The sequence below is a fragment of the Ischnura elegans genome, chromosome X (genome assembly GCF_921293095.1).
Source record: "Ischnura elegans chromosome X, ioIscEleg1.1, whole genome shotgun sequence".
Taxonomy (NCBI): Eukaryota; Metazoa; Arthropoda; class Insecta; order Odonata; family Coenagrionidae; genus Ischnura; species Ischnura elegans.
This window is the reverse complement of record NC_060259.1, coordinates 112,176,212-112,320,390: the sequence shown is the minus strand read 5'-3', so window position 1 is coordinate 112,320,390 and position 144,179 is coordinate 112,176,212. Positions and strand designations below refer to the sequence as shown.

The 144,179-nt window shown below is 39.6% G+C and overlaps 1 protein-coding gene and 1 long non-coding RNA gene across 11 annotated transcripts; both read left to right on the top strand.

The window, feature by feature from the left end:
• Nucleotides 1-47,607: 47,607 nt before the first annotated feature.
• Nucleotides 47,608-51,361, top strand: LOC124171464. 10 transcript variants are annotated; one of them, XR_006867733.1, is made up of 7 exons: nt 47,616-47,768; nt 48,074-48,132; nt 48,232-48,340; nt 48,579-48,796; nt 49,066-49,266; nt 49,353-50,233; nt 50,373-51,361. It is a non-coding gene; the product is annotated as an uncharacterized LOC124171464 (long non-coding RNA). The 10 variants fall into 10 exon arrangements; XR_006867735.1 differs by having other exon boundaries at nt 48,213-48,340; XR_006867731.1 differs by having other exon boundaries at nt 48,069-48,132.
• A 3,787-nt stretch (nt 51,362-55,148) lies between these two features.
• On the top strand, nt 55,149-136,249 carry LOC124170678 (erlin-1-like). Its single transcript, XM_046549574.1, has 7 exons — nt 55,149-55,454; nt 57,294-57,374; nt 57,554-57,662; nt 68,458-68,564; nt 69,448-69,599; nt 89,323-89,504; nt 134,974-136,249. Exons 1-7 carry the CDS (start codon nt 55,347-55,349, stop codon nt 135,252-135,254), a joined length of 1,020 nt encoding a protein of 339 aa, XP_046405530.1. The 5' UTR covers nt 55,149-55,346; the 3' UTR covers nt 135,255-136,249.
• The last annotated feature ends 7,930 nt before the right edge of the window (nt 136,250-144,179 follow it).

The window sequence follows — 144,179 nt, the reverse complement described above, 5'->3', positions numbered from 1 at the left end:
TCCAAAGTCATTAAATCAGGCGCAGGGGTTTGAAATTCCATGTGTAAAATTAATTCTGAGTGTTGCTTATTATTTTCAGTTACATTTGGAGCAAATATTTTTTAGAACCTTTCATTATTTTTTTCTAATGTGAAGTCATTACAAAATTGAAGTCTCAATCAAGATTCCACAAAAAAATATTTCCAAAGCATAAGTTGTGTTGTCTCTGGCTGGACCAAAGACGGCGCCATCATATCTGAGAAGCTTGGCTGATGTATGAGAATCTCGTAGATTCTAAAGGTTGAAACTCAGAAATATTTTAGGTTATGGATTGCAATGCCTTCGCAAAGGAAAAAATGTTGCATTCTGTTACGCCAGGATCTTTGAGATGTTCACGCTTTATGCTGGAAAGATGCATGGCTTAATGCTGGAAACAGTTTTCTTGTAGAGTTCAACATTAATGAAATAAATTTTCTTCTTTTCAGTTAATTTTCAATATCTTTTGGCTTTTCCTGAAGAAATAATTATTACTTCTACTATAATTTCATTATAAAATTAACGGCTAATTTACCCTGAATATCCTTCTACTTCTATTTATACGCGATAATTAGCCTGGACGGTTCTTAATCTTATCAAACGAACAATACTGTACTTCCGATAATATAAGTATATGCTATTGCGGTTGCATCGGAACAAGGCCATGATCTTTCAGTTCTTGCTTTCCAATTTCTGAGGGTTTTTATGATGTTAAATTCAGACTAAAAAAGCCTTCAATCAATGATAATCTACATGCAAGAGATACAAAAATGATAATCCCGAGTGAGGAATATTATTTCATTATATGCTATAAATAATTATATAATGCAAAAATATTAAGGAAAGACATTTGGTGTCTTGGGTTGGTAATATATTCATTGATTGGCGAATTTTAACTGTGCCGTCGGCTTTTGAAAGCTGTTTGGTTTCGGCAGAAGGGGGAAAAACGGTAAGACAGCCCCTGCCCCAACCCTGAGCGGCAGCTCCACCGGTAATTCCCAGATACCAAGTTTCGCTAGGAATTCCGAGATATCTCCAATCAGTGGGTCGAAAATACAGGTGAGTGGTAAGCTAAAATGTGTAGGTCGTCTACTTCAGAGCAATGGCAGTGCAAATATTAGACAGCATTCCAAATTAAACTTCACTTGCAAAGAATAATGAATTCATTGCACCATTAAAACTTGCCTTTAACGCACGTTCAAATATTCAATAATGAAATTCTTTCGATATTTTTCTAACTGGGAAAGTAAAATATTTCCATTTAAGAGATGTTTTTATATGCATGCCTCGATTTTTTTTCAGGGAACGCTTCCTTGATTGAATTGTCTCCGAAATCTCTACACAAGAAGGTGATATGTGAGAATCATTTTGAAAAGGACGATATATATCCGAGTGGTCGACTGAGGAAGGGGGCGTTACCGTATCGTCATCAATCAACCAAGGAGGATCAAAGTACGGAGGACGCCGGCAGCCGCTTGCAATTGATTTCACCTCAAAAGAATGTTCGTCAGTATACGAGACAACCACCCAAAAAATCACCAGCAACTACATTTCCTAGTCCCAGCGTTGCCCATCCTGGAGCTGCCGAAGTGTCGTTTTTAACGCCACCTACTGGTCGACATGCCTCTCCCACAACAACTAGGTCAACTCCCATTCGTAATGCTCGCAAGGCGTTATGGACTGTTGAAGCAATTCCCTCTTCTCCTCTCAAACCAAATGCATTTCCCATTCGTCAAATTGCAGCGAAAATTACAGCCGTTGAGACTCCTAAAAAGAAAAAGCTGAAAGCTCGCATAGAAAATTATAAAAAAGTTATTGCCAAACTACGCTCATCTATTTCGCGGTTAAGGAGAGCCAACAGGGCTATGAAAACGTTGAAGTGTATAAACCTAGAGTTAATGGGGAATACATTCAAATCTAGGGAATCTTTCATCCTCACACAAATGCAATTGAGCCACAAGAAGTTCACTCCATGGAGTAAGGAGGAGCAGGATTTTGCGATATCTTATATTTCAAATCCCCTACTGCATATAGATTCCTATTAGAAAAGCTCACGCTTCCAGCTGTTTCAACTCTGAGGAAATGGGTATCTAGCTCATCCAAATGTATGACCGGGTTTAATGAGTTATTCTTCCAAAAACTAGCGCTCAAAGTGTCCGTGATGTCTCAAAAATGCAAAGATTGTGTCATTTTATTTGATGAGATGTCCCTCATGGCAAATTTTGATTATTCAAACTCGATGGACATAATCGAGGGATTTGAAGATCTGGGACATCTTGGCAGGACGAAAAATGTTGGGAAATATGCATCAGTTTTTCTTGTAAGGGGCATGCAGCAGAACTGGAAAATACCTGTTGCATATTTCATATCGGAAAAAGGACTAAGAGGCACCCCATTAAAAATAATATTGTATGATTTAATTGATAAGGTTTTGGACGTTGGATTAAGTCCACTAAGTTTTATTTGCGATCAGGGAAGCTCAAACAGAAAGGCACTAAAAGACATGGGCGTCTCATTAGACAAACCTTATTTCGAGGTAAAAAATAGAAAAATTCATTGTATATTTGATGTGCCTCATCTTGTCAAATCTTTAAGAAATAACTTACTTACTAGTGACTTTGTAGCGGATGGAAAAATAATTTCATTCGAAAATATTCGCAGTGTCTATAGGAGCGACACTTCTAGCTCAACCACAAGAGCGATGTGGAAATTAACGCCGGCTCATTTGTGGCCAAATGCATTTCAGAAGATGTCAGTGAAGCTGACTACTCAAATATTCAGTTTGTCCGTCGCCGCCGCAATCCGTGCGAGTTGCTCCACAGGAGAGCTGACACTATCATCAGCTACCTCTACTGCGGACTTCATTGAGATGATAAACAACGTTTTTGATTTGCTCAACTGTAAAGTAAATGTCCGCCTTAGTGATACCAATATTAAAACCAAGGAGCTGCTGCATGAAGGGTATCAGATAATGAGTGGGATAACGAAAGTAGACGGAAGTCGACCGTGTTTCGACGGCTTTCTTTTATCGATTAAGTCAATTATGGCACTTTTAGAATTTAGAGAAGAGGGAGTTGCGACAGCAAAACTGAACCAAGACGCCCTGGAAAACTTTTTCTCTGTGATGAGGCAGAAGGGGGGCTTTAATCGCAATCCCACAGTAAAGGGATTCAGAGCGAGCTTCAGGCAAGTTTCAGTGCTAAGTTTGTTGAAACCTCCTAAATCTTCAGGCTACGACGTCGATGATAGCTACATGCTGGACATAAAAAATGAGGAATGGATTAGATCCATGGAGCCATGCTCTTCAACTTTGCCTACGGATATGGAAGAAGGTGAAGAAGACACTTCAACAAACTCCTCCGAGGAGCATGTTGACGTAAGCTCTGACATCGGAACGGATGTGGTCACCCTCCAGGATTGCTCCGACGCATACTTCGCAGGGTACTTGGTAAGAAGACTGATTGAAAGATTTTCCTGTCCCAAGTGCGAGGAAATATTTGTGGACAAGGAGGACATGAGCGATAAGTCTCAACTCCTAATTTTATATAAGACCTTTCCTGGCCTGAAGAATACATCTTCCGGTCTTCATTACCCATCCAGTGACTTTTTTGTTTTAATTAAAGCTGCCTTGAAAGTTTTCAAAACAATTTTCAAAAAAATTTCACATAAGCAAAATGTAAGGAAAACTTTAATTTCTAAGTTGCAAAGAAATCTAAAAGAGAAAGTAGAGGGCCACACCGACGCAGGCATTACACATGAATGCAAATTGCATCTATTATATGAATATGATCTGCTTTTTACGTGCCTAATTAAGAAAAATTGTAAATGGATGTCAGCTGGCAAACGCAATAGCAGAGATAAGATAAGAATTTTGTCTCATAAATAAAAAAGTGATAAATATGTGTTTGTAGTAAAAAACTGAAGTTAGTAAACTCTACACTAATCACGCTCTTTTATTCTCTCCATCAAAAAACTCATTTTTTATAAAATTACCCATTACTAAAACTATTCTCTGAAAATCTCTTGAACGATTATAAAAACGATATCGGAGGTCATCGGATTTATTTATACCAAAATGAAAGTAATTTTCAATGATTCCAAGCTTGACCGTTTTGAGATAAGTTAGAAGACAAATGACCGTAACATGGCAATTTATTACGTTAAAAAAATACTTTATTAATTTCTTCAATAGTAAATCATGGTTCCAAAATACTTAGAATCATTCATAAGCTGAAACAGTTAAGTTAACGGTTTGCTTTCTTGGATATTTGTCTTCTAATGTGGTACAAATTCTTTGGCGCAGAAAAAATTCAATAAGTATGAATTGAGTTCGACTTATTACGTGATAGACGGATAGATTCAGGGTGTGAATTGATGTAGCTGTATTGTAAAACGCAAAAAAACTGCAGTGGCAGAGAAAAAGCTTCAAATGGTAACTCAGATGAATAGTGGCAACAGCCCTCTGAAACATACACTGTCAAAATATGTATGGACAGCCTTGAAATTTAATCTTTATCTTTATTCATCCACGGCGAGGATTGGCCCTCAATGCCCACATTGCACGAAGGAATTCTATAAAAATGTTTTAAACGACCCACGTACAACTGACAAAATTCAATGCGGTCAAGTAATTTTAATGTTGTTTTGAAAAAATGCAGAAACTAATCGAAAATGACGCGAATTATACGTGAGCGTGTATATGGAGTTTCTATCGGTGAAAATAGAAACTTAGTCGCAAAAATGGTTTCCTCATCTATGAACTATTAATTTTCGGATTTTTGTCGAAGTGAAAGTCAGGAAAATTTATAAAGCATCCCACACTGGTGCTATTAAAAAATCAATAGGATTTAATTACCGCAGTATGGATACCAGAAGATCTTCTCCGTACAAAGTTTTAGTAATCATCATCAAAGGCATCATGTATTTAGCCAGCCAGATTCTGGGCAGCCAACCACAAGGGAGCATGAATTGGGACATCCTTACGCAGGTTCTGCCATCTACTGGGCACTAGGCCAATGCAAAACAAGAGATATTCGGAATGATTTGAACAAATGATGAACAAAACCCACCCCAAATTGTTAAAATGTGATATGACAAGTGATTTTGAATATTAGATGTCGGAGAAGAGTATTTTATCATAATTTTAGTATCTTAGACAACCTTTTTGTAATAGTAAAGTAGGGGTATACTTTCAAATTCGTATTTTTTGTTCCGTATGGTTTTGTTAAAGAGGTTTTAGCTAGGTTTGTAGCGAAATGTTAGCGTGTATTCCTTTTATTTGGTTTGTAATATTTCAATCGTCTATCAACCAAGTACTTTTTCGAATTCCTTATATTTTAGCAATTTAATTTCTAGTTTTGTATTATATGGAACAGGTCTATTTTGTCAATTCAAACGGTTACCGTCTGACTTGGGAATTATTTTCAAAATTTATTCTAAGCATGGTTTACGTACATAAATCAGGTTTCGGTATCATTGTATAATCACTATAGATTTTAATTTTTGTTACTTATTCCGATTCCAATTTCGGGACTTTGTCCAATAACATACCCAGACGGCACAGGAAGTTTTCGTACCTAAATACGAGGGTGGCCCACACAGCACATCGTTGCCAGAGGACGTCCGCTGCGCGTCCGTCGCGTCCTCTCAGTGTCCGCGGATTTTCAGGACAGCCAGAGGACATCCGCCGGCTGTCCTGGCCATCCGTCCGCACACTGTCCTATCTTGGATGTCCAGCGGACGTCTAGCTAGTGTCCCATTATGCAGGGTTTCGGAGTTTTGGTTTCCTCTTAAAACACTCACCTCCTCAAGGAGGAACTCCGAGAGAAAGTCTCGAGATCCTCCTCCGAGTAGGGAGTATAGGAGAAGGGAGAAAGAAAAAAAAACTCTCTCTCGTTTCTGAATTCAGAATACTTCCTCCCGATCGAGGAAGAGGAAATTTTTCGTGGAGGAGGAGATATTTTGAGGATTATTTTAGGTAACCAAATGTAATCCTCTTGTTGGAGTGTGGACTCTGGGAGGAAATTATAAACTATTTAACGAAAAAAAAAATTTGACATTTTTACCGCTTCTATAGTTTAAGAACAACAAATGTACGCTATTTTTAAGTTTTACATTGTTTATAACAATTAATTAAGTTTAAACAAAGTTAGCAACAATTTAAGTAACATTTACGAGCGTTAAAAATTTCTACATGCCTTACGGGTTAAACAACAACAATTGAACGAACTTATGACTCTCTACATTATTTATAACAATTTTTAAAGTTTAAACAAATTTAGCAACAATTTTAGCAACTTTCAAAAAATTAAAAATTTCCGCATGTTGTACGGTTGAGAAGCGTTGGATGAACAATAAACCCGTACTCTTTCATGATTATAAAAATTACTTAAATTTAAACAAATTTAGCAACTTTTACAAAAATTAACAACAGGAATAATGGAATTTATCGATTTTTACTGAAATTTTATATTTTGTACCAATGTCCTGCGGACGTCGCGTAGCCGTCTCGGGGACATTCCATTCCTACAGGTTAAATGAACTCTTTCAACTTATTGATTAATTAATATTTACTCCCTAGGGATTAAAAAATCTCAGAGGCGATTGATTGGGAAGTATTTTAATGAAACATAACGCTTTAAATTCATTTTAATTTTTAATGGTAAGAATTCTCCTAAAATTATCACGGCATCGATGGCCTCATTCCCAGATTAGACATTGTAATTTTCCAAATGTACTGCCGTACCTTTACTTTATATTGAAATTCTAGATTTTTTGGTGGCGAACGAATTTTGAATCTACCGCTACTCCGCGATACAGATTCTCCCATGGTTCTCCACATTCCTCCGTTCCTCCTTTCCAACAGAGGAACCGGAATGGAACACCGGAGACAGCATGGTGGTTTGGCGGTTACAAAGATGCAGCTGTATTCCAAGTAAGTTTGATGTGACATCTATATAATTTTTTCTAGGCGTTCACTGGCGGCAGTATAGTGTTTCCGCATGCTCCTTATATTTCTTATAACTCAGCCTGTAATATCTCGAGGAAAAATATGGCTCTGCTTGGAACAACATGACCGTCTTGGTAAAACCGTTACTTGGCAACTAAAGGTAGCGTCTTTTTTCCGTTGTTCATGGTGAAATTTTCGCTTTTGTTCCTTGTTTACATGATATAATTTAGAGTGGAAGTTCTTGTACTATAGTCTCTGTACGCGAGAACGTATAGGAAATAATGTAAGTGCTAGCGTATAAAATAGAACCTGTTGTTTTTATAACGTAGGCTACGGCTGAATTTGTTGAAAGTCCTAACGGTCCATTTGGTTCCGTTCCTAAATCAAATCAAGTAGGGTTCTTGGCAATAAATATAACTAAGAATTGTACTTACGTGTAACCGGGGGATTTTGCAACACGCATGTATGGTTAATAGGTTTCACATAAATTATTAATTCTTTGAAATCGGACTACACCGTGTGATTTCTTTCGATATGTATATTCACGCACGCATCGAAAAAGAACATTAATGTTATGATAGGATAACCACCAATGTTTAGCCTTTTTACAAAAAGTTTTTATACTCTTTATCTGTTTGATGGAACTAGGTTAATAATTAAAAATTTTAGGTCCTAAATAAATAAATGATCTATTATGTCAGTAAAGATAAGGCTTAGGGATTAAAAAATTACAATGCCGACGTAACTTTTATAGCGTTTAATATATTTTTTCTGCCCAACTTTACTAACCTACTAAACTATAAACTAATTTAACTACAAACTAAGTAACTGTGCTATTAGTCATCCATGCATTTAATTTAGTGGAAACTATAGGACGACTGTAAGAAACTTGGGATGAATCTAAACAAGGTCTAATTATAAGTGATATATTGTGTAAACAAACCTTACGGCTATGTTACATGGTTCATTTATTTGCTCAAACTGCTGCATGAAATCTTATACCCAGAAAATGGAACTTGTGCATCTTTTCGTACAGCCATCGGTACACATTTTGGTGTAGAGTATCGTGAACCTGATATATTTACCTGGAGGCATTTACTGAAGTACTATAGCTTTCATGTAGTGGAGTTGAATAAAAATAGCTTATCTGTATTTTTATTTAGTTCCTATCTCTATTTATAAGTTTGTATGTCTCTTTTCTTATAATTGTCTGTATACTTATTTGTCTTCATTCTTTACAGATGTTGCACTGAACCAGGACGATACAGCCACCAATTCTAGTGTGGAAGTTACAGTGAAGAGTTGGCTGGAACATGCTAAAGCAAGGCATGAGAGAGAGGTGTAAGTATTCGTTTGATTATTATATAGGTTTGGGCAAGGAGGAATAATTTTGGTCTGGATACTTTTTTCGCAAGTTGCTCCTGTTAAGGGAGCTCATATAAAGTAAATTTAAATAATTATTAAACATCTTGTAATACAAGGTTCACCCTTCCATGCTAAAGCTAGAGAAAATAGTATTGTTATGTATTATTTTCAGATGCAGATTCCACTACCAAGTAATTCAAACATTTGAAAACAATTTCTTTTCTGCATATGGGAGGTATAATTACCAAAAACATGGTTGAAAAGGATCTCATGCTCTATAAAAGTTCGATGTATAACACCTGTAGAACTTAAGAATGGGATAACTTATTCAACAGGGATGGTCGTTGCACAGTACTACAGAAGCTACTATTTTCTAGTAGCTCTAGCTAACTAAGATGTTTTGAAGTAGGTGTTGTTGTAGGAGCTATAGAAATTTCAGTAGCTCACAGCAGGCTTTAGCTGCTATTCACCTGTTATGTCTCTGTCGAAATGTGAATATTGCCAGTGAGCTAGGTTTTCACTTTTGCCTCGATACCAGACTACATTAGAAGATCTATTTTAATTATTAAGATTGGAAGAATTCGGAGATCTAAATCATGGAATGGCCTTAACTACAGCAAGTTTTTGCTAGTTTTTCAAAGTTTCTATTTTTTTAAGTTGCATCTCGGCCAATGCAGCTAAGTGGTTTGTGTGCCAAATCAGTGTGGCTGTTTTCACACTAATCCCAAGAGATCTAGTCCACTGAAAACTTCCTCCTTTAAATTTTCTAGTTTCCTTTACTCCTATATCATATTCAGCTCGTCTGCATTAGTCTTCCTTAGCTCCAGCTTATGTAACACTTTTCTTTACCTCCACTATTCACTCTAGTGTAGTCATAATCTTCAAGCAGAGACCAATTGTTCAGAAATATTATCCTCCATTTGAATGCTTTTTCCAATATCTTTTTCGAGACCTCTACTTAGCTGTCTGGCAAGGATGGATCAAAGAATTTTTTTCTAGATGGTGCACCAGGGTCTAACAGGCAAACAGTCTTCTCATATTTGGGATTAAAATCTAGTTCAACAATTGTTCTATGAAAAATTTTTCTTAATCATAATATAAACATTACTAACATATTAATATTTTTACTCAAAATCTTTTCTTATTTAAGAACAAGAAAAAGTCAAAGAAAAGTTTGTAAAATGTATTCAGCCTCTAATGGACAGGTTTCCTAATTTTGAAACCTTAAGAATGTTAAACATGTGACTAATAAGACTGTAGCGTCCTGTCTTATGTAATCTGCTTGTTACATACAAGATACAATTTCTTGCTACAATGAAATGTTTATATACTTCATTATTACAGGAGCGGTGCAGGAGAGCATGATCGCTGAAAAAGATGTGGAGGTTGCCATCCAAAACTGGCTAAGGCACGCCAAGGAGCGGTTGCAGGGGAAGAAGAAAATTTAATAATATGTATGTAGTTTCTTGCATTGTATTATTTTAAGAAGCCAAATAAATATTGTGCATGGAATTGATGCCTTATTTATTTAAATTCTTGTTGTCTGGACCTATTATTTATTTGTATCGAACAAAATGCAATCCTAACCTAAACGTGTCCTCAAGGTGTCCGGAGCGGACACTTTCAGGACGTCCGTAGGCCACCTTTTTTTACTGACATGCGGACTTGCAGCGGACATCCTTTGGCATGAATTCGCACGTCCGTAGGACGTCCATAGGCCACTTGGCGGACAATCACCGGATGTCCGAAAGGTGTCCGTGTGCTGTGTGGGGGACAATCAAGATACAAAAATCGCGCTTAGGAAGTTACTTAGAAGGTTTTGTTTCTTTATTTCCTTTAATGACGAAAAAAAATGCAAGAGGACTGGCAAATTCATATGCATCGATAAAATTGTATCTCATCGATAAAACTGTATTCAGTCTGGGACTATTTTCTGCCGCGGGTGGTGCCATCTGGTGCCATCGTGCCATATCCTCCTTGAAAGATCACATGTCTTCACAAGCCGTTGGAGATGGCATGGTTTACGTCACGTCTCACCACATTTCAGGGATTTTTGTGGTTAAGTTTGTGAAAAATAGAGTGTCTGGTAATGGTGAAGTTTCCCTTATTCTTTAATTTCATTCTCTGGGCTTCAGAAACGTGTTTGTGAGATATTTTTGTTAAAAATGCCTTCCGTGTGTGTAATGTCGGGATGTAATGGAAACTCCGGGACATGGTTCAAGATTTTAGCTTTCCAAAAGATCCTGAGTTGAAGAAGAAGTGCATTTGGGCGATAAGAAGAAAACATTTCACCCCTACGAAAAACTGTGAGGTATGTACTCTTTCTCGCTGTAATTATATGGATGTAATTTTAAGTTAGAAGTGGCTTCGGGATGTTGATGCATCAACATCCCGGACTATTCAGTACTGAAGTACTATAGTACTATTCAGTACTAAAAATGGTGATTCAAAATATTGTAGCAGCAATTCTTTTGAAAATTCTTGCATTTTAGTTGTCTTTTTTGTATTAATTCATTCGGTAAATGTGTGGTTAAAGGAGAAACTAGGAATAAGCTGCCAAGTTTATAGGATCGAATATTGCTTCTTAGCTTGCCCTATGGTGTATTACACGTCGGCTTTCATCATTTCAAATTATCTTATGCTATAGTTTAAAACAATAAAAATATCAGGCATAAAAATATTTACTATATTTACGAACCTAGTAATTTGATTTCTCATGCAGAAATACCAAAAATTGGAAATGATTTGACCTAATAAGTTACATGGTATTTTATTATTTATTAATTTTAGGTGTGTGAGCTTCACATCGCACCTTGTGATATCAGAAAATAATCTGTGGCCTTGGACGAGAAGACGAGGAGAAAATTCTTGCTGAATTGAAGGTGCCCAGATTGGAGGAAGGTACCATTGCTTCACTGTTACCTGTCGCCAAGAAGACAGACATTGTGGCAGAAGTGACATATTTGTGGATGTGGATTTGATTTGTGCAAGTTGGTGCAGTGATAGTGGACGTTCATCGGAGAAAGTATTCACGATAGTTTGTATGTATCGACCAGTCCTCTTTTAAATAATTTTCTATTCGAAAGAGAATAAGAGTAATTGTTTCGCTAAATTAGATGTGGGATAGAAGAGAAAATTGGAAATATTATTGTGGTTGACAATAGAAAATACATAATTTATGTATTGTATTTCTGTGGGTTTTTTCTTTCCTGCCTCTTTAAAATTTCTTGCGGTGGTGACTTCATGCAAAGTAAGTATAGAATCGGAGGTGTGATCTAAGAGATAACATGTTTTATTTTACAAGTGTTTATGCTGGTGATTTGGCAGGACTTTCATATTTTTAATAGGTTGATACATTTACTGCAGTGACCTAGGGATTTTTACTCATCCCAAATAATTTTTCAAATACTTTAGCGCCTGATATGGGTAAGTTTTAGTAGCTGAGACTGAACTATACGTTAATTTTTGCTTGCATTTTGATGAATTCGATCATACTAATAGCAGATGTGTCAGCAATCCTGTTTTATCGGCAATTTTTATTTAAAAATTTTATTTCGTCAGGCTTTAGGGTAAGCTTTTTAATGCTCGTGGGCTATGTGATGTCTTATTTAGTGTCAAAATTAATAAGAATTTACTCTCATTAACATCTCAAGGTTTCCAAGTAAGTACGAGCCACTTAACAATGCTGGATGCTGGGGGTGCGTGAATTAGCCATGAGAATCTCATTTTTCGCAGAGTTATTTAAGTGGCCGAGTAAGTTTTGTAAGTTCTCAATGGGTAAATAATACTATATCATGAATTCTAATTACCATGAAAAACTCACAACCGACAAAAACTTTGTCGGTCGTGAGTCTTTCATGGTAATTAGAATTCATGATTTGGTGTTATTTACCTATTGAGAACTTACATTTCATAATGATTCGTATCAAGGTTCTCGCTACGGTCGGTAGCTATCGATTGTGTTGCGTTCGATACATTTTTCGATCGTGCGAGTTACGATATATCTAATTTCGACCTAATCGATTGAGATTAGCCTGAGTGCCGTGTTCCTGCGCGCTTCGTATCCAATCGTACGTGCTTAGTAGCGGACATTCACATGCTGCGTACGCGCTTCGTCGACAGGCCGCGAACGGAAAATATCCATTGACGAAAAGCGACGGAGCGGCATAGTATCCCCTTAGTCTATGGGTACTATGTACATACGAATTAGATACGGAGGGTTCTGTGCCGTCTGGGATATAATAATAATTGTTTATTCTTACGGGTGTTAACCTAATGTACAAAAAAATGTTACATAAATAAGAATTTAGACATAGTGTTACATAATTAAGTATATTTTAGAAGCATATAAACATCGATAAGCATTATTTAACACGTTACAATAGTAAACGGTAGCAAAATACAACATGTGATCGGTATAAAAAGTTATAAAATAACATATACATACCTACATAAGAAGCATATAAACATTAATTAGCAATAAAATTAACGCCGCCTTCTCTTTAATAATTTCTCCGTAATTCTTACACTTCCATTAACGCAATTTCATTATTATAAACAAAATAAAAATTAATAATTATTCGAACAAGTCTCAAAATATCAACACTACTTGCAAACAAGTACTATCCCTTGTTGACAGCCATGATGCCCTTTCTCTTTGCTTTGCACGCTTTGAATCATGGGAAAAGTGGGGCGAAGGATGCACTCCTCGATGCCTAAATCTGGCGGCCGCGTTAGCTGCCTAAATTCCCTCCCTTATGCTGGCTAACGAGTTGGGACATCCTTCCAAGATGGCGTCATGGCTAAATCCTGGAATTGGCATAGCCAAATGGCCAATTGGGACACGGCTTAAAGTGACGAAGGGTCTACAGCGGTTAGGGGATGATGGGTAACCTGACCAGCGTTCCAACTGCCGGGTCTACACTAGTAACTTAAGTGACTACTTAAGTTGGCTCTGTATTTAAGTTGGTAGTGTAGGTGTCACCAGCTTCATTTAAGTACACCTCCACTTAAGTCATCTTAGAACCCAACTTAAATTGCGTAGGCAACTGTTTCCGCACGGTTGAAGCTCTTCATGTGTTGTAAATGGCACATAAATACCCATCTCACATCATCCCGTTGATTATGTTCTAAGTAGTGCTGTATTGTATGATGTGGTTATTGAGCGTTCTATTTCGTTAGTTAATGTCTAGTGTTGGGGATATTAATTCGACGAATTTATTTTGTAGTGTTTCTCATCTTATTGTTGGTTTTATTTCCGTGAAAACTAATTGCTATGCCTGTTGCTCACAGTGAAACTCGATTTATAAAACTTAGAAACGTTTTAAGGAATTTTAAGACTGACAATGAGACGACGGCAGAGGATCCGGTAAGACAGATTATTTTCCATGGTGTCATAATCGAAAATAATGTAAACGAATGCACTCAGTAACTTCCCACACACTGTTATTGAAACTATTGCATAGGGCTTTAATTTTAGTCCTAGGCATGCCGAGGGAGATAAGATGTGGCGATTTCATTGAACGTGGGAGGAATTAATGGTTGAAATTTAACATCAATGGTTTTAATAAAGCAGTGGAATTTGACTAGCAATAAGTTTTTTGTTTACGTTATGAATATGTCATTCCACGAAGTCACGCTTAGTAATTCTAAATTCCTCTGGCTCCATCACCTCTCGCCATATAGCGTTCCCTCAGGAACTGAAATCGGTCTTTCCTTTTAACCTTCTGAATCCAAAATGGTTAATTCACGGAGTTTGGAAGTTTATTACAAATAACAGTCGCTTTGGATCAAAGAATCACTAATTGCTCTCCTAGACCTTCATCTGTCAACATAACTGTTTCCCGATATAGACAATCACGGTGCTGAAGTCGACTTAAAGCTCAAGTGTAGCTACCGCACCACATTTAAGATTATATTTAAGTGAAGTCACTTAAGTTAAGTGTGTAGTGTAGACAAGGCAAACGGGAAGTTTGTCCGAATACCCTGCCGGGAACAGAAGTTTGGGGGAGGTAAATAGTTGAGTAACGAAATAGCGTGTGATGAAAATGTAGGTTCAAGTAGCTAGATTGTTGCATTTGATCAACATTTATTTAATGCTGTGGCGAAATTGGATCCGCCTCCGGAACAAATGGAAGAAGAAATGCGACGGAGGAGGAACCTGAGGGCCTATATTATAAATAGGTTACGAAGAAAACCCCGGCATTACATTAGAAGAAGTTGACGGTTTGTTAGCAGTCAGGGGTTTTGGGATGGAGATGTTCCCAAATGACCCGATGCTTTTCAAAAAACATATCGTATTCAGCGGGATACATTTCAAATGCTGTGCAATAGAATAAGGACTAGCATCGTTAAAATAAGTACGCGCACGCGAGAAGCTATTCTCGTCCCTAAAGGATAGCAATTGCACTATACTACCTCAAGTTTGGGTCAGATCTTGCAGTGGTGGAGGTATTCTGCGATGTCAACATAGGCCGCTTTTATACCCGAGCAGCTAAGTCTGCCCACACCTGTTTGTGGCCTTTAAATGTACCCCGAAACCTCCGTTGGATATTTTCCTCTTCATAAATCGAGAGCAAGATCTCCGTCTCGTCGTCTAAAAAATTCTTTATCTCAGGATTGGCCATCCCCGCTCTTATTTAAAAAAATTTGTACTCGCAACGTTTTTCCTGCCTTCAATAATTGCCTGATCTCGTGGTTGTTAGACGAAATACGTTCGTCAATTGCTCACTAGATCAGGAAACTAGCGTTCCCACTACGATTTCTAACCCGCGTTACCTGCTAACCCGCGTCAGCCAACCCGGGTTACAATTCTGACCGGGGTTGGCGCTAACTGCCGTTTCCACAACGATATGTAACCCGGGTCAGCGCTAACCCGCGTAAGAAGGGCGTAGTGGAAACAAGGCATTACGGGGCTTCCGGGTATCTTGCACTCTCACGCCATCTGAGAGAAGTATTGAAGTTGTAGGGGAGGTGACAGGGGGAGGGGGAAGTAGGGGAGGGTTTTCGTGGAGCTCAATGCCCCGTTTACACCCCGTGGTCCTACCAGTCCTACCTGCCCTGTGCCCACGCCGGTTGAACGACGATTTGACTTTGTGTTATTAGCAAGGCCGACGCTGTTTAAATCCGTGAGATTTGCAAAGTGATTATGAAATACTATTGTTGAGTTTCGGGGTGTGTTACCCATATTTCGCATGGGAAGTTGTTTCCCTTTCCGAAAGCTGTGGAAAGGTAAGGAAAATGCATGGTTTCATGTGAATTTGTACGCAATTTTCATGGGCGGTTTTGCAAACGATATCCTCGCATGAACTTAGCGTTTCTTTCTGCTTCCTCAAGTGTTTATTTTATTATTGGTATTTTATTCTATCGTTCGTTCGTGGCGTTGTTATGAATCATTTAACTTCCTTAACGTGTTCAATATCTACCCAGACGGCACAGAACCCTCCGTATCTAATTCGTATGTACATAGTACCCATTGACTACGGGGATACTATGCCGCTTCGTCGCTTTTCGTCAATGGATACTTTCCATTCGCGGCCTGTCGACGAAGCGCGTACGCAGCATGTGAATGTCCGCTACTAAGCACGTACGATAGGATACAAAGCGCGGAGGAACACAGCACTCAGGCTAATCTCAATCGATGAGAATGTTATGAATCATTATGAATTGTAAGTTCTCAATAGGTAAATAATACTATATCATGAATTCCATTACCATGATACAGTACCATTTACCTATTGAGAACTTACAAAACTTACTCGGCCACTTAAATAACTGCGAGAAATGAGATTCTCAAGGCTAATTCACGCATCCCCAGCATTCTTAAGTGGCTCGTACTTACATGGAAACCTTGAGATGTTAATAAGAGTAAATTCTTATTAATTTTGACACTAAATAAGACATCACATAGCCCACGAGCATTAAAAAGCTTACCCTAAAGCCTGACGAAATAAAATTTTTAAATAAAAATTGCCAATGAAACAGGATTGCTGACACATCTGCTATTAGTACCATAGGCGGATCCAGGGGGGGGGCACGGGGGCACGTGCCCCCCCCCCCAGACCCTCAAAAATATGCAAGATTTTTAATAAGGTCCCATTATGATTGCGTTCGTTTTGTATTACGAGGTATCGTTGTGCCCCACCCAGAACAAAATCCTGGATACGGCCTTGCTTGTGCCCCTCCCAGAAAAAAATCCTGGATCCGCCCCTGATTAGTACTATCGAATTCATCAAAATGCAAGCAAAAATTAACGTATCGTTCAGTCTCAGCTACTAAAACTTACCCATATCAGGCGCTTAAGTATTTGAAAAATTATTTGGGATGAGTAATTATTTGGGCATTAAGTCTCAGGTCACTGCAGTAAATGTATCAACCTATTAAAAATATGAAAGTCCTGCAAAATCACCAGCATAAACACTTATAAAATAAAACATGGTATCTCTTAGATCACACCTCCGATTTTTTACTTACTTTGCATGAAGTCACCACCACAAGAAATTTTAACGAGGCAGGAAAGAAAAAAACCCACAGAAATACAATACATATGTTATGTATTTTCTATTGTCCACAACAATAATATTTCCAATTTCTTCTTCTATTCCACATCTAATTTAGCGAAACAATTACTCTTATTCTCTTTCGAATAGAAAATTATTTAAAAGAGGACAGGTCGATACATAAAAACTATTTTCAATACTTTCTCCGATGAACGTCCACTATCACAGCATCAACTTGCACAAATCAAATCCACATCCACAAATATGTCACTTCTGCCACTATGTCTGTCTTCTTGGCGACAGGTAACAGTGAAGCAATGGTACCTTCCTCCAATCTGGGCACCTTCAATTCAGCAAGAATTTTCTCCTCGTCTTCTCGTCCAAGGCCACAGATTATTTTCTGATATCACAAGGTGCGATGTGTAGCTCACACACCTAAAATTAATAAATAATAAAATACCATGTAACTTATTAGGTCAAATCATTTCCAATTTTTGGTATTTCTGCATGAGAAATCAAATGACTAGGCTCGTAAATACAGTAAATATTTGTATGCCTGATATTTTTATTGTTATAAACTATAGCATAAGATAATTTGAAATGATGAAAGCCGACGTGTAATACACCATAGGGCAAGCTAAGAAGCAATATTCGATCCTATAAACTTGGCAGCTTATTCCTAGTTTCTCCTTTAACCACACGTTTACCGAATGAATTATTACAAAAAAGACAACTAAAATGCAAGAATTTTCAAAAGAATTGCAGCTACAATATTTTGAATCACCATTTTTAGTACTGAATAGTACTTCAGTACTGAATAGTTCGGGATGTTGATGCGGATGTTGATGCATCAACATCCCGAAGCCACTTCTGACTTAAAATTACGTCCAAATAATTACAACGAGAAAGAGAGTACATACCTCACAGTTTTTCGTAGGGGTGAAATGTTTTCTTCTTATCGCCCAAATGCACTTCTTCTTCAACTCAGGATCTTTTGGAAAGCTAAAATCTTGAACCATGTCCCGGAGTTTCCATTACATCCCGACAATACACACACGAAAGGCATTTTTAACAAAAATATCTCACAAACACGTTTCTGAAGCCCAGTGAATGAAATTAAAGAATAAGGGAAACTTCACCATTACCAGACACTCTATTTTTCACAAACTTAACCACAAAAATCCCTGAAATGTGGTAAGACGTTACGTGAACGACGCGATCTCCAACGGCTTGTGAAGACATGTGATCTTTCAAGGAGGATATGGCACGATGGCACCAGATGGCACCACCCGCGAAAGAAAATAGTCCCAGACCGAATACAGTTTTATCGATGAGATACAATTTTATCGATGCATATGAATTTGCCAGTCCTCTTGCATCTTTTTTCGTCATTAAAGGAAATAAAGAAACAAAACCTTTTTAGTAACTTCCCTAGCGCGATTTTTGTATCTTGATGGTCCACCCTCGTATTCAGGTACGAAAACTTCCTGTGCCGTCTGGGTATGTTAATTGGCTCACTACCTCTGGCTTATATTTCGCCCTTATGTCCCTTTCGTATAACCACTTTGCATTTTCCTACTTAAATCCAGTGATTAGGGAGTTTAGGTGTCTATAACTTAATTTATTCCGTCCTCATTAAAAAATGTGGTTATATATAAAGAAGCAACCATTGATGAACGCCAATGTAATAAAGTCGTAGCAGCATGTGATATTTTCCGAATGTTTACCTTGCTGAAATGCTGCGTATTTTCCGCGTCGCATGTCCCCCTGTGAATACATATTGCTGTTAGTTTCATTTTCCAATCGGTTCAAATTTCATTGAAGTGCACCCAAATTTTGATGCTCTGTCATTAAATTGTGAATTTTTGAATATTTTGTTTTAACAATAAAACTTATCGGCTTGCGTTCATTCAAAGGATAGTGATCGTAGCTGCTCATAATGAGTGTATGTTTTATAACTAACTTACTTTCCTTATTGAAAAGGTTTTATCAGAAACTTAGAGTGAATATCTAGCATGTGATTTTGAAACTAGGGGAATACGTAGGTCATCTCTCCTAAAAATGAGGTTAAATATAAAGAAGCAACCATTGATGAACGCGAATGTAATACAGTCAGGGGCGGATCCAGGATTTTGTTCTGGGTGGGGCACAACGATACCTCGTAATACAAAACGACCGCAATCATAATGGGACCGTATTAAAAATCTTGCATATTTTTGGGGGTCTGGGGGGGGCACGTGCCCCCGTGCCCCCCCCCCCCTGGATCCGCCTATGAATACAGTCGAAGCAACATGTGATATTTTCCGAATGTTTAACTTGCTGAAATGCTGCGTATTGTCCGCGTCGCTTGCCCCCCTGTGAATACTTATTGCTGTTAGTTTCATTCTTCAATCGGTTCAAATTCCATTGAAGTGCACATAAATTTTGATGCTCTGTCTTTAAATTGTGAATATTTTGTGATAGCAATCAAAGTTATCAGCTTGTGTTCAATTAAAGGATAGTGCTGGTAGCTGCTCATAATGAGTATAATTCGTGCGTAGGTTTCCGCGGCGTTGTTCACGATGACTGCTAATTTCCGGGTTCTTCAGCCGCGTCTGTCGTTTTTGGCTGACAACAGTTTCGGAAGCCATCCTGCTTCCGTCTTCAGGTCGAAGGTGAGAAGTTTTCATTTTTTGCCGTCTTATATAGCACTGGCCGATCTCCTCCTGTGCGCTGATTGGTCAGAACCAGGCTTTGCGAACTGCCATGTTAAGAGGAGGTACCTTGCCTCCCCTACCCACACCCCGCTTTTTCCTTACTCGACGTAGTACAGTGATTTTTATAGATGGCAGCCCGAAAAAAGTGTACGTGACTGCCGATAGATGGCAGCACTGACAATTAGTGGCAAAACTGGGTATTCAAATATGTCATCCAGTATATACAGTAATATTAATACTCGCATTTCCTGAAAAACAAAACTTTTTGTTTCTTTTAAATAAAAAAACAATGGTAATTAAACATTAAGTCATTTTTATTATATAAAAAACAGTAATACATTTATAAAACAAGGCAACATTAACATTTGAAAAAGATCACTGAAAAACAATAGATCACCACTTCAATGCCTTACGTTCGAAACAATTTTATAAAGCACGAAAAAATACTAAGGCATTTAAATAACCTCACATTCAGGGATAAGGAAAGAAATATTGCTAACTAGAACACATTGAGCAAAAGACAGTTGTGAATGCAATGCATTAATAGGTGCATGAGCAATGAATAGCAATGTGACAACTTGCTTATCAAATGCATATAAAGCCAATGGCAGTACAACCCAGCATAACCAAGCAAGACAATTAAACCAACACGCAGTTAGAGGCAATCAACACAATCAGCAAAGGACAGTTGTGAACGCAATGCATTAATAGGAACGTGAGCACTGAATAGTTATCAGATAACTAGCCACAACACTTGCATATGAAGCAAAAGACAGTACACCACAGCATAACCATGCAAGACAATTAAACCAACAGGCAGTCAGAGGCACTTAAACACAATCAGCAAAGGACAGTTGTGAACGCAATGTATTAATAGGAACGTGAGCACCGAATAGCAATCAGACAACTTGCTTATCACATGCATATGAAGCAAATGGCAGCACACCCCAGCATAACCATACAAGAAAATTAAACCAACTGACAGTCAGGGGCACTTCAGCACAATCAGCAAAGGACAGTTGTGAACGCAATGCATTAATAGGAACGTGAGCACTGAATACTTATCAGATAACTCGCCGCAACACTTGCATATGAAGCAAAAGGCAGTACACCCCGCCATAACCATACAAGAAAATTAAACCAACTGACAGTCAGGGGCACTTCAGCACAATCAGAAAAGGACAGTGGTGAACGCTATGCATTAATAGGAACGTGAGCACTGAATACTTATCAGATAACTCGCCGCAACACTTGCATATGAAGCCAATGGCAGTACAACCCAGCATAACCAAGCAAGACAATTAAACCAAACCGCAGTTAGAGGCAATCAACACTATCAGCAAAGGACAGTTGTGAATGTGATGCATTAATATAGGAACATGAGCACTGAATAGCAATCAGATAACTACCTTTAACACTAACATACGAAGCAAAAGGCAGTACACCACAGCATAACCATGCAAGACAATTAAACCAACAGTCGGAGGCACTTCAACACAACACAAACACTTCAGCAAAGGACAGTTGTGAATCCAATGCATTAACAGGCGCGTGAGCACTGAATATAAATCAGAGAACTGGCTATAACACTGACATACGAAGCAGAAGGCAGTACACCACCTCCCATCCGAAATATGGGCACCACACTCCAAAACACTACGGTAGTGCTTCATTTTCACTTTATAAAAATAAAGACTTATCACACGGATCACGAGAGCTCCTAACTTGCCAAGAGAACAGATTCAAAACGTGGTCACGTGGTTATAACGGCGCTGGGACCACGTGAGTTCCACGAAAACCCTCCCCTACTTCCCCCTCCCTCTCTCACCTCCCCTACAACTTCACTACTTCTCTCAGATGGCGTGAGAGTGCAAGTTACCCGGAAGCCCCGTAAGAGATCGCACTGGTTGGTCAGAACTCTCTTCCAAACGTTGCTGATTGGGTAGCCGTTGTCCCTGTTAATATTTTGTCTTTTGTAAATTTCAATTGCTTCCCTGATTTGCCTTGGGTGAAATTTTGATGAAATGAAATTTGGATGAAATTTGGATTGAAATTTACAAAAGACCAAATATTAACAGGGACAACGGCTACCCAATCAGCAACGTTTGGAAGAGAGTTCTGACCAATCAGCGCACAGGAGGAGATCGGCCAGTGCTATATAAGACGGCAAAAAATGAAAACTTCTCACCTTCGACCTGAAGACGGAAGCAGGATGGCTTCCGAAACTGTTGTCAACCAAAAACGACCGACGCGGCTGAAGAACCCGGAAATTAGCAGTCATCGTGAACAACGCCGCGGAAACCTACGCACGAATTTCACTATCCTCTACGGGGAGGAGATTCTCAGGAAGTCCAAGAGATTTGAGAAGTTAAGGAAGAAGAAGGGGAAGTTACTCTCCTCTCTTGCCTTCCTCCTACGCTGCCGTGACACCAACACATTACCATCATGTGTGGAAGTAAAACACCATCTAAACACCTACGCAGCCAAGAAAATACTTCGCCGCACTAGCGAAGCACTCTTGAGGGAACGAATTCACCAAAAGAGGCTGGACCTTCACCGATTATCCGAGGAACTCTACAGGATTCACTTGGAACTTGCAGCTACTCTTACTGCCAGTGATTGGGAGACAATTGAAAAGCTATCATACGAGTCATCACGTGCCTTGGAAACGGCTCACAGAGACATGCAGATTAAGAAGTACGAGAAATTTCACGCTCGTCAGCACCCAATTTTCGACAAAGGCCCTGAAAAGGACTGTTGCATCGTCAACCTAGCCAACATCACACTCGACGACGCCACTACTGCAGTGCTAGCCAAAGGACTAATCTTTGCCATAACGCCACGAGACATACCAAGGGAAAGATTCATCACCGAAGTGGAGTCTGGTATCCGGAAACTACCAAAACCTGTGGCCGACGAAATCAGGGAGGACGTAGCGCGAGTTTTGCGCAGAGCTAAACCACCGAAGCCGAATATTACGTTGAAAGAAAGGGCCGCTCTCAATGCCCTTCGTGAAAACAAAATTATCGTGATCCTGCCTGCGGACAAAGGAAATGCCACCGTTCTCTTGGAGAAGGAGAAATACAACTCAAAGGTAGAAGAACTTCTGTCCGACACCATTTACAACAAACTGCAAAAGAACCCCATGGCCAAAGCAGAGCGGGAGACAAGAGCCATGATCAAGAGGTCCTCTATTCCGACTGAAGAACAGAGATGGCTAATTACGTCCGCACCCAAACCACCGAGGCTATACGGCTTACCGAAGTTACACAAGGAGGGCGTACCACTGAGGCCCATTGTGAGCCAAATTGACGCTCCAACCTATCGACTCGCCAAATACCTAGCCCAAACTCTACAGGATTGCGTGGGAAACACCTCTTCATATGTGAAGAACTCAGCCCATTTCGTGAATATGATAAAAGGCATTACCATCGAGAGAGAAGACATCTTGGTGAGCTTCGACGTAGTGTCGCTGTTTACGAACGTGCCCATTGAAGAATCAGTGGAAATTGTAAAAAAGCTGACAAGCTCAGGAATTCCCAAGGACTTCCCCAAGCTTGTGGAGCACTGCCTGAGGAACAACTTCTTCCTGTGGAATGACAACTATTATGAACAATCAGACGGAGCAGCACTGGGTTCGCCCCTTTCCCCTGTGTTGGCCAACCTCTTTATGGAAAAGTTTGAGGAGGAGGCCGTGAATACCTACCACAAGCAACCAAAGCTTTGTCTTCGGTATGTTGATGACACGTTCATCATATGGCCACACGGTGCAGAGGAATTGGACAAATTTTTAATACATCTCAACAACCAACACCGAAGGATCCGCTTCACAATGGAAAAGGAATGCGAAGGCCAGTTGCCCTTCTTGGACGTGATGATTAAGAGGAAAGACGATGGCAGTCTTGGACATGCGGTGTATAGAAAGGAAACGCACACGGACCGATACCTGAACGCAGAATCACACCACCATCCCGCCCAGAAGGCCTCGGTGGGAACATCTCTACTCCACCGAGCCTTCACCATTTCCGACGCCGAATCATTAGATTCAGAGAAGAAGCACCTGACCAAAGCACTAATCAGGAATGGCTACGACCGGAAAATGGTCCTCAAAAGGGCCGCTAAGGTCAAAAAGATGCACTCACGACCATCTGAAGAACGCCAGGCCACAGAGGAGGAGGAATTGACCAAACCTACGGCACGGCTTACAATTCCATTCATAGCAGGAGTGTCAAAATGCATTGCTAGGATACTAAGGAAGCATGACGTGGTCACAAGGTTCAATTGCGTGACCAAGATTCAAAACATTGTACCTGGACCAAAAGATCGTATCCCGCAGGCACTATGCGAAGGCGTGTACACAGTGCCATGCTCCTGCGGAAAGTCATATGTTGGCGAAACATGCCGAGGAATGGCGACAAGGATGAAGGAGCATGTGACAGCTACCAATAAAAAACAACTGCACTTGTCAGCCATTGCAGAGCATGTTTGGAGTGAGGCCGGCCATAACATTGAATTCGAAAAAGCGAAGATAGTGGCAAAAGAGAGTCGCTACTACCCAAGGCAAATCAGGGAAGCAATTGAAATTTACAAAAGACAAAATATTAACAGGGACAACGGCTACCCAATCAGCAACGTTTGGAAGAGAGTTCTGACCAATCAGCGCACAGGAGGAGATCGGCCAGTGCTATATAAGACGGCAAAAAATGAAAACTTCTCACCTTCGACCTGAAGACGGAAGCAGGATGGCTTCCGAAACTGTTGTCAACCAAAAACGACAGACGCGGCTGAAGAACCCGGAAATTAGCAGTCATAATGAGTATGTTATATAAATAACTGTTACATTCCTTATTGAAAAGGTTTTATCATAAATTTCAGAAAGCATATCTAGCTTGTGATTTTGAAACTAGCGAAATACGTAGGTCATCTCTCCTAAAAATGTTCTCAAAAAACTCATTCCCTAAAGCTTCCATTTACCCAATCATGCATGCCATTACATCTTTAAGATTTGTTTTAATGTAAATACCTTGATAATAAATGAATTTCTTGCACTTTAATTGACTACTATGTATCCTATCTACCATTTTCAGAGCAATGATGTGGAAGGCATTTTGTGCCAATGAAGAGTTGGAAGGGGTATGTGGAAACCAGCTCTTCTATAAAGCGGCCATTTGCTGGAAGCATTTCCGGGTGGGAGATTTCCAAACTCCTGAGTGCAAAAAGCTCAACAGGAATGCGGTACCTGTCCTGCTTCCTCCCTTCTCTTGCACTGTTTCTGTATCATCATCTGAATCATCTTCTTCTATCCCCATAATTGCTTCCTCTTCATCTACTACCCTCCTTATTTCATCTTCTCTCTCATGCTATCAACCTTCACCATTTCATCCCTCACCTTCTCTCCTTGAAAGATCATCATCTGCCATGGTTGTTTCGTCAACACCTGGCTCCTCACCTCCCCAGCTATTACCTACGAATTTAACCCCTGTATCTGCCTCTCCTAGTACCTTTGGTGATGAAGCCAGAGGCAATGCCTTTGGTTCCCACTGCCAAAATCCTGTACTAGAAGAGGAAAGGCCTTCCCTTGCAACATCTTCCATGGTCATCACATCATCTCTATCTGCAGACATATCTGGTTCTAGTGATTCATGCTCTGGGACTATGAAATGCTCTTCAGTTAGGAGAGATGCTCGGCGCTCCATTCTTCATGATATTGGCATGAAAAAAGTTTCTGACTTGACTCCAAGGAAGAAACTCATGTATAGTAGAATGAAGAATCTGCGTAGACGATTGAAGAAGTTGACTAAAGTTACTGATGGCAGTACATCAGCTTGCAATTCAAATCACCTCCTCCAGGACAGCAGATTTTTGAATGGCCTAGATCACAATTTTCCCCCATCTGTTGTCACATTAGTAAAAATGCTACTGAGGGAAGGGAATAGTAAACCCAAAGGTAGACGATGGTCCCATGAGGAGAAAGTTCTTGCTCTCTCTATTTTTAAGAAAAGCCCAAAATGCTACTCTCTACTTCAGGCATTAATTCCTCTTCCTTGTCACAAGACTCTGTCTAATCATCTTTCCACATTTACTTTTCTTCCTGGTATTAATCCAGAAATTTTCAAATTTCTTTCTTCTGTTGTTGGGGGAATGGAGGAGAGGGACAGGTACTGCTGCGTCTTGTTTGACGAAGTGGCAATAAGGCCTAGGTTGCAATATGACAGCCTAAGAGACCAGATTATAGGCTTTGCAGACCATGGCACCATGGGTACTTCCAATGCTTTGGCAAAGGTAGCCTTGGTGTTCATGGCTCGAGGCCTATTCTCTGCCTGGAAGCAGCCACTGGCCTATTATTTTAGTGCCTCAGCCACTTCATCAGAGGCATTGAGGGAGATGCTGGGGGAGGTGCTTCGAAACTTGAAGGTGATTGGGTTGAATGTGGTTGCCACTGTATGTGATATGGGCACAAACAATGTCCGAGCCCTTCGACTCATGAGAGCATCGTTCGTAGATCCTTCATTTGAGTTTGAAGGAGAGACAGTGGTTACCATATTTGATCCCCCTCATTTGTTGAAATGCTTTCGGAGCCTTTTCATGCAGCATGATGTCTCGGTTCCGGTGGTATTGGCTGGAAACGAAGTGCGTCTTTTGGCTTCGTGGCACCATCTCCAGCAACTCTACGAGGAAGATGGCAGGAATCCCTTTGGGCGGTGAGTGGGTTGAAACACTGATGTAATTATTCAATGTCATTATAGATAATATACCTCTTAAGGTCATCATTACTATTATTGGTTTTTGATTCACTCTTTTAGATTGTTTCCTCTGACCGAGAAGCACATGCACCCGAGGGGATTCCTGAAGATGAGGGTCTTTTTGGCAGCCCAAGTGTTTAGTCTCCGTGTTGGCCGAGGTATTGGCGCATTGGTGGCAAGAGGTTCGTGCCATTCCTTATGCAAATAATATGCTGATTTGCCCTTGAGATGGTAAATTATATTTAATTGCTTTTTCAGGAGCTCTTGGAAATGGTGGGTTAGCCACTGCCGAGTTCGTGATTGCCATCAATGACCTCTTCGATGCACTGAATGGTGACACGGAGGCTAAACGGAGAGAGAGAAAGCGGGGACCGATCACCCAAAGTAGTGGGCACGTAGCATTTCTTCAGAAGATGGAGCTTTTTTTGAGGAAAATTAGATTCCTGGGAGGAAGGGGGCCACGATTTCCTCCATCTCATAAGGGGTGGCTGGCTACCATTAGGGGTGTGTGTAGGTTATGGGAACGCTTTCAGGGTAGGTTTCCCCACTTAAGCACCAGGAACCTGAACCAGGATCCTATAGAAAATTTGTTTGGAGTAGTGAGGCAAAATTGTGGCAGTAACCACCACCCGGATGCTGCACATTTTGTCTCAGCTTTGAAGACTGCAATCATCAATGGAATGGTTGCCACGAGATCTCGTGGAAACTGTGAAGTTGATGATTGCAATATTCTAAGCAACTTAAATAAATTTTTGAACCGTGATCCTGGTTTGGGATGTGAGCCTCTCCAGCCGGACACTGTGGAGGTTGGTGCTTCAGTGAGGAAACCTATTTCAGTGAAGGGGCACAGGCTCTCGTATAAGAACATGGGCTCAGCAGCATTCCCGGCAGGTTATGTTGCTGCGGGTGTTCTTCAGGGAAATACGTGTTCTATCTGCCAGGATAGTCTTATCACTGTTGACCCTTCTTCCTCGGACTTGTTTTATGCCATTGATGGGAATGATGGAGAAGGGACCCCTACAGAAGGTTTGATTATGCTGGTGGATAGTGCAATACGTTCTCTGCTACAGAAACTGCAAAATGATGGTCACTGCAGGCTGGTATCTTTTGAACTCAGGAAAGAGCTGTCCTGCTGTGACCTTGATGAGACCTTCATACGATGTCAGAGCCATAGGATGGAGCTGGCATCAAAGATGTATTCGTACATTATCCAGTTAGCTTTGGAAATGTACTGTCGGGAGAGAAATAGAAGCCTCACCATCTTACCTTCTGAAGGTCAGGAGCCAGTTACCTAATTTAGTCAATTGACTGTGAAGTGACTTGGTGGAATGTGGATATATTCATGGTGAAGCGAAAAACCGATTACTGTTCCACAAACTGTTATTTGCTGTCTACTTGTTTCAACGGCTCTAGCGCCATTCTCAAGACAAACTGTTCATCTTGAGAATGACGCTATAGCTGTTGAAACTAGTCGACAGCAAATAACAGTTGTGGAACAGTAATCGGTTTTTTGCTTCACCATGAGTACGTAATTCAGGTTTTTTGGCTGTCAAGGTTAATGTTACATACTTTAGGTATTCAAACCTGCTAGTAACAATAATTACCTATGTTTAGGTATAGGTACTGAAGGTCTCATCATCCCTTGTGTTGGTTTATGTCAGCAGATGCAAAACTTCCCCAATCATATTATAGGCAATCTTATTAATATATGTGTAATATCCCCTATGAAAAAATTGTATAAAACCGTATAAAATTTCTATACAGTTTATACAGGTTGTATACAATTTGTATACATTGTATACAAATTGTATAAACTGTATTAATTCACATGCTGTATACAGCATATACAATTTGTATACAATGTATACAATTTGTATACAATGTATACAATTTGTACACAATGTATACAATTTGTACACAATGTATACAATTTGTATAACAGTAATTCAAAGTAGGCCTCAAAAACTGAAGTCCAAAAATCAACTTAATAGGGGACCAAAATAATGTTCCACATTCGAGAGTTGAATTGCTTCTAAAGATCATGAATCGCGTTTTAAACAAGATTCTCGGTGGTGCATCAACGCTAGGCATTCAATGCCACTTGGAAAATTTTCAACCGAGGCGTCAAAAATTTAAGTCCAAAAATGAACTTAGTAGGGGACCAAAATAATGTTCCACATTCGAGAGTTCAATTGCTTCTAAAGATCATGAATCGCGTTTTAAACAAGATTCTCGGTGGTGCATCAACGCTAGGCATTCAATGCCACTTGGAAAATCTTCAACCGAGGCGTCAAAAATTTAAGTCCAAAAATGAACTTAGTAGGGGACCAAAATAATGTTCCACATTCGAGAGTTCAATTGCTTCTAAAGATCATGAATCGCGTTTTAAACAAGATTCTCGGTGGTGCATCAACGCTAGGCATTCAATGCCACTTGGAAAATTTTCAACCGAGGCGTCAAAAATTTAAGTCCAAATATGAACTTAGTAGGGGACCAAAATAATGTTCCACATTCAAGAGTTCAATTGCTTCTAAAGATCATGAATCGCGTTTTAAACAAGATTCTTGGAGATCCATCAATGTTAGCCATTCAATGCCACTTGGAAAATTTTCAACCGAGGCGTCCAAAATTTAAGTCCAAAAATGAACTTAGTAGGGGACCAAAATAATGTTCCACATTCGAGAGTTCAATTGCTTCTAAAGATCATGAATCGCGTTTTAAACAAGATTCTTGGAGATGCATTAACACTAGTCATTCAATGCCACTTGGAAGATTCAATGTCACCAGCGGGCGTCCATATCTCCATAGTGTCCCCGTGTCCCGTTTGTACGAAGCGGTACGAAGGTTTTAAACAGTACACTGACAAATTCATATGCAGCGATAAAATTGTATCACATACGCCCAAATTTCCTAAAAACTCGTGATTTAATATATGACACAGTAGTCATTTCGTTTCTGGATATTCTGGATAAAAAAATTCATATCCGGTGTGGGACTTTTTTCTTTTGCGGATGGGGCCATAGCCACCGAGAAAGAGAGCCCGCGGAGGGATCGCCCAGGATCGCCGTTAGAGATTACGTGGTTTATGTTATGTTTCACCATATTCCTTGGATTTGTGGTTAAGTTGGTGAAAATTAGAGTTTATGTGAATAGTGAAGTTTCCGTTATTCTTTAATTTCATTCGGTGGGCTTCAGAAACTTGTTTGTGAGGCATTTTTGTTAAATATGCCTTTCTCGTGTGTGGTGCCGGTATGCGAAGGAAACTCCTGCAGGACTAGACCCAAAGTTCAAGTTTTTTCCTTTCCTATAGATCTTCATGGATTGAAGAAGAGGTGTATTTTGGCGATAAGAAGAGACAATTTCACCCCTACGGAAAACATTAAGGTATGTACCCTTTCTCCCTGAAATTCTTTGGACGTAATTTCTAGTTAAAAGTGGCTTCATGATGTTGATGTACAGGACTGAAAGTGGTGATTTAAAATATTGTAGCAGCAATTCATTTGGAAATTCTTGCATTTTAGTTGTGTTCGTTGTATTCTGTCGTTCGGATCTGTCGTGCAACAATTGCTCTATGAAAAATGTTCTTAATTATAATATATGTATTACTAGTATATTTTATAACTTTCATTTATAAATATGTAATATATTAATATTTTTACTTAAAATCTTTTCTTTTTTAAGAAGAAGAAAAATCCAAAGAAAAGTTTCTAAAATGTTTACGGCCTAAAATGGACAGGTTTCCTAATTTTGAAACCTTAAGAATGTTAAACTCGAGACAAATAAGACTAGTTTCCTGTCTTATGTAATCTGCTTGTTACCTACAAGAGACAATTTCTTGCTACAATGAAATTTTTATATACTTCATTACTACAGTAGCAGTGCAGGAGAGCATGTCAGTCCCTGAAAAAGATGTGGAGGTGGCTATCAGAAACTCACTAAGGCACGCCAAGTGACAGCAACAACACGGTTGCAGGGGGAGAAGAAAATTAAGTACATAATACTTATGTAGTTTCTTTTGTTGTATTATTTCACCAAAGAAGCCCAATAAATATTGTGTATGGAATTGAAGCCTAATTTATTTAAATTCTTGTCTGGACCTATTATTTAGATACTAGTATCGAACGAAATTCAGTCCTAACCTAAACGTGTCTTAAAGGTGTCCGTGTGCTGTGTGGGAAGTACCTTGTAGACGTTTAATTTTTTATGAGTAAGTGATGTTTTACTTTGAATTAATTATACATGCTATTCTTAATTTCCACTGTTTAACTTAAGAATACCCTATTTATCATTTAAAAATCTGGTATTGAATGGTTGGTTAGTTTTCAGTTTAACAATGTTTAAAGGATTATAATGTTATATTTTGGACAGCATTCACTCCATTTTTATTTATGCCTTTCTATTCATGTGCGTTCCTAGAGGAAGTGTGGTAAGGGAAATGGTCTGTTGGAATAATTTTTACGAGTGTTTCTTTATGACCTGAGATGAAATGAGGAAGAAAATGGGTAGTATTACTCCACCTATTTTGGATGAGGTATTCCTAGGTCTTCTTTCATACAGTTTGTATACAATTCTTATTCAGCCCGTATACAGCCCATGTACAATTCTAATACAGCGTGTATGTAATTTGTGTAAAAATGCATATTTTTATACAAATTGTATATGTACACTCATTTTTGTATATAACTTCCCAGCCAGCACAGAACAGGACGTTGCCCCGTAAATTACGGCAACTTTCTATCAACGATAAAGAAACGGCCGAATACGTTGCTATAAACATGACGGCAACGAGCCAGCAACGAAGGGGCAAAAACACCGTTAAATGTCGCCAACGATAAGGCAACAGTTTCTTTTCGGTGACGTCACAGACGCAAGGGACACCTACCGGCACTATCGAGAACTAACTGAGCAACATCGCGACAGTGGCGCCATCTATCGGGATTTTGTGATATCACGTTGATACTGCTACCATGGCGGGGTATTCCATTAAATTCAAATAATAATTTCTAGGTCTGGGTTTAATAGAGAAATCAACCATTGACAGAATTTTGAAAATAAACTTTTATTTTCGCTGCAAACATTAAAATCCATTAGATATTCAAGCAAACGGTATTAAGAGGTCACAACAGCAATGATATCAAAAGCACCTAACACACCACAGAGCAACTGATTTTGTAATCAGAGCAGCCCCACCTGGGGAAATGACAGTTGGAAAAAACAATGAGCTACAGGGTAGTTCATAACCGAAAATGGAAAGAAATAGGTCTCCATCAATACAAAACAAAATATAATGCTAACCAAAAGATAGCATGATCATTTTCAAGTGGAAATTATAGAATTACAGCAATATTTATGTTAAAGCCTCAAGCACAATGGATCCCCCACGAGGAACAGTACGAAAAATATTAGTCTCACACATGACTCCAATATCAAAATAGGAGAATTAACAAATTATAGTTTTACATCATTAATTATAGTTAGGGTTGAGGTCTTAACATAAACTTGCATTCAATTTTTTGGAGTCTAGATTGAATTCATTTTCAAATTTTCTGTTGCAGCAGATCCTAACAGGCAGGGGAATATTTAAAAAAAGTTATATTTGACATAATATATTGAAGCCTAATTCCGAACACGGAGGCATGAAATGCAATAGCAACACTAGTGTACACTATTTAATGTGGCCTCTCCTTTAGTGGTCAACTCCTTAATCGCCAAGGAACCCAGCCATTTCATACGAGGACATATGCATTCAAGCTTGTGGTGACAGGGAACATCAGCATATGGTAATTAGGAAATGTTATTTTTAAAGAAGTTTTCTTCATACAATTTACACATTCAGTTATTCCCCTAGTAGAAAAAATTGTGTTCTTTTGGTGTTCTTTTTATGTTCATTCAGTGTTCAAGTGTTCTTTTGATGTTCTTTTGGTGTTCTTTTATGTTCACCAATTTCTTGGTGTGTTCTTTTGATGTTCAATTTATGTTCTTTTTATGTTCATCTCAGTGAACACAAAATGAACATTTTTCTTTATGTTCATTTTGTGTTCCCTTTGAGTTCATTTTATGTTCACCATGGTGAACACAATATGAACATTTTTTATGCGTTCATTTTATGTTCACTTTGTGTTCATTTTATGTTCACCATGGTGAACACAAATTGAACATTTTTTTATATGTTCATTTTATGTTCACTATGTTGAACACAAAATGAACATTTTTCTTTGTTGTTCTTTAAAATAAACCAGTATAAAAATTCTCATTCCTTGGAGGTGATTGTGGATAACTGCAGTTCATATGTGTCATGACAAGTAGCTTTACATAAAACAAGTAATACAGATGATTTTGGAGACTTTGTCTACCAAAAATGAGTTTGAATTTCGCCATCTTGAAATCCACAAAACTGTATTTTTTAGCAGTTTTCCATAATATTTCTAGAAATTTAAAATAATGGATTTCCGGGAAAATTATCCCAAAATGAAGGCATATCATCAAAAAATGGACATTGAACGATCCAAGAATGCAATCAAGGAACACCTGAAAACACTCTCAATATGTACTTTATTGCATACTAAACAGGGATAAGGCTTGAGCATTTGGCTGCTACAAATAAGATCGTTTCTAATAAAAGAAGCTGGAAATAAAGTGATTTGAAACTAATCCAATCACTGACATCTAATTCACAAAGATTTGAAAGTGTTTATGGTAATGTTGGAACTTCCCTGAAAGCTTTTTCTTTGTTGTTCAACAAAATGTTCTTTTTATGTTCATTTTGTGTTCTTTTGATGTTCAAAAAAGTGTTCATTTTGTGTTCAAATTATGTTCTTTTTATGTTCACCTAGGATTGTTGACCAGTGATGATGATGAGACGAGTGTTCATTTTGTGTTCTTTTTATGTTCTTTCTGTCACAAAACACATAAAAAGAACATAAAGTGAACATTCAGTGATCATAGAAGGAACACAATTTGAACATTAAATGAACATAAAAAGAACACTGAATGAACACACTTTTTTCTACTAGGGTCACTGCCATAGCAAGGACAATTATGAATGCCCTATTATGAAATTGCTGTGTTCTATGATGATAAGGAAGCTGATCACCACAAGCAAACACACCCTAGCGTTCCTGCAGCATTCTATGTCTCCATATATGGAATAAGCCGTAATCTTCACCACTTCACCAATGGAGCTGTTTAATGGTAGGGCATTCTATAGCATTTGAGTTAGGTTCATAGGAAAGAAATGAACTAAAATTAATTTATTTCAGCTATACGAAAGGCTATTCAACCAAACTTGGACCTATTCCTAGCAGCATTTGGCATTCTGAAAATCATAAAAAATAGGGCATTCAAGAAGGCAAAGAATCATTCCTACTCCCTTGTGAGACAAAAATCTAGCAGCATTAATGACATTTCTAGCTGTGTCTGTCGTTACAGTGATCAGTCGCTGACCTCACCTTATCCAACAATCATGTTATGAGACTACAAGCAAAACTGCCCTTCCACACTAGCAGTTTCTGAGATAGGCAAATTGGAAGAATCATGTTTCTTCGAGACCCCCTTTGAATTGCCTTTCAGAACACTTTCTCGTTTCTTATTCCCTTTCTCTGCTCTGTATTTCAAGGCCTGGAATCATTCCCTGATGCTTCTTTTCATACTGATAGTATCAAATCAGGCTTATTTTGGCTTTTACACTGCCTGCAAAGTATTCATAATTGGATTAGATATTATGCTGAAAATGAAATATGCACATATGCTGAAAAGCTCTATTCATTCAACTGTATTCCAAGATGAGGGAATAAGATAAGGGAGTAAATCGAAAGCACCAATGATTACAAAGTACTTACCAAATGTGACATTTATAATGGAGCTAAAATGCACTTCTAAGGCTATCTTGTTTTCTGAGTGGCCCTTCAAACAGAAAGACACAGCTAACTCATTCTGTATTAGGACAGAACACTTGTTGTTGACTTTTGTTAAGCCCAGTCCTCATTTGATAATTCTGACTGCTCTTAAACATGATGTTCGAAGATCTTTCCTTCATGAAATAAAATCTGAAAAATGAGATAACCAGATAATTAATTATCTATGGTAATTGCTGAGTACCATTGAACATAGTGGCACAGCATTTTTAATTTCTAAGTATATCCCAGAGTTATCATAAAATTAAATATCAACAAGGAGGTAATGATGGTATCATAACTTAAGTTTAAGACTCAAAGTGATAATCTATGGCTGCTATTATGGATAAGCGTTGCAAAAAATAGCATACGCTATTCTGCGGGTCATTATAGCAACGACCCCGTATTATGAATGAGGCGTAGTAATAATTTTGTTCGGAATAGCAGCATTCTATTTCTTGCGCGAGCTATTTGGAAGCTCCGCCTCTTCCCGTATGAAAAACTTTCTGAACAGTTTGCGTAACCAATGAGGGAGAAGATATTTTATATATTTTTCTGTATTTTACGGAATATTGACTTGAAATTATAAATAATTGCTTTATTTACATTTAAAAATTATATTAAACCTTGGAAATATATAATACGCTTTGAAAATCTCATTTAAGAAATCAGCTGTTTGTTGTGGTTGTGATAATTTCCCAATGGCTTCAGACAGGTGGGTTAGGTCATAATTTCGTTGTTATAATGATGATTTATCGGACATAAATATTCAATGATTTACCTATATCCGATCGGTCCTTTACCGTGAGATGTATGCTATGCGAAATAATCATTGAAAGCTAAATATGTTTGATTTTCTTCGTAAATGTGTTAGGCTTCGAAGTCTGTTTGTTGCATATCAGAATTAATATGTATCAACTTTTATTGTATTGCTCGTGACGATATCGTTTTACTGTATGAACTAGAAGCTTTCGTTTCTAATGTTATCTATATATTATATGACTCCCTAATTTCAGTGTTCATTCTCTGTTTAGGAAATGAAGTAGGTGGCAACGTCACAGCTGTGCTTTCATGTATTATGATGGAATAGTATCGATATTTCAGCTGCATATTTGGAAAAAGCAGAGGGAGGTGATGGTGAATTTGAGGATGGATGGAACAGCTGTGAAAGAGTGAATCTAGCAATAGTGAATCGTGTGGAAAGTGCTGTTGTGTCAGTTATCATTGTTTTCGTATCAGCTGATTTTATTATGTGCTCACAGAAATTTTTGATAGACCCTGAACTGTGCCGATAAACTGAAACTTAATTGTGTGAATAACTTACTTGTCTATAGAGGAAACAATTTGTATTCAATTCCACATGATATATATTGCATTAATGATATGTAGTGCATGGATATTCCATTAAACGTTTGTGGTGAATCATATTTGTTCGGAAACTTTATTGGTGTTCGGAGAAATCCTTTGTTTTCAAGCAAGTAATTTAAGTCGACTGCCCGTGTTATAAGTTTGTAAAATTTAATTGTAGAAGGTAGCGAATAGTGGGGAAAATAATTTCGACTCGTTGCATGTATTTGTATATACTGTCCAATTGAGGAAATGAACGGCTGATCAAAGTATATGGTATTATTATGGTAATATATTGTGACGGTACGCTCCCGTGAGCCATGCACCGTCGAACTGAGATTATTATCCGAGTTCTTAATTTTTCGTAGGTTCTGGGGCTCGCGGTCAAGATGGGAACTCGCGGCATTAAACACAATGGCACAGGAAGGGGATGAATGACCTCGTACACAGCGAATGACTGTCATACAAAAATTTATTAGAGAAAAATAAATGAACACTTCTGTCCTTAAACGCTAATGAGGGATGGAATAGTGATGCTGAATTGGGCGAGACATCAATGATACACTTGCAGAAATAAAAATGAAGCAAATATGCCATACACAAAAAGAAAGAGAAATCTTATATCTAATAAATGAGGGATGAGATGATTGTTGGGGTAAATGAACAAAAATGGACAAAAATAACACTGTATACTCTCAGAGATTGCTATGACACGGGCACTCGAAATCTTGCTGCACTTCAAAGGCAATTATTAGTAATGTTCGTCGTTCTACTTTCAAATGTTACATGCTCCACGTTCTGTTCGATCAAAAATGAGTCTGACGTCAACCAGAAGGGATGACGAGAACGGGAGAATCGTGATACAATTAAAAATATGGTCTTCAGACCGAGAAAGAGAGACGTGAGTTTGTGTCAGAAGCCACATGAGTATTAGGATGACACACGTGCACACTGGGGGACTTTCTTCGTACAGGGCGCGTGGGCTGGCTGGAGCGGGGGAGGGATCGGGATTATTTCCCCGTCCCGGGAGAGGGTTTAGAGTACTTAAGTGTCAAAGACGGCGGGTCCGAATCCTGGCCGCCGGGTCACGATGCGTCGATCGCGGGGAACCACCTCCCGCAAATCCTTGGACGATGTCGTGATGTCCTGACGAAAAAGCAAGGACACTTTTATCGTGTCTCGCTGTACTCCACGCTTCTCTCTCCGCACGCCCTTCCCCTGGTCGCGTTGCCCGACCTCCGAAATTGCCGTAGCCCTCGTCTGCCGCAGCCCCGTCTTGTCGCCCCACCTTGGCACTGTCACAGCTGACCTCCGTCTTCTCTAGCGGAACAACTGCCGCTTTCTCAGGAATCCAACCCCACATCCCACAATACCGGGCCTTATATACCCATTACAAAACAAAAGACATGCTAAAGTCTAGCAGACAACATAGGAAAAAGAAAAGAAGGTAGCTCATCACCCGCTGTTGCCGCGCGCCAATATGAATCGGGGAGAAGAGATGGACGCAGAATGCGCCGTGACGAGGCTTTTCGTCACATCGCCCCCCTGCATGGATGCATCTCTTTCCTAAGGGGTGAATGAAAATGATGTGTCCAAACGAAAGAGATGAATCCATGCATATCGCGGAAAGAATAAGCCAGATGAACGAGCAACAAACTAAAACTAAACTTGAGATTCTAAATAGACCCGAGAGCAAATGAAAAAACTTATGAAACAACCCAAGCTGGGTATCAGACACCTTAGGTGTCCTTAACAAGACTAAATCCCTGACATGAAAATTTGAATGGGTCTTGTCTTGACTACGCTTTCTTTTGAGCCCAGCCTTTTTTAACTGGCGGGTGGCAAACAAAATTAAATTTTCCCTCCCGATTTCCGAATCTTCAGTAAAAATCATTTTTGATTTCATCGTTTCCGGAACGGTAATCATCGAGAGACAATTTTCCACTTCTTTTAAAAACGCTATCGGGTGATCGGCGTCTCGAGCGGAGAACACGGGCTTCGTCAATGACTCACTTGATAACGTCGCCGTTGCTACTGGCGTGCCGTTATCCTTCAATGCCTCAAATTCCGCTTCGAGCGATTTTACCCTGCGTTCGTCTATTTCGACGGCATTTTCCTCGTGCTTTTTAAGATTTGCAATGTCATTATAAGAGCGTTCTAGAGCGTCTGTGCGCACCTCTAGGTTTTCAACTTGTGAATCAACCACCCTTTGACATTCATCGCGATCATTTTTCGCGATCTCATTCACCTTTTCTAGGCAATGAGTTTCACCATTGTTTAGTTTATCTTTAATTACGGACTTTTCCTGCCGTAGAATATCATGACAACTATTAACTTCCTGCATTAGAATATCATGACAACTCCTAACTTCCTGTCGTAGATTATGATTAATTTCCTGACGCAATGCTTCAATATTTGTACTCATCTCAGAGCGCATGCTCTGTATGGCTTCATTATTTGTACTCATCTCAGAGCGCATGCTCTGTATGGCTTCATTATTTGTACTCATCTCAGAGCGCATGCTCTGTATGGCTTCATTATTAGCGTTAAGCTGAGCGCTCATATTTTGTAACATCAATAAGATTGTTTTATTAGACACATAATCATCATTAGAATCGTGACTCGATTCGGTTCGGCTGGCTTCGCCCCCCTCGTCACCTTCACGCTGTGTTTTACTTTGCCCATTCACGCCGGAACCCGGCGTATCTAACAGCATTCCCCGGAATGTGTCAGTTAAATCATCGGTTCCCGAATTCGCGCTCTTGTCGTCGGAGTCGTCTACTTCGTTCGCGACCTCCCGATACACGGTAAACGCGGGTGCCTTATCGTCGGACGTATTCATAATTGGATCCCCTTAAACAAAAGGAATAAAACAAAGGGATACCCCAACGACCCGTAGACCACCATTCATCGGCCACAACCACCAAAAAAATAGAAAAGAAAACCGACAACGCAATGGTACAAGAAAAACACACAATCGGATTCAAACTTGAGAATGGATTGCCAATGGCGTGACACTATAACTAACAAATGGTCGACTAACCTGAACCCAATTACATAATGATCACGAGTTCGCTCGTGGTCACGCGCATTCATATGGGTGAAATGCACTAATAGCTGACGCGAGCGCCGAATGATCAAAATGTGCCAATACAGTGGCATCGAAAACGAACATTAAAATTTAAATGCAAATCCCCTCGTGATCGAGCCCCGCGTTGTTGGGCGCCAGATGTGACGGTACGCGCCCAACACGCCGTTTGATCAAAACGTGCCAACCTCGTGGCATCAAAAACGAACATTAAAATTAAATGGCAAGTTCTCCCCTGATCGAGCCCCGCGTTGTCGGGCGCCAGATGTAACGGTACGCGCCCGACACGCCGTTTGATCAAAACGTGCCAACCTCGTGGCATCAAAAACGAACATTAAAATTAAATGCGAGTCCCCTCGTGGTCGGGCCCCGCGTTGTTGGGCGCCAGATGTGACGGAACGCTCCCGTGAGCCATGCACCGTCGAACTGAGATTATTATCCGAGTTCTTAATTTTTCGTAGGTTCTGGGGCTCGCGGTCAAGATGGGAACTCGCGGCATTAAACACAATGGCACAGCAAGGGGATGAATGACCTCGTACACAGCGAATGACTGTCATACAAAAATTTATTAGAGAAAAATAAATGAACACTTCTGTCCTTAAACGCTAATGAGGGATGGAATAGTGATGCTGAATTGGGCGAGACATCAATGATACACTTGCAGAAATAAAAATGAAGCAAATATGCCATACACAAAAAGAAAGAGAAATCTTATATCTAATAAATGAGGGATGAGATGATTGTTGGGGTAAATGAACAAAAATGGACAAAAATAACACTGTATACTCTCAGAGATTGCTATGACACGGGCACTCGAAATCTTGCTGCACTTCAAAGGCAATTATTAGTAATGTTCGTCGTTCTACTTTCAAATGTTACATGCTCCACGTTCTGTTCGATCAAAAATGAGTCTGACGTCAACCAGAAGGGATGACGAGAACGGGAGAATCGTGATACAATTAAAAATATGGTCTTCAGACCGAGAAAGAGAGACGTGAGTTTGTGTCAGAAGCCACATGAGTATTAGGATGACACACGTGCACACTGGGGGACTTTCTTCGTACAGGGCGCGTGGGCTGGCTGGAGCGGGGGAGGGATCGGGATTATTTCCCCGTCCCGGGAGAGGGTTTAGAGTACTTAAGTGTCAAAGACGGCGGGTCCGAATCCTGGCCGCCGGGTCACGATGCGTCGATCGCGGGGAACCACCTCCCGCAAATCCTTGGACGATGTCGTGATGTCCTGACGAAAAAGCAAGGACACTTTTATCGTGTCTCGCTGTACTCCACGCTTCTCTCTCCGCACGCCCTTCCCCTGGTCGCGTTGCCCGACCTCCGAAATTGCCGTAGCCCTCGTCTGCCGCAGCCCCGTCTTGTCGCCCCACCTTGGCACTGTCACAGCTGACCTCCGTCTTCTCTAGCGGAACAACTGCCGCTTTCTCAGGAATCCAACCCCACATCCCACAATACCGGGCCTTATATACCCATTACAAAACAAAAGACATGCTAAAGTCTAGCAGACAACATAGGAAAAAGAAAAGAAGGTAGCTCATCACCCGCTGTTGCCGCGCGCCAATATGAATCGGGGAGAAGAGATGGACGCAGAATGCGCCGTGACGAGGCTTTTCGTCACAATATGGTTTTCATTGAAAGCTATAACTGTTATTATATTTGGCGAGTTAGTGTGTTCACACAAGCTTGAAAATTTTCAAGAATCGACCTGATAGCCTACATTGAGGATATTTTTAGTAGCAAGTCAAGTGATGAAATAAAATTATGAATTGTAAATATGAATAAAACACGGAAAATTTGGGCTAATGGTAGTAATTATTTGCATTAATTGTTATTGTTTTCGTAATGTCGATGAAGCAAGCTTTTGCTTCATATATTAAGCTCGAATGTTAATTCCTAACCAAATCACTTAACTAGTTAAATATTCATCACTTATGCTACTATTATTTAATTAAAATAAAGCTGATATAATTTTATTTTTGGCTATTATTCCATGTTTCAATGCTTGATTAGGTTACTTTAACCTCAGAAAAACAATTCGACATCGCAATGCGCACGTTTTCTGGTTGCAATACCGAATTGCTCGGCATCGAAGACCGCGTAATATTATAGCAAGCCTACCGGTTGCAATTCGCCGTTCATAATAGTAAATAGCAACGGGCCTATGCTATTCTGAGAATTACGTCTTCCGGTGTAGTAAAAACACGAATTGCAACCGTTCGTAATACCAAATAGCATAGGCGTTGCAATACGCTATATTATAGCAACATCGGTTGCAATAATGAAGAATAGCATAATGCTATTCCATCCATAATAGCAGCCTATATAAAGTACCATGAGCATATTAACACTTAGGAGGCTATGAAGTCAAACAGTTGACAATGTAAATGAAATACCAACCAAATACTCCTCTTTCAGGTTCTTTCCCAGCTAACAATAGCAGTGAAGATTTCTCATGATTTGCACCGGATAAGGTCCTCCAGATCTCATTCAAACGTTTCGACAAGCAACTTACCCATCGTCTTCAGGGATTCAAGAACCAAACGATTTAGGAATCCAACCTTGGATTCCAGAATCCCTGGAGACGATTGGTGAGTTGCTTGCGGAAACATTGGAAGGAGAAATGGAGGACCTTACCCGGTGCAAATCCCGAGAAATCTTCCCCGATACCTCTGACCTCATTGGGTGCACCAAGTGCTAACAATTGGACTTCACTGATTCTTCAGAAATAACACTCCAATTCTATAGAAAAGTTTAAGGCTCCTTCACTCCAACATTGTTTGAGGAATCTTTAAGTGCAACCTTTCCTTCTTAGGAGGCACTCATGCAACTGAAAACAGAATAGATAAGCTTTACACTTACATTTGCACATGATAAAGCACTCAAAAAAGCAAATTCTTATATGCAAACATTTACCAGGTGATGGTGGTTTCAGTATTCTGTCATCATCAGTCTCCATGGATGAAGAATTACTTACATCAGGATACTTTCAATTCTTTTTTGTCCTTTTCCTTTCCCAGTATTTTTTAATTTCAGCGACTAAAATGCCTCCATGTCTGTTCTCCATCTTCACAAGTAGCCATCTCTGTTCAATAGCGATGGCTGCCACTACAGTCTCTGGAAGATAATTATGATAAAATGTCACCATTAGCCACACATTTCAAAGCATGCAGTCAATGTCAAAATTAACTAAAATAAAAATATTTAATACTTGGCTTAGAGAACTAGTAACATGTACAAACAAGTCAGTGCTCTCACACACACACACACACACCATGAAACAACCCCTTTGAATACATTTAAAAGGCACCCTGCCCTTCCTAGTCAAAGATGTTAATCCTCCCTTTAATCTAAACAAATGTTCACAAATATTGTTGCAAACTCACCAAATGGAGGCATGCAGAACTTTACGCCCAAGATTCCTCACTGAGTCGAGAGCCATTTTATGACCTGTGACACTGAAGACCAGTTATAGCCTAGGGTAATATTCAATAATCTTATCTCCATCCAATTTCACCCATGAATGTGCAAAAGCCTGCACTGAGAGGCCAGTAAATTTTTTTAAGTGGAAGAAATATTAACACTTGCCAAGGCATCCTGAAAAAAGAGGAAAAAAAAATAATGACTATGAGGCGTTCACTCTTCAGTTACTTAAAAACATGAGATCATAAAATTCCATTGAAAGTAAAGTTAATTATTGTATATGAAGACTAGTTAACAGTGATGCATTAAATGATTGCACACTCCAGCAATTGAGGAAAAATCTCTGCGATTCTGCTAAATTTTACTGCTCAAATCATGACTATGAGGCGTTCACTCTTCAGTTACTTAAAAACATGTGATCATAAAATTCCATTGAAAGTAAAGTTAATTATTGTATATGAAGACTAGTTAATAGTGATGCATTATAAATGATTGCACACTCCAGCAATAGGGAAATTGCATACTTTTTATAAACAGTATGCTGATATACTACAGTAAACACTTAGTACCGCAATGTACTTTTTTCCGCTTAAAATTCAGTTTTTACCCTAGAAAATGACTCCCAAAAGTCTCCCGAGTTTCGCGGGCTAAAAAATACCGCCCCCACTAATCTTTGGCCGTGACGTCATAGTTCAGTAGGAGTACAGATCCAAGCCCAGTAACTGCAGGTTTGGAAGAGCCACGTTACGTTTAAAGGATAACATGGCTGAAATAAGGAAAAATTACAAGTGGTGCATTGTTCCTCTGTGCAATAACACCCCAGAAAAAATTTTCGTCTGCATTCCCACGGAGGAAATTAGAAGAAAAGCCTTGATGCATGCCGTCTGTCGGGATGAGCGTTACGGAAAAATAAGAGTATAATAAACGGAATGATAAACCCGTGTGCTATGTGAGCGAAGATAACTTTAATATTAATAATATATCCATATTTCATTGACTGAATAACTTGAAACTGAGATTTTTCGATAATTCGGCCGCCGTAGAATAAAAACTCAACTTCACAACAAAAATCAAGATAGGTGTTTCTCGATGGTTATGATGGACTCAAATTATTTATGGCACTTGTTCAATTTCAGTTACGGAAGGACATAGAAAATTCCATGATGTTTAAAATCAAGGGAGGAAATATGAAAATACAGAGCAACGTTGATCCTCATGCATTCGAGTGCCAGCCAAGAAGACAGCGTTTTCTTCTATACTGTCGGCGTCAAAATGATGTGCCGCAGTACTTTGCAAATTTATATCCTGGCTTCACTGCATGCTATAATAATGAACTATATGTCATTTTAAAGGAAATTTTATCCTAAATTCTGATTTATTTTATTAAAAAAATTGAAAAATGTATAGACACGGCCAGTGCAATATAAATGACTCCGCGCACCGAAAAATTAGCCGTTTTGTCAACTTCATGAACTTTGCAACTCAACCTAAGGAAAACTACTACGTCTACAGCATTCATCTTCCACATTAATTTACACTCGTCAGTGCGGATTAATAAAATGGCTTTTGGGTATTTTTAGAACTTATATTTTGTTATAAATTAATGAAAATATTTAAACATTAGCTTGTCCCAAAGATAAAGGAAGTTGTAGATGGAAAAAGAATGGAATCCAGAGGTGGTCACAAAAAATGAATCGCAGCATTCTTTGATTTTATTCTACGCCGGCTTGCTTTTCAGAAAAAGTTGAGTCACAATGAGGAATGTTCCGCGGCCCTTGATTTGGAAACTGTGGAGATAGAGGAAGACGTGGATCAGCAATTTCCATTTAGTTGGTTGTCAGGATAAACCAAGGATCCATTTAAAGGCTGTTAGGCCATCGTATAAAGATAGGACTGATGTGCAACTCAGGGGAAATGGGATGTTTGAGGGAAAGTCAAACCCAAAGTTGTCCAAAGAATGTCCAGTTCTATGTTGCTCTTTCCCAGTTAAAACTAAATAGAAATTGGATTGGGATGATATTTTCACCACGGGTTCCAGTGATAGTGAGAGTGCAGGTGATCATGGTCATCGTCGAAGGTCATCCCTCAAGGATTTCCGATACGGAATTTTTAAGTGACAACCGATCGCAATGACGATGAGCTCGCCTTTAGAGTAGGTTTCAGATATATCGTGAGAAAAGCTCCCAAAATGTATTAAAGACTCTGTTTGGAAAATATTCCAATTTTAATGTTACTTTAGGAAGGCCTTCTAATTACAAAGTAACTTATTAACACCTGAAGACGTTGTATTTATTATATTAATCGAAATGCGAATGACCGATTTTTTCTGCAGAATAGGAAGTGGTTTCGGGGTTTTGAGTTACAAGATGGTAGATTGTGTTGGAAGTTCGTCTATATTATCGCTACTAAATTGAAACATTAATAGTCTGGCTTCCTCAGAGCTTCCTGTCGCCCTCCAGGCAAGGTATTTTTAAGTTGAAAGTATCATCGACAGCTTCGAGGTGAAAATAAGTTCACCGTAAGACTCTACCGGACTGCCAAAAGAATACACACATCACATGAGTATACGCTTTCGCCAATATTATACGCAATTCTCACTTTGTTATGAACTATAAAACATTTCAGATGCACATCAGCTACCTTTCCATTTCTCGGCATCGACTTTCCGCGCCGACGAAGTCTACAGTTTCACTAAAGTACCTTATTATCATGATGGAATCAGTAACAGGAAGCTTGCTAGGATCAGCCTAAGAATAACCATATTCCTTCATCTTTACGCAATCTATCGCTTTCAATGGAGGAGAAATAGATCAAATAATAGCCCTGAAGTCACAATGAACAACTCCGATACGTCTGCACTTCAATAAATGAATCATAACCACGCCGTCGCATGTATTCCAGTGTGCAACCTCTACTATGGCCGTGCCGCCGTCCGCCGTGCCTCCTCGTACTGAACTATGACGTCACTTTTCTGCCAGCCAATCATCGGGCGTTTTCGCTTCTCACTTGAATTTGAAAATTCTCGTGAACTTTGATGCATTAAATATCGCAAACCACGTCATAAAATAATAAAAAAACTTTCACCGAGGTATGCAAACATATATTTTTATATAATTTTGGGGCTATTGATTATATCTGAAATATATGCAAGTTCCCTATTGAGGAAAAATCTCTGCGATTCTGCTAAATTTTACTGCTCAACTCAATATTTCAAGAGTTTTTGGTAGGGGGTGAGTTCTCACCAACGTGCAGTACTGAACAGTTGCACTCCATTGAATGAAAAACTTAAGCGTTCCATCGTGCACCCACAAACTCGCAGTATGAGCACCCACCAGACATACATCGATCCATACAATAGAAACACAACAGAACTAACTCAATGGTAATGAAAACTTAAGTGTACTGTTAATGAATTTCATAATGAACGACGGTAAACAGAGTCTAGACTTACCTTTCACGAATCCTGGCGGAATACGGTGGTTGAACTCTCGAAGAGGCTTTTAACTTGCACTGCCCTCGCCAAAGCCAAAAAAACTTGTAACCACTGAACACTTTTTCTCACTAAGAACACGATTTAACAAGAGTTAAAATCACTCGCGAAAACTTACGCTAGTGAAAATTACAAACGAAAATTCACGTCAGTGAAAATTAGGAATACAATAAGGTCAGAGTACGACGGGTGGACATGAAAGTGATAATGGAGAAGCTGAAACCACGTTAAGTTTGACGGATGAAGTAAATGAACAATTTATGTAAAATTAAAATTCTTGAAAAAATCTTTTACTAAAGGTTTGATGAACGAAAACCGTCCCTCGACCATTCAAAAAGGAGAAAAGCATCACGACGAACACAAAGCATGAATTCACATATCAACAAAGTTATGTACCAAAGTTACTATGGCTACCGGCAACGGCGGATAACGGGTTCTTGTTCTTCCCAAAGTGCATTTCGCATTGCGCGCACGATGGTTTCGCATGGCCTCGCCGCCTCGCTGTCGTGAGCAGACGATATGATCGAGCGTAAAATTTCATGCGAAGGAGGAAATCGTAATGGTACAGCCTTTAATTATCAATGGTATTTTATTAATTTCACTTCGCCGATAATAAATATCCAGAGAATCGTCAACCTTGAGAGACGCTTATTATATTATCTCCATCTTTATCCATCGCCACCGAGTGACTTGGAGACATATTAATTAATAAATCCACAAAATCGTCGAATAAATACCACTTATCCCATAAAACACATTATGCAAAGTTAATTGCGTAAGTCGTGAAACCTTTTATTTCTAGCAGATCGTTAATTAGAGCGAATGCATTCACATAAAATGAGACATGAAGCAGCCGTCCAAACTGAGCAACTTCACGGCAACGCGTTGCCGTCATGTTGATATCATCCACGGCGCAACGTCAAAGGATAAACTGTTGCCGCTTCGTTGTCTTGGACGTTTACATAAACGTCGGCGAGTGTGCTGGCTGGGATGACGTGCATAGGACTGACAGGATTGTGACTGTACTACCTTGACCACAATAAGGAGAGGGCTTAAGCCCTCATAGCTTTACATACATGTACCAGTATAATTGGCATTAATTGCAGTAAACAGCAACCTTTGTCATTGGAGGTATCCAGTAAATACGTTGAGAGAGAGAAAGCGTCTGCTTTAATAACTTTGGGGCCAATAACAATAAACTCCTCATAGATCTGAGGTTCAAGATCGTGGAAATGCTGCCTCAAGAAAACAACAGCATGGCAGCAGTCAAAAAAGAGGGACGGAGCGACAGAAAAGTTTAAATTATATGCTTGTGAAGCAAGGTTCATGCATATTGAAGGCTTTCGGGGGCAGCTTCATTATAATATGATTTGCCAAGCAAGCTTTTGTAGCCATTACAGACAGCATCATCAGGCGATGAAACATAAAAAAAAATTCATTGCCCAATGATGCACTCTGTAATGGCCACAAAAGCTTGCTTGACAAATCATAACACGCAGATGCCCCCGAAAGTCTTCAATACGAAACACAAGAGGTGGCTGGAAAGATGATAAAATGCTTCGTGTGTAGGTGCCCAGCCAGCACACTCGCCGACGTTTATGTAAACGTCCAAGACAACGAAGCGGCAACAGTTTATCCTTTGACGTTGCGCCGTGGATGATATCAACATGACGGCAACGCGTTGCCGTGAAGTTGCTCAGTTTGGACGGCTGCTTCATATCCTATTTCATGTGAATGCATTCGCTCTAATTAACGATCTGCTAGAAATAAAAGGTTTCACGACTTACGCAATTAACTTTGCATAATGTGTTTTATGGGATAAGTGGTATTTATTCGACTATTTTGTGGATTTATAAATTAATATGTCTCCAAGTCACTCGGTGGCGATGGAAAAAGATTGAGATAATATAATAAGCGTCTCTCAAGGTTGACGATTCTCTGGATATTTATTATCGGCGAAGTGAAATTACTAAAATACCATTGATAATTAAAGGCTGTACCATTACGATTTCCTCCTTCGCATGAAATTTTACGCTCGATCATATCGTCTGCTCACGACAGCGAGGCCATGCGAAACCATCGTACGCGCAATGCGAAATGCACTTTGGGAAGAACCCGTTATCCGCCGTTGCCGGTAGCCATAGTAACTTTGGTACATAGCTTTGTTGATATGTGAATTCATGCTTTGTGTTCGTCGTGATGCTTTTCTCCTTTTTGAATGGTCGAGGGACGGTTTTCGTTCACCAAACCTTTAGTAAATAGATTTTTTCAAGAACTTTAATTTTACTTAAATTGTTCATTTACTTCATCCGTCAAACTTAACGTGGTTTCAGCTTCTCCATTTTCACTTTTCATTTCATTTCACCTTCATATCCGATTATTATGTCCACCCGTCGTACTCTGACCTTATTGTATTCCTAATTTTCACTGACGTGAATTTTCGTTTGTAATTTTCACTAACTTAAGTTTTCGCGAGTGATTTTAACTCTTGTTAAATCGTGTTCTTAGTGAGAAAAAGTGTTCAGTGGTTACAAGTTTTTTTGGCTTTGGCTAGGGCAGTGCAAGTTAGAAGCCTCTTCGAGGGTTCAACCACCGTATTCCGCCAGGATTCGTGAAAGGTAAGTCTAGACTCTGTTTACCGTCGTTCATTATGAAATTCATTAACAGTACACTTAAGTTTTCATTACCATTGAGTTAGTTCTGTTGTGTTTCTATAGTATGGATCGATGTATGTCTGGTGGGTGCTCATACTGCGAGTTTGTGGGTGCACGATGGAACGCTTAAGTTTTTCATTCAATGGAGTGCAACGTTCAGTACTGCACGTTGGTGAGAACTCACCCCTACCAAACACTCTTGAAATATTGAGTTGAGCAGTAAAATTTAGCATAATCGCAGAGATATTTCCTCAGTTACTGGAGTGTGCAATCATTTAATGCATCACTATTAACTAGTCTTCATATACAATAATTAACTTTACTTTCAATGGAAATTTATGATCTCATGTTTTTAAGTAACTGAAGAGTGAACGCCTCATAGTCATGATTTTTTTTCCTCTTTTTTTCAGGATGCCTTGGCAAGTGTTAATATTTCTTCCACATAAAAAAATTTACTGGCCTCACAGTGCAGGCTTTTGCATAGTCATGGGTAAAATTGGATGGAGATAAGATTATTGAATATTACCCTAGGCTATAACTGGTCTTCAGTGCCACAGGTCATAAAATGGCTCTCGACTCAGTGAGGAATGGGGTATCTTGGGCGTGAAGTTCTGCATGCCTCCATTTGGTGAGTTTGCAACAATATTTGTGAGCATTTGTTTTGATTAAAGGGAGGGTTAACATCTTTGACTTGCAAGGGCAGGGTGCCTTTTAAATGTATTCAAAGGGGTTGTTTCATGGTGTGTGTGTGTGTGTGAGAGCACTGACTTGGTTGTACATGTTAAACTAGTTCTCTAAGCCAAGTATTAAATATTTTTATTTTAGTTAATTTTGACATTGACTTCATGCTTTGAAATGTGTGGCTAATGGTGGCATTTTATAATAATCATCTTCCAGAGACTGTAGCGGCAGCTGTCGCTATTGAACAGAGATGGCTACTTGTGAAGACGGAGAACAGACATGGAGGCATTTTAGTCACTGAAATCAAAAAATACTGGGAAAGGAAAAGGACAAAAAAGAATTGAAAGTATCCTGATGTAAGTAATTCTTCATCTATGGAGACTGATGATGACAGAATACTGAAACCACCATCACCTGGTAAATGTTTGCATATAAGAATTTGCTTTTTTGAGTGCTTTATCATGTGCAAATGTAAGTGTAAAGCTTATCTATTCTGTTTTCAGTTGCATGAGTGCCTCCTAAGAAGGAAAGGTTGCACTTAAAGATTCCTCAAACAATGTTGGAGTGAAGGAGCCTTAAACTTTTCTATAGAATTGGAGTGTTATTTCTGAAGAATCAGTGAAGTCCAATTGTTAGCACTTGGTGCACCCAATGAGGTCAGAGGTATCGGGGAAGATTTCTCAGGATTTGCACCAGGTAAGGTCCTCCATTTCTCCTTCCAATGTTTCCGCAAGCAACTCACCAATCGTCTCCAGGGATTCTGGAATCCAAGGTTGGATTCCTAAATCGTTTGGTTCTTGAATCCCTGAAGACGATGGGTAAGTTGCTTGTCGAAACGTTTGAATGAGATCTGGAGGACCTTATCCAGTGCAAATCATGAGAAATCTTCACTGCTATTGTTTGCTGGGAAAGAACCTGAAAGAGGAGTATTTGGTTGGTATTTCATTTACATTGTCAACTGTTTGACTTCATAGCCTCCTAAGTGTTAATATGCTCATGGTACTTTGTATAGATTATCACTTTGAGTCTTAAACTTAAGTTATGGTACCATCATCACCTCCTTGTTGATATTTAATTTTATGATAACTCTGGGATATACTTAGAAATTAAAAATGCTGTGCCACTATGTTCAATGGTTCTCAGCAATTACCATAGATAATTAATTATCTGGTCATCTCATTTTTCAGATTTTATTTCATGAAGGAAAGATCTTCGAACATCATCTTTAAGAGCAGTCAGAACAATCAAATGAGGACTGGGCTTAACAAAAGTAAAAAACAAGTGTTCTACCCTAACATAGAATGAGTTAGCTGTGTCTTTCTGTTTGAAGGGACACTCAGAAAACAAGAAGTGCATTTTAGCTCCATTATAAATGTCTCATTTGGTAAGTATTTTTTAATCATTGGTGCTTTCGATTTACTCTTCCCTTATCTTGGAATACAGTTGAATGAAAAGAGCTTTTCAGCATATGTTCATATTTCATATTCAGCATAATATCTAATCCAATTATGATTACCTTGCAGGGAGTGTAAAAGCCAAAATAAGCCTGATTTGATACTATCAGTGTGAAAAGAAGCATCAGGGAATGATCCCAGGCCTCAAAATACAGAGCAGAGAAAGGGAATAAGAAACGAGAAAGTGTTCTGAAAGGCAACTCAAAGGGGATCTCGAAGAAACATGATTCTTCCAATTTGCCTATCTCAGAACCTGTCAGTGTGGAAAGGCAGTTTTGTTTGTAGTCTCATAACATGATTGTGGGATAAGGTGAGGTCAGCGACTGATCACTGTTACGACAGACACAGCTATGTCATTAATGCTCCTTGATTTTTGCCTGACAAGGGAGAAGGAATGTTTCTTCACCTTCTTAAATGCCCTATTTTTTATGATTTTTCAAAATGCCAAATGCTGCTAGGAATAGGTCCAAGTTTGGTTGAATAGCCTTTCGTATAGCTGAAATAAATTAATTTTACTTCATTTCTTTCCTGTGAACCTAGCTCAAATGCTATAGAATGCCCTACCCTTAAACAGCTCCATGGAGTGGTGAAGCTTACGTCTTATTCCATATATGGAGGCATAAAATGCTGCAGGAACGCTAGGGTGTGTTAGCTTGTGGTGATCTGCTTCCTTATTGTCATAGAACACAGCAATTTAATAATAGGGCATTCATAATAGGGCATCGTGCTTGCTATGGCAGTGAACAACTGAATGTGTACATTGTATGAAGAAAACTTCTTTAAAAATAACATTTCCTAATTACCACATGCTAATGTTCCCTGTCACCACAACCTTGAATGTGTATGTCCTTGTATGAAATGGCTGTGTTCCATGGTAATTAAGTAGTTGACCACTAAAATGAGAGGCCACATTAAATAGTGCACACTGGTGTTGCTATTGCATTTCATGCCTCCGTGTTCGGAATAAGACTTCAATATGTTATGTCAAATATAACTTTACAAAACATTCCCCTGCCTGATAGGATCTGCTGCAACAGAAAATTTGAAAGTAAATTAAATCTAGACTCCAAAAAATTGAATGCAAGTTTCTGTTAAGACCTCAACCCTTACTGGGTGCTTTCCATTCATTGACACACGTCGACACAAGTCGACTTGCGTCGTGGATTTCGTGTTCCATTCGGTGTGTGTCGCCGACTGTTGTGACACAAGTCAACAAACGGTAACGCACAGGAATAGGAGAGGTATAAACAAATGCCGCGAGCCAACACAAGTCGACTCATGAGTCGCATGAATGGAAAGCACCCACTATGTAATTAATGATGTAAAACTATAATTTGTTTATTCTCCTATATTGATATTGGAGTCATGTGTGAGATTGATATTTTTCGTACTGTTCCTCGTGGGGGATCTATTGTGCTTGAGGCTTTAACATAAATATTGCTGTAATTCTATAATTTCCACTTGAAAATGATCATGCTATCTTTTGGTTAGCATTATATTTTGTTTTGTATTGATGGAGACCTATTTCTTTCCATTTTCGGTTATGAACTACCCTGTAGCTCATTGTTTTTTCCAACTGTCATTTCCCCAGGTGGGGCTGCTCTGATTACAAAATCAGTTGCTCTGTGGTGTGTTAGGTGCTTTTGATATCATTGCTGTTGTGACCTCTTAATACCGTTTGCTTGAATATCTAATGGATTTTAATGTTTGCAGCGAAAATAAAAGTTTATTTTCAAAATTCTGTCAATGATTGATTTCTCTATTAAACCCAGACCTATCAATTATTATTTGAATTTATTGGAATACCCCGCCATGGTAGCAGTATCAACGTGGTATCAAAAAATCCCGCTAGATGGCACCACAGTCGCGATGCTGCCCAGTTAGTTCTCGAAAGTGCCGGTAGGTGTCCCTTGTGTCTGTGACGTCACCGAAAAGAAACTGTTGCTTTATCGTTGGCGACATTTAACGGCATTTTTGCCCCTTCGTTGCTGCCTCGTTGCCGTCATGTTTATAGCAACGTATTCGGCCGTTTCTTTATCGTTGATGGAAAGTTGCCGTAATTTAAGGTGCAACGTCCTGTTCTGTGCTGGCTGGGATGTTTGAGTGCTATCAGCTATTTTTTGGTTTCATTGTATTGTTATGAAGTTGCTGAGATGCTCTACTTTTTAATTCACATATCAATGTTTGACCTAGTAGTGTGGTTGCTATTCAGTGCTCACGTGCCTATTAATGCATTGCATTCACAACTGTCCTTTGCTGATTGTGTTGAAGTGCCCCTGACTGTCAGTTGGTTTAATTGCCTTGCATGGTTATGCTGGGGTGTGCTGCCATTTGCTTCATATGCATGTGATAAGCAAGTTGTCTGATTGCTATTCGGTGCTCACGTCCCTATTAATGCATTGCATTCACAACTGTCCTTTGCTGATTGTGTTGAAGTGTCCCTGACTGTTAGTTGGTTTAATTGTCTTGCATGGTTATGCTGGGGTGTACTGCCTTTTGCTTCATATGCAAGTGTTGTGGCGAGTTATCTGATACCTATTCAGTGCTCACGTTCCTATTAATACATTGCATTCACAACTGTCCTTTGCTGATTGTGTTGAAGTGTCCCTGACTGTTAGTTGGTTTAATTGTCTTGCATGGTTATGCTGGGGTGTACTGCCTTTTGCTTCATATGCAAGTGTTCTGGCGAGTTATCTGATAACTATTCAGTGCTCACGTTCCTATTAATACATTGCATTCACAACTGTCCTTTGCTGATTGTGTTGAAGTGCCCCTGACTGTCAGTTGATTTAATTGTCTTGCATGGCTATGCTGGGGTGTACTGCCATTGGCTTCATATGCAAGTGTTGGGGCGAGTTATCTGATAACTATTCAGTGCTCACGTTCCTATTAATGCATTGCATTCACAACTGTCCTTTGCTGATTGTGTTGAAGTGCCCCTGACTGTCAGTTGATTTAATTGTCTTGCATGGCTATGCTGGGGTGTACTGCCATTGGCTTCATATGCAAGTGTTGTGGCGAGTTATCTGATAACTATTCAGTGCTCACGTTCCTATTAATGCATTGCATTCACAACTGTCCTTTGCTGATTGTGTTGAAGTGCCCCTGACTGTCAGTTGATTTAATTGTCTTGCATGGTTATGCTGGGGTGTACTGCCATTTGCTTCATATGCATGTGATAAGCAAGTTGTCTGATTGCTATTCGGTGCTCACGTTCCTATTAATACATTGCATTCACAACTGTCCTTTGCTGATTGTGTTGAAGTGTCCCTGACTGTCAGTTGATTTAATTGTCTTGCATGGCTATGCTGGGGTGTACTGCCTTTTGCTTCATATGCAAGTGTTGTGACGAGTTATCTGATAACTATTCAGTGCTCACGTTCCTATTAATGCATTGCATTCACAACTGTCCTTTGCTGATTGTGTTGAAGTGCCCCTGACTGTCAGTTGATTTAATTGTCTTGCATGGCTATGCTGGGGTGTACTGCCATTGGCTTCATATGCAAGTGTTGTGGCGAGTTATCTGATAACTATTCTTTGCTCACGTTCCTATTAATGCATTGCATTCACAACTGTCCTTTGCTGATTGTGTTGAAGTGTCCCTGACTGTTAGTTGGTTTAATTGTCTTGCATGGTTATGCTGGGGTGTACTGCCTTTTGCTTCATATGCAAGTGTTGTGGCGAGTTATCTGATACCTATTCAGTGCTCACGTTCCTATTAATACATTGCATTCACAACTGTCCTTTGCTGATTGTGTTGAAGTGTCCCTGACTGTTAGTTGGTTTAATTGTCTTGCATGGTTATGCTGGGGTGTACTGCCTTTTGCTTCATATGCAAGTGTTGCGGCGAGCTATCTGATAACTATTCAGTGCTCACGTTCCTATTAATGCATTGCATTCACAACTGTCCTTTGCCTCTGACTGCCTGTTGGTTTAATTGTCTTGCATGGTTATGCTGGGGTGTACTGCCATTGGTTTCATATGCATGTGATAAGCAAGTTGTCACATTGCTATTCATTGCTCATGCACCTATTAATGCATTGCAATCCCAACTGTCTTTTGCTCAATGTGTTCGAGTTAGCAATATTTCTTTCCTTATCCCTGAATGTGAGGTTATTTAAATGCCTTAGTATATTTTCATGTTTTATAAAATTTCGAACGTAAGGCATTGAAGTGGTGATCTATTGTTTTTCAGTGATCTTTTTCAAATGTTAATGTTGCCTTGTTTTATGAATGTATTACTGTTTTTTATCAATAAAAATTACTTAATGTTTAATTACTTTTGTTTTTTTTTATTTAAAAGAAACAAAAAGTTTTGTTTTTCAGTATATTCGAATATTAATATTACTGTATATACTGGATGACATATTTGAATACCCAGTTTTGCCGCTCATTGTCAGTGCTGCCATCTATCGGCAGTCTCGTACACTTTTTTAGGGCTGCCATCTATGAAAAGCACTGTACTACGTCGACTAAGGAAAAAGCGGGGTGAGGTGAGGGGAGGTAAGGTACTTCCTCTTAACATGGCAGTTCACAATGGCTGGTTGAAGTCAATTCTGTTTCGTGTGAACAAGAAGTTCTCATTGTATTTGTGTTTGATATTAAAATAACGTTACCACTATCTAGAAGTCAATAATTTCAACACTCCCCTTTTGTGCATAGATTTTTTGTTTAATTAAGGATAAAAATGCAAATGAAAGAAGACATATTTACCCGTTTAACAAAGAAGTCAATGTTTAAAGTTTGTTCGGAAAGTTCTCAGGGCTCTACTGTACGTTGGTTGAGACTTCGCGGTGTTCGTGGCATCGACGATTAATTCCATCGATAGAAATCGATAAATATATATGTCGATAGGTCGACAGAGAATGATCGATGCCTGCAGCGACCGGCGTAATCGCGTGCAAGAACTTGCAAGAACTGCTAGCTCCGCAAGGACGTTATGGTTGTAACATTCCAGTTAGTGTAATGCAGTGGTCAGAATTGGAGTGCACGAAATTGATGCCATAAGCAAGGCTCCATCTGTGGGAGAAGTGGTTTTTTGGAATGGCGGAAACATTTATGATTGTACTTCTCGTCCCATTATTGGTTGGAGTTTTCGTTAACCTCGCTCTGCATAAAATAGAGGAGGGGCATGTTGGTGTCTATTATCGGGTAAGCTCTTTTTAACGCTCTTACGTAGTTTTTTCGCAGTTTTTTTCCTTAGTGTTAGTATTTCTTTATAATTATTTGGGTTCTAAGTGAATTCATTAATTTTGATTATAACATGTGTATCTAAAGAGTTGCCCGATGCTCTACGTACGTGGGATTTCTGTAATAAGGGACGGGAAGATTACAGAAGTTTACGGTTTAAATTTCTCTTTAAATGATTTTACTGCAGTGGCTGAACACGTACGTATGCCAGGTCGCACTGCTCGCTAACACCCACTGAGAACTTTGCATAAACATTGGTCATTTAATTCTGAATTGTCGTTTTGCAAGATGTTATATTAAGACGGTTTAAATTCTTTCACCGGTCGGTGATCTCATTTCAGCGTTTGAAGTATAGTTATCAAAGGAAGTTCGGTTGAAAGACAGGTAAGATTTGTTGATTCTACATTTTTTGGGAATAGGGAGAAATAGAAATAACAGCATCTACTGCCGACGAGCTTGTCACTTCTGTGATGAATTCCGTGTTTGCTAAGGTAGTTGTTAACTGGGTAAGCGCATTTCATTTTCAGGTTATTTCATGGCAGATATCGTCAGGTTAAGAGTAGAATTGCTGTAGATAGGAATCATAAATTGGTTTTAACGGTCGAATGAGTGGTTTACAGTTTTCCATTACTGCCTGCTGACTTGCCACTGGCCTTTGGATTTATTATGTCCCAACCAGTTTTTTTGGATGACGATAGAAGAGTGTGGACTACTGCGATCTCGTGCTGTGTGTGGGGTAGTAGAATGGGAGCTGATTTGGTTTGACCTGTAGCTCTCATTCAGTTCAAGTGATGAATTTAATATGAATAGATGAAGTTACAATTCACAATTCTCATGTATATGGATGTTATCATTGATGAAACATTCATGTTGTCCAAATTCTATAAATCGCCCTCAACTGTTCATTATCATTGAAATTTGATCAGTCATGCCATTTTCACTAAATATACTCCTTTCATTACGTGAATTGTCGATTGCGTGATTATCTATTTTCCTGAACATGGTCGTAAAACTTATTTAAGTACATATTGCTCTAGTAATGGGAAGAAAGCTCCGCATTTATTAATTCCCTACTTATTTCCTCCTCCTCATTCTGTGGATTATGGTGCTCATTGTAATGAGAAGGCAGGTAGTGGGTCGATTATAACGTGTGTCTTCCATCACCAATCTGCCCCTGATCGTCTCAACCCTCATTGAGCTAGGCAATGACCGGCGAACTGCTTTTTTTCTTTTTCTCAAAAATTTCATTGCGCCATTACTTTGCTTTTTAGGGCAAAAGGAGCTCTGGGGGTGATGTCTCGAGGTCTCTATGAACACAGATAGAATTATTGGTGCATGCAATTAATGATGCAATTGTTATTTGTTCATACATAACTCAATTGTAGAAGAAAATGTATTTTTTAAATGTATGATATGAGTGCGCCATGCAATCCACTTGCAATCTTATTATTTGTCATATAGAACTCTATACCAAGGTGGCAGTGCTATTTCTTTGTGAATTTGAGGTCTTAGAACCTGGGTTATGTACAGGTTAAAATGAAATGTTAGTTTCATTTCAACCCTGAAAATTTTTAAAATAAACCTGGTTATCCAGTTTCAGTTTGTTCTGGGTCAAGTCAGCTCATTTGCATTTGTTGTCACAGCAATCTTTTAGTTTGTGGAACTTGGTGACCATATTTCATTAAATTTTTGAATTTAGGAGATGGCTTCTTTCATATTGTTCTAGAATAATGATTTTTTTGTGAACGATCATAGTTTTTTCTGCTTGCATTGTTCATCAATACCTGTTTTCATTTTCAGGGTGGAGCTTTGCTACCTCATACAAGTCAGCCAGGGTACCACATGATGATACCTCTTATCACTACGTTCAGATCAGTTCAGGTTAGATAATATATATTTATGCATTCACAATTGTAGTGATTATTGCTCTAGTGATATTTTATTTGTAATGTATATCATGTGGTTCATGAGAGAATGAAATGGTGAGTTAATTGTAGGAAAATACTGCTAGTCTAGCACATGCTTTTAGATATAGCTGAAAATTCTGATTTTTGTATTAGGTTACTCTTCAAACTGATGAAGTGAAAAATGTACCTTGTGGAACAAGTGGGGGAGTTATGATATACTTTGATCGGATTGAAGTTGTGAATGTCCTCAGTGCTGCTGCAGGTATGGTCAGTGATGTACTGGAATATATATATTTAACCTATGTTTAGAATTGTGATGAACTAAACAGTATTTTAGAGTATAAAATTCGAAGAATCAAGCAAGATGGAGTGGAATTGATTCATAATGAAACACTGACTTGCAATTTTCCACAAAAATAAAATTTAATTCGACTCGAGTTTCGATGTTACTACATCATTTTCAAGGTACAACTGAGAGAGGAGAAATGGGATGGAAGGTCCTCAAGGAGGTGGCTGGAATGGGTAGAAGTGCAAGGCGTGGGGGGGGGAGTGGAAAAACCAGAGGAGGTAAAAAGGTTGGAAATTGAAGGGTTTTTTCCAGGGTTAACAAACTTTGAACATAGAAATGAAAGCATTTGAATACACGTGGTGGTCTTCTTATCTTCGGGTGTTGTTTCCGAGGGCCATCGGTGAATTGTGTGGAAGGGGGGGGGGGGAAAGACGTCTTCTGTGCCCGTAGGCTGCCGTGCGGATTAGTAGGGGGCCTCGAGGACGCGTTCTTCTGAGGGTGGGGAGTGGGGGGTCGGCGGTTAAATGATAAATTTGTTTCTTTTGATGTTCAAAACTTATTCCCTTCAGTCCCAACCTGTGAAGCACTCACCTTAGCCAAAGAAATACTATCTAAATCAAACATCCACCCACTGATCTTAGAAGAGCTATATCAATTAATGGAAATCTGTGAGGAGCAAAATTATTGCCGCTTTAACGGACAATTCTATAAGATAAATGAAGGTCTAACCATGGGATCACCACTTTCGCCCACACTAGCCGAGATTTTCATGGACCACCTAGAAGAAAAACTATTCAAGTCACACCCACAGTATTGCCAAAACATTTTCTACTGGTTCAGATACGTCGATGACATTTTGTGCTGCTGGACCGGCACCAACAGACAGCTAGATAGTTTTCTCCAGCTCATTAACCTCTTCCCTACGCAGGGCTTGATTTCACGGCCTGAATTTTCTGATGCTAAAGAAGGAAGGCTGGATTTTCACGGCTTGAATTTTTCGAAGCAAAAGGCCAAAGGCCGTGTTTTCATGGTTTCGCGGTCAAGAATGCCAAGTAGGTCCCAACCGCCATTAGGATCCCTTGGCGCGAGAGGTCCGACCCTTTCCTATTGTCCGTGTGGGGATTACCTCGGCCCATTCCGGCTCTGTGTCCCACTCAAGGAAGGTGCTCATGGTCACTTATTTGTTTATAAGTTAAAATAACTAAAAACGTTCATGTTGCATTTATTGAAAATCAATGCAAGGAATTACATTCTGTATGTTCTGCTGATTGGTTCCAAATTTTAAACGGAACTCTAGCGTTCATATTAACGGAGTTGATCATCATCTAGAACAATTTTTGGAGACGCTAAGGTTAGATGTTTAATTGTTATTTTTATAACTTACTAGCAAGTTTATAGGAGCGATATTGTAATGATTTACATCTAAAAATATACGTTACTCTGTTAGCTACATTCTAAGTGTACATTTGCGGTAAAATTCGATAGAATATCCGATTTAACTTCTATGAAAAAAAGCCCTAGTAATGTAATAAAATATGATTCTCTCAGTTCTTTGTCGTGAGCCAAAATGACAGCGACTATTTTGAATAACCTCCTACCAACCTTTGAATACCAAGGTATTATAAACGAATTTCGCTATAAATACTGATTAATGCATATCCTAAAAATTCGTAAATTTAATGTACCAATAGGGAATTTTTTACGTAGACACATGTTGTGAGAAGCATTCCATACCATTGCAGGAAAGAGCACTGCCCTACCCAGGTAATTACTCTCATACCTTGGTTCTCTGATCAGGTTACATTTAGGTGGTCTGCCCTGTACACCTCACAGGCTTACTTCGGGATACATTAGTGCATTAACGTTTTCTTGGAAAAACTTATTACCCTCCAACTGGCACACCCAAGAGTATATTGGTGCAAGTATCCTCCTACTGAAATATGTCTGTGGAAGATGATAACCTCATTCTTCTCGGAATAGCTCATTTTCTTTTCAAAATTTTCTTGGCGTGTATTCAAATTTAACCGTAAATGTTCTGTATGCATTCCCTTTCCTACTTCTGCAAGGATTGTCTTTCAAATGATGTTTTGGTGGAATTACATTTTTTCTTGGAATTATACAGCCAGGATTTTTTTCTTGAAGTGCCTTTCGATGGTTCCTTAGAGCTATCGTTAGTTTTGCATACGTTCTCGACGTGTTCAGAGTAGGGGTGGACGGGTCAAAATTTTAAGGTTCGGGTCGGGTCTCGGGTCGGGTCGTATCCAATAATTTGATCATAATTTTTTTCTTGAAGCAGAAATGTCAAAAAATATGTTTATGAAGGCCAATAAAAGGAAATAAAAATAAACAATCTATACCTAAATGGTAGATTAGTTTAAGTGTATTCACTCAAAACAGAAATGCAAATGCATATCTGAAACAGACTACTACAAAAATAACACAAATAAATACAATACTAAGTTGGATAATGAGGTCAAGGTAAAACAAACATCTTCCTGTATTTCCTGTAAATATATTCCAAAGGCAATTCTTCCAGTGCACTCAATTTCAGATGGGCTATTATTAAACTCAATGGCCCATATTACAAATGTTTTAAATCAATGACAAATATACACAAGAAATATTTTGTTTCCATAAATGTGTTACTCTTTAATTACAAAAGGTTAAAGAAACCAAAAACTCAGTCTTAAAAAAATAGAATGATAACTGATGAAAGCTAATAACAATTATCACTATCCATTAATATTTGCCTTATAATAATGACTTATGTCTAGTTATTTACTATTAATTACACAATCTATAAATTATTAGTTTTTTGCCAGAAGTTAGAAATATTAAACCTATTTTTTTTACACTAATAATACAAAGGATGAAAGTAACATGAACAAATTTGGTAACATATACATACATATATATATTTGATAACATAACAGTAATTTGGTTTCGTTTTTTATGCTTTCCGTATGGAAAATTAAATACACCGAACCCTTCTGGAGTTTTGTAAACAAGGGGAGTGGAACGCGTTTGGGCAGGGGTAACATCAAGAGTTGTTATATGAACGGGTAGATGGAAGGAAAATACTCGTTCCGTATTCTAGACTTCGCAGATAGCCGCTTAAAATAGGCAAAAATGGAAAGCATGGCTATTTTTAGAAACTTATCCTCACATATATAATTTTAATGAACTTAAAAATAAAGCTGTTAATATTGATTCCACTCCAGCCAAAAACTATCCTTTTAAATCAATGTTAAACATTTCTAATAAAGATATCAGCTGCTGAGATAAAGTCGTAGTCGCATTGACAACAGCATTGGCATCTGCAACGGCCTTTTAAGAATGGGTCGGGAGTCTCCTTCATCTATGTCTCCGTAAACTAAAAGAATGATATAAATATCATCATTTACCTTCACAAACCTTAAAGAGGTTAGGCTTTAAAAACTTTTCAGCCTAACCTGGTGCCTAGCCGAGAAGTTTTATTCGTTATCGCAGGTGCTAAAATGGATAAGAAATGGAATATATGCCGTATCCCATTTGTCAAGTTATTATCGATCGGAAAGAAATAATATTTCAGCCCAATAACGCATATATAATGTTCAGCTGAAAATATGGAAGTCAATACCAATCACCCGTGAATATTTCTTTATAGTCCCTACTATTTCATAGTTCAGTGACGGAGTCAGACTGAAACGTAATTGGGCCGGCAGTCGTCACGACTGCCTGTCGCCACTCCTCGCTACTGCGTAGATATTAGAAACTACTTTCTGCCTTTAGCGCCCTTAATTGATGCTAGCCTTCTAATGTCAGCTAGTTCTGATTATTGCATTCTAATATAAAATAATGTCTAACTTTTACGTTACTTAGGTTTTCTTAAGATCGCCATTTACATAGGAAATATTCGCTGGCTTGTATTTTACGACTTTTTATGCCATAAAATGTATGAAATATGTTATATTTTGAGAGCGCTGTCACAAATGATGGCCATAATCAATTTAAAATGTTGCTGGGGACAATAGAAGTTATAAAAAAGAAAAGTGAAATATTTTTCGCGATGGATAAAATTCTCGCGATTTTCGACCCGACCCGATTTTGACCCGAGATTTGAAACGGCCCGACCCGAAGGTCGGGTCAGGACGATGACCCGACCCGAAAATTTCGGGGCCCCGTCGACCCCTAGTTCAGAGTTACTTGGACGAGTGGAGCATTAGGCAAACTTGCTGGACGGGAATTTCCTTGCACTGGGAAAATGTCCAGGCTAATTACAGATCAATTGATCCTGGAAATACTCACCAGAAGTGTTAATGAAGATGAGGATAGTGACTCTAGAAACAGGTTTTTGTTTTTTTTTCTTATTTCGAGCGTAAAATTAATTTATATTTATCTAAGTGAAATTGCTTTATAAATATAATTTTGCAATTTCAAACAACAAATTTGTTTGATTCAAGTAGTTATATGAGAATTTTTCGGGAAAATATTCTTCTTAAAAACTTCGAAATGTTTCATTCCCATGTTTTCAGAGAACTCGTGGAGAGCAGACGCGGATGAGGAGTGTGGATTTGGGCATCATGGATATAAAATTTGTTAATATCATAAATCGTAAATACCTAGAAGTATGCTAGGAACATTGAAAGATTTCATTCCCTGTTAAAGTATTTTTTGGCCTATGATCTAATGCCCTTTTGCTGAAAACCCTAAAAATAACCGTAGAACTTCGTTTAAAAGTTCTATAGGCATTGCAAAATGAAAGGTATACATTGATGAACTGACATTTAATGCAATAGTAACAATTAAAAAAAATTACAATCGAACTAGAAACAATAAACTGACCGCAAAAGTACACCGTGATGGGCTGCCTGCGGGAAAAGGGTCGAGGATTATATTTGCCCAGTTGCCGGGGAAAGGGTCCGGCACTCCGCTAGGAAAGGTCATCAAGTGGAGGGAGCGACTACCTGGACGATTCGTTGCCGAGAAACAACTCCGTACGGGGGGAAAAAGAAATTCTCGAAGCCTTCGTACAGCCAAAAGCAACTTCCCGTGAAGGAGCCCGGCCTGAAAAGGTTAACTCACTACATAACTCTATAAAGTTTACAATTGAACAGGAATTTGACAAAAAATTAAATTTCTTAGATTTGTCTGTGGAAATTCAAAAACAAAACCATGTCTTTTCAATATACAGAAAACCTACTTTCACAGATCAGGTCATCCCAGCGGATTCATGTCACCCTATTTCACACAAACTAGCTGGTTTTCATTCCCTAATCCATAGATTAATCAACATTCCTATGAATAACAATCACTACCATCAAGAATTCCTGACCATCCAGTCAATAGCAATTAACAATGGATACAGTGTGGAACTCATCGACTCTTTGCTTGCAAAGAAAAGACGACAACAATCAGTGAACCTCAACACCTCTCTCTCCCCACAGCAGACAAGTGAACCCCGTAAATGGTGCAAAATTCCCTTCATCAAAGATCTCTCCTACAAGATTGCCAACCAAATCCCTAAAGAAAAATTCAGAGTTTCCTTTTACACCCCCACAACATTATCCCTACTCTTGTGTAAACACAAAGACCTATTCGAAAGTGAAAAACTGAGTGGTGTATACGAGATGAAGTGTTGCGAGTGCCATGCGCAATATATAGGTCAGACAGGAAGAGATTTCAACACGAGATTCAATGAACATAGGAAGTGCATCGCCCATAGTAACTCAACTTCGATGGTGGCCAAACACATCATTGAGAGCGGCCACAATCCAAACTTCACAACCAAAGTTCTCCGTAAAAATACCAAAGGGAGGAAATTAGACGCCTTTGAACAATTAGAGATCCACCAACGTAAACATTCCCAGGTTTCCCTTCTCAACGACAACCTCTACCTTTCAAAATCGCCCTTGCTTTCCATTGAGTTCCAATAGTGCATTTCCCAGAAGTGTTACAATCCCTCCTCCCCCCCTCCTGTCGCCCACTCGACGTGAATGAGATCCCACAAGAACCATAGAGTGAATCCTAACCGCCGACCCCCCGCTCCCCACCTACACACCCTCAGAAGAACGCGTCCTCGAGGCCCCCTACTAATCCGCACGGCAAGGTTCTTGGAGTAAAGGTTGCCTCATTCGCGACTCGGGCTCCCATTGGCTTGACGTCACTGTAGACCCAACTTCCAGCGCCATTTCAAATTCTAGCCTTTCCGCGGGCCTAACTGCTTACCGTAGCGAGTTCTTGAAGTTACCCTCTAACGAACACCATAAGCCGAATTTTAAATTGAATGCCGATTTATGAAAATAATGATGTTAAGACTTAAAAAAAAGATTAATTCTTGTATTCAGACGCTATAATTTCCTGATGAAGTGATGAAATGGGATGGTGTGCGAGTTAATTCCATGTCCACACTTCCTTCCTGTAACTCTCAAAACACTGTTTTCCTTGCTACTCCCGCAATATAATTTAAACTTAGATTAATATGGCTTGGAGGTTCCGCCACTTTTTAAATAGAAATTATGCTCGTTTTCATTCCTCGCCGGGCTTTTAAAATACATAAGATAAAGAAAATTATGCAAGAGGACATTGAAATCCTTTACTTCAATGGGAAGAAAAAAATAAGCATATAGAGTGATAAGAGTTGTAAATTTACCGTTATTACCATTTTCAAATCATTCGTAATAGGAATTCAAAGTGATACGTTATAGGAATTCAAAGCCATACGTTAAGCAAAAAATCATACAGATGAAACGGAACTAACTTCAATATTATGCTGAGAGAAATAAGAATTCCCCTGTAAAATAATTTCTAGAAATGGAAAATGAACCACACACAATTGCCATTATCAAAACAGCACCATAGTTGCCCACTTGAGTGGAGAACAGCCTTCGAATCAAAGGACTCTTCTCTATCTTAAATCCCACAGAAAGTTTCCACTGTAGCCTTTGGTCAAAAACCTCAAAGAAAAATGTTACATGGCACCAAAAAGCACTGCAGGAAACAAATTCGATTATTTTCAGTGACAATTGCTGAAACAAGAACTTAAACTAATGCATACCAGCTATTTGGTCGATCATAAGTCTGTAGTAGAAATTTAGCTCCAAGGTCAAGGTTCATTTTGAAGAGGGTATAAATAATAAGACTCAAGAATTTGTGCAAAAGGATTTACTGAACAGTTTTTTAAATCTTTTTAGTGGCACTACCAAAGTTGCTCTTCTTCGTTGCATTTTTTGTTCAAACATTTTATTCTTGTGAAGACCCTCTGCCTGGCGTAACATTTAATAATTGCTTTGTCCAAGTTGGAGACGCAGCACAGAACATTGGTAATTTGTCGAATTAGTCCTAAATAGAGGGTAGAGTCTACTTCATTACAGTTTGCAGGTAAATATTAACGCGAAAGAGTACAAAAAAATTTTATATGGTTTGACTCAAGTCAACATTCATAAGTTTATATAGGCTATTCTTAACCAATTTACTAGTTCGAGAGAAAATATTATAATTAAAATTAACGTAATTTTCTTTTATGTGAACTACGATTTACCGTATAAGCTTGTGTAAGAGGCGCACACGTGTAAGAGGCGCACCCCTATTTTGAGGATCGAAGCTATAAAGAAAAAAAATTTTGCGACATTTTTTTTATCCTATCGTGCGGTGTTGCAGACGTATGCCTGGAATTTCGACAGTTATCGAAATGTCCTCTTTCAGTACTATTTGAAAGAGGAAATTTTGATAACTGCGGCGGCATAAGAGGGAGTAGAAAGAGTTCCGATCCTCTCTTTGCATACGCCATCGCTCTACGTTGCTTTTTCTGCTCACGAACAATTTTGTTTAAAAGCTCTCACAGGAGTATTGCAATAGAATTGCAGCCGTGGAAAATTTTAAGGCAAAACACGACAGGCAAATGGCATGAGCTTAACCAAGAGATTGAACAACAATCGGGGCAATCTCAGCGCCGTAGGATAATAACCACGTCGTAGATTTAAGGCCCCTTGCACACGCACCGATTTTGGACGGCCGGTAAAATATCGGCCGTCCACATTCCAATAGTGAACAATGGGAGAGCATTGGAGCTTGCACACGTACTGACCACACGCCGGCACCGGTAAAATGCCGGTTAGCTGCCGGCTATTGTCACTGTGGATCACGGACGCCGGCTCAAAAACTTAGCAACGTATCGTTTGACTGGTAAAAATCCGGCGTGTGTGCAAGCATCGCTTCGCCGGTAAAATATCGGCCAATATTTTACCGGCCATCCAAAATCGGTGTGTGTGCAAGGGGCCTAACAGAACTACACTCGGCTCTCCATCAGCTAATGCCCCTGCCGTTTTTTTCCTTTCCGAGACTCCACAGGAAAATATCAAGTTACAGGGGAACAATGGAAACGTGTTTCATCCCTACCCCATTCCACCAACTGACCTTTTTCGGTCTACCAGGTTCAATTCCCCGAGTTTCTGGAGGTCAAATGCTACGTGAGTCACCTTCTGAGCTCGAAGATATCTCGATATCTTTCAGCAATTGTATGACACGCACGAGGTTCTAAAAAGAATTGGACCTAACGCGACGTATATCTTACAGCATTTAAGTTTTTTGAGCTCTAATTGATTGACACAGAGATTTATAGCTAAAATAAGGCTACTAATATTCAACATAGACCAAACAGCACAATTTTGGAAGAAACAAGCGTAGCATAAGCGCATTCAAAAAAGACGAGACGGACTGGAAACTCAGGCAACGCAAACTGCGTATATCACATTGCTGCGCCTTCGCCCCTTCGCTTTAAAGGCAACGATGTCACATGCAAGATCGGACGTGTTCTTCCCTTGCTCCTTCGCTGGTAGCTTTAAATACGGAGGGGAGGGAGCCCTCTTCCCCTCGACCTCTCCTTCAGCGCTCTTCACTTATAAGCATTTCCAATTTCTTCTATCCACCATTAAGTCCAACAATGAGCACACTCGTTCGAATTTTTTCAACCGCAGGTTTTGACACCAATATTACTATATACAGTATAAATGCCACGGGATGCCCACTCGTGGCAATAAATTTAGCGCGCGCTCTGGAGCGAATCACCCCGCGCGATCTTTTCAATGTTCACCTCTGGGGTACCGACGTGACGGAGCCGGCTTGCAAGAAATTCAAACAGGAGCATTTTAAAAATACGTCACTAAGGGAGAAACTCCCCTGCCTGCCGCTTGATTTTGACCCAGGGTTTCAGATGACTGACTCACGCTGAAAACCAAGGCCACTCAGTTCCCCTTGAACTTGCAACTGGTGAACGGGAGGGGGGGAAGATAAGAAGTTTGTGTAAGAGGTGCACCCCCATTTTCGGCTGCAATATCTGGGGAAAAAAGGTGCGCCTCTTACACGCGCTTATACGGTAACACTCGATTCCTTATAAATATTTTTATACACGCTAAAACTTTTCTGCCCCTAAATTAATAAACAATTTTTTGCAACTGTGGCCTCGAAAATTTCTCAATAGCTCTCAAAGGCATACGAAAGGACTCAAATTTACAGACTTAGTATGTATTAGAAATTTGTTTACCTGATATCTTACCATTGGCACACGATGTTACTCATTGCATACGAGGTAAACGATGAATTTGCAAAATAGTCCCTGCATGAATGAGTGCGCAAAATATTAAGTTCAATTTGCATTAAAAGGGAAGAATTCCTGATTTTCCAATGCAATAGGGGCATCTAAGTTCTTGATTACGAAATCTTTAGCATATCCACTTAGTTTGTCTGACTGATTCACGTTCACCACTTTTTTCACATGTGTAGGGGGCGAGACATGGTCAATGATTCGATTAGTTAATATATACAATAAAAAGATTTTTCAACTTAAGCATCCGCCTGTGATATGAGAAATTCCGTCCAGCTTTCTTCGTTTTCGACAAGCTGTTGGAGCACGTTGTCACAGTACAACGGGAGCCTGGCATATCCGACGATCAAAGGCGCTCTTCACCCACAAAAAGTTTGTCTTATGAGTAAAGGATTACAAAGACGATTTCCAGTGAAATTGCAGGAAATGTGTTCAGATTCACGTTAAAAACAAGGCGGCGCAAGGTCTAAGGAACTTATTCTCTCTCAATTTCTAGCGCGCAAACAATGAAATGGCTATGATCAGCTGGGATACAGGGTCTACAGTGATGTAACGGGACTTCTGCTGGCGCATGCGCAGTTGCGAATGAGGCAACCTTACTGTCTAAGAACCTTGTCCGCACGGCAGCCTACGGGCACAGAAGACGTCTTTCCCCCCCCCCCCCTTCCACACAATTCACCGATGGCCCTCGGAAACGACATCCGAAGATAAGAAGACCACCACGTGTATTCAAATGCTTTCATTTCTATGTTCAAAGTTTGTTAACCCTGGAAAAAACCCTTCAATTTCCCACCTTTTTACCTCCTCTGGTTTTTCCACTCCCCCCCCCCCCCATGCCTTGCACTTCTACCCATTCCAGCCACCTCCTTGAGGACCTTCCACCCCATTTCTCCTCTCTCAGTTGTACCTTGAAAATGATGTAGTAACATCGAAACTCGAGTCGAATTAAATTTTATTTTTGTGGAAAATTGCAAGTCAGTGTTTCATTATAGTATTTTAGAGATTGCACTTCTCTCATGCCTTCAGTGCTTAAGCATCTCATGCAAGAGTTTTGGTAAAGAGTGCTAATTTTAGGTATTTTTTGCACTATGCACGGAAATAAAGCCTCTTAAGTTGCCTTGATGCCTATTTAGAGTGTTTTTACAATTTTGCACAAATTCTGAATACCTTTATTATGTTTTTTTGCAGTTTTTGACATTGTCAAGAATTACACAGCTGACTATGACAAATCACTGATTTTCAATAAAGTCCATCATGAACTCAACCAGTTTTGCAGTGTGCATAACCTACAAGAGGTTAGTGTTACTTTCATGCATGCATTACGGAATACAATCTTAAAGAAAGTGTATAATGCTGCCTCTTTATTCACATTGATGTATTATATGTTTTATAAGATCTCTGTAAAATAGGGAAAATGTATATTGAGGAAATGCTGAATTTAGCTTTCACTGTGTTGTAGTAAAATACTTAAGAGGAATTGTGTCCATGATAATGGAGTACATAATAGCAAGCAAAATTCTGACATTTTGCATAGGTCTCTATTCTAGGATCAAATGTCTTCAGTGTGAATACTAAAATAAACAGATCAATGATAAATAGTTTGGTGACTTTCATCATCTTTCTTTGCTAGTATCAATAAGTCTCACTTGTATGTTGAGTGCTTGTTGTTTATGCAAGTATGTGCTGTGAATCCCCATTTTATACTTCTTAAGAGACGGCTTAAAATATGTTGATTCTAGGAAAGTGTAATGTAGAGGCCCACTGTTTGTATGAGGTATTGGCTGGATCCATGGACCTTTTGCACTGTAAAATGATTCCCACTTCTCCTTTTGGACATTTTTTCCAAGATGTGGAGGATGAACTGAAAATTAGGCAAGGCTGATGATTCTCTGTTTAATTGCATTTATCTCTTGCCAGGAAAAAATGTAAAAAATTTTGGACTAAATGACTATGCTATAATAGTATAATATTTCCAATGAAACAACTTTAAACCTGTTGACAATGAGGTATGATTTAACATTTGAAAATACTGTTCTTGTGTAACATAGATGAGGTCAGCAAAACAGACTTCAGGACATTTGTTTATTTGATCTACTGCTTCAGTATAGGAAATTTGAGTAATCACTTTTGTGGTTTTTGTGTTTTTACCAAGAAATTTCATTTTTTTGTGTATTCCAGGTTTATATTGACTTATTTGACCAGATAGATGAAAATTTGAAGACTGCTCTGCAAAGAGATTTGAATGAGATGGCTCCTGGCTTGTATATTCAAGCTGTTAGAGTCACCAAACCTAAGATCCCGGAAACTATTCGGAAGAATTATGAACTGATGTACGTTAGTATTTATATCCTTTGTAAAATTCATTTAACACGTTGCGTAGGGTTGGCAAGATTTCTCGTAATTTTTTTCCCAAACGTTCCGGACGGATGACGAGGATTCTCGCCATTTAGGCACTTAATGAATACTATTTAAAATTGTATAGGTTGATGCGCCTAAATGACGAGAATCTTCGTCATCCGCCCGGAACGTTCAGTAAAAAATGACGAGAATTCTCGCCATCCGTACGCAACATGTTAATATCCTAAATTGATAATCAACCAGCAATTGTGATAGAACTTTACGCCTATTAATTTCTGTAGCCTTAGGAGCAACTGTTTCTGAAATAGACTCATCTTACCAGGATACAGTATATACCTCTTTTCCTTCGGTATTTCATATTTGATGGACATCTCACCCAAAAAATATTTCTTTTATTAGTCCTCCCAATCTATGTGTCTCCTTAGTGCTTTTCTGTAAGGAATTTTCCGGTAATACCATACTTATTTTTTGATATGGGTCTAATTCACTGTTTTAATTAACTATCATCAGCATTTCCATTCTCCTTGTAATTACATGTGTGTTATCTATGATCTAGTACTTTCTGTGATCAGTTTGGCTGAAAATTTCTCAGGTTTTGTAGCAGGTCAAGTATTTCATACCATACTTAAATGTTTTGATTTGCCACTCCATCCATTCAGTATCATTGAGTAATAACTCATATCTCTCTCCCCTACTGATGGTGGGTGACCTTGAACACACTCGAGGCCCACCAACTCTTGTATAGAGCGTTCCACATTTAGTTGACAGTACAGGCCTTATGGATAACAGTGTTGCCAAGCTTCCGCTCCGCCAGCAGGCATCCTAACAGCGTATGCAACCACACATAATAGAGCGCCAAAATGGTTTAGTTCAAAAAGGAGTTCTGGATCGCACGAAAGACAACGTAAATTAAGGAATTTTTTAGCGTAAATTACAATACCTTTGCTGCAATATAAGAGGGAAAGTCTTTTGTTATTTTATGCACGTACTTGTTCAATGCACAAGCTGAATAATGAATAATCTGTAATGTAAAAGAATAGCAATAAATTGAAGGATAATAAAAATTATCACCACTCCTGAATGAGACAAAATTTCTATTCCTTACATATTATGCAATATTTTTTGGCTCTGGCTAGTATTACATGAAAGGCGATGTTGTATAAGACGTCATCAATCTTTAATTTTTCAAAATTTTCCCGTACTTGTTTTATTGTAAATTTAAGATCTCTTTTCAAGCTGACATCTTCAAAGCTAATTTCCTTAATGTTCTCTTTCCTCCACCTTGTAGTAGGCAAGGATTCCAATTTCCTTGAGTAATAAGAGGCATTATCTACCACTATAATTGATCCTTCGGGTAAGTTTGCAAGAAGTGAGTGCTCAAACCATCTCTCGCAACACTCGCCATCCACTTCTTCATACTCATCCATTGAGTTCTTTTTGTACAGAAACACATGCGATGCTCCTTTTATGAACCCATTTTCCGTTCCTGCGTGTATAATTGCAAATCGTCCTCCTCGGGAAGTGGGGGCCAAGCCCAGTATTTAGTCCAGCAAGGAAATCTTGTCGCGGATTTTCTAAGTGTTTGTTTCGCAAACTAATGTTCACTATTTGTCCAACATTAATCCAACTTTCGCCTGTGAATACACTCGTCCTGTGTTCGCGACAATATTTTTTTAGCTGCCTTAAATAATTAATTGTGCCACCAACGAATAATATCATCTCTTTCAATAAGGATGATTCTTTTCCCCTGCGTTCGTACACGAAGGCTATGTCCAAAAGAAGACTATATAGTGTTGTCCTTTTGTAATCTGGGAGAATACTATCCATATTTACCGAGTTTAAGATGGATTTCAAAGTCGGAGGAATATTTTTCACGAAGGATTCATGTACCTTCCTTCTAATTCCCGATCTTACCAAACCGTCGAAAATCACTGCTCTCGAATTTTTGTAAGGCTGTCTAATTTCTTTAGTTTTTGAAGGAGTTACCAATGGACCACGGGAGCTTTTGTTTCTCACTCTGTAAATAGTGAACTCCAACACCCAGTAGCCTTTGAAGCTTCTCGGCAGGCCTCACTAATACTGAGTGATTTCCTTAAGTACGAGAAGACTTTGAGCACCAACTGTCTTTCGCGGCTTATGAGCTCCTCACCTTTTCTCCTCTTCTTTGTATCGGACATATTGATTGGGCGTGTTACAGCAAAGATAAGTGTAAAACACACTACACAATTCTAAAATTCAGCAGACCACACAACACTTGTTCACTCCAAAAATATGCAATGACAAACTGAACGCCTTCGTAAATTCTTTCCACGGCCCCTTCGGCTTGGGTCGCTTTTGGTGTAGGTTTTATGGTACCCTATGAAAGGAACTCAGGAAAAATCCAAGCCCCCTTTTGTAAAAGGCGTGCACTGGATGGGGTAGTGTTTCGCACAGATTATGAGATATTCTTTTTCTTGGTTTCCACGATGGGACCTAAACACCCAAGGCGAAAGCATCTTATTTCCAAGCCACTTGCTTACTTTCGTGTATCAATGTATTCAGATGAAAACACTGCTGTTACGACGTATGAGTATTCTCTGTTTAGGATATCAAACGAATAGATAAATACATTTCATAGTATGCATTGACAAAAAACTCCTTTTCCGCCTGAGAATTTTCCCTCTCGGCACAAGAAAAAGCAAGAAGCCCGGCCCAGCGGCACCGAAATATTTTTTCTTAAGATCAAAACCTTGTAACTCACTTCAGAATTGATGTAAGTTAATGATTTTTTCACCAAAAATGACCTTGTAGTTTTCTTCACATTTGATACGCAGCATATAAGGACCTACGACGTAAGAAACGTAAGTTAGTAAGCGACTACTTTTTACCTTGCAAAAATCAAAATTTTTTGTCCTAAAGGGTGTTACGTCGGCATAACAACATTTTAACTCAATATTTGTACAATTGGTGAAGACCTTCAAGGAGAAAATAGTGTGCAGAATTTTTTGCAGAAGATTCAATTCAATACAGACAATGGTCATGCAGATATTGCGAGAAGAAGATAAAGTAAAAAAATACACGTTTCTTACGGAAATTTAACGAAATGTTTTTTATAGCTTTTGTTATAATTTTTATCGAAAAAATATTGGCACGAATGAATGCAGCATCTCTTTCTACATTAGAATGCAATTTTTAATCAGTGCATTACTCAACATTAATTTTCGTGCTGTTATTGACAACACCGCGCTCCTGGCCTTATGGAGATTAGCATGGGAAACGATTCTCCATAAGAGCCCATACTGTCAACTAAATGTGGAACGCTCTATAGCCAATCACAGGAGAGTGGTGGGTGAGAATATGTAGGGTGCAGGTGCAGTCTCTCTGTGACTTTCATGCAGCGAACATCACTCTCCAGCTCGCATTGTTCCCAAACTTAAATTATGGAGATTGCACTCGTTCCACCTCTTGTTTAGTTAGGTATTTCCACAGGCTGGCAATGATGGTCGGCTGGATGGAGGGAAACGGTGAGGTGGAATGGGCAGCACTTCTGATTGGCTACTAGCTCTGTACCTTTCAGCTGCCAGCAGTTGGGAAAAAGGGTAGAAAAACATGGCATGAGGTTATTAAGAACCTGATTTGGTGTAAAACCTGAGGAATTTTCACCCTTTATCACTGTTCAGTGAATACAACTCTTGTTTGCATATTTTTGTTGACCAACATAATTTGTTGCAAATTGAACTAAAAACTAAAAAGGTAGTGCTGCATGTGATTAAATTTCAGAAAAGGTTGAGGCAAGTGAATTAAGCAAACTGATACAAGGGTGTTATTTGCTATACCGTGCATTTCTCTGTGTGCTCCATGCCTTTTCAGCGAAAATGCGAGGAAAGTAATGTTATGTTTGCATGCAAGTAACTAAGATTTTTCCCGTAGTTGCATAGCCAAAAATTGGGGATGGAATGATGCATAAAAAATTACAGAATCACAATTACTATGCCTGTAGGCAGTTTATGATTAATATTCATCAAATGGTTGTTTACTAAAGGATGTAATGGTACGGACCTATTTGGTTAGGCGTCAAAAATAGTGGTAACCGGGTGGTGAAAATATGTATTGTCATGCCACAGAGCCACAGTGGGTTGAAATCAAAAGAAGCTGGCCAATAATTGCTGTAGTCTGTAAGTTTAGTCAGATTAATGAAAATTTTTGCATATTGTGTACTTTGAAGATGTAATGAAACTTATTTAGGATGATTTAGTCCACAGTATTGTTAAGGAGGGTGATGAAAAAAAAAGGTTAAGTGATGTGGGAACCATTCTTCTATTGGTTACAACATTAAAGCTATCAAATAGCTTTGTAATTGGTAAATGATAATTTAAATTGTTATTGGGTCTTTAAACTTGAAATTTTGGTCATTGAAGCATAATAATATACCAATGTAGTCTGAGGTTTCAGGCAAGATGGAGTGGAAACTTGACATAATGAAAAATGAAAAAGCAGGAGCAATTTCCACAATTTTACAATTATTAATACAGAAAACTCTCGATTATACTGTAACCGTACGGGCGCCTTCCCCCCGGTACACTGAAATATAAAACTAATGTGCCAGGCTAGCGTCGTCGGCAGTGGGCCGTGAAATAGGTTCTCTATGAAACACGTGACAGGTATAGGGGTGGACGTACGGAGACTCTAAGTTTGTAACATAATCATTTATTGGTCTAATAAATACCTCTTTTGCAATTAAATTTTTGCAATGACCGTCGAGAACTGGATTCTAGGGAACAGTTAGAAATTTTAAAAATTATTGAAAATCAAGATAGTACCCTTATAAATGAATACCTCTACCCATCCTTTTCACCTATTTTGGCGTCTGTTTTAAAATTCATCAAGTAACTAGGTAACAACAAGATTAACAACAAGATAAACAAATTATAATTAGCGCCTGATGATGATGATTACTCATTGAAACCCGGGTCGCGCTCTTATAAAATAAGTGGTATAAGTAACTGTTTATATCCAGGAAATAATGGAATACCACATAGTTAACCAAGAGTTAGTGAATTTTGCTAATAAATACCACTCGTAAAAAAAAACAATGCCACAAAGAATCAATTCATTACACAAAACCAACCAAATCATGGGCTGAGCTCGGTTGCGGGTAGATTACGAGAGCTAAAGCACGGAAGCATAAGCAAAAGTGCCGTTGCGACCCAACAAAAAACTACAAGGATGGGAAACCCATGCTTCACCCAGCCCACCCCCAATTCTGCAATCAATTTTTAATGATCTCGTGCGAGAGAGTTTACCAGCGTGGGATGACCACTGGGAAGTCGATGACAGGTCAGGTGGTATTGGCTGAAGTTCGGAGGCGCCGGGAAGTAGATTACAGGTCAGGTGGCCCAGGCCGAGCTCTTTGGAGGCACCGGGAAGTTGGCTACCGGAACGGCGTGGGTGTCTTGCAGCAACTGTGTGTCCACCGGCATAGCATTCCACCAACTTCCTCACTCCTTGGCAGTCAGCGATCGAGAGAGAGAGAGCTCGCCTGTTTCCTCCTTGCGGTCACCGCTCTCCCCTCATTCCCCTCTTCTCCTGTGCCTTTATCAGCTGACTTCCTCTCCGCCGTCCCACTCTCCTCTCCCTTCCCCTCTCTCTGCCGGTCGCTCACTCACGCCGGTCTGGCCTGGTAAACTCTACTGCGCATGGGTTTTGTCGGGGGTCGATTAAGAGAGGGCCGACAAAGTTCTTTCGGGGGGCAGAATGAATCACGACGTAGGATATCCACTCCAGGAATCCCGACAAATTTGAACTCTTTAAACTGGCCGCGTTTGACGTAATCTCCCGCACGCCAAACGAGAATGAGGTCGTGATACCGATCGTCACAATGGGAGTAATGGAGGGAGATATGTTCGACACGTTAGTGGAAGAACAGGAAGTCGAAGTTGATGTTAAGGGAACCAAAACCAAAGCGTTTTTAGATACGGGTAGAGAAATGAAAGCAGTCAATAAACAGGTATTGTTGGATTTGGCAATGGGAGCGATAAAAATGGAGGTCATTGCGGTTGTTATTTAGCGTTTAGTCAAGCCTTTGATTTTGGGAGCAGATATTTTTCAAGAATATGGAGTCGGCATTGATTTTCGAAGGGATTGCTTGACGTTGAAGTCCGGGAGTGTTCCAATAGTGGATGAATTGGAGATGCCCCTTAGCGATTATTATTTTAGGGAATCAAATAAAGAAGTCAGTTTAATGAATTTAAGGTATAGGGATTTAGAAATGGGGCAAGTAGTAAATGGAAACTCCAGGCTGTTACCGGAAGAGCAATGTCAGTTGAATGAGGTGGTAAATGATTATAGTCAGTTATTTAGCGAGGCTCCAAAAATTGTTAAGGATTACGTGCGGCGCGTTAGGCTGAGCGACGACACACTTAGGAAGGCGGAGGGCCGAGACGGAAAAAGGTACAAGGTTTGGGTTTCCGATTCATTGACAGAAAAACTAACCAAGTATTTTCACACCAAATTTGCACGTTTTGGACCTGACAAAATTGCTCGGATAATCCAGGAAAATTACTACTGGAAAAATTTTAATAGATTTGTACGAAAATGCATAAGCAAATGTGTCGTGTGCCAACGTACCAAGCACTCAAATAGATGCTATAGCGGTCCGATGGAGAACATCATTCCGATGGAGAACATCATTCCCCGGGGTCCTAGGGACTTAGTGGCGATAGATTTGTATGGACCATTACCCAAGGCAAGGGGTAACAAATTTGTAATGGTAATGGTGGACGTGTTCTCTAAATTTACTCACGTGGTTCCGTTAAATAAGCCAAATGCATTGAATTGTAAGAGGCAGTTCAAAAAGTTTTATATTCCCTTGGGGGGAGTGCCTAAAAGAGTGTTGACCGACCACGGAACCCAGTTCACAAGCGACATTTGGCAAGGTGAATTACGAGAATTGGGGATAAAGTGTGTATACTCGTCGATTAGGCATCCCCAAAGTAACCTGGCTGAGCGAGTGATGCGAGAATTGTCTCGTGTTATGCGAGTATATTGTGATAAAAAACACGACAGTTGGCTTGAATTGCTACCCTTTATTAATAAATGGTTCAACGAAGTGACCCATGAGAGTACTAAGATAACTCCATACGAAGCGCACTTTGGTGTCAAGCCGGTGCGCGATTTTGAGAGTGTGATAGATAACCCTAGTGAAGACAAAGTGCGTCCTGAAGATATAGTTCATATGGTGTGAAGGAATTTGACGTGAAGTGGGGAAAAGAGGAAGAAGAGACAGAGAGAGACTGGACAAATGTTTCACATTGGTGATAAAGTGTTGTTAAGAACACCTCAAGTATCTAATGCTCATTTAAAGCTGTTTCATAAATTTTTTCATTTGTTTACCAGGCCATTTGTTATTAAAAGAATGAGTGGTCCTAATGCTTGTGTTTTGGAAGGGAGTGGAAAGGAAAAGGGCACTTATAATTTTTTCAATTTGATACCATATCGTGAATAGTGTGGCAGGAACACGAATCATACCTGCTGCTAGATTGAAATTTTGTGTTTTTCTTTCATGGTTGATGTGAGTATGAGTGGTAAATTTAACTGTTCATTGAGTATTAAAATTTTGTTCATGGTTATATGGATATAAATAGTGAAATTTTTCATTGAGGAAAAGGGTCTGTTTAAAGTTGAGATGATAAATGATTATTAAGAGGACGTGGGACATAAATTTTTCTCCTCCCTCGAGGCCGTCTGAGTTTGGAGATAGTTCTCTTGTCGGCCGGTAGAGTCGTCTCAGACAATCCATCCTTGCCTCGGCGTTTTTGACTAGGGTTTATTATCTTCAGTGTGTTCCTCTTTGAGGGAATGAGGCGGGCGTGGCTTCTGCTAGCTCTCGCACCTCCTCCTCTCTCTCACTTCTTCCGTGGCCGTCGCCAACGGGAATTCACTCGCACTCTTGGGTGTGTGTGCACCCTGACAGTATCGATACTCGAGGGTCAGTTACCCTTTCTCATCAGAGCCCTTTTACTTTCAGCATGGGTTTCACTTTGAGTTTTTTTATCCGTGTTCATGGAAAGCTTAGAGCACATGGACGCAGAATTTTGCAGTGCGCTTCCGCGGAAGTCACGGAGGAAATAAATCCGCATTCGCTGGAAGGTGTCCTCGCCTTTTCGTAACCGGTGGCCCTCAGCCCCACGTGCACATTTTTTGGTCTCTCGGGCCAGGTCGCACTCATGCTGTGAATCTGACATACTTAGATACCTAAATAAAACCACAGAAAAGAAACTTGGGAACGAAAAATATCATTTTTGTAGCATAAAAATAATATTCTATTTTCCTATTGAATTTGTATTTTTATAGTACTTACTTATTCAGACGTTAGGAATCCGAAAAGATTTCGTAGTGGAGTTGCATCAGCTGTAGTGATTGGAAAACCTTGGCGACAAGGTAAATATTGCAGTATAATCAATAATACCAATGAGGATTACAAAATAATGTTGGCTTGAATATAAGATACAACTTCAATTTCTGCTTATATCGGATATGTCACACGAATGACAACGAAAATGCTGCCCTTATGGGCTTTGAAAAGTCCTGATGAAATCCTGTTTCACTCGCAGGTCTTTTCGTTCGAGGTAATTTACAGTTTCTGGTTGCTTTTCTGTATGGAGAGTTATCCGATGGGGACAGGTTAGTAGTTAAAGAAAAGAGTATGTAATATCTGTTTTTAAATTATTTATTTTTAGCTTTTTTACTAGGCAACTGTCCTTCCCCGTCCTTCTCCCCCCTCTTTCGTTTCCCCGCTGAATTTCTCCTCTCTTGAGCTGCCAAATTTCCAGGAGGATTCCGAATCGACATTGATCGGGAGAATCTCGGATCAACAATTTCGGGAAGCATACACTAAATGTAGAATTTTTTCAATTTTTCCACCATAAATTTTCTCCAAAAATCGTCATCCCTTTCAATTCTCTCCACTTTTAAATCACATTTGGTCCATACGGCAAAGATACAAAAGTCTCGCTGAGTGATGTGAAGCTGGCCCTGAACTTGGAAGAAGTAATTATGCTTCTGGTTAATCTTCATTTTATCATTCTTCATCCAGAAGTTTACGTTTCCTTTGTTGACTGCGTCTTCTACAGTCATCTCTGCTGCCGATGACGGACACTTTATTTTGACTATTCCACGATCACTAACAATTCCATCAGGAGTAGCTCCAAGGAAAGGAAATTCTTTGTCGACATATGTCGCATGGTTGAATGGAAATACCTTCCTTTAACTCCAATGCTGTGCGAGCTTTTTCCTCATTTATCCTTCCATATTCCAAGTGAGGAGAGTCAAAATTGCTGTACATAACTGATTTTATAAAGTTTTCACAGCCAGTGTGCGGAAGCATTTTACATACGCGGCCAAAATTGGAAGCAGTGAGCATCTTTCTCTGCATTGTGACCCACTGATTATTTTTTCCTTGCCCCACTGTTTGCCTTTCCATTTCCTCTATTTCTTTTTCGGTCCTTTGGAGGGATTTGAGGAAAAGCCGACACTCATCTTCAAATTGGGGGTCTGGCATGTCCGGTCTTTCAGAAAATGGCCCGTAATCAGGGTCACGATTTTTTCCCAGACGACTGAATATACTTCTCTTCGATCTTGGCACACCTTTCCTTCTGAATGAAGTTGAAAGCGCCTTATCACTTTTCCTCTGAAGGGACTTTTTGCAGTGGTACCCTGGACTTACGTCGCATACATTTTTATAAAGCGAGAGCAATGGGTTGCCAGAGTTAAAACTCACAAGTGCTCCGTCACATCTTCCCTTATATGAACGGGAGAGGGCATAATTGACTCTCTTTCCACCTATGTATTTTGCTATAACAGTGTTGTAGTGTTCTACTGGATTATTATCCACGTCGTAAATAAGGCTTCGACTATGACGATTTATGTTTTTAACAATACACATCATTTTTCCTTCACCCCACTTCTTTTTCACTCTGGAATGTAGTTTTTTTGATCACTTTTGTCTTTGCCATCTCAAAAATACCCTATTTCTTTGCATTTCTCATGCTCTCCAAAAATGTGGCTCGGACTATTCAGGATATCCCTCTCGAGTAGTTGAGTTTTTTTAGGCTAGGGTATATCCTGAGATTTTCGGAACTCAACAGCTTTTGTCACTGCAGTTCTAAAGCGCAAAACATTTTCTGCTATCAATTTCCTCTCAACTCTGTCACAGATTCCTTTGCTACATGTTGTCACAAGTTCCCTTATCTTGTTACAGTAGTTTCTGAGCAAGTGATTACGGCATTCAATTTTCTCCACTGACAATAGTTTGTAGGGTCTCGCATCGAGGACCTTTTTGTAAACGCTGGAGTGGCCATCTGCAATGAGTCGCGCATATCTTACACCATACATTTCTTCACTCTTACAAAACCCCTCAACAATGGCTGCAGCCTCCATACTGGAAGAGCTCTGATGTGAGCTCCAGTTCTTGAAGCAGTTATGTTCTGGGGCTTCTTTACCCTTAGAATCAGCCCGGGCGCAAGTTGTGCAGTATTTGTTCTTCACGGCTATGAAGAGAACCTTTTTGGTGTGGTATCTGACGCCCTGAAATGATGGCGCCCTGAAATGTAGAAAAATTATTTTTACATGTACGCACTGGGCGATAGAATGAACTTTATTCGAAAATGTTCCCTGCCTCCACGCGCATGAACCTCACAACTTTTTAGCAGAAAAAGCAATAAACATTTTGGTGAGAAAATTAAACTTATCATTATGTTTTCTATATAAATAATAATCCTTAATCTTACGCATGTATTTCCGCAAATTCCTTTTTAAATTTTACTTTGTTCATGCGCTTATAACAAACTCTACCTACGCCGGTTACCGACGATTTTTATATAAAATAAGTTTACAATTACAGGAATTATTATATAGAATCAAGATAAATTTATATACAAAGGGGGGTTAGTGGTGCTTATGTTAACACCTAGCGCAACAAATTCCGAAGAATAAATAAAAACTAATGTCATCAAAGAATGCTTTAGAGGGAGCGTCTTCATTGATTAATATATATGACAGAAATAGATATACACCCAAGTCTCGTATAGCGCAAGGGATGCGTTCCTTGGGGTCTTTGCGCTATACGAATTTGCGTTATACGAGAGCGTTTTAACATTGGGAAGATAGGGATGTGTTCCTGGTAGCATAGGTCTTGGGTATTGAATTTCCTCTAAAACATCTATATTCCCATAAAAAGCCTTAGAAAACATTATTTATATAAATGTTTATAGTTTAAAACATCTTTAAAGATAGTATGCCCGCATTCAAAGACTTTTATTCACGTTAAAAAAAATTCTTACGTGCTTTTGAAATTCCCTCCTGTCGTGCGGGTAGGCTAACATCTGCTATCTCAGGGGATCGTAATGCGTTGCCGGCAGTTGACGATTTTTCAAACTTGTCTGAAAACAACTATTGTGTCACCCAGGCCCTTTTGTCGCTCATCGAAATGACAGGAAAATGCTACTTTGAATGCCATTCCATAGCTAGCGGAGTTAATGAATGATAAATAATTTTAATTTGAAGTCATCCGAGTCATTAGCAGCTACGTGAAACAGTCTTTAAATGCCTTGAAACCTGACCAAGGTTTTCCTTCCCTGAAAATGAATGAACGAGATTGCATTCTTTTCCAAAACAATATCGTCTCGTCAACACTAAAAACTGGTTGAGGGGGAAAGAAGCCACTTTCAATCACAGCTTGGAGTTCATCAGAAAATGCTGCGGTGACTGCGCTATCAACACTTGCAGATTCACCTGATATCGCCGCACTGAAAATACCTGCTTGCCGTTTAAATTCTGGAACCAACCGGAGCTTTCACTAAATGTCTCGGAGCGATTACCACTCTCGTCTTTTTGTCCTGATTCACTATTAATTTTCCGTATGTGTAGACCGCTTGGTTGAAGTTGGTGCGGCTGAGGTCACTTATGTTTTAACTTCGTCTTTATTCAGAATAAGGCATCGTGCGTTTAAACTTCTGCACAATATCGCTTTGACCCTCTCCATTTTCAAAGCAATTGACCTCTTTCAATTCCTCTTCTAGGTTTATAGTTTTTCTTGATAAATTCTTGATTTTTCTACGCGCATTCCTATTTTTTGCCATATTCTCTTGGTTTTTACTCTGTATGGCTCTATCTATATCACCTTCCACTGCTGAACTGTATTCCTGAGACGCAGAAGGCCTGCGACTGCGGGGAGGGAACGAAGCCATTGTGTTTGAGACTATAGCGGACCCTTTTATGTGTTGATGCTATTCATGCGCCACTCGGCCACCGCTCCTTTTCTCCCCCGTGAATACCGATGACCTTGAAGGCTTCAGCGTAGACGGCGTAGACGCTCTACCTGGAAGTCAATCGCCCGATAACCTATGACGGCAAAGATACGTCTCAAACCGTATTGCTGAAAAAAAAATCATTTCCACTAAGGTCTGTTCACTTTATCTTTGCGGGTGAGCTGGTGTGGCTTAGCCGAGTTGGGGTGAGAGGAGGGAAAGTTTATCTACACGTGACTTTCCCTCTGCCAATCAGCAGACAGTAGGCGTGGTCTAGCACTTCGGAACGTCAGTCGCTCTCAGACCTCCGTCATGTCAACTTCGTGAATCTGCTAGCTGTGTTGCCAAATCCTTTTCCCTTGCACTCCCCGTTTATAAAAATGTTGCGCCTATGTATGCCTTTCACCAGCGGTCTCGCATTTAGCGGACAATATCCTGGCTTCTGAGATGGGATTATTCTCAATACATTGTATGCATTGTTTCGCCGCCGGGCCAAAAATATCTGTGGCCACGTGTGAGTCACACCTTTTCAGTGAGACACAAAGGCGGCTATGTACATTTGGCAACGTTAAGGTCGCTCCTGCTCTCTCTCTCTCTCGGTACTACCCCTTCCTCTTCAGCGAGGCCCCTCCCACTTCAGCGAGGCCCTCCGAGAGTGTCCGGGATCTCACGAAAGTTGACCCGCAGAGATAAAATGAACAGATAATAGCCCCACGATTACTTAATGATCTAAATTAACTCATTCTGTTAAGGAGACGAGATAAATTACTTCGGTAGGCCGGCCATCTGGACCCAATGACGAGTAATACTTTTGGCCATTGCGCAGCAATGGATTTCGATTAATATATAAACTAAAAAGAAGATTTGAGGCAAGCAATAATATTAATATGCGTAAAATGATAGAAATTTCGTGTATACTTAGCGCAAGTTCACGTTTTATCACGAGAGCGTTTTTAGATTTTTGATTAGGCTACACTGCGTTGCAATGTTTCCCCGAGGAACGAATTTGCGCTATATCGAAATTGCGCTAATCGAAATTGCGCTATACGAGACATGGGTGTACTAGATCATGGGATTGAACTTGGGTGAAATTATTCTTGAAATGAATTAGTTCTGTTGGCCATCGTATTCATGTTTTTTTTCCTTTCTTGAGGTTTTGGTTTCAAAATTAAATACTATGCCTGGCCAACTTTTCGCCTTTTGTTCATAGCTTCATCTTTATTCATTAGTGAATCAGCCTATGAAGATAGAGCTATAAAAATATCGCGAAACATTAGCAAAGCGCAGTATTTTAATTTGTGACCAATAACCTAAGAAAGAAAACCCCAAGCAATCATTGAATTATTATTATCCTGTTGATTCTACCCATTTTATATGACGGGTTATATTGCATGAGCGATTTCTCGCCGACTCCAAGTTTAAATTCTTAAAAACATGAGAAATGGTAGAACTAGAGAAAATTCTTTAGAATGAAATTTATGATTGATTTCTTCCGCTTTAGAAATATATTGAATGACGAAGAATCAGAAATTGAGGAAAGGTCCATGCATTTATCATTTCAGTTTCAACATGTCTTAGCTTAACACACATGTATAGCTTCAACCAATGAATACTCACCACTCCAGCCAATGACGAGTAGTTGCTGCGGTAAGACCTCTTACACCAGCTCCCGTCAGCAATCACGGTAATGAGAGGTACACCATCCGTGTCCACTTCCCCATTCATTATTGCATTCAATGCTTCCGTCTTCGCCGCCGCCTCCATTTCTTTCGCAGCGGACGTTTCCCATCCTTCGCAAACTTTATCGTGGTATTTTTTATAAGTTTTCTCTGACATGACGGGTATATCCATGGCAGAAAATATGTCGTCTAGTTGGGAATAGCCACCACCTGAAGACATCACACCAGACACAGCAGCGAAGTTAACGTCAATAAAATTGGGCTAACTGTCTCCAGTCCATATATTTTCGTTGGCATTGCATACTCGGCAAACAAATTTTAAACATGTTCTCAGCCCTAGATGACGTTCCCCAACAAGTAACAAATCACTAAAAGAGCACTTAAAAGGAGAGTGATCTATTGATTGTATTTGACTCAAAAAATAATGCAAATCTACGATCCTTCGACCCAACACTGATGGAACCAGCGGTTCCTCGAGCAGTTTATCTGCTTCGACTAAACTTTCCAATGAAGAATGCAGATCTTCGGCTGAGGATTTTGCCTTAAATAAGTCAATAGGAGGCACTGGTTCCCCACGTAGCTCTGCTTCTTCGATCAAACTTTTTGAAGAGTACAAATCAGCCGCCGAGGATGTTGCCGTATGGATTGGCGGATAATCGCCAACATCTGATTGTGAGTCTCCTTCCATTTCACTGTTATTTGATTTTCTGTAATTATGATTGAAATAGAAAATAATTCAGAAAATTAAACTAGTAATTCTATTCAGGATTAAATAAGCACGTATAATTCCTCAATCTCGATGAACGCGACTTTTTTCCTCATAGCAAGAACTTATACTTTACTTTCGTTCTTCCCTCCACTTGGCTAGGTTTTGACCCTTTCTTCGTTTTCTTGGGGCAGACATATTTAATTTTTTATCACTTCACCCCTTTTTTTGGCGTTGTTTGGCAGTCGGCATCTGAATGATTTCAAGCACTGTTGCACGAATGCGGTGGCAGACACAGAAGACGTCAATTCGTTCCTTGTGTCCCTCATGCACACCGGCCACGGAGGGGAAAATTTCCCCTCCCATCCCTCATGCACACCGGCCACGGAGGGGAAAATTTCCCCTCCCATCCCTCTAGGACCTCTTTCAAGGTCTTTGCAACAGTCTAGACTCAGGGAATAGCGTTTGAAAGTAATCCGTTCTATTTCTGACAGAGCGCTCGGGGCGAGAGAAGTGAGAACTAAGATGACTGCCGCTGTCGTTGATGCCCGTTTTGGGACCGAAATCCCTCATAACTCTCGTTTTTCATTCCTTAATTACGCACTTATCTGAAAATTATTGGCCACGAGAGTTGCTGTGTTAACCACAAACATCTGACTAAAAGGTGATGCGTAAGCATAAACGTCATTAATGGATTCAATATTCCACAGAGATTCCCTAAAATACCCATTATTTCCAATAGCGCCTTGCATAGTTGTATAATTTTGAAAAAAACAAAAATAAGATGCCGACTTAGCTACATACTTTTCCTTGAATATATCGAAAACCGCATGCCTGCACAAGCAAAATCAACTGTATGAGAACGGAACGTGTAGAAGCATGCAATATAGGGGTGTACTGCGTCCTCTTAAAAAAAATTGTTTCACGATTTAACTATAACTGATGCTATGTAAATGTAAATTGAGGTAATTATTGATGGTGTTGTTTTTTTTGTGACCACGAAAAGTTAAATATAATTTAGAAATGTAGTTAATGATTTGAATGCATTCTTAATTATAATGCGCTAGAAAAAAAAATGATTTATTAATGTCTTTTGCGAATTTATATTTGGTCATGTGGCTGGCAGGTTGCCTGGCAGCTTTTGTTGTTTGAATAATTAATCAAAATAATGTTTTTTTTCCCTCTTTTCTATCTTTTGTTAAAACGGCAGAAAAACCATTATTTTCGGGGGGCTATGTAACAACGCAAGGTCGTTGGGTGGTTGTGAGAGCGAGGGCATGAGCGGTTAAGGGTTTGTTTTAAGATGAAACCCATGCGCGATAGAGTTTACCAGGCCAGACCGGCGTGAGTGAGCGACCGGCAGAGAGAGGGGAAGGGAGAGGAGAGTGGGACGGCGGAGAGGAAGTCAGCTGATAAAGGCACAGGAGAAGAGGGGAATGAGGGGAGAGCGGTGGCCGCAAGGAGGAAACAGGCGAGCTCTCTCTCTCTCGATCGCTGACTGCCAAGGAGTGAGGAAGTTGGTGGAATGCTATGCCGGTGGCCACACAGTTGCTGCAAGACACCCACGCCGTTCCGGTAGCCAATTTCCCGGTGCCTCCAAAGAGCTCGGCCTGGGCCACCTGACCTGTAATCTACTTCCCGGCACCTCCAAACTTCAGCCAATACCACCTGACCTGTCATCGACTTCCCAGTGGTCATCCCACGCTGGTAAACTCTCTCGCACGAGATCATTAAAAATTGATTGCAGAATTGGGGGTGGGCTGGGTGAAGCATGGGTTTCCCGTCCTTTTAGTTTTTTGTTGGGTCGCAACGGCACTTTTGCTTATGCTTCCGTGCTTTAGCTCTCGTAATCTACCCGCAACCGAGCTCAGCCCATGATTTGGTTGGTTTTGTGTAATGAATGGATTCTTTGTGGCATTGTTTTTTTTTTTACGAGTGGTATTTATTAGACCAATAAATGATTATGTTACAAACTTATTCTCTGTACGTCCACCCCTATACCTGCCACGTATTTCATAGAGAACCTATTTCACGGCCCACTGCCGACGACGCTAGCCTGGCATATTAGTTTTATATTTCAGTGAACCGGAGGGATGGCGCCCGTACGGTTACAATACGAAGCAGGATTTTACGAAGTTTTCGATTATACGAAGTGATATTGCGGTCCCGGCGAAAAGCCTATGCTAAATACGGCGCTATTAGATTATACGAAATGTTTTGAAATTACGAACCTCGGCTCGGTCCCCAGGAGCAAATAGCATTCGTTTATACGAACTATGGCGAAACATTTGTCAGTAAAACTAGTTACGCCGGCGTAGTTAGCTAAAAAAAATCAGCGCTTCCAACTGTGGTCCATCAAAAGTGTGAAATCGTAAATGATAGTGCAACTTTGGAGAGAAAAGGTTCGCCTATAACCTCACGGTGGGAATTTAAGGGAAGTAGGGGTTCAGTTAAAATATTGCAACTGACATAATGCCCCTATTTACGTGCCTATTTGTAAGCATCGCATCGACAATACTTCGTAGTTTAAAATGTCAGGAAGGTCTTGCGGAGTATTTCGTACACTCCTACTTAACCCTTTGCACTGCTGTGAACGTACCTGGTACGTTCGCAAGGCAGGCTGCTGTGAACATACTTTGAAGACTACTTGACTACTTTTCACCGAAGCACTTCGAAGAGTTCCTAATCCGGGACCCTTTCCTCGACGAGCTCACCCTTGCTGGCCCCTCTCCTCGACCCTACGAGCGGGGGCCTCTCTCCCCAAAAGTGACCACTCTGACTGCATTTTGAAAATCTATCAATCAATGCCATCATCAAATAATAATTGTTTGCATCGCACTCCTGCCAATCAGGCAATCAAGTTCGTCTCTGAACTGTGTTTCTGCGATGAGAAATAACGATTTTATTAACTTTGCTAAAATGGCCAAGTTAATAAAATTGTTATTTTTCATCGCAGAAACACGGTTCAAAGACGTACTTGATTTCCTCCACTACAATCGCAAATTGCTGGAAATTGGACGGATTCCCTTTGATAGCGCATCATGAGGATGTTCTCGAGGTTGGTAATTGATACAACGAGCCTACTAGTTATTCTACCGCTATAATATCACGGCTATGGTTGATTAGTTACGTTATACCTTCAGGAAGCTGCAGCGGATGAAATTGCGGAGGAGATTAGAGGCTTGAAAGATGATTTTGAAAAATACTTGGACTAAGCAGGATGAGTACAGCGCAACATCAAACGATTATATTGCCCTAGACGATGATATCCAGGCTTGTGACAATGCGTCGTATGAAGCAGCGGCTGGGACTAGTCATAATAGCAGTGACGACGAAGATGAAAGTGAGGAAGTAATTTCACCAAATAAAAAAGAAGTATACTCTGCCCTCCAAACATTAAGATATTTTGATCTGGCTAACGATTTAGATCCCCAATTTAATTCCCATTTATGCAAGTGAGAAACCAAGGTGGAAGCGGCGATGGAGAAGGGCAAAAAGCAAAAAAATAACAGATTTTTCTGGGTAATATCTTTTCGTGTATATATTAGCCTTCCTGAATAAACAACTTAAATATCTTAAATATTGGGCTCTATTTACCACCAACTTATTTTTCAGGCTACTCGTAATGAAGACGCACTTCTAACTCTAACCATGAACTTCCTTCTCGCGTGCCTCCCCGTTTTCCCATGCCGAGAGATCTTTCTTTCCAAAGTCTTTGTTTACTCCCTCCTGCGGCCTTCTGCTGATCTTGCTGACACCCACCTTACGCATCCCAAACCCCTCCTTCCCCAGCATTTCCCATTCACTCCCTCCCTTTGGTGGCTGAGCTTCAGTGCGTCGTAAAAAAATACGCCCCCCAAACATAGACTGAGGCAGAGCTGAAGGCCCTTTCCATACCCTTCTTTTTCCTGCCCCTTCACCCCTCGTTATGCTGACCACACTTCTTTCCTCATTCCACTCTTATTCAACCCCCTCCCCCCACTGGGAACTTTCTCTGACTGTGGAGAAGGGCATGGTTCATCTTTCCCTGTAACAGGGGTAAGTTTTTAACCGGAGAGAGGCTGAAGAAGTATCTTCCACTATTGGGGATATGGTGCCGTGCTTATAATTGTCTCTCTTCTTGTCTGCTGACTTTTCAATTGGAATTATTTTCTTTGCTCTTTCCACACTATATAAGGCGGTTAGGCCCTCAGAGTATGGTTAGGCCGGCTGCCGCTAATATTTCCGTGGGTGCTGGAAACAAATATCTATCTTACACTTACTTAATGGTTTCTATTCGCTCCTAACCACAAATCGATAACATTAAATTCGTATAATAAACTTTGCAATTCATTATTTGATTACGTTTTCTAAACTGGTCGGGAATTTCTTAAGCGATCATTGATATTGAAGTATGTGCATGAAATGGGAAATTTATGGTGGTATAATTATTTAACGATCTTTCACAGCATAAATCGATAACAAAAAGCCTTTTCTAAAAATTCTACCGTGAACAACCACCGAAAATATTTAAATAAGGCCACTAAAGACAAAAAAGGGCGGAAGAAACAAATGCGAACATTTTTTCATGACTTATGAAAAAGACTTGAAATTACGAAACTCGATTTTACGAAGTGCCAATTTCCCGGTCCCACTGACTTTGTAATTGAGAGTTTACTATACTACCGGCTTCGCTTTTCAGCATCATGAGGTACAAAAATATCAAGTGCGCTACGCGTAAATAGGAAAGGCAGGTGGGGGTGGTTCCCCGCCTTCCCGTCTTACCAATAGTCAATATCAATAAACATAGAAACACAAAAAAAAAGAAACACACGGGAGATTAACTTGGAAGCTTTCGAAGTACTACTGACTTCTTTCTCAACCTGAGTAATGCAATTATTGGTTAATGAAATGCATTTACTAGAATAAAAACGTGCTGCTACATGGTGATGGGAGTTTTTGTATTCCAAGTGTGCAATGTTGTGGCACTTAATTGAATGAATCTGTGATTGACTTTCGTCTACAAGCAATTTGTGTTTTGTTACAGGGAAGGTGAAAAGACCAAGCTTTTAATATCAATTCAGCATCAGAAGGTTGTGGAAAAAGATGCTGAGACAGAGAGGAAGAAAGCTATTATTGAAGCGGAGAAAGAGGCTTCGGTGGCTAAGATTCAATTTGATCAAAAAATAATGGAGAAGGAGTCGTTACAGCGAATGTCTCAAATTGAAGGTATGTTTCAAGCTCTCTATTCTACCAATAGCTATTTCAAAAAGAGTTTATCTGGAATTATGTCACAGAAATTGAGTTATCATACAGGGGAGCCTGGATCTATTGTTTATTAAGGGGATGGATAAAAAATGATGAATGCAGGAAAGTTTGACAAGGCTGCCTTTGGAGCAGGAAAGGCAGGCTTTTGGGGAGTAATTGTGATAGCCTTTAAAGAATTCACACCAGAATTTACCAGAATTTTTTAATCTTATGGGAACACTTTTGGTAGACTCTTGGTTTGACTATTATGTACAGTGCAACCTCGATAAAACGAGACCCCACGGTGCTAAAATAAACACTTGCTATAGCAAGTTGTCGCTTAACCAGAGGTGGAGCAAATAATAGCCAATATACCTATTGCAAACAGTTATACAGGAACAGGATAGGTGCGGCGACAGAGAAATTTCTATCCGATAAACATAAGCATAAATCCAGATGAAAGGTGATGTTATTTTGAATCACTAAATCTCCTTATTTAAACAACAACTAACTATTCAAACAATATATAAGCACCGTACTGAATAAAAATCATGCAAAGCATTGCTTAGTCAATCATTATGCTAATGCACAACAGGCGAAGCCATTTTTCTATGCACTCAATTAGTGCATTTACGTGATCATTCCATTATTTTGGTATTTTGTACTGAAAATTCAAACAATAACTGATAAAACTGTATTGCGGTTATTTAATGCCTCAAATGTCGTTGGTGTATGTTTATTGTTCCCGTACATCAACATTTCATTTGTTTCTGCAAACAAAAACGATGAAAGGTTGTAGAACGATCCTGCCCCGGAAGACTTATCATCTAATGTAATATCTTCATTATCTATGATAAAAAGTTTGCTAAGCATGCAAAATGATGTGATTAAAATTGCCGTTGTTTCAAAAAAAAGTTCCTTTTTGAGTGCTACGCTCGCGATGTATTTGAAATAATACACTGAGTGTACCACGGCACTGCAATAAAAACTATTTGAATTAAAATTTGTTACATTAGAAAAGTTATTAACGTGATATTATTTCATGAAAAAATATAGCGCAGATATTATGCTGATGTCACTTAAGTATAACAAAAGCAAGCTGCGACGAAAATAACACACATGGGTAATATATGCGACAAAGAAACGGAAAGGCATACGCATCTGATAGACCCTAATGCCAACAAAACTTAACACGTTGCGGACCGGGTATTTAATTCCAATCTAATCGGGTAGGACCGGGCATTTAAAGGAGCTTTAACCTAAATGACACTGATACACGAAAACCCTCATAAAATGTTCACTTTTTAACGTATTTTAATAAAATTTGAAGCGTTTTACTTACCAGAGGTGTTAGTACTTGGGTTTTGTATGGTATTTGGTGAAACATGCTCCTTTGTGCAGGGGAACCTTGCAGAATCCACAGATATACCGAGTTTCCTTCCTAAGTTTATTAGCAGAACAAACTCAACACATCCGCGATGGATATTTCTTCTTCCCATGCCCCACTATGTTCTCTAGAGTGTGTTTCATCATTCCCCCTGCTAGCCGGGTTATACTGATGAGGCACTTGCTGAGTTGGCCTTTCTATCTCGCCCTCTGTGTCATCATCGCTGGAAGACGCACCTCTTCCCTCCTCACATTTAGCCCAGCCTTTGGCGACTTCCAAAACAAATTTTTTGGAGGTCAAATGGGTAGAAGTGTTCAATGTTTTGTATGCCACAAAAGAATTAAATAGGGCACAGTTGATCAACCACAGCACCACTTTTTTGTCCACTTCATAGTTTTTCTTAGTACTGAAAAGTAAGCCAAGTACATATCAGCTTTATCTACTCCCCCCATGTACTTACTGTTCTCCAAAATACAAATCGGTTTTTTCTGTATCCGTCCCATCCATCTGTTTCACTTTCCTTCGCCCATACTCAAGTTATGGATTGTGGAAATCATCCTCACCTCCCTCTTGTCCTTCCACGCTAGCTGCAGAGCTTCCCCCCGTCTACAGAATGTGTAGTCACCTTTCTTCTTACTTTTTATTTCATGCCTAAATTCAGTTGGCACGGATGGTTCCACAAACTCCATTTTTTTTTCGTTAGAAGATTTTCAGCTATTTGTACGCTATTCTAATACAGTGCAACCTTGATATAACGACACCCCACGGTGTACTAATAAACACTCCCTATAGCGAATTGTCGCTTTACCGGAGGTGGAGCAAATAATAGCCAATATACCTTTTGCGAACAGATATACAGGAACAGGAGTGGTGCGGCGACAGATAAACATCTATCCGATAAACGTAAGCATAAATCCAGACGAAAGGCGATGTTTTTTTTGCATCACTAAATTTCCTAACTCAAACAATGACTAACTATTCAAACAATTTATAAGCGCCGCACTGAATAAAAATCATGGAAAGCATTGTTTCGTCAATCATTATGCCAATGCACAACCGACGAAGCCATTTTTCTATGCACTTAATTAGTTCATTTACGTGATCATTCTATTATTTTGGTATTTTCCACTGAAAATTCAAAAATTAATTGATAAAACAGTATCGCGGTTATTTAATGCCTCAAATGTTTCCATTGGTGTATGTTTATTGTTTCTGTACGTTATGCGGCAGTGAAGTGAAATAATGCGTTACATTTGTTTCTACAGGTGAAAACGGTGGAAGGTTGTATAACGTTCCCGCCTTGGAAGACTTTTTCTATCAAATAATGTAATACCTACACAATCTACGGTAAAAAATTTGCTAAGCTTGAAAAATGATGTGATTAAAATTGCCGTTGTTGAAAAAAAGTTTCTTTTTGAGTGTTACGCTCGCGACGTATTTGAAGTAATACACCGAGTTTACCACGGCACTGCAAACGAGTTAGTTGTTCTGCGAGTTCTTCCAGCGGCCACCAGGGGATGCTCGGCTACCCACGTGACAAAAGAGAGCGCCAGTACGACTCCGACCACTGACGCGAATAGTTCACCCTTGTAAATCCGCAACGGAGAATAAATACGTCCATCCGGGCAATTCACGCTGAGTATCATTGCTTCGTACATCCTACATCATCGCTAAGGCGCACTACCTACCTTTAGAGGCATCATTGCAAGAAATACCTCATACTGCAAGGGTTTTGTCGGGGAGTTGTATGTAAAAAAGTTCCGTTTCGTCTATGTTATATGACGCGGGGAATACTTCTAAAGATACTTACGATCGGAGTCCTTTCTTCCACGACTTCGGGTTTACACCGCAGGCATGACCAGCAATTATGAGGGGAGATAACGCTTTGGTGCTTCGCATTAGTATAATCAACCTTCTGCACTCTTAAAATTCTCGATTCGCAATCTATCCCTGAAATGTTCCGCTTTAGGCTTGGGCGTAGCCCCTTTCTCAGAAGTTCCCGCAGATTGGAATGGGCAAAACCACCCGAACAAAGCTACTTATAACTATTCATCGTCTGCATTCCTTGGGCGCTTCTGTGTTTTTATAATTTTGCAGAGCGAATAGGAAGATAAATTAATTTCAACACTCTCATATTACTCCTTTATTTTTATTTTCTCACTTAGACATGTTTGGTGTTTTTTTGGCCATGGTGACTGCCATCAAATGCTTTCTATTCACGCAACTCACGGACGTGCGGGTATGCTGCCGACTGCTTTCTGCCGTCCGAGGAACAAAAGAAGATGAAGCATTCACGAATGCTAATGCCACAATATTTTCACCAAAATTAACTACTTATTTATCGAACAACAGTTAACCACATAAATTTGAGACTGAGCACTCCATTAACTTCATATCTAACAGATCGCTAGAAATTATAGAGGTTAAGGAGTCTTGATGAAAGTCTTCCGGCGGTGAAACCCTCGCTATGGCGAGAGGCAGCACCAAAAGGGTGTCGTTAAAACGATTTTTTTAACACGCTTATTATAGGGTCAATTGACGGTGCATCGGCTATCTCTCGTTATAGCGGGAGTGTCGCTATAGCCCGTACTCGCTTTAACGAGGTTCCACTGTAATTATCTTGGAACACATGTTGCCAACGGTGTAAATACGGATCTAAAAGGGTCAATATGGTTTCCACTAATTTTTTTCCTTCAGCTGTGTATATTCCTATGCTGCAAATACTATAACCACTTTCACTCTCACACACCATTCGCACCAATAATCCGTACGTCACCAATTTCCCTGGATTGCATGTTCTAAATCTTAGTCTTCCCCTCCAAGGTATTACTCCTTCGTCTAGGGAGAGATCACATTTAGGCATATACACAGTTTTAAATTTTTCTAAGAAATATGATGGCATTGGTCTAGTTTTATGTCTATGCCTATCGGAAGATTCAGAATTTGATTCGTTATCACTGAAATGCCAAGAATTCCAAATTTGTTCAAATCTGTTCCTGCTGAGCAAATTACTAAAAATGGGTGTATTGATAAATTCATCAGTGCTCCAATATTCCTTGATTGAATCTTTCCTGACTTTTCCCATCAAAATTATAATTGCTAAGAAAACTTTCATCTCTCCCACCGTTACATTTTTCCACTTCCCAGTTTTCTGCAGAGACTTGTATCTGGGTCATTCCATGTCAGTTCACCCAGGCATGACACCCACCGACTCAGATTTTAATGAAATTTTTGTCACTAGCTACTATCACCTATCTAATGACTAGAGGTCTGTGAAATTCGCGAGACGCGATATGCGAAATAACGGGAAGTAACACAAAATAATGTGAAATCTGCAAATAAAAACGAAATTTTGCATTTGTGTGATTTTAGGTGAATTAGCGAAACAATCACATCTAATGAGTTTAATAATAATCTATTAAAACCTAAGCCGTCATTGTTTAACGCTGCGGACGTTCATTTGCTCTATCTTATTACAATTCTAAGGTCAATTGGCTCGTTTAGTCTCGCGCATGAAGCATCCGTGTAATATCGTGCACTGTAGTGATTTCTCCACCAGAATTTGCCGTTAAATTTATCACAGCCTCTTTCTTCGATTCCCATCTATCAATCCTGAAATATTTAGAATGCTTTAGCTTTCTCACCTGAAGAATTGGATATTATGAATTAAAAATGTGCGGAAAGAAATTAAATGCGGCCGCGAAAGAGTGGAAATACAAGCTCACGCGCCCGGCACTCGTCAATGCCGAGCAGTAATTCCTGTGACTCATTGCAACATATTAAGCAGCCCACACACATGGGAACATGGCTCGCCGAACTTGATTCGTATGAACCAAGTTCTCTTGTGTGTGGAGTGTAAACAAACCAAGTCCGTCATTTTTTGTCACGAATGTGGTCTTCCATCGGGATAGAAAACATTTGTTCGATTTCGCTGCCTGGGCGCACCAAGTTCGTCCGTGTGTGGAAGACGCGAATCATTGTTCGCCCATTTTGTCTGTGGAGTCGCTGTGGAACGGATGGATTGTCGTATTAAAGTATTTGCTTTTTGATTCAGCGCTACAATGTCTGAAGATGAGTGACAATTTTATGAACCCTTTGTTTTTAACAGACTTTATTGAAGCCTACAGGGAGTATCTTGGTTTGTGGAAAGTAAAAAGTGAGGAGTATAGAGACAGGAGTAAGTGGGACGACGCATTAAAAAATCTGTTGCTGTTGACTTGAGAGACAATTCTGGGTGCAGATATAAATTTTATAAAAAACCGAATCGAGTCACACTGTTTTCTCTTAAAAAAACCGAACTCATCCAACACAATCACAGCAGCTGCCGACTTCGAACAACTCATCTCATCTGATTCCATGGACAGACTGACGAAATGGCGAACCGTTGCTCACATTTCCCTCCATTTTGTGCAGAGAGTGACGTCCACGAACTTGGTTCCCATGTGTATGGGCCGCTTTCGACAGCATTATTGGAGAACGTGTTGCAGAAAAATCTTGAGTGTGGGTCTAATGTAACAATTCTGTTGACTTAAACACGGCCGCTGGCTGGGAACGGGCAGCCGTTCACGGCATGGCCCACAGCATGGCAGAGAGTCGTCTCGTCTGAAATCGGCCTGACGTGACTTGAACGGTGGCTGGCGAAAAGTCGTTTTGTCAGAAAGCGGCCTCAATGTAGCACTGCCTGTATTTCATGCCGTAGACTGCCGGGCCAGATTGGGTGCCGTGGTGACCACGGCACCATGCCATTAACTGCCGTTTATGCGCGATTCGATTGGTTTAAAGACATCCATAGACACGTATGATTATTTGGAAGCAGGAAGCGCTAGTAGTTGGGGGATGGGAAGGATGGAACAGAAAGGATAGGAGGAGAGGGGGTTCTCCTTATTAGCGGACGGATCATCAGATTCGGCTCTCCACTAAGCTTCAGAGCAAAAAAATATCATTTCGACATTGGCCAAATCTAATATTCTTCAGTAGATGTTTCAGGATTGATACATGGGAAATATTTTTTCAAGTTTTTTTGCATCCGATTACTTTTAGTTATGTGTGCTTCTCTCACTGCCTTTCCTGACCGATTGGCAACAGCTGTAATAAAAACTAAGCGATATTGTTGTATCTAGCTGCTGTCCTACCTTCCCTCAACACCTGGGTGAGGGGTATCGAAAGGGAACCCACAACTTGAAACATTTCGGCCAATTTGTAAGTTATATAGTACTATAGCAGGGTTCCCACTCAACCGCGAAAACCTTAAAACCCTGAATTAGCTGTGAATTTTGTCTATCGTGAAAAAACCTGGAAAAAGCCCTGAATTTCGCCATGTAACCTTAAAAATATCTCAATATTGATAATAATACCATGATTGCCTGATCAAATTCGATATGTTAATATTGTTTCATAGTCAGGCACGCGCGGACTCTTAGTCTACGCATTTCTCTACACACGAATATTCGAAGTGCTGTAATTGGTCCGTACTATATGACGACGCATTGACTGATATTTTCCATTTTAATGGCAGAAGTCTATTATTTAGTCTAAGGGTTTCAATTTCAGTGATAGCTTGGGATGGACATGTATTCGAAAAAGGGCAAATGAAATAACTTGCATTTCTAATGGACCCAGAATGAACCATTTATGAAAATTATCTGATTTGTAACTCGAAGTTCGGTTCCCACACAAAATTAGGGCACATGCCATATGCTTCGAAGTATGAGTTTGCCATTGGAATTTTACTTAAGGAAACATTTCCACGGCAACTAGGCTTTCAATTTATGGCAATAGCTCTCAATAGACTACGCTCACCTCATTTGAATTTATGATTATAATGAAGTAAAAGTGAAAATAACGTGTTTCAGCAGGCATTTATTTTGTCTTTATATATTTAAAACCAAGTGCATTATACAGTGGAACCCCGATCTATTGTACCCGCATTGATCGTTTTCCCGCATTCATCATTCGCCGTTCCTGATCCCAATTAAAGTTCCTCGCGGTCCCGTCGTATAATTTCCCTGCATCCATCGTTTGACGAAAATGAGACGAAGTGCTTACATCGTGTTGTTTGTGGCTAATAATGACAGACACCCCCAAGAGATTGAATTACTATAGGGAGAAGCTGAGTGTCGTGGGATAGTTGCATTAGCGCATTTCCCAAGATCCACTATCCCCCCTCCACTCAGAACTCGCCTCCCTCCCTCTGAAGCTTTCCTCTTCTCCGAAATAAAAAAAAGGTCTCAGCTCGCGCAGGTATCGTATTATGAAGACCTTAGCTTCGAAAAAAATATCAAGTTACACGAGAACAATGGAAACGTGTTTCGCGCCCCCCCTTTTCTCACCCACTGACCTTTTTCAGCCGAACTGCTTCGAAGTTCCCAGTCTCTGGAGGGCAACTGCTGCATGAATCACCTATTATCCCAAAAGGTGTCTTACAATGAATTTCGGCAATTGGCATTATACTTTTATTAGAATGAAATATTTGTAAAGTGCACTTGAATAAAAAAAGAATGAGACCAAACACGATGTACTTCTAACGCTATTTAAGCATTTAAAACAAGAAAATAGTTGGAAATATACAGTGATGATTTCTGGCGAAACTCGATATCCTCGTAGCTGAGCTTCTTGGCAGTTAATGTGGCATTTTTCCGAAAACAGGATATCAGGTTATTATCAGTTATCAATTTACGTGTTATACTATAAGTCTCACTTGTAAGAGTTACTGTTGAATCTTCTCAGGATATTTTGTTTCTCCCTACTAACAATCGGAATTCATCTACTCATCTGGCGCTACGATAATTAGAAAAGAATGGGTAAGTTGCCTTCTCTTTAGAACAAAAAATTTCATGGCGCAGTCATATGTTTATGCTTCACCCTCTGCAGTATGTTTGCGAAAGACGTACGCGATAGCATCAGTTCCGAACTTCACCTTGCACGAGTGGTTCCGTACTTTCCAGGGTTGGTTGACTTCAAACTAGCAAGTGTTTTTCGTGTGGGTTTAATAAAGTAAGGTGTAATTTTTTAAAATTTTATTATTATCCGTCTTTAGACCACCGCCCTTCCGAAAATACCATTGAGTACTCTATAAGATGGACTTAAAATAATTGAATATGAAGAAAAGCATCCGGGATAGAAGCGCTTGAATATTGGATAACACCTCGGGCTGTCCGCTAGCACATGACGGTAGGGGTGGGGTAGAGCGAGCTACCAGGTGAAAACAAGAAGTGGGATGAAGCTGAGGCTCAGGCAGGCGTGCCGCTGACGATTAACACAACAATGTTCACGCTTTACACATGGCCTAAATTACATGAAAAATATATTTATAAGGCGGGAACATTACAAATAATTGACTATTTTTGGCCCATATGATCCGTCTCACAACCAATCACTTCCCCGGCGAAAGCGGTTGTTCTAGGCACAAAATTCACATTGCTCTCGTGAGTACGTGTACTGGAAATGGCGTTTGATGGATTTTTACATCAGAGAGAAATCCATAATAGCGTGGTAAATGCAGAGTGGAGAGCAAACATTTTTAGTGAGGTGGCGTGTTCCTTTAGGATATTTGAAAGAGATATTATTCGAATCAACTACATGACTTAAGTGTCTCGATAAAGTACTAGTATTCCTGTAATTGGCTAAAATCTTCTTTGAATCCTTTGACAAATATCATAATTACACGCCAAAATCCTGCGTTTCCTGGGACATAGGCAACCTATCCAATCATTCCCGCATCGATCGTTTTCCCGCATTCATCGCTTTTTTCGCCCATAACCCCGAAAAACGATTGATCAAGGTTCCACTGTATTTTTATGAAATTGATTTTTTGATTTATTACATTCTATAAACAATTTAATAAATATTTTCCGCGATCTCAGGAAGATTGGGTAAGGGAATTTTGGTTCATCATCATTAGTCAACAATCCTAAGATTGATTTGACGCAGCTCTCCATTTCTCTCTCCTATCCACTAATCTTTTCATAGCTACATATTTATTCTCTTTTACATCCTTTATAACCTGTCCTATATTACTCATTTGGGGCCGTCCCTTGCCCTTTTTCCCATCCACTTGTCCTTCAAGGATTGTCTTCATCAGACCATCGTGCCTCAAAATGTGGCCAACTAAGTTGTCCCTTCTTCTGCTTAATGTTTTTAGGAGGCTTCTCTTTTCTCCTACTCTCCTTAGCACTTCCTGGTTACTCACACGGTCAATCCATTTCATCTTCATCATTCTTCGGTAGCACCACATTTCAAATGCTTCCACTCTCGACTTCTCTGCTGCTGTCAACGTCCAAGCCTCGCTTCCATAGAGAAACATACTCCATATGTAGCATCTGATGAATTGTTTCCTCACTTCTATGCTGGTATTTTCAGCTGTAAGAAGATTCTTCTTTGTGTAGAAAGCCCTCTTCGCCTGCTCTATTCTACTGTGTATTTCTTTCTTGCTCTGTCCATCGCTGGTAATTCGGCTTCCCAGGTAAGAGAACTCGTTCACCTCTTCAAGCTTATGCTTTCCTAGGTTGATGTTTGTTTTAGCCTCCTCTCTTTTGCTGCAAACTAATATCTTAGTCTTCTTTTTGTTGATTTTCAGCTGATATCTGGCCATTGTTCTTTCCATGTTTGTCAACGTCTTCTTCAAATCCTTCTCTGTCTCGGCTATGACTGCTATGTCGTCAGCAAATCGCAGCATACTAATTTTTCTCCGTGGATATCGACACCCGAAGCTTTCTGCTTGATTTCGTTGATGGCTTTCTCTATGTAAGCATTAAAAATTAAGGGGGAAAGCGCACAACCTTGTCTCACCCCTTTTCTTATTCTCGCTTCTGCACCACTTGGTCCACATTTGATCACAGCTACTTGGTTTTTATACAAACTATGAATAATTCTACGATCATTGTAGAGTACGCCGATTTCTTTCAAAATTCTAAGCATTGAATTCCATTCCACGTTATCAAATGCCTTCTCTAAATCAACAAATGCTATGAAGGTTGGTTTGTTTTTCTCCATTCTCTTCTCTATGATCATCCTAAGAGCCAAAATTGCTTCCCTTGTGCCCCTGCTTTTCCTAAATCCGAATTGGTCCTCATCCAGGAATTCTTCTGCTCTTCGTTCAATTCTCCTGTAAATGATTCTTGTCAGAATCTTCGACGCATGTGTCGTCAGGCTTATGGTCCTAAATTCTTCGCACTTCTCAGCTCTCTTCTTTTTGGGTATGGGAATGATGATGTTCTTCTCGAAGTCACTAGGTAAATATCCTGTTGAGTACATATCGCAGATAGTTTTATACAGTTGAGTTAAGACCTTTTCTCCTGCATTTTTTATTAACTCTGCTGGAATGTCATCTATTCCTGGGGCCTTATTCTTTCGCAGGTCTCTTACTGCAGCGTCAAATTCCGATCTTAAGATGCTTGCTCCAATGTTATCCTTTTCAACTTCACTTTCCTCTTCAAGAACTTTTGAGCTAAGTTTGCTCCCGTTGTATAATTCCTCCAGGTATTCCTTCCATCTCTCGGCTTTGTCTTCGTTTTCAATGAGAATGTTTCCATTCCTGTCCCTTATGCTATTACATTTTGTGTTTCGTTCCTTGAAATGGTTCCTCACTTTTCTATAGGCCGCTTCCTCTTTCCCTATTGCGAGGTTATTTTGTACGTCCTCACATATGTTCCTCATCCATGCTTCTCTGGCTTTCTCTATCTCGTTCCTTATTCTCTTGTAGCAAGCCTGTCCTTCCTCAGTATTCATATTCTTATACTTTCTCCTTTCTTCAATGAGGTCTAGGATTTCATCCGTGATCCATGGCTTTTTCTTAACACATTTTCTTATCCCTAGAACTTCTCTAGCGGCCTCCTGAAATCCACTTTTTATGGTAGTCCAGTTATTCTCAACTGAGGTTTCAGACTGATCTAGTCCTATCTTGCGCTCCACTACTTCTTGAAAGGCCTGTTGATTTTTTGGCTCCTTAAGTTTCTCTAATTGCCTGGTGTTCTTTGCTGATTTCTTCAATTTCTTGAATTTCAGATGGCATTTCATCATCACTAGATTATGATCACTGTCGATATATGCCCCCGGGTAGCTTTTACAGTCCTTTATCTGGTTTCTAAACCTCTGCTTCACTAAAATATAGTCTGGTTGAAATCTTCTTTTGTCTCCTGGCATTTTCCATGTGTATCTTCTTCGCATGTGATTCTTAAATAGTGTGTTGGCAACCACTAATTTGTGTTCTGTGCAGAACTCTAACAGCCTTTCTCCTCTTTCATTTCTATTTCCTAATCCATATTTTCCGGTTATTCTTCCATCCTGGCCTTCGCCGACGACAGCGTTCCAATCACCTAAAACAATCAGGTTTTCTTCACCCCTTACCTTATTGATTACTTCCTTTATATCATCGTAGACGTCTTCAACTTCTTCATCCTCGTAGTCTGTCGTGGGCATGTAGACCTGTACCACTACGGTATCTACCGGCTTAGTCTCTATCTTCACCATAACTATCCTTTCATTGTACTGTAGGAAGCTTTTCACACGCATTCCGGCACTCTTTCTGAGCATTATCCCAACCCCAGCATTACGGTTCAGGGATCCTGTGTGTATAATCCTATAGCTTCCACTCCAAAAGTCTCCCTCCTCAGGCCATTTCATTTCGCTGATTCCTAGCACGTCGATATTCAGTCTTTCCATTTCCACTTTAAGGTTTTCTAGCTTACCGCAAGTCCTGAGTGATCTCACGTTCCATGTACCTATCCTCATAACTTTATCACAATTGACCGATGTACCCTCTCGGGTAGTCCCCGCCCGGAGATCCGAATGGGGGACTAGTTTACCTCCGGAATTTTTTACCTGGGAGAATTTCATCATGTCAGACAATTTAAAGTTGGAGTAGCTGCGCCTCCTCGGGATAATAATGTGGTGGTTTCCCCTTGCCTTCCACATCGCAGTACTACAGCCGTTAAAGTAAATGTTACCACGCCTGAAGTGCAATGAGTGTCGCTGTACTGACCATCGTGATCTCCACCTTCACTCATATGAAGAAGAGCTGCTGCCCTCTCCTCCGGGTGATGTGAGGCATAATTGTTGGCGGCCTCTCATCGCCAAGTCACGGTATCTTCACAGGTTTAGTGTATCATTTGGATGGCCTATCTCACCCAAGGATAGACCCATACCACCTCGGATAACCGCCGCTTTTTGTCCACGACTGCTTATTCGACAAGTAAACTTGCTTATATCACAGCTAACCTCTATATCTGGAGGTTGACCCACCATCCGCAACCCGGTGGACGCACTCGGTGGCTTAAAGCACAGGTGCGAGGAAATTTGGTTACTGTGTGGTAATAACAACGTGCGCAAAAAAACAATCTCTTGGCGAGGAATTAAAAGAGGACTTCCGGTGTTCAGACGGAAGAAGGTCCTAAGGGCATTCGCATATTTAAAGGAGGCCATGGCACTTGGTGTCCGGGCAAGAGTGCGGTTGGGTTGGGCCTAATTGGCCCTGAATTTTCCAAACGTTGACGTCATAAAAGATTTCACTTTTCATTGCTGCGTTTACATTTTCGGTGTATGTCGCGTACGTTAATTTTTAGGTAATTTAGGCCGGTGATTGTCCTATTGTTGACTTATAAACGGACCATGAATTTGACGACATTGAAACCGTGAAAACCTGAAGAAAAAAACTGTGAAAACTTGGAAGAAAAACCGTGAAAACCTGGAAAAAACTGTGAATTTCATTATTTAGGTAGAGTGGGAACCCTGTATAGTTATACTGTATCTACCCAGCACTCAATTTGAAAACACCGTCGTGAGTGGCTGTGTTTTTCAGTAGGACTGTTTTTTTATCATGGTGTCGTGATCGACACGATCAAGGAGGGAGACTCGAGTGGCTGCGTCTCCCGGAATTGGGTTTAGGGCACCAAAGAATTGAAATTCACGCGAATCAAATCACAGAGAAGTTTAATGACTGAGGTTTGTTATGAGTTTACAAATGTAACTGCGACGGGCAGGCACACCCCGTCGCTTTCGTGTCTACCCACAGACTGCCCCAAATTCCTGCGCTCATGTCGTCAGGGCACCGGTCAGCATCTCCAAGATCAGGGGAAGGGTGGCTTCACTCGACCCACCCTAGGAAATGAGCAACTCATCTTCGTCAGCGAGACAATGACCATATGTCCAGAAAATTTAGTCGTTTGTGACTGGTCGAGGAGACGCTGGCCCCAAGGCCTCGACGACCGATGACCCAAATTTATAAGCGGGAACCCTTGCCTTCGACAAATTTGATGACGAGACGACAGTACTGTGCTCAAAGGATCGTCTCGCAACCTTGGGACAAAGACATACAATGCACATTGGAAATATCTAACCCTTCATCATACACATTACAAAAAATAAATACACAATATGACACACATTCATTACATCTCCCCCCATATGAAAGAGAAAGGACCTCCTATCTTTTGGTTCTTTCTCTTGCGACTCAGCGTCAGGAACCAGCTCGTTCAGGAAGTGGCTCGCCTCGAGGTCCTCTGTAAGTATTGATCTGACGTGGAGGTTAATTCAATCTCCTCCGCTAGGTTGGATAACTGGTCACTAGAAATGTTTACCTTTGTTATTGTTACCTTTAAAATTACTTTTGAATGTCACTTCCTTGATGCTACTACAGTTACATCGACAGTCACACATTCCATGCAAGTTATGGTCATTAGATTGGCCTTGAGGGCCACAACAATCACTCATTTTCGTCCAATTCAGTCTGCAACGTCTTATTTAATTCCACAAGTCTAAAACACAGTCAGTAATATTAGTTTTGTCTTATTGTGACATTCGCTATTCACAATCCTCCTTGAAATGGGAGGACTGAACCACAAATTCCATCTCTCACAACCACCAAAAATTGGTCACTCTTTCACAATTATTAAATTCATAGTTATTTAGTCTGCAATAGTGTTTCTTAGTAATAGACAAAAACAATAAGGCTTTTTTATGTTGCACATAAATACACTTCAAATTTGTCACCACTGTAAAGGGGATCACTTAATGCTCTTTCAATATAATTTTTCTGCACTGCACTATCAAGGATATTCTAATTGATCATGCCAACACATTGTCACTGATGAACACACCAAAGAAGAACACAACAATCAAAGAGGCACACTCGTGTAGGTCGCACTCAAGGGAAAGGGTAGGGTAGGGGTAATAATAGTTCTTAGGGAATGTCCTCCCCACCGGATTTTATTGTCCTCTCTCTAAATTATCTAATCACCCTTCGCCCCTGAATAACTTGATTGCAATGCAGTCAAATCGCTTGAAGTGATTCGTTTCCTAATACTAAAATAGACATTCATACTGTTACTAACAGGCAGGTCCAGTCATGCCCATCGAAAAAAAAGAAAAGATTTGTTAGAAAAATAATTTTAACCTATTAGCATGTACTTTCACTTGTTTTCTTTTTTGGCTTATGACTACGATAACCCCTTCTACTTTTTCTATCACATATGGTCCTATCCATTGAGCAGATAATTTCCTTGATCTCCCTCTTCTCACCGATTCATTGAATAAGAGAACTCGATCACCCGCTTTGAATAACTCTACGTTGGTCCTTTTATCGTATTGAACTTTATTTTTCTCCTTCGCTCCAAGAAGATTCTCTCTCGCTTTCTGATAAGATGATTGTAGTCTGTTTTTCATCTCAGCTACGTAGTCATCATACATGTATTGGGATGTCTGCGATCTCATTCTCAGCTGGCTGGGTAGGTTGGCTTGCCGTCCAAACATCAACTCGGTGGGGGTGAACCTCGTGGCCGTGTGCGGGGTCATATTGAACACAAAGGTGGCGTACGCAATCCATTCATCCCAGTTACTTAGATCTTCAGCGATGAAATGCCTCAATACTCGGTAAGCGTTTTATAGGTCCCTTCCAAGCTACCGTTACTCTGAGGCCGAAAGGATGTAGTTTGAATCTTCTTTATTCTCAATAGGCAACACACTCCTTTGAACAATTGACTTAGAAAATTGGCGCCTTGACCTGTTAACACATTCCATGCGGCCGACAAAATCTTGGGTGTTCCGGGTGACGGAATTTTTTTATTTTAATTTCCAATAGATTTCGGTTTATAATGATTACCTGGATATCTAAAGTTGCCGATAACATATGGACAATATATATTTTTAAACTTTATTTTTCGTGACATCTTAAGATGTAGCCCGCCATGGCGAAACAATGTACGTATGCAACAGGCAATACACCAATACCCGCAAATTCTATTTTTCAAATTGCAACAAACCCCTTCTTATTCTAAAGTTCATTTCAATTTTAGTTACTAACATTAAATAATAATAAGTACTGGATATAATTTTGACAGTTAAACTGCAATATTTTGTGAAGTATTTTTAGCTTCCTGCATATCAAAAACAAAACAAATGATTAGAAACACTAATGGTCCGGGCAATGGTCTATTCGGTTATCTACAGCAAACTTACATTTTTCCCCGCACATTTGGCAATTCACAGTAGAGAACCCGATTGGCTAGGTCCTTCCAAAGTAATACTTCGAGGAAACCTTAGCTAGGAAGCAATATAAGTCGATGAAGAAGAATATACATTTTTCTTCAATTTTTTTGATTCCAACAATTTGCTGTAAGCTTTCTCTGCATGACCAATACAATGCTTTTTTGAAAGTAAACCATTACTATTATACATTTTTAATGTTTTATTTTAGTTTAAAGTAAAATACATTGTTGTAAAAATAAATATAGCCCTTATCAAAAAATAGCATACAAAATAAATAGTAACTTTTTCATTACACTTAAAAATACATATTCATTATTTCTCTGGCATCTTCCCATGATATTCAATGAAGCAGGGACGAAGACATTATCCGGGCTCATCCGAACAATCTGGGCAGAAAGTGGTGACGGTCTTCCTGACTCCTTTGGTGTGACAAACGAGGCATCGCTTTTGTTTCCGTCTATTCCCCCCGTCGGCAGGAAAGAAAGCGGGAAAATGATATTCGGGGGGCTTCGGTGTGGATGTACGTGAGGTAGGGCCTGTTTGTGCTCCTATCAGGGATCGTATTAGCTCTATGCGGAACTCGTACAGTGTTTTTTTGTGTCCATTATATTTTTGATACAATAAGTAACTATTTATATTGATCAACTGAAAGATGTGTATTCCTAATTTCCTATACCACTTGACCGATTTATGCTCACAGGGGTAATATGCTAGCATATGGTTGCCGTGATCAATGCCTCTCATAAATTTGTTATACATAACTATCGCCTCCGGTTTTAATTTCACTATTCCTTTTCCGTTTGGGACCTCAAGCAACTGGCTCCCATGCTCGGAGGCGATGACCAAAACGTCCCGTTTGTCCCTCCATTTCAAGACGCAGATGCCATCATGACTCCACTGCTTTACTATTTCACCCTTCTTAATTTTTTGGGACACAATTTCCTTGGGATTCCCTGCTCTGTTTACCCGCAGTGGGCCTGTTCAATATATTTCCTTTCCCAGAAGTTCTCTAGACAATTGCACACTGCTGTAGTAATTACAGTAAACTCTTGATTTTACGAAGTCAGTGGGACCGGAAAATTGGCACTTCGTAAAATCGAGTTTCGTAAATTCAAACCTTTTTCATAAGTCACGAAAAAAATGTTCGCTTTTGTTTCTTCCGCCGTTTTTTGTCTTTAGTGGTCTTATTTAAATGTTTTCGGTGGTTATTCTCGGTATAATTCATAGAAAAGGCTTTTTACTATCGATTTATGATGTGAAAAATCGTTAAATAATTGTACCACCATAAAATTCCCATTTCTTGTTCATACTTCAACATCAACGATCGCTAAAGAAATTCCCGACCAGTTTAGAAAACGTAATCAAATAATGAATTGCAATGTTTATTATAAGATTTAACAGTAATAAATTTGTGGTTAGGAGCCAATAGCTACTGTTAAGTATGCAAAAGATAGATATTTGTTTCTGACACCCACGGAATTTTAGCGGCAGCCGGCCTAACCGCCATTTATGTCGCCCTCTATCGCTCAGTGACGAGAAAAAAAGAAAATCAAGGGTCTTAGCCCGTTTCCAAAATAACCTTCGTAAGTTAATATTTCGAGTTACTTCGTATTTTCAGCAGAATGTGCTCTATTTTCACTGAGATTCAATTACGATCATAAATAACGTAGGATGTGATTATCTTCTGGCGAATATTTGAAGTAAATTCTGTTTGAGTTCTCCGTCCGACTACTGTGTTCCATCATCTTCGCAGACGTTGCCATAAAAGACTTAATTCTTCATCAGGACTGTATTCTTCATACCGGGTGTGAGGTGACCTGTTCATATAGTATGCTTCTCTCCTTTTATGCCGACAGGAGCAAGGTTCCAACCGGAAAACGACAGGAGAAACATCTTACAGTATCGGAGAAATATAGATAGAAACGTTATTATCCACATTGATTGTTTTCCTACAAGAGACGTTTTATCATTTCTCAATGTGGTTAAGTATTGGTTCGCTAGCGTGAATTCCCAAAAAATGACACGCAAAAACCTGTACCGTCACCTCATTTAGTTTTCGTGTTCCTTTCTCCGCCGTATTGAAAGTTAGGCAAAGGATCATTGACATAGAAAAAAGATTTTCTTAGTTTTTGCACTAAAAAATAGTCGCGCCATATCGTAAATAAATATAGTGTGGAAAGAGCAAAGAAATTAATTTCAATTGAAAAGTCAGCTGAGAAGAAGAGAGACAATTATAAGCGCGGCACCATTTTCCCGATAGTGGAAGATACTTCTTCCGCCTCTCTCCGGTTAATAACTTCCCCCCGTTGCAGGTAAAGATGAACCATGCCCTTCTCCACAATCGGGGAACGTTCCCAGTGGGTGGGGTGAATAAGAGTGGGATGGGGATCGCCTGAGGGAAGAAGTGTGGTCAGCACAAGGACTGGTGAAGGGGGCGAGACAAAGAAGGGTGGGGAAATGGCCTTCAGCTCTGCCTCAGACTACTTTTGGGGGCCGTATTTTTTTGCGACGCACACAAGCTCAGTCTCCTTAGGGAGGGAGTGAATGGGAAATGCTGGGGAAGGAGGGGTTTGGGATGCGTAAGGTGGGTGTCAGCAAGATCAGCCAAAGGCGGCAGGAGGGAAGGGACGGCTTTGGAAAGACAGAACCCCAGCATGGGAGAACGGGGAAGCGCGTGAGGAGAAAGTTCATGGTTAGACTTGGAAGTGCATCTTCATTACGAGAAGCCTGAAATATAAATTGGCGGTAAATAGAGCCCAGTACTTAAGATATTTAAGTTGTTCATTCACAAAGGCCAATATATACACGAAAAGATATTATGGCGCGGATTGCATGTATCAACGTCCATTGCGGGATGTTATTAATTTCTGTTCCCATTTATAAAAGTAGCAAATAGATTTGAAAGAATGATAATCATGAATAAAAATATCTAAATCGATATCCAAACGCACATGAGCAAAATAGATGAATGTATACATACCGATCCATCGCAAGTAATACCGCTCAAGCTTCTTCCGGTATAGGACTTTAAAATCCTGGATAATGCCTTGGTCCAAGGGCTGGGACTTGCTAGTCGAGTTCGGGGGTAAAAAGAGGACTCGAACATTAGCCAATTTTAGATCTTCCACGTATTTATGAACGGTGGCATTATCCATTATTAAAACAATTTTGCTGTTCTCTCCAGAAATTTTTCTCTGTAGACGTATAACCGTTTGCTGGAAAATTTCTCGGGTCATCCAGCTGTTTTTATTTGCATGGTAAAAAACGGGGAGGGCTTCCAATTTTACATGTTTTAAGCAACGTGGCCTTTCAAATTTCCCAATGACAACGGGCTTATTTTGTCCGTGCCCGTTTGGTTGACGCACAGCCCCACAGGCACTTTACTCTTTTTTCCCCCCATGGCACCTTTGCCCTTTGAAACCCAGGGTTGCGTCAGGTAATGCATTAAAAAATAGCCCAGTTTCAGGGGCCAGCGAGGGTGAGCTCGTCGAGGAAAGGGTCCCGGATTAGGGACCCTTCGAAGTGCTTCGGCGAAAAGTAGTCAAGTAGTCTTCGAAGTACGTTCACAGCAGTGCAAAGGGTTAATTAGGGGTGTACGAAATACTCCGCACGACCTTCCTGACATGTTAAACTACGAATTATTGTCGATGCTATGTTTACGAACAGGCACGTAAATAGGGGCATAATGTCAGCCGCGATAGTTTAACTGAACTCCTACTCCCCCTAAATTCCCACAGTGAGGTTTTTGGCGACCTATTTCTCTCCAAAGTTGCATTATCATTTACGATTTCGCACTTTTGATGGACCACAGTTGGAAGCGCTGATTTTTTAGCTACTTACGCCGGCGTAACTAGTTTTGTTGACAAATTTTTCGCCGTAGTTCGTATCGTCGCCGCTGTCACCTAAGAAAACTCCGGGGCAACGGACGTCGCATGAATCTCAACTTAACAAACAACGGAATCAGCAAGAGGACCAGCAACCTGCGGACGATGAAGAATTTAAGGTCGTTACCGCAAAGAAGAAACACGCAGGGCAGAAGAAGAAATCAGCCCAAATCATAGGAACTGGCAAATCTGACGTAAATGGTGCTACGCTCGGCCTCCGAGCGGCAAAAAGAACCATGTTCGTCTACATAGGGCGCCTAGACAAAGAGACGCCCAAGGAGGAAGTAGCAGGGCATATTAAAGATAAGTTTTCTGTGAATTGCATTTCATGTGAGGCTATTGAAAACACTAAAAGCGCCTACGGCTCATTTAAAGTTTGCATCGATCAAAATGACTTTAAAAAATTGAGGGATCGATCCCTCTGGCCTGAGGGTGTAATTGTTAACAAATTTATATGGCCAAAAAATACTGCTAATGTTGCTAATATCGACGCTAATAAGTCCTGACTAGTGCCTACAAAAGCTCCAATTGTAAATCGTGGATTATCAATCACATTTGTAAATATACAGTGCCTACGGAATAAACTCTCACAGCTCGAGGTTAGCTTGACGGCCTCCGAACCGGACTTATTGTGCATTTGTGAGCATTGGCTAACGAAAGAAGAGATGAACGTGGTTAAACTAAAAAATTACAACAGTGTGACGTCCTTTTGCAGGAGTGACCACAAAAACGGCGGTTTGGTGATATTCTCTCATGAACGCTTAAAATACAATTTTAAGATCATAAAGGTCCCAATGCTTAAAGAAAAAATTTTCGAGTGTGCAGCCAGTTCCTTCAGAACGGCAAATGGTGAATTTGTGGTTATTGCAGTGTATCGTTCACCTTCAAGTGATTTTAACGAGTTTTTAAAGAAATTAGATGAACTTTTGAACTCTCTGTTCAGTCGCAACAGAACTATTATTTTAACAGGTGATTTCAATTGCGATTTCAAAAGCGACTCAGTGCAATCCAGTGACCTAAGAAGTGTTTTTGTTTCTTATGATCTAAAGTGTTTAATTCATGTTCCCACACGAATCACTAGCACATCCTCAACAGTGCTGGACAACATAGTTACTAACTATGATGTTTCCAAAACTGCGTCATCTGTGACAGACCTGGGCCTATCTGACCACTGTGCGGTAGAATCCTATTTCTATCTCAGTGTGGAGTTAGATGACCCTGTATACATCTCGAGGAAATTTTTCACTAACAATAACGTGCAGTATCTGAATTTCTTGCTCTCGAAGGAAAACTGGGGTGAGGTTTTTCATGGAGACTCTGTTGACTCCAGTTTCGACAATTTTTATGAGAAATTTTGTCACCTATTTGAGTGTGCTATTCCTACTGTGAGATGCAAGTTAACTGGTCAGAAAAGAAAAAAGGAATGGATAACACCAGAAATAATTAAGCTCTCGAGATTAATGAAAGACATGGCTTCAAAAAAAAGTAAATCCCCTGAAGCACACTTGGACTATTTAGCTGCTAAGAAATCATACAATCACATTATAAAAGAAGCTAAGAAGTCTTTTAATGACGACAGGATTACAACTTCCAACAATAAAACTAAAGAGACCTGGAAGATTATCAATGAAACCCTAGGCAGGTTGTCGTCTAAGTCTCTACCCAACCTTTATGACAGCAAAGGAAATCTTATAACGAAGGGTCACACTGTTTCTAACATAATTAACGAAGTGTTCTCAACTGCTGTAAATTTACAAAATTCCATTAATATTTCAATGGAGCAAAAAAAGCATTCAGAGAGCTACGTAGGCGGATCATTATACCTTTATCCCTGTGATGAAAGAGAGATTTTGTCTTGTCTTAAGAAGGTTGGAAAGAATTTCACCCCAGGTATAGATGGCATACCCGGAACTGTTCTTCTAGACTGCAGTAAACACATCATAAAACCTTTAATTTTCTTGATTAATAAATCCCTTAGTAGTGGGATATTTCCTCGGGCATTAAAAATATGTAAAGTTGTCCCTATTTACAAGAAAAAAGGTGATATCAATGACTTGGACAATTATAGACCAATCTCACTCTTACCTCAATTTTCTAAACTGTTTGAATTGGTTTATTCACATAGGTTAATCACTTATCTAGAGAAGCACAAAATTTTGACTAACTCTCAATGGGGATACAGGAAAGGTAGATCCACCGAAGCTGCACTCCTTGATAGCTTCCATTTCATATCAAATGCATTGGACACGAACCACAAAGTTCTTGCACTATTTTTAGATTTTTCTAAAGCTTTTGAAATGGTTGATCATTCTATCCTTTTTCAAAAATGTTATAAGGTTGGAATCAGAGGAATTGCATTACACTGGTTGACATCCTATTTAACAGGGAGGACACAGAGAGTGGAAATCACCCTGAGGAACAACAATTATATATCTGACCCCTGTAAAATCACAACAGGAGTACCTCAAGGGTCAATTTTAGGTCCTATCCTATTCCTGTTATTTGTCAACGATTTACCATCCATCAGTGAAAACGCCAATGTGAAATGTATTTTATATGCTGACGACACTAATTTCATTCTCTCTAACAAGAATTCGGACTCCCTCTTGAATGATTCACAGCATTTAATTGATAATATATGGAAATGGTGTAATGAAAACAAACTGAATCTAAATTGCAGCAAAACACAGGCTCTCTTCTTCAACCGACTAAACACTCACAACTTACAAAATTTGTCTCTAAATTCCTCTGATATATCCTACACCTCACATACTAAATTTTTAGGACTACACATTCAGCATTCAGGCAGCTGGTCCCTCCATGTCAGCAACTTAATTACCAAACTGAATTCTGCCATTTACCAAGCAAAATTTCTCCGAGATTCTGTCTCCATAGGAGTTCTAAAATCCATTTATTACTCCAATTTTCACTCCAAAGTGTCATATGGTATAATATTTTGGGGATCATCTGTGAGCCTACTAAATAAAGTTTTTTTAGTACAGAAAAAGATGATAAGAAGCATGATGGGAGTCCACTTCACTGCTCCTTGCAGACCTCTATTTCTAAAATTAAACATCTTAACTGTACCATGTTTGTATATTTTCAGCACAGTTGTAGTTGTAAATAATAACCTTCATCTCCTCATGTTCAATAATAGCATCCATTCATATGGTACTAGAAATAAAAACGCTATCCATGTAAAACACCACAACTCAAGGATATCCAGCAATAGTGTATTTGCAATGGGGACAAAAATGTATAACTCGCTCCCTGAGAGCATCAAATCTACCAAATGTAGCAATAGCTTTAAAAATAAGGTGAAAAAATATTTATTAATGAAATCTTTTTATTCACTGAGAGAATTTCTGACAGACAAAGTTGCCTAAGTGAATTTTATTTTACTGTATCTTGACGTACCCTATACAATTACTAATTGTGAGCTATTGTATAACTTACTTTGTATATTGTCTACCAGGGAAAATAAATTATTATTATTATTATTATTATAAACGAATGCCATTTGCTCCTAGGGACCGAGCCGAGGTTCGTAAATTCAAAAAATTTCGTATAATCGAAACTTCGTATAATCGATTAGCGCCATGTATTTAGCATAGGCTTTTCACCGGGACCGCAATATCACTTCGTATAATCGAAAACTTCGTAAAATCCTGCTTCGTAAAATCAAGAGTTTACTGTATCCAAATAAACAGAATGGCCAAAACCCTATCGGCCCTGAAGTTGTTTATGTACTAAATTTCTTACGTGCCCCTGCCCTCCTACTTCCTTATCTGCAGACCAAGTGTATACCAGCATTCGAGTTACTATTCCGGATGATTCCGTTAACAAATAAATTTTAATGCCATATTTATGACGTTTTCCTTTCATGTACTGTCGAAAAATCGGACGGTCTCTCCATAAAACCATTGATTCATCCAACGATAAATCTTTAGCGGGTGAATAAATGGCATGCATTCTACCTTGAAAATGATTAATCAATGGCCTGATTTTGAACAATTTGTCCTCTGGTAGAGGCTCATTTTCCGTAGGATTTGCAGCGAAATGAAGCGTTTCCAAAATGCCAAGAAACCTATCCCGAGGCTTGTACCATGAAAAGCAGGTTAAATTGAATAAATCATCCTTTTTCCAATAATCCTGGATTCTATTAAGCCTAATTGTTCCCATGTGGAACAATAAACCAAGGAAATTTTGAAATTCGTCTCTCGACGTATGTTTCCAGTCGGCTATTCTGGCATGTGGCGATACATTTGCCGATTGAAGCATCTCAGCCTGCCTGTTGGTTTCTGAAACTAAGAGGTCGTAAAATGCCTCATTGGCTATGAGGTCAAAATAATCGCATGGGTGATTGCCAGCAGGGGATTCCTTCAACCCGGGACAACCAGTAAATGGCATCCGTGTTATAGCAGGCTGCTCATTTTTCCACATTTCACAAAATCTATCGGTACCTGAGGGGTTTGGTGCCACGGTTTCAATGATGGAATCAGTTGCAGGAATATTGGTCCTGTCACGCTCAGAATCTCCAAGGTCCTCGTCCTCGCTCTCATCTTCGCTGTCGCTGATTTCAGAATGGAAGTCTTCCGCGCTTTCCTCCCATAAATCCTCATCTTCTCCCGAAGAATCTGTCTCAGATAGTAGCCTCCTCAAGTCGTCTTCGGTCAATGTCTGTGTTAGGGCTCGCGAAGGATCATTCTTTGAACATCCTAGTTATTGATTAAAAAAATTATTTAATTATTGCAAAAAATAATAAGATGTTTAAAATTGAATAAATTTTCCAAACTGCACTCTTAGATTTTGAAACTCACCGGAGACAGATGGTCCTGTTTCTGCTTCAGTTTTCTTGCCATTTTCATCTTCTTCAAACTTTCTCGTTCTCCTATTTCCTGCTCCTTATTATACGAATATAAATACATTATTAAGATATTTATCCTACTGAACATGAAAGAATGAGTGTTGAACACTTACCAGAATTGAGCACGGCTGTGGTGGTATCTTATGAATGGGAGATATATTTCTTACTGTGCATTTCGAACGCCTACAGTCGAAAACACAATATCTCATGGCAGCACGTATGTAAGCTGAACTCTTGAGCTGAGGTGCAGAATCAGAATGCCATGTGGTAGGATAGAGCACCATTCGCGACTAACATTTGAAGGAAGCATGTGTGGAGTGAGGGTAGTAATGAAACAATGTTTCAACCTCCGGGAGTAAGCCCCGGAACAGAGAATTTTCCAGACAATTTGTAAAATGGACTCTTCATTCGAATGGACGGAAGGGGACAGGTGAGCGAGGTATAAGAAACAATGTAAGACCTCCTGCGGAGGAAGCTCAAATTATCATGTGCTGCTAACATTTTATAAACACCGGATTGGTAATTGTGTGCTGCATTGGAGCGGAGGAGCGAGGATATGTAGCAATTTTGGAGCGAGGAACAAAACTCACCATGAAACTTATATTGACCAGGTGAAACACCTATGAGTTCCTCCCTGCCCGTCGTTATATCAACACACGAATTTCACGCAATGAAAACAAAGAAATAAGAAAAAAATACATGAGGTGACGAAGAGCATGACCCAAAATATTGAAAAAATTGCGAAAAAAAAACAAAGATAAGAGGTAGAGGATATAAAAGAATTCAGAAACGGATAATACCATTGAAAAGAAGAAATCTTAATTTACTAAATTGCGTCGAAAAAAGACATTCTGAATCAAAACCGAGCGCGAAAAAAAATAATGAAAGGATGTACTACTGATGACATCTTATGATGTCACCCGCCACCCATGGAAGACATTCGTGACATCTTATGATGCCACCCGCATGGAACGTGTTAATACCACCTGCGGTATTCCGAATTTCAACACAATATTCTCCAGGAATACTTTAGCTATTGTTTCAGCATCCTGTTTTTCTATAGGAAACGCCAACGTGTACTTTGAAAGCTCATCTTGGAAGGTGAGTAGATCTCTGTTGCCCCTCTGAGTTACAGGATACGGTCCGCATATATCCAGGGCACACTTTTCCATGACGGTCTCCGGCGTGCTCGTTATCTCCATCGGCATTCTCGTTTTCCTATCACTTCCTTTATTCGTCTGGCAAGTCTCACATTTCTTTATGTAGTTTTTCAGGTCCGTCTTCATACCTGGCCAGTCAAAATAGGTCTTCATTCGTTCGTAAGTTCTCGCTACGCCTTGATGACCTCCTAAGGGCGAGTCGTGGAACTCTTGGAAAATTTCCTTTTTCTTTTCTTCGCTTAGGCTGCCCCTCTGCTTCACTGTTCTTCTCTCTTCTTCTTCTTCCTCTCCTTCATCTTCTCTGCTGATGGTTGTCTGTTTCCCATTCTTCGAATTCGTCTTGCATTGCTTCTAAGCCCTTCCCCTTTTCTTTTACTTCATTGCTCTGCGCACCGATTTGATGAATGCGGCTGAGAGCATTGGCGTTTGAGGTTTGCGTGCCTTTTTTGTACACAACTTGATAATCATACTCTTCTAATTTGAGTCTCCAATTCATTAGTCTCGAACTCTGGTCTTTTATGTTGAAGATTGACACCAGGGGTTTATGATCGGTGACGATCGTGAACTTCCTGCCGAAAAGATAAGGGCGGAAGTACTTTGTTCCCCAAACTATTCCCAATAATTCTTTTTCGACGGTCGAGTACTTTTTCTCAGCTTTGTTGAGGGTTCTGCTGGCGAAGGCGATCGGCTTATCTCGCCCAGTTACTCCTTGCGACAGCACGCATCCGAGGGCTTCGTTACTCGCATCTGTGGTTAAGATGAATTCCTTCGAGAAATCCGGATACTGGAGAACTGGCTCATGAGTTAGCATCTCTTTTAATTTCTCGAAACTGTCCTGCTGATCAGTGCCCCATTCGTACGGCGTCTTTTCTTCAATAAAGCGTGCAGTGGCTTAGCTATCGCACTGAATCCGGGGATGAATCTTCTATAATACCCGGCCAAGCCAAGAAACCCTTTCAGTTGTTTTGTGGTCTTAGGCTCCGGGAATTCCTGCACCTTCTCCTTGTCAGGGCGCACGCCATCCTCAGATATTACATGTCCCAAATATGTGACCTCTTTTCTCAGGAATTCACACTTATCGGGATGTAATTTCAATTTGTGATCTCTCATTCTCTGCAATGCGTCTCTCAGTTTCTCGTTATGATCAATCAGGGAGCTCCCATAAACAATAACATCATCTAGATATACTTGGCATTTCTCTCCTTGAAGGCCACTTAATACGGTGTTGATCAATCGCTGAAATGTGGCCGGGGCTCCTTTTGCTCCAAATGGCATCCTGAGGAAATGGTAGTGATTATTTGGAGTGCTGAATGCCATTTTCTTGCGATCTTCTTCTTTCATTGGGACCTGATGATATCCGCTAGCCAAATTTAGGGTTGAGAAATATCGTGCCTTGCCAAGTTGGTCGAGGATCTCCGAAATGTTAGGTAGGGGAAAGGCATCTCCCACTGACACGTCATTTAGTCGGCGATAATGTATCACCACTCTCCATTTTCTTTCCCTAGAGGCGTCCATTTTCTTCGGAATCACCAGTATCGGAGAATTCCATGCGCTATTACTCTCCTCAATAATGCCTTCTCGCAGCATTTTCTGCATTTGATTCTCCACTTCACCCCTTAGAGCCTCAGGAATACGGTAGGGCCTACTTTGAATAGCTTGGGTGGGCCCTAGGCTTGGAGTAGGAATTGCATGCTCCACCGCCGTCGTGCATGTGGGAGAATCTCCTGGGAGGTAGAAGACATCACTATAATCTTTCAACGTCCCTACGAGTTCTCTTTTCTCTTCGGCAGTCAAATGATGTAGTCTAAGAAGAGAGATCATTTTATCCCTTCTGTCAAGTGCCTTTTCAACCCTTTGTACTTTAGGTGAATTTACATCTCCCCTCGAATCTACTCTAGCTAATGCGACAACTGGGGTAGGAATTTCAGTCTCAACTTCTGTGGTATTCACTATGCTGGTGATGCACTCTCCATTTTTACTTATGGTGAGCGATTCCACCAAATAAATCCCAGGGTATACCTCTCGCTTTTTAATTACTCCTTCTCCCTCGTTTTCCGTTGCACATTTTACCATTACCTCACTTCGTGGGGGCAATCGCAGGCTTTTAAGCCATGCTCCCAATTCAATTTTATTCTCACCCAAATCAAACGCTATTTCTGCGTTCCTCATTTTAACTATTCTTTGGGAGTAGTTGATTTGAGCCCCCGTAACTCTGGAGAAATCATTTCCCAATATGCCATCACAATCTACTGCCAATTGATCATCCACCAAGTGAAACAAATGATCCTTCATTTTGTCATGCGTCATTAATTTTATCTTAGTGTGTCCCAAAGTTTCAAAACTTTTATCAGTGACTCCTTTAAGAGTCATCCTATTATCCGTGAAATACTTAGTTCCTCTTTTCAGCGAGGATGCCTTTACTAGACTTACGTCTGCCCCAGTGTCAATCAACATTGTAAGCCGACCCCTTCGGCTTTCTAATACCTCGAAAGTTACGGTATTTGCCTTCTTATATCCCACTAGATTCACTCCCCGTATTTCGGCAATGCTTTTCAGAAGTCCCGTGCCTCGTTCCTCCAATCTGCTCCCTTTATCTGAACCTAAATCTTCCTTAGGTCTCCTGGGGGCCCTGCAATCTGTTGATGCATGCCCCAAACGGTTGCAATTGTAACATTTCATTCCCATTTTACAATCTTTTGCTAGATGCCCCATACGATTGCAATTAAAACATTTCATTTCTTAAACAACTCTAACATGTTCCGCTTCTTCCCTTCTTGACTTCAGGTAGCATTTATTAGTCGGGTGCCCTTGCTTCCCGCAATTCTCACATTTAATTGCTCCCTTGTATATATTTTTCCTCCTTTCTGCACTCGAAAGTATAGCACTTTCTTCCTCCAGGGCCACTTCAACAGCCTCAGACAAATGAATACTTTCCCCCTTACTTCTTACAGTCGTTTGTATTTGTTCATTTTCGAGTCCCTGAACAAAACAAGCTTTAACCAAATGACTCACAAGCGAAAGTACTCCCGCTAAATGCTTCTCCCCAACTACTTTCGCGCTCGCGCTCCGTAGATTAGTGTGCACGTCGTCTATTCTACTGGCCCAACTTGCAATACTCTCTTGAGAATTTTGCCTAGCTCCAAACATGGCACAAGCATGAAAATTGAGTGTTCTCTGCGTAGCATAATTTTCTTCTAATATGGCTCGAACTTGCTCCCACGTATCAGTTTCCTCTCTTATCATAAGCTTGGAGCGAGCATCACCCGTAATCTTGGCTTTAACAAATTTTAAAAGCTTCGCATAGTCTGTGGGTCAAAAGCAACATCTACATTCTCTATAAATTCTCTCAATCTCGTCTTATCGCCATCATAAGGCTGTGCGATTAATTTCATCGCTTCCATTATGGTGCAATACGATTCTGCACTAGCGCTCACATTACTCCCGTCTTGAGGGGCCATTTTTATAATATAATGAATTATGGGAGAGGGATAAGAGGATTTGAGTGCGACTTACCACTTAGCGGCTTTCTTCGTTCTCTCTATCTCTCGGCGCCCTGCCGTCTCGTCCCTCTCGTCCTTCTCTAGGTCGGTCTACAAGACAGGGGCTCCTTCCACTGGGACTTCCTCTCGCGGCCCCGCTGCTTGGCTTCTCCATGCAGCTACTCAACCAAACCTTCTCGTCACTCGCTTCTCCATCCGGTCTGCCGGTACTAGATCTAATTCGCTGCGCCCGCACCCCACACACCTGACACCAATTAATTTCCTGTACCCAAATTTATGAGCGGGAACCCTTGCCTTCGACAAATTTGGTGACGAGACGACTACTGTGCTCTAAGGATCGTCTCGCAACCTTGGGACAAAGACATACAATGCACATTGGAAATATCTAACCCTTCGTCATACACATTACAAAAGATAAATACACAATATGACACACATTCATTACAATGGTTCCAGCTTTAAATATTGAACAAAGGAAAGGAATTTTAAAATGCCAAAAGCTAGTGATACTGCTCATACCAGGGCAGGTGAATTCAGCTCAGAAGGATTTTATGTGAAAGACAGAGTATTACTGTGCAAAGTTTGTGATAAAAGATTTGAATTTGAAAGATGTGACACGTTGTTGCTATCATTTGAACACTCAGTCAAAGGAAGCGAAGGAGGACCTTGTTGTTGCTACCACAGAAGCATTTTTAAAGGCTTTATTTAGTGTAGAGAAATTTGAAAATCCCAAAATTCTGGAATGACTCTCAAAGTATACACATATAAGGTAGTGGGGATTTGCCATTTGCGGATCGTATTCACCAAGACTACATACTTGAACCATTCATATACCATGAACCAATATAACTTGAACCATTTCCTTCGTTTAGTTTTATCAGAAATTTTGTACAATCGAAACTGTTAAATGTTATGTAAAATGCTTAATAAAAGTATAAGTATTCACGATACGTGTATCATAAAATAATAAAATGCCTATAAACATGGAAAATTTGTAGCATTATAATAACACCGCCAAGATTTTTTATAACACCAAATCACATGGTTTTAAAATGAATTTTAGCAAAAAATAAAACCACTTTCTCGGACCTCTACTAATGACCCGCAGAGTTATCATTGTGCCGTACATCTTATACCATCGCTAAGGCACTCTACCTACCTCTAGAAGCGTCATTGCAAGAAATACCTCGTACTGCAAGGGTTTTGTCGGGGAGTAGGTTGTAAAAGAGTTCAGTTTAGTCTATGTTATATCACGCAGGGAATACTTCTTAAGATACTTAGGATCGGAGTCCTATCTTCCACGACATCGGGTTTACACCGCAGGCATCACCAGGAATTATGACGGGAGATAAAGCTTTGGTGCTTTGAATTAGTATAACCAACCTTCCGAACTCTTGAAAATCTCGATTCACAATCAATCCCTAAAATACGCCGCTTTAGGGTTAAGCATAGCCCCTTTCTCAGAAGTTCCCGCAGACTGAAGTGGGCAAAACCACCCAAGCAAAGCTCCTTTTAACTCTTCATGGTCTGCATTCCTTGGGCGCTTTTGTTTTTTTTTAATTGTGAAGAGTGAATAGGAAGATAAATTAATTACGCCACTCTCTTATTACTCCATTATTTTCTTGCTTGCACGTGTTTGGTGTTTTTTGGCCATGGTGTCTGCCATCAAATGCTTTCTATTCACGCAACTCACGAACGTGTGGGTATACTGACGACTGCTTTCTGCCACCTGAGGAACAAAAGAAGATGTAGCATTGGCAAATGTTAATGCCACAATATTTTCACCAAAATGAACCACTTATTTATATCGAACAACAGTTTACTACATGAATTTGAGACTGAGCACTCCATGTTAACTTCATTTCTAACATATCGCAAGAAATTACAGAGATTAGGGACTCTTGGTGAAGGTTTTCCGGCAATGGAAACTCTCGCTATGGCGAGTGCCAACACCAAAAGGGCCTCGTAAAAACGAATTTTTTTTACATGCTTATTATAGGGTCAATTGATGGTGCCTCGGCTATCTCTCGTAATGGTGGGGCCTCGCAATAGCCTGTACTCGTTTTAACGAGGTTCCACTGTATATCTTTTAAATATCCTCAGAGAACATGCCATCTCACTAAAAAATTTGCTTGCCATCTCTGCATTTACTCTTCTGGATGGATTTCTGCCCGATGTAAAAATTGGACAAAAACTTGCAAATGAGCAAATTGTAAATTAAGAACATACTGGAAATAATGATCTAGTATGTATTACTTTTGGCGAGGATACTCTATTACAACAGTGCACATTTTAAACACTATGTTTTTGAGAGAGACCATGCAGTCTTCTGTTTCTTGGTCGAGTTCTGTCTTAATTGAAAAAATGATTTTTTGAGACTTAAAATGTTTTCACCATCCTTGTTGTTTGCTCTATATGCAATGAAAAATGCTTTTGATTTTTGGAATGGTTCATAGGCTTTAATAATAAAACTAATAAAAATGAAACCTGACTTCACCAAACCCAAACTGAAAGCACTCACTGGTTAGAAGTCCATACTGGAAAGTACAGAACCTCTCCTTCTAGGTGAAGTGCAGAACTGATGCTATCGAGTGTGTGGGGCTGACTGCCAAGGGTGAAGCATGACTATGACTGCTGTGCAAAATTTTTAGTCCTCAATAGAAGGCAATTTATCCACTCATTTCTAACTAACCAGCACCAGATCAGCATGTGAATTTGAATGGCTTGTAGGAGTAACAAAATATCTTGATAAGATATCCCTTTGTCAGTGTCTCTGACAACTGAGATTTATAGCATAACTCATAACTTAGTTACCTGATATTCTGTTTTTGGGGAAATGCTGGCTCAACTCCCAAGAGGCTCGACTGCGAGGAAATCAGGTTTTGCTAGAATGCTAAGTCTCCGTCATATCATGCCTTAAATGACACATTGTAAATACTCGGTTTCATTTTTATCAAATTATGGTTAAGGGAAAATAATTCATCTGCAAATGATCAACGAGGGGAAAAATTCTTAGGGAAAGATAGATGCGGGGAAAAATTACATTGTCTGAGTGGAACCTCATTTGGGACCAGGAATGACAAATGACCGATGCAGGAACTATAGATCAAGGTTCCACCGAATACAATTATTTCGTGATGTAGAGGTGAACACTATTGTGTCCAGTGGTATATATTGCAGTCAGCACATTTTCATGGGGTTCAAAAGTATTTGCAGACATTGTAGATTAGATTAGATTGAAGATAAAGTGGGAGAGCCAAGCTCCTGCGGCACTCAGACCTAAGGGGTCTATTGTACCAACCACGGATGATTGATTGCCCATAGAGGCTTATGTCCTTAGTAAAGGCCTAGAGGTCCCCAATAGGTCCCCATCTCTTACTTTTATAAAAGGTGAGCCCAAGTGTCTATCTCGAGTCCTCATGATTGCGTGTCACTTTCATATTATTCTCCCATCTTGCACCATCTGCTTTTATCTGTGATTATCACACTTGATTATCCAAATGTATCCCTTTGATTTTTCTTTCTCTCATCTGAATTTCCCACGCTTTAGCTAACTGGAGATGTAACCTTGAACATTTTTCTTGCTCTTTTGAGCCCATGAATTGTAAGGTTTTGCATCTGTTAAAAAATAGATTTCTTTCATTTGATTGACTTGTGCTACATTATGAAATCATTTTTCTTGCTGTCTAAAGTCCATGAATTGGAAGGTAGTGAATATATTGACTATTTTCATTTGGGTGCCGTTCATCATAAAATATCGATGGCTACCCAAATTAAACTCGCGGCTGAGCTTAAAGCCACCGAGTGCGTCCACCGGGTTGCGGATGGTGGGTCGACCTTTAGATATAGAGGTTAGCTGCGAGATAAGCGAGTTCTCTCGTCGAATAAGCAGTCATGGACAAAAAGCGGCGGTATTCTGAGGGGGTATTGGGCTACCCTTGGGTAAGGTAGACCATTTAAAAGATACCAAAACCTGTGAAGATACCGTGACTTGGCGACTGGGGGCCGCCAACAATTATGCCTCTCATCACCCGGGGGAGAGGGCAGCAGCTCTTCTTCACATGTGCGAAGGTGGAGACCATACTGGTCGGTACAGCGACACACATTCCACTACGGGCGTGGTAACATTTACTTTAACGGCTGTAGTACTGCGATGTGGAAGGCAAGGGGAAACCACCACATTATCATCCCGAGGAGTCGCAGCTACTCCACTCAATTTATATAATGACATGATGGAATTCTCTCGGGTAAAATATTCCGGAGGTAAACTAGTCCCCCATTCGGATCTCCGGGCGGGGACTACTCGAGAGGGTACATCGGTCAAACGAGATAGAATGTTTCGGATAGGAACATGGAACGTCACATCACTTCGTACCTGTGGTAAGCTTGAGAACTTGAAGGTGGAGATGCGAAGAATGAACCTCGATGTATTAGGCATCAGCGAAATGAAGTGGCCCCAGGAAGGAGACTTTTGAAGTGGAAGCTACAGAATGCTATAATGAATGAACAGAAGCTACACACGGGATCGCTAAATGGTTATGCTGGAATAGGCATAATGCTTAGAAAGAGCGCCGGGATGCGTGTTAAAAGCTACCTGCAGTTTAATGAAAGGATAGTAATGGTGAAGATAGATACTAAACCCGTAGCTACTGTAGTGGTACAGGTTTACATGCCTACGTCAGATTATGAAGACAAAGAAGTAGAAGATGTCTACCAAGGTATAGCGGAAGCTATCAAGCAGGTAAGAGGGGAAGAAAATCTTATTATTTTAGGTGACTGGAACACCGTCGTCGGCGAAGGTCAAGACGGAATAATAACTGGGAAATATGGGTTGGGTAACCGAAATGAAAGAGGAGAAAGGCTACTTGAATTCTGCATGGAGCACAGGCTAGTGGTTGCCAACACTTCATTCAAAAATCCCCTGCGAAGAAGATACACGTGGAAGATGCCAGGAGACCGTAGAAGATTCCAAATAGACTACATTCTAGTGAAACAAAGATTCAGGAACCAGGTGAAGGACTGCAAAAGTTATCCAGGGGCAGATATCGATAGTGGCCATAACTTAGTTATGATGAAATGCCACCTTAAATTTAAAAAGTTGAAGAAAGCCGTGAAAAACATATGGCAGGTTGAAAAATTGAGGGAGGTTCAGCATCAACTGGCTTTTAAAGAGGCTGTAGAAAATAAAATAGGGGAGGATACGACCAACAAACCAATGGAAGAGAGTTGGAAAACCATTAGAAGTGGTCTGCAGGCGGCAGCTGAGGAAGTTCTTGGTAAAAGAAGAGTCATTATGAAAAAACCATGGATCACACAGGAAGTATTAGATCTCATTGAAGAAAGAAGAAAATACAAGGCTGCGAAAACCGAGGAAGGACAGAATCGTTACAAGAGAATAAGGAACGAAATGTGTCGTAAAGCGCGGAAGGCTAGAGAAACGTGGATGAAAAGCATTTGCGAAGACGTGCAAAACAATCTTAAACATGGAAAAGTAGAGGCCGCTTATAGGATAGTGAGGAACCACTTTAAGGAAAGGGGTGTAAGATGTAATACCCTTAGGGACAAAGACGGAGAACCATTGATTGAAAACGAAGAAAAATGGAAGAGATGGAAGGAATATCTGGAAGATTTGTACAAAGGAAGTCGCCTCAGAACGAATGCTATCAAAAACGAGAGGGAAGTGGATGCCGATGGCATGGGAGCCCCAATTTTAAGATCGGAATTTGATGCGGCTGTAAGAGACCTCAGGATAAATAAAGCGTCTGGCATTGATGACATTCCTGCAGAACTAATTAAAAATTCAGGAGAGAAGACATTGAACCAGCTATGCAAAATCATTAGTGAAATGTATACGACAGGTGAGTTACCAAAGGATTTCGAGAGGAACATTATAATCCCTATTCCTAAGAAGAAAAGAGCGGAGAAGTGCGAAGATTTTAGGACCATTAGCCTTACTACACATGCGTCAAAGATACTGACAAGGATCATCTATAGAAGAATAGAACGAAAAGCAGAAGAGTACTTGGATGAGGACCAATTTGGATTCAGGAAAAACAAAGGCACAAGGGAAGCAATATTGGCCCTAAGACTGCTCATAGAAAAGAGATTCATTCTTAATAAGTAAGCCTCACCTCTTTCTAACCTCACAAATTCAAATGACCCATGGTGTGAGCGAAGAAATTTTGGACTAGGTAGACAGACTGACAACAATTCAGTCTTCGGATTTCATTAGACTGGAGAAAAAATTAGCATGCTAAGATTTGCTGATGACATAGCCATTATAGCAGAAACAGAGAAGGATTTGAAAAATATTCTGGTTAATATGGGTAGGGTAATGAGTAGATATCAACTGAAAATAAGCACGAAGAAAACCAAGATCTTAGTATGCAGCAGAAAAGAAGAAGTCAGGACCAACATTAAAATAGGGAGGCAAAAACTGATAGAGGTGGATGAATTCTATTATTTGGGAAGCAAGATAACTAGTGACGGGAGAAGCAAGAAAGAAATTATCAGCAGAATAGCCCAGGCGAAGAGAGCATTCCACCAAAAGAGAGACCTGCTTACAGCGGGAAACTTAAATATGGAAGTAAAGAAACAATTTATAAGAACCTACATCTGGAGTATGCTCCTATACGGAAGTGAGGCATGGACAATGACCGCAGCGGAGAAAGCAAGGATAGAGGCCTTTGAAATGTGGTGCTACAGAAGAATGATGAAAATCAAATGGATCGACCGAGTTAGTAACGAGGAAGTCCTAAGAAGGGTAGGAGAGAAGAGAAGCCTCATGAAAACCTTAATAAGAAGACGGAACAACCTTATAGGCCACATCTTGAGACATGATGGCCTGATGAAGACAATCGTCGAAGGACAAGTGGAAGGCAAGAATGGAAAAGGAAGACCCCGAACAAAATATATGGAACAAGTAAAGAGAGATGTGAAAGAGAAGAAATACATAGTTGTGAAAAGATTAGCTGATAAGAGAACTGAGTGGAGAGCTGCATCAAACCAATCCTAGGATTGTTGACCAGTGATGATGATGACCCAAATTAAAATGTAAGAAACAATTGGTATTAGGGAAGTGTGTGTACTCAGTAATTTTAGCCGAGTTATTGGTACTCGACTCTAGTGATTTGAGTACTATTGCTAATTTTGAGTCGAGTAGTTTTGGTGACAAAGTTGTCTGCCAACAGGAAGTGCTATCATCTAACTCATTAAGAATATTGTTTCCAAATTGATAAACCATTCTATTGCCTATGCGTTGGAGTATCAGCTTGCTTTAATGTGTAGCAGTCTACTACTATAAACACTGTTTCACACAGGACACATCATTGTGCAATCTGATGTATGTACGAAGGCACAATCAAAATTGTATTATGTGAAGCGGTGAATTGCTAGGATGCATGCGGGAATGCATAGATGCGAGATGGCAAAATAGCCCCTGCTATAATTCCAATCTTGCATTCTCGCAATGTCAGTATGTTTTCAGTGCTAGGCCTGCACAATGAGGTGCCCTGTGTAAAACAGCCTTAACTGCCCATGTGGCTGCCAAATACCTTTTCATCAGTGGCAGAGCCTGACCCTTTTTGGCAATGGAACTATTTGAGACGCATCAATTTTCATTCGTCACCTTATTCTGACTCAATTTCCATCAACGTTCCTAATCATCTTTTCCTTTTTACATCAGGCTAAGTGTTCAGAAGAGAAAATTCAATTGGGGATTGGAAAAATGAGAATATGTTGGTGCATGCATTGTTATGTTACCTGGTATAGAAATTACCATGCTGAACTTGACTTGATACTCGACTCAAGATCAAAAAGTTCTTCTTACACTTCCCTATTTGGTATGCATGTGGGCATATTCCCTCTCCAGAAGTTTTACCACTTTATTATTCTTCAAGCAGGCAGTACTTTGAGCTCCAACACCTACGAGTACATTCTTTAAAGATTGCAATGGTACAGAGAAGAAGAAAGAATCTTAAGGTACTCCGATCAGTGACTAATAGAGGAGTGAATATCATACTATGAAAATATGAGAGGAGTGAATGTGATACAAAAAAGTACTAATGCATGTAGAAATGACATTTTTTGTCATGAATGTGTATATTTTTTATTTTATTTCCCATTTGTGGGAGAAGAGTTTTTTAGAAGAAGTGTTCTTCAGACCTTTGGGTTACTGCTTTGCTGCTAAAGTTTCAATTACAATTTCAATTCAGTTAAAAGTAATTGTGTAAGGTATCATACAAAAATGCATTTGCGTACCAATATCCGCATAACTTAATCTCACATGAGGTCTCTCATGTATTATTAAGGTACATGAGAGACCTCGTGTAAGATTAAGTTACGTTCATGACATCTCAGCCAAAGAGACCACTCGAATCATCCACTAATTTTTTCCTTGCTCACACCAAAGCAAATAGTTAGTCGTTCTGTTATCATCATAAAGAATATTATGCAAAGCTAAAAAACAAGCTAGCTGCCGTAATCTTTTCAAAAGGTTACAGATCCTTCCCCTTCCTTGTATATATATTTATTATGCTGTGATGTTAATTAGAGAATTTAAACAAAAGTTGTGCCTTACCTTGAATAACGATATTCATGATTATCATACAAGAAGTAGAAATGAGCTCGCAGTGAGGCAACAAAATCTTTCTCTCTTCAGTAGAGGGCCTATCAATATGAGTATTAAAATTTATAATAAATTACCTAAATCAATCAAAGACGAAATCAGACCTGGCCTTTTCAAAGCAAAATTAAAAAAATATCTTTTAGATCATTGCTACTATTCAATTGATGAATTCTTTGAGGATGCCTCGCAACTAATGTAACATATGTATATATATATATATATTGTGAGTTACTTTGTATTTTTGATTTGATTTTTATGTTTTCCTGACGGGTCCTATATATGTATATTCATATCTTTTCTGTGACCAATAAAATATTATTATTATTATTATTATCTTTTCATCTTTGTAGTGCTATTTTTATGGTGTCAAGGAATTAGGTGGCAGTGTGTGGAAAAATAGCCCATTTCTGTCCATGTTAAAAACTTACTGCTGTTTTCTCGAATTTATTATGCATTTTAATCTCTACTTTCAATCACAACAAGCTGTATCACTTAGGTCACCAGATTCACCTGGTTTTCTCTGGAAGTGGATTGTGGTACATGCTTGAAATTTTTTGAGCCAGCCATTGCTAGCAATGAAATCTTGTAATTTACTAGCAATTTTCGAGGCTTTTTCCTTTATTAGTGTACAACTAACTGGATTTTAATGAGGCAATTATGTTTAATATTTTTCAATCTGGCAATCTAAAACCACTCTTAAACAGGCAAATTTACCCTCCATTTACATGCATTAGTACATTTTTGTATGTATTATGTTCACTCATATACATAGTTTTATAGTATGTTATTCACTCTCCTATTTGTCAGTGATTGTGATTGGAGTACCCTATTTTAAAATTTTTAATTTTTTTTTAGTTGTCTTTTCACTTCATCTTTAGCCCACAGTTAGGTTACTTTTGTGCCACTCTTCAAAATTTTTAAATTTCATGTATTTGTGGTTTCCAAAAATGTAAGAAATCCAACTAGCCTTCTCGCAGGGGCACTTTCACTATTTTGTTCCTCAATAATTTCAGCCCTTCCTTCCTACTAAAATTTCTTCTCTTTTGTATCCTGACTCAAATTGGTTCTTGCTCAGTCACTCAATTTTAAGTGTCACTGTTAAATAACAAAGTAATGATGCAGCTCATCAAATGGCTTGCTGAATCATTCCTCAAGCTTGGTTCGTGTGAGGGTGGAATCTGAAGATTAGTTGGACTGCAAATTTGTTTCCAGCTATTTACTATAGAGTGAGTGAGTCAATTGTGCATGGCCGTTGTCCTTTGCATCTTTGCGTTGTCTACGGCTTAAGCCTTAGGAAGATATCACTTGCATGGAGCTTAGTGGATAATTGGGACAAATACTCCAAGCCAAACCCCCTTGAGGTATTATGAAAATGTAAATTAAGGTACGGATGGAAATTTTTGATATTTTCCTTCCCCAGCATCTAGACTCATTGAAATTGTGAATGATGACCTGTGCTTAATTCATTTTTTTTGCTGTGTTTTTATTTACTAAACTGAGGGAAATTTCATTCCAAGTGGTGGTCTGCATGAGGGACTACTAAATTACATATACAAATATACAAATAACCTATGCACTCTACAGATGACTCCTCAGGATGCTGGTCTTCGTGAGGCAAGTGGAACTTGGAGTTGTTGTTAAGAGAGTCTGAGTACCTCAGTTTTTTTAGGAATGAGGATGTTAAGATAAATATTTTCAAAGTCACATCCCATTCTCCATTACCTTTATAACTGCACACTATATTCCTTACTCATTGTTATGAGTAATTTTCATCTATATCATCCTACAAAAGCCAAGGACGAGGGTTGTTATCCATTCATAGCATTACTATAATGCTTTTAAGCAGTTACTTATTCACCCGATTTTAGGTGGTTTTTACTCACAGTATGGCGTAGTAGGGTAGTTTCCTTCATCAAAGAAAACGAAAGGCATTGATTGCGATTCGTTGCCCACCATTACTGTATTCATAATACACAAATTATTTGGTTTTAAAAATCCCAGTTTAGACGAATGGCAGTGGTCAATTTTATCCTCATTTGAAAAAGGCCAGATTGGCGCCCATGCGATTCCACTCCACGTGACGTCACAGGGACCTAGTTTCTATGCGAGTAGATAGGAGTTTTACATCGTCTGAGATTACCAATGCATGCATAAGGCACAGAGCTCAGGGAAACATGTCTTAATAATCACCTATTAAAACTGGCTAAAGTTGGAAAGTTTTCTTCGTTTGATAAGGTATTAATAATCCTTATTTAAGCCAAGCACTACCAGCTAGCAGGGTACTCTGCTACCTGCTAGTATCCTGCGTCGTATTGGTGCTCAAAGCCTCGCTCCAAGGTCACCTCACTTGCGGCAGCGGGAACCAGAACGACGTCACACGGAGTTTTCCCAGCATTCATACTTAGCCATCGCGTTTTTGCGTGCTTGAAAATTTTCACTTTTCTTTTAATCGCGAAAAATAGATATCATCATTTAAAAATCTAAAAGCGTGAAATACGTACTCCAAGAGTAATAATCTTTCAATTTAGGCAATAAAAAGATAATAGGAAACCACCCTATTTATATGCAAAAATTTAGTAAATTGTCATCTAGAGTTATGTACATACTTGAAAATGTCATCATAGAGATACATTGTGTCGCAGCTGCTTATTGGTCCATGATTGCGCATCAATCCAGTTTTCTTATTACTATGGCTTCAAAGATTATCGCAGGGGCATGTTAATAGTTTTTAAATTGAAGTACGTAAAGTGCAGTTAATGACTGTGGTCTTTGAAAAACATTTTCTGATGATTTGAGACCAGTGGCGCTGACTTTATGGGGCCTGAGGGGGCTTGAGCCCCCTCAAAAATTTGTTATGGGTGTGAGGAAAAAATGTGCCAGGCTTGTCGATTTTCCCCGGAGTGTCCAGATATCGAGATTCGAGTTATCAGGGTTCTAATGTTGTTCATATGGCTCTTTTAAAATGCTTAAAAAACTTAAAACTCACTACTTATAAAATTTTCCTGGGCAAGATCCCCGGTTTGGGCCCCCCCAATATTTTTTGCAAGTCGGCGTCCTTGTTTGAGACTTAAATTTTATCCATAGGATTAGTGCAAGATATGTATATTTATGTGGAAAGCCAGCCCAATGACAATTCTAATTTCCCTTAGCAGTATTTGGGTGAGGCCCTAATGCCTTTTCTGCCAGTTGAAAGCCATGAGAATCTTTTGTGCATTTGGTTTAGTTGTTTAATAGATTCGCACCTTTTTTTGAAACAATTAAAGAGTATTTTTGTGTGGTGAAAACCAAAAGGGTCATGACTGGAAAGGTTGGTTCATTGAGGGGATTGTGGTCTCAAGGGGATGGATCTCTCCCAATGTTCTCTCTCCTAAAAGAGCTTTGAGCCTTGGATTCCCCCTTCTCCCTTGGCTCATGACAGCCTTGCCAAAGGAGTATGGCAGCTAGGTATGTTTGATCCTCAGGGTAGAGAATGATATAATCTGTAGGCTATTATGCACCACATAGGAATTAGCTGAATGAATCATATTTTCTATTAGTTAGATCACAAAGAACATTTTCTTTGATTATTTGCTGCAAAGTTTAGTTAATCAGTTAATTTCCCAGAAATGAAGTTCTTGAAATCAGTTATGAAACTATGTTTTGCTGGAATGTATGTACATACAGTAAATTCTTGATTTTACGAAGCAGGATTTTACGAAGTTTTCGATTATACGAAGTGATATTGCGGTCCCGGTGAAAAGCCTATGCTAAATACATGGCGCTATTCGATTATACGAAGTTTCGATTATACGAAATTTTTTGAATTTACGAACCTCGGCTCGGTCCCTAGGAGCAAATGGCATTCGTTTATACGAACTACGGCGAAAAATTTGTCAACAAAACTAGTTACGCCGGCGTAAGTAGCTAAAAAATCAGCGCTTCCAACTGTGGTCCATCAAAAGTGCGAAATCGTAAATGATAATGCAACTTTGGAGAGAAATGGGTCGCCAAAAACCTCACTGTGGGAATTTAGGGGGAGTAGGAGTTCAGTTAAACTATCGCGGCTGACATTATGCCCCTATTTACGTGCCTGTTCGTAAACATAGCATCGACAATAATTCGTAGTTTAACATGTCAGGAAGGTCGCGCGGAGTATTTCGTACACCCCTAATTAACCCTTTGCACTGCTGTGAACGTACTTCGAAGACTACTTGACTACTTTTCGCCGAAGCACTTCGAAGGGTCCCTAATCCGGGACCCTTTCCTCGACGAGCTCACCCTCGCTGGCCCCTGAAACTGGGCTATTTTTTAATGCATTACCTGACGCAACCCTGGGTTTCAAAGGGCAAAGGTGCCATGGGGGGAAAAAGAGTAAAGTGCGTGTTACTGTGGGGCTGTGCGTCAACCAAACGGGCACGGACAAAATAAGCCCGTTGTCATTGGGAAATTTGAAAGGCCACGGTGCTTAAAGCATGTAAAATTGGAAGCCCTCCCCGTTTTTTACCATGCAAATAAAAACAGCTGGATGACCCGAGAAATTTTCCAGCAAACGGTTATACGTCTACAGAGAAAAATTTCTGGAGAGAACAGCAAAATTGTTTTAATAATGGATAATGCCACCGTTCATAAATACGTGGAAGATCGAAAATTGGCTAATGTTCGAGTCCTCTTTTTACCCCCGAACTCGACTAGCAAGTCCCAGCCCTTGGACCAAGGCATTATCCAGGATTTTAAAGTCCTATACCGGAAGAAGCTTGAGCGGTATTACTTGCGATGGATCGGTATGTATACATTCATCTATTTTGCTCATGTGCGTTTGGATATCGATTTAGATATTTTTATTCATGATTATCATTCTTTCAAATCTATTTGCTACTTTTATAAATGGGAACAGAAATTAATAACATCCCGAAATGGACGTTGATACATGCAATCCGCGCCATAATATCTTTTCGTGTATATATTGGCCTTTGTGAATGAACAACTTAAATATCTTAAGTACTGGGCTCTATTTACCGCCAATTTATATTTCAGGCTTCTCGTAATGAAGACGCACTTCCAAGTCTAACCATGAACTTTCTTCTCACGCGCTTCCCCGTTCTCCCATGCTGGGGTTCCGTCTTTCCAAAGCCGTCCCTTCCCTCCTGCCGCCTTTGGCTGATCTTGCTGACACCCACCTTACGCATCCCAAACCCCTCCTTTCCCAGCATTTCCCATTCACTCCCTCCCTAAGGAGACTGAGCTTGTGTGCGTCGCAAAAAAATACGGCCCCCAAAAGTAGACTGAGGCAGAGCTGAAGGCCATTTCCCCACCCTTCTTTGTCATGCCCCCTTCACCAGTGCTTGTACTGACCACACTTCTTCCCTCAGGCAATCCCCATCCCACTCTTATTCACCCCACCCACTGGGAACGTTCTCCGATTGTGGAGAAGGGCATGGTTCATCTTTACCTGCAACGGGGGGAAGTTATTAACCGGAGAGAGGCGGAAGAAGTATCTTCCACTATCGGGAAAATGGTGCCGCGCTTATAATTGTCTCTCTTCTTCTCAGCTGACTTTTCAATTGAAATTAATTTCTTTGCTCTTTCCACACTATATTTATTTACGATTATGGCGCGACTATTTTTTAGTGCTAAAACTAAGAAAATCTTTTCTCTATGTCAATGATCCTTTGCCTAACTTTCAATACGGCGGAGAAAGGAACACGAAAACTAAATGAGGTGACGGTACAGGTTTTTGCGTGTCATTTTTTTGGAATTCACGCTTGCGAACCAATACTTAACCACGTTGAGAAATGATAAAACGTCTCTTGTAGGAAAACAATCAATGTGGATAATAACGTTTATATCTATATTTCTCCGATACTGTAAGATGTTTCTCCTGTCGTTTTCCGGTTGGAACCTTGCTCCTGTCGGCATAAAAGGAGAGAAACATACTATATGAACAGGTCACCTCACACCCGGTATGAAGAATACAGTCCTGATGAAGAATTAAGTTTTTTATGGCAACGTCTGCGAAGATGATGGACCACAGTAGTCGGACGGAGAACTCAAACAGAATTTACTTCAAATATTCGCCAGAAGATAATCACATCCTACGTTATTTATGATCGTAATTGAATCTCAGTGAAAATAGAGCACATTCTGCTGAAAATACGAAGTAACTCGAAATATTAACTTACGAAGGTTATTTTGGAAACGGGCTAAGACCCTTGTTTTTCTTTTTTTCTCGTCACTGAGCGATAGAGGGCGACATAAATGGCGGTTAGGCCGGCTGCCGCTAAAATTCCGTGGGTGTCAGAAACAAATATCTATCTTTTGCATACTTAATAGTAGCTATTGGCTCCTAACCACAAATTTATTACTGTTAATTCTTATAATAAACATTGCAATTCATTATTTGATTACGTTTTCTAAACTGGTCGGGAATTTCTTTAGCGATCGTTGATGTTGAAGTATGAACAAGAAATGGGAATTTTATGGTGGTTAAATTATTTAACGATTTTTCACATCATAAATCGATAGCAAAAAGCCTTTTCTATGAATTATACCGAGAATAACCACTGAAAACATTTAAATAAGACCACTAAAGACAAAAAACGGCGGAAGAAACAAAAGCGAACATTTTTTTCGTGACTTATGAAAAAGGTTTGAATTTACGAAACTCGATTTTACGAAGTGCCAATTTTCCGGTCCCACTGACTTCGTAAAATCAAGAGTTTACTGTATATATTTATATTACATTAGTTTTAGGTATATATGTATATTTGATCAGTTTGGCAAGTGGGATGATCTATACAGTGGAACCTCGTTAAAGCGAGTACGGGCTATAGCGACACCCCCGCTATAACGAGAGATAGCCGATGCACTGTCAATTGACCCTATAATAAGCGTGTTAAAAAATTCGTTTTTACGAGACCCTTTCGGTGTTGGCTCTCGCCATAGCGGGGGTTTCACCGCCGGAAGACTTTCATGAAGACTCCTTAACCTCTGTAATTGCTAGCGATCTATTAGAAATGAAGTTAATGGAGTGCTCAGTCTCAAATTTATGTGGTAAACTGTCGTTCGATAAATATAATGATGACGAAACAATGCTTTGCATGATTTTTATTCAGTGCGGCGCTTATAAATTGTTTGAATAGTTGGTCGTTATTTGAGTAAGGAAATTTAGTGATGCCAATAAACATCGCCTTTCGTCTGGATTTATGCTTACGTTTATCGGATAGATGTTTATCTGTCGCCACACCACTCCTGTTCCTGTATATCTGTTCGCAACAGGTATATTGGCAATTATTTGCTCCACCTCCGGTAAAGCGAAAATTCGCTATAGCGAGTGTTTATTAGTGCACCGTTGGGTGTCGTTATATCGAGGTTTTACTGTATGTATTTTCTAAGCAAGGCTTGCTGGTGAGAAGTTAACTTTCTATCAATAATAACCTTGAATCCTATTCTGAAGGTAAATCTGCAGCATTATTAGTGTGCATAAATTACGTTTATAATTTGAGGGAACTCAGTGGCGTAAAGCAGTGAGTCATTTATGTGGAAAATATTTGTAACTTGTTATTCTTTCCAGATGAAATGCATGTTGCCCGACAGAAGAGCCGTTCTGATGCTGAGTTCTATCAAATGCAGAAGCAAGCTGAAGCAAACAGTATACTTCTGACAAAGAGCTATTTAGAACTTAAGAAATATGAGTACATATCTTCAAACACTAAAATATTTTATGGATCCGAAATACCAAAGTTGTACGTTCAAGGTGGTTGTAGCACCAAAGAAGTTGATATGGAAGATACGATGGTTGAGAGAAATGTTGCTAAGTCTGATGTTTCCCCGGGCCATCCAAAACAGAATTAAAAAATGACTTTTGTGGTATAGATTAACAAAACTTTTAAGACTAACTTCATTCCATCAATGTTCAACTACCATTTGCCTCTTGTGTTATGTAAGACTGTATTTCAATATGATGACTGATTTAGCTGAAAATGACTCCCGACTATCCTCAAGAGTCATGCTAATTGTTGGGTTGTGTGTGTTATCCATCAGAAACCCCAAATTCAAAGCTCACTGCCAATGACACATTTACTGGGAAGTTTTTTTGATCACAATGTACCGAGGCTTATTCCATGTATGTGTCTTTTGGAATACATTTTGATTTTGGCTATTGGTCCTGTGTGTAAGTTAAATTTTTAATTTGCGTGACTGGAGGATAAAGAATAGTGGCTATATATTCGATAAAGACTTAATAAATACATGTTTAATTAAATTTGGGAAGGGTGTGGATTTGATATTGCAGTGTAGCAATGAGTATTGGAAGCTTTAGAAATGAATAGCATGAAAATGTGTCATTATAATCTGGTGGATGGATTGTGAAGCCTTGCCAAAAATGTAGGTGCTCATTTGTCAAATGAGGTGGATTGATCCGTGCAGTCAGGCTTGCAGATGTCTGGACAATTGGGCCAATATTTTTGTTAATAAGGTTGAATGGTCTTGGGTTATGGCTCTTGCAGTTTTCTTTGACTTATGAATTTGCTGTTTCCAGGATTTTCTCAGGATAATTAGTGGTTTTCAAAAGATTTAAATTTTCTAAATCTTCAATTTTTTCTCATTTATTAGTGCCATTTTTTGTTATAAACTTTTTGTGATATTTGGTGTGTCTGCCTGTCGTTTCAAGTAAAAACAAGTGGTGCATATTTTTCTTCACTCTGACAATGGCACATTTTTTTACTGTGCCAGCAAAAATTTGTTTGTGATTGTAATATTTTTACCCTGTATTTTTGAGGGTATTTGGTATTGGTACACATTTGTTTTTTTGTGTGTATCAGTTAAAAAAATAAAAGTGTTTCCCACAATTGTCTTTTTTCCTGTTATACACTTTTGTGTGTATTTTCAATCTAATGCAAGCAGTAATTAGTGAAAACCCTGTACAGGCGGTCCTCGACTTTCGTACACTCGACTTTCGTACAATTCGCACTTTCGTACGTTCAAAATTAACACCTTTTACTCGACTTTCGTACGCTAAATTCGGACTTTCGGACGCTGGTCCGTAATTTTTTTTAAATTCCCGCTATGTTTATTGCGCATCCCAACATTCAATTATTTCAAATTGCAGTATCGGCAGTATATGCGAACAATATGAACGTATATAATGAAGGAAATTGTTGGTAATTGACTCTGATCTAGGTGATTTATTTGGGAGAGAGACTGCCTGCTATAGGCTCCTTTATCAAGAGAAGAGGAAAGCCTTCATTGAAGATATTTTTCAAAAGAAGTTGACTAGACATCATTGAATAGCTTTCAATAAAACTATAGTGAGACCTTCTTTCTAATTGTGTTTTTTCGTTTGAGTGCTGTTTAATTCATGTAAACCTTCAGCAACGATATTGCACGAAATATCACCCGAATTTCGTTTGTATTTTGTCTTTTTTGAATAACATGCGGAATATACGCGATCACGAATGTCACCTGCCAAATATCGAATTTTGGTGTAAAAATTAAAAGGTATCCAGAGTGCGGGTTCAACGAATACATTTTTTTATGCTACTTGATATGTCCTTTTATATATATAGTGGACGTAATAAGTGGAATGTCAACTTAAACGCCAAGAGGAAGTTTCACTCGATAGCCAACGGAGTTCTTGTTTTTTAAACTTATATTTGCATTTTCTGCGTATTTTAGAAATAAATTAGATGATTTGAGGAGTTTTATTAATATATTATTAAAATTAAGTCAATTGAAATGAATTCCGTGAAAAAAAGGTTTTAGTACGTAAATTCCGCTCTTTTGGAACGTAACCCCTAATTAGTATGGAAGTCAATGGTTCGACTTTCGTACAATTCGACTTTCGTACAAGTTTTCGGGAACGCATTGTGTACGAAAGTCGGGGACCGCCTGTATATGTTCACCATGGTGTACTAAGCATACTTGGTGCCTGGGGCTAATTCATGTGTGATACGTGAAGGTTCAAGGTCCTATGAGCTTCAAGTTGATTTTGGCACCCAGGGTGGCTGCCCTGCTTGTTGAGGTACTGGAGATACATATTTTGTGTTAGCCTTGAGTGTCTACAACAAAGAGTTTGGGAAACTGATCTCTCATCAGTAGCCCTTGAAATGGCTTGTACTGTTCTCCATCATGTTAACATCTTGGTAGGTGATAGTTTTAACTTGGTATCACTTGAGGAGAAAAATTCTTCATATTTAGTGACTAATTAATATTTTAATACACTTGAGTTTATGAGTTGATATCTCCTAAAATTATTCTTCTTGCACAAGTATGCAGCCAAGCTTAGTTCCATATGGGCCTGCTTAGTTCATGGGAAGTCAAGAATTTTGATGAGTAGAATGTTTGAAATTTTTTTAAACCATCAAACAACGTTGATTCTTCAGAATCCTCACTAAAAATACACGTCAAAATTCACCTGTATGCTGATAGAAGAAGTAGGCAAAGAGAAATAGGATGAATGTTGGCAGCCTGTCGTTCTGGAGGAGGAAGGTGCCGCACTCACTTTATTACTCGTGCTGCTTTATTAACTTCTAACCTCATTGCTCTCCACGGAGGCCTGTGTGACTTATTTGGATAGAAGCATTCCACTACTGTGCTTGAGAATCTTTTTGCGGTATCTGAGGACTGCCGTGGGTTGCGGCCAAATCGTGAGAAATTTTTTGAATACCTACCAAGTGCTCTTGCTGCCTTTAAGCAGGTAGTGAATTACTTGCTTACTTCAGTGAATTATTGTGGTATTACTGTGACCATGTGATGCATGGCTCATGGAAATGTAAAAATCTCTTAAACCTGCAATTACTTTCTTTTTATCCTTACCAGGACTGATTAGAATATTATTTGCAAATTACGACCCTAGTATTTGTAATAGTTTTAAATCCTACTCAAGGTTTCACTGAATTGAGCTGACTTCACTGAATTTCCTTCTTTGTTCATTTATTGACTTTGGAAGCATTCAAAAGTCAAAGGTATCTGTGAGCAAATGAGCTTAGTGTCCTCAGCCATACCAATGATAGAAGTCCAAACGTTAGAGGCTGCTTCTGGAACTATCTTAGGGAATGGATGAACCGTTAGCAGTTCCATTTGGCTGCTTTGACTGTACCTCAATGGTAAAGTTAGTAAACTACCACCCTTGTGAAGTAATAGCGAGGTCATATGTTGGAGAAATTTATCCTTAACCTTTTATTAAAATAATTTAGTAAACAAATTGACACATTTTAGTTTCATGTTGCTATTGCTTAATTTTCAAGAACTTGGTCATACTAATGTGCCTTTGCATTCAGTCTGAATGTTTGTCTTATACTGGGTTCGTTTTTTAGGTAAATATTGTCAGAAGATGACGGAGAGTCATTGGCGTCAATAGGGTAATGGAAAGCTTGGAATATTTCTCCAGGATACATTAATTTTACTGATTTTTTTGTAATATCTTTGATTATGATATTGCAAGAAGAGTTGATTCAGTAATAAAAGTTTTGGTCATATTATCATTGTTATTGTAGGTAATATGTACTGCTATTAGTGGTGTCTTAACCAACTTGAGTTTTAATAGAATCCCCTTCAGTACCTTCTGTAACTATCTTACTTATACTTGCCTCTTTATCAGGTAAAGCATTTCTTTCTCTCTTTTGGATTATTTGTAATCATAACAGCAATTTATCCTTAATGATCTATGTAATTTAGGTGAATAGAAAAGAGCAGAATTGAGGGATCAATGCCAGTAATTCTATAACTCTGTGACTGACAAAAAGTGTGCATTGAACTCTAGAGCTAGGGAAGAGTTTTTATCAAAGATTGCTTTATGCTGATATGTAATTAGTAGAGTGTATAGTGATGTAAGGTGTCAATTGCACCTTTAATCCAGATTATATTACGAGTTGTGTGTTTTCAGGAGTAATGCATTTAATAGTCAAGAGTTCTACCCTGTCATTTTTCACTCGATAATAAATTTATCCTTTGACCATTTTTTCGTCTTACCTCTTCCAAGTTTATTTACTCTGCCTAGAAATATTTTTAACCCCTTTTTGGCCTAACTGCGTTTGGGACTTTAATATGTCTTCGAAATTTTTAAACAGTGTCTGTTACTTTTTACTTAATAAGACCTCATACCGCCAACTTATGGGTGTAAGAAAAATAAAATCTTACTTATCCCTGCCTATCCAACATATGCTGCAACTCCACGAAGTATGAACTCATTTGTGGAAGATGTGAATGGCCTGCAATGGGTTTTTCTCTTTTGTGTATGCTGTGAGCATGTTGGTGTTTGGCATCTACTTTCCCTTATGGTAGTAGTGAGTATGGATGCCCTTGAGGGTACATGGCACACAGTGCATCATTGAAACTTATGTGGGGGCTTATAAAATTATGTTTAGGTGTTACAAAAATGAGCATAGCATGATACATTTTTATTAATATCTGTTGAAATGATGAAGAATGACACCAACACAAATAGTAACCTACCGAAATATGGATGCATAGTGAGACCATTGATCACTCCGATAAGGCGATGCAGTGTTTTTGTTGATTCATTGGGCATCTTCATCTCTCTTTGGTCTTATCTAAGGGTGCGTTCATGTAAAACATTGGTTACGAGCACCTTAAAACCAGCAGCTTGTTTCTGGTGTTAATAATTGCAGGCAATTATTTTGGCCTTTCACGTAAAAACCTGGGAACCAGTTCTAGTCCTCAGTTGTCAAGATGTCTTCGTCCAGTGATGATGAAGTTTTTTTATCAGAAAGCGTCGAGTTTAAGCAAGATAGGAAGAGAGTAGGGGAGCATGATATTAATATCAAATAAAAGAATGTAGGCGAGTACCACCATCTCTATCCTAAGTTGAAGCGTGACAAAGCTAGATCCTTTTCATACTTGAGAATGGAATTAGAGATATTTTACTATGTTCTAGAAAGAGTTTATGGAATATTATCAAGGAACTGGAGAAATTGGAACTGGTGAAAGTCCCTGTCCACGCTCTGCACTGCACTTCAGTCCTACATGGTTGGAGTCTGCCGGTGTTGTAGGCACTGGAAATAATGTTTCAAGCATTCTGGTTTGCCGTTCGGCACTCACTGCCAGCACTTTCAAGTTTGGAAAAGCTTTGTGTGTGAACAGACACACATAAAACAAAGCAAACTTTTAGTAGTTCCTATTGGCGCTTATTGGTGCTGAGCCGTTGACGCCAGCAACGGGCATTCCACGTGAATGCACCTGAAAATCAAAGAGGGATGAAAATGAAGATTCATTCTTAATAAGTAAGCCTCACCTCTTTCTAACCTCACAAATTCAAATGACCCATGGTGTGAGCGAAGAAATTTTGGACTAGGTAGACAGACTGACAACAATTCAGTCTTCGGATTTCATTAGACTGGAGAAAAAATTAGCATGCTAAGATTTGCTGATGACATAGCCATTATAGCAGAAACAGAGAAGGATTTGAAAAATATTCTGGTTAATATGGGTAGGGTAATGAGTAGATATCAACTGAAAATAAGCACGAAGAAAACCAAGATCTTAGTATGCAGCAGAAAAGAAGAAGTCAGGACCAACATTAAAATAGGGAGGCAAAAACTGATAGAGGTGGATGAATTCTATTATTTGGGAAGCAAGATAACTAGTGACGGGAGAAGCAAGAAAGAAATTATCAGCAGAATAGCCCAGGCGAAGAGAGCATTCCACCAAAAGAGAGACCTGCTTACAGCGGGAAACTTAAATATGGAAGTAAAGAAACAATTTATAAGAACCTACATCTGGAGTATGCTCCTATACGGAAGTGAGGCATGGACAATGACCGCAGCGGAGAAAGCAAGGATAGAGGCCTTTGAAATGTGGTGCTACAGAAGAATGATGAAAATCAAATGGATCGACCGAGTTAGTAACGAGGAAGTCCTAAGAAGGGTAGGAGAGAAGAGAAGCCTCATGAAAACCTTAATAAGAAGACGGAACAACCTTATAGGCCACATCTTGAGACATGATGGCCTGATGAAGACAATTGTCGAAGGACAAGTGGAAGGCAAGAATGGAAAAGGAAGACCCCGAACAAAATATATGGAACAAGTAAAGAGAGATGTGAAAGAGAAGAAATACGTAGGTGTGAAAAGATTAGCTGATAAGAGAACTGGAGTGGAGAACTGCGTCAAACCAATCCTAGGATTGTTGACCAGTGAGGATGATGATGATGGCGTAGTCATAGCTTTTTAACCGTAGTTAGCTATGTTTTTTGTTCTGTAAATGTGATCTGGGATGTGCTAATGCTATGGATGGATCTATATCTGATTTTAATTAAAGGTATTATACCGGTTTGGGTAGGTTTGCTTGTAGAATTTGACTAATCACACAGCCTGCTCCCCATCTCCAAAGCGGACTTAAGTCTTCTATTCTCAGTAACGACTTTTCCCTTTCTTTTTATCTATAATTTATAATCTCTTCCTCCTCATTTCTCGTTTGCCTTGCGTTTTTTCTCTCTCACACGGTTTTTTAACTCGCCGCTAAGGACTAGCTTCGTCAATGGAAGTCACCATCACCTTTGTCAATGATATAAAAGTTATTCATTAAGTCATTTGCCGTTCCACGGATATAGGAACCTTATTACAATACCTGCATGCCTCAGCAATAGTGCTATATATGCCTTTTGCGCAAGCAAGTACACTCACTAAAATTCAAATCAACACTAAGGTCGCATAAGATTAGCCGATTGAGTGCGGAAAAGAGAAAGTTTCCAAGGAATATGATGCTGTAGACGAAGAGGAAAGTGAATTGACACACATAATCTGAAAGGAAGATAGTGGAATCAAGTAGAGATAAGCCCATGACTACAACAAAAAAATATGTCACGACCTGGACGTTTACTTCGGTCTTTCTAATGTGGGTACATCACGATCCAACTACTCATCAGCTAATCTTACGCTAAACGAATATAACTCAAGTGTTGATTTGAATTTCGGTGAGTGTTCTTGCTATTTTAAAGCACTTCATCTGAGACATGAAGGAGTAAGTATCATGCAATCAGGTAGTTCTCATTTCTTCAACATGAAACTGGGAATAGGCTCCGTATTTATATGGGAAAAATCCTGAGAAAGACTTCGGAGTGTTGAATATTCTTGCCTTACCTTTTATAAGGCCTTTGAAATGTGGTGCTACAGAAGAATGATGAATATCAAATGGATCGACCAAGTTAGTAACGAGGAAGTCCTAAGAAGGGTAGGAGAGAAGAGAAGCCTCATGAAAACCTTAATAAGAAGACGGAACAACCTTATAGGCCACATCTTGAGACATGATGGCCTGATGAAGACAATCGTTGAAGGACAAGTGGAAGGCAAGAATGGAAAAGGAAGACCCCGAACAAAATATATGGAACAAGTAAAGAGAGATGTGAAAGAGAAGAAATACGTAGGTGTGAAAAGATTAGCTGATAAGAGAACTGAGTGGAGAGCTGCATCAAACCAATCCTAGGATTGTTGACCAGTGAGGAGGAGGATCATGAATGAGTACTTTTCATCAAGTGGCTCTTCCCTGTCAAATGGAAATGGTGTCGATACCCCTAAAATCCAATCCTTAGAAGCTCTTGTTCTGTTCAATGACTCAAATTTTTAGTTTAACCGCATAAACCCTGACGTCTTGCAGAATTTTTTACCAAATGCCAAATCAAATTCCATTGTAATTGATGACATTACGGTGAAATGCCTGAAAGCATCATCTGCATCTGAGTTTCCAGCTGTACTTAATATTTTCAATTCGTATCTAGCACATATCCTGCTGTTCGGAAATCATCTTCGATTCAACTGATGAGTTAAGTTAAAACTCCTACTTCTCCAGTAGATTATCGACCTATATCTATCTTCTGTACCTCTATAAAACGTCTAGAAAAGGTAATTTATGCATAGGTAGTAGATTATCTTACCAGTCATCAGTTATTCGACACATTTCAGTTGGGTTTTCATAAAAAGTACTCGATACAGACAGCCTTTATTTAAGCCAGTGAAGATATTAAGTACGCTGTTGATAAAAAGATGTTGACTATATTGGTCCTGTTTGACTTTAGTAAAGCCTTTGATAGTGTAAAACATGCTCTTCTCGTATTACAATAAGAAATCTCAAACTTTCAAATTCATCCCTCAACTTGTTCCTTTCCTACTTAAATGGACATCGTTAAACTGACAAAGATTCTAAAGAAGTCATGTCCAACTGAGAAACAACATCTAGAGCAGTACCTCAAGGTCCTGTCCTTGGGCCGGTTTTGTTCTCGAGTATAAGAGACCTTCCAAATTGTTTTACATACATGATATTTGCAGATCAGAATAAACTTGGTGAAACCTAATAAGGTAAATGAAGACATATCCACCATCGCATCCTGAGCCAAGCAAAATTTCCTCGTGTTAAACTCCATAAAAACTTAATAATATTATTATCGGCATCTGTTGAACTCGTGTGTGAGATTTATATTTAATCAAAAGCAAGATAAACACATTCCCCCATGCTTAAAAGGCTCTCCTGGCTTAAGTCAAGGAGAAAATACATTATGGCTTGTTTCATGTTCATCTCCTCCATACTTACTAACTTCCCAGTGACCCATAAATGCTGACCGGGGTAATTGTTACATTCTGGAGCTGATTCATTTATTTGTTAATTGATACATTTTATGTTCATATAGTGTCAGAAGAAGAAATTTAGTTATTTTTTCATCTTTCTGTATGAATAATTTGTCTCTCCTAAATCTATTGTTAATTGATTTATTTATGGACATGTTAATGTTCATTTAGTGTTAGAAGAAGGAATTAAGTTTTTTATGTTGCT

Coding starts and splice junctions, on each gene's coding strand:
- LOC124170678 (XM_046549574.1), top strand. CDS start 55,347: ATGGCGGAAACATTTATGATTGTACTTCTCGTCCCATTATTGGTTGGA. Junction 57,375..57,553: donor CTACGTTCAGATCAGTTCAG/GTTAGATAATAT, acceptor TTTTTGTATTAG/GTTACTCTTCAAACTGATGA. Junction 68,565..69,447: donor GTGTGCATAACCTACAAGAG/GTTAGTGTTACT, acceptor TGTGTATTCCAG/GTTTATATTGACTTATTTGA.